This window comes from Lactuca serriola, chromosome 8, assembly GCF_051521515.1.
Source record: "Lactuca serriola cultivar US96UC23 chromosome 8, Lser_US96UC23_V15, whole genome shotgun sequence".
In the NCBI taxonomy this organism is placed as follows: Eukaryota; Viridiplantae; Streptophyta; class Magnoliopsida; order Asterales; family Asteraceae; genus Lactuca; species Lactuca serriola.
The window spans coordinates 26,612,839-26,757,017 of record NC_136415.1 but is presented as its reverse complement, the minus strand read 5'-3'; the positions used below and the strand labels follow the sequence as shown (position 1 = coordinate 26,757,017).

The window sequence follows — 144,179 nt, the reverse complement described above, 5'->3', positions numbered from 1 at the left end:
CGTGTCGCGATGAGTCGTCTGAAGCAGCTTAGTCACCCGGTGACTCCTCGCATCCGAAGACGCCTGTCGAGTCCGAACCGAGCCACCTGGAGCCCTCGCATGCGATCCGCGTGCCTTCGCCCCCTGCTGCCACCTACCCTCGCTGACTCATCCCTTCTCGGCCGAACCCTCGCATCTTCTCCCTATAAATACAAGGCTTGCGAGCCTTGCCGAGGAATTTTAGAAAATTGCCATTTTTGGCCCCTTTTTCCATATTTTGACTATTTTGACATCCCCCGAAGCCCCGGTGTCAATTTTAACACCCGAAACACGCCCCAAAGTGCCGTGAAGCCCGAAAAAAATTTATCTTTTCGGTTTTGAAGCTCTACCTTTTTAGAGTCCGGTTTTTAGCTAATTCTCCCGGTTTTCAACAAATAAAGCCATATTTGGAGCCGATATGCTGCTCAAATTACTATTTTAACCCCCGATTATTTTAAGGTGAGTTTAATATATAGGAACTATTGTATGTTATGTGCTATACGTGCTACGTGCTTTTCAGTGTTATTATTCCAGGTTACTTTCCCTGGTTATTTTTATTTGCTATTTTTAATAGCAAAGAAATACCTTTGACCATGTGATCAGTGAAAGGACTTAGATTCACGTTGGTACTGGTATGTAGCCTCTGGCCATGTAGAACATGTCTCCGTAAGAGAATGAATTCTATAATATGGTATTGGCAGAAGGTTAGACAGGGATTTAAGCCTGAAATCTACCAAAATGTTAATCCGAAGTTGTATATCTTCTGTGTCGTTTGGGCCAAAGCTTTATGTGATGCATATCAAGTATTGAAATCGTTATGTCTCATTGATCGTAAATCTTTGAATCAAATCTTGAGTTGATATTGAAAGCCCGACATATGATACGCATATGCTATTGTTGTTCTTGTCCCCTTTTGCTTCTGTCATATTGGTATATATAAAGCATAAGATTATATTGTATCTATTTATTGAATTCACTAAGCGTTATCGCTTATCCCTCTCAATGTTTAACAAATTTACAGGTGATGAGTATCCAATATAGTTTTATACTGCTGAAAGATTTAGAATAGTTAATATTATTTCTCTGTATTTTAAATGTTCAAGTATGTATATGAATAGTAGATTCCTAGGTAGATATAAAATGTAATAAAACTTAGTCGGTTTGTATCCAATCCTTTGTAATCACTTTATCAATATAAAATATTGTTTTATAAATATGCATGTAGCATGTTTTAAAGGAAGTAACTTAAGAATAATGTTGAAATAGTATGAAAGTTTGGGTCTTTCATAAATACGAAAGTTGGGGTCTTTCATTAGGCTGGCAGATAACAAGTGTCTAGATATCATGGGTGTCAGAGATGTGGTTTTAAGATGAATCTAGGTACGTATTGGACTTTGAAGAATTTCAAGTTCATTCTAGATCTAAAGAGGATGTTGATATCAGTTGGGCAACTTGACAATGAAGGTCGAAGAAAGGAACCTTGAGCATTTCTGCGGGTCAGAAACATGGTACACTATATATGGTGGAGGTTTCTAAAGAGGAAGCAAGCACTGTTGAAGGAGTTGGAACATCCATATTATGCCACAAAATATTTGTTCATATGAGTGAGGAGAGAATGGAGAAGCCTGTATCTAGTGGGAGGATGCCAGATTCGAAGAATATGACAGATGCTTCTAAGCCATGTTCTATTGATAGACAGAAGAAAGTTAGTTTTGCGAAGATAGGAAATCCATCTTTAGTTTCGGAAGTCAATTTTAGTTCATTCTGATGTTTATAGTCCAACTTCAGATTCTTCAGTGGGAGGATCCCAGAATCATGCAAAACCTATATGTGGTCAAAGTATAGGCAGATCTTCAAGAAGTAGTGGGAGCTCCGATAAACTTGGAAATAATGACCTTGTTCCACCTATGCATGTTGTTGTTGTTGTTGTGCCAAGATGGTGATGTTACTCAAACCTAGAAGTTATTGCACCATACTTGATGCCAGTTGTGCCATCCTTGCACATGTTGCGCCATCATGGTGCAAGATGGGCTATTTTTGGTTCTTTGATGAACCATGGTATCCCTGATGAGCCACGTATCATATGAAGTCCTCTATGATGCTCAGAAGTTGGTATTGCTCAAGATATATACCATATTGTGCTACCATGATGGATTTTGGGCCATTAGTGTTCATGATACGCCACATGTGCATCATGATGCTCCACTATGGTTATGGTGGTCCATCATGTGTGTTGCTGATGCTCATGGGTTGTATGACATGGAAGAATGTTTCAGAAGATGTTGCATGGCGGAATATGATTGGCTGTCACCATTCATTGGCCTATAGGCCAATAGGCTTGGACCATTAGGGTTTTAGGTATGATCCCTCAAGTAAAAATAAACTCATATCTCCATCATTATGAGTGTGCAAAAATTTCAAGAAAGTAACCATTGTGAGGTTACCAGCACTATGTTGGAGTAGTTAGTAAGCAAGAGAGATTCTTTTGTTTTGATAGCTCAAGTGTGGTGTAACCTTTGTGTGATTGTAATTGTTCTTGGAAGTTAATAAAATCCTCTCTCTCGTTCGCCCGTGAATCTAGGTCACCGAACCACGTTAAATATTGTGTTCACTTGATTTACATTTTCAGATGTTTTATTTCAGCAAGTTCGCCGAAGTTTGTTTTGATATCTGTCTAAAGTTCTTAACTTGTTTTGTTTCAGCAACAATAAATCCTTGATATAAACATACCTAAGTAATGTTGATACTCTATTAATCCATCAGATAATGGAACTACCATGTATTGTCTCCGAGAATATGTGAATTTATCTTAACATTGACCAGAAAGTTCATCAAAATCTTATTCTATTTTGGTACGTGATGATGAGGAAGTTTAAAGTTATATATATATATATATATATATATATATATATATATATATATATATATATATATATATATATATATATATATATATATATATATATATGATGAGGTTCAATAGGGAACCATAATTAACCCAAGGAACCAATCTTTTTTTCAACTTTTAGAACTTATTTTTTATAAAAAAAACTAAAAATACAGAAATTCATAACTTTTTATCCTTTTTCCAATGATATAAAATTCGAATTTTTTATTATTTTTTTTACGTCAAATTCACAATGTGAATCGAAAATTCACACGGTGAATCCGAAAAATATTTTTCACATTCACAATGTTAATATATATATATATATATATATATATATATATATATATATATATATATATATATATATATATATATATATATATAGCATGCAATCCGGAAAGGACACAACTCAAGCATCAGAGAGAGGAGATGAATAGAGATTCTTGCTTGTAATTTTACATCTGCATGCAGCAGTTTTACCATGTGTTCCTCTAGATATGGAACATAAGATTACAATTTGGAAAGGACAAAACTGAAGCTTCAAAGAAATGAGATGAATAGAGCTGAATATAAGATGCACTTTCAAATCTACCATAGACACAAGCTTTCTATCTAGCATGCAATAGTGTTATTGTGTATTCCTCTAGAGTTGAAACAGAGTCGACTTGACGGTGACTTTCTTCCGTGAAGAAAGCTGGTTGCTTAGGTTGAGGTAATGCACCCTCGCTAATCAGCATCAAAACCACAGACAACATAGTTGGCCTATCTTCTGCATGATGTTGCACGCACAATAATCCAATATGTATTGATCGTAGTACTTCAGAGATGACGCAGGAGTTGCGCAAAGACGTATTCAGTAGTTGAATGGACTTGTTTTCTTTATAGAGCCTCCATGCCTAAATGAAACCAAACATCAAATAAATATGCTAATGCTGATCTTAAAGAAAACAGTAGTGGTTGTCCCTTTGAGTCTACTTACATGTCCAAGAAGGTTGTCACTATGAGCCTCATGAGAGAACTCTATTCTTTTTTCCACTCACTATCTCCAGCACAATTACACCAAAGCTAAATACATCCGACTTTATAGAGAAACATCCATGTACCGCATACTCAGGAGAAATATAACCACTACAACCAAGTTCAATTAATAAACATAGATTAGTAGGATTTCGTGTTTATTTTATTTTATTATTATTATTTTTAATTTTGCCATGTCTTGAGAAAGAAATGTGAGCATTAATATAGTCTATGTTTTGTAGAATCTTACTATGTTCCAACAACCTTCTTTGTCTTAGCCATGTCATCCTGTCCTACAAATTTCCGAGCAAGGCCAAAGTCTGATATTTTTGGGTTCATTTCACTGTCCAGCAAGATATTACCTGCCTTGAGATCTCTGTGGATGATTTGAAGGCGGGAATCTTGATGTAGATAAAGAATACCTCGAGCTATACCATGGATAATGTGAAAGCGCTGAGGCCAGTCAAGCATTGAACCTCTGGCTTCATCTGCGAAATATGAACTACTTAATAAGTCTGAATGTTGCTACAACATGTGTGAAAGTAAGGCAATAGAGGGAGTCAAACCAAACAGAAATGAGTCCAAGCTTTTGTTTTCCATGTATTCATAAACTAGAATCCTTTCATTTCCATGAATGCAGTATCCAAGAAGCTTCACAAGATTCCGATGTTGAAGTTTGGCAATACAAATGACTTCATTTTGGAACTCATCAAGTCCTTGTTGGGATGTTTCTGAGAGACGCTTTACAGCGATTACTTTCCCATATTCCAACATACCCTAAAAAATAAATATTGGAACCTACGATTGTAATATTCCTTTTGATGATACTGTCAAGTATCACATTTTAATTAAAACAGCAGTAATTACCTTGTAAACTGGACCAAAACCACCTTCTCCAATCTTATTATCAATTTTAAAGTTATCAGTAGCCTTAGCTATTTGATACATGCTAAGAAAAAGGTACCTCATCAAGGTTTTCTATCTGAACACTGGATTGATCCTTAACAAGGGTATGTGGCCTGCTTCCTACAAAAGGTTCATTTTCATTTTCTCCTAATTACATGGATATGCCAAATAATATATTCTTGGAAACTTGTAATTTGTAATGGTAATTGTTAATGTATCATTTATGGAAGCATAAAAAATGTCTTTTCTCCGTGTTACCTCGTCCTTTTTTGTGAGGCGTTTTCATTTTCTTTCTACAGGCATATGCTACTGCAGACAGAAGCAATGCAGCTGAAGAAACTGACAGCATCACCGTAAGTACTTCCTTCTTTTTCTTGAAGCTGGATCCGCCTTTTTCTAATAAATGTAATAGTTATTAATGTTACAATACAAAACCATGCAAATAAATCCAAACCTGCTGGTTATGCACATTACATCATCATATGTATGTCTAATAAGTTTTATGAAATTGTATAATGTAATCGCTTTAATTGTGTTACCTAGTCATTGCGCCTTTGAACTCCATGCTAACGTGGTGGGAGGTCAAATCTCTCGGCCAACCATGTCACCCCACAATTCAACAGGCTCAAGACTTTTCACTTATATATATATATATATATATATATATATATATATATATATATATATATATATATATATATATATATATATATATATATATATATATATATATACCTGCTAACTCAGAGCTTGCCAGTCGTATGTATAGTTCCTGCTGATCTTCATACTCAGTAATATCCATGAGGTCATCAAACCATAGCAAACACCCACTTCCCCCGTTTCTGATATCTACATTTGCGTAAGCTGTACAAGAGCAATTCCTTCTGCATACCATCTCACATTCACCAAGAGACATGGTCACGTTGTACCATGAGCGCCGTGTGTCTGGAAATTTCACACCTGAAATTTTATGGAAGACATCTCGAGTCCCACAATTCAAAGGCTTTCTGCGTTGACACCCTAACGACCAATCTCCTCCATTCCAATCTTCTGACACTCGTGGTTCAAAACCTTCCATACAACTACAAGGGGGAAGTTCGATGCTGCAGATTCCATAAGGACCACAACGTCCATAATAACTACAGCTATCAACTACTATATTTCCATACATGACCCATTCTTGTGTTCTCTCGATCCAATTCAACTGCCGTGGGTTGCCATCGTTCATCATAACCCTCCTCAGAATAACTGAACTCTTTAGTTTAACTCCATAATATATTTCCTTATCGTTAACTGTAAACTCTGCATATAAAATTGGATTCGTGTTTTCCAATGCAAACCCGCGAAACCCAACACCATTCCATGGTCCAAGCCTGGCATGTCTAACTAGACCTTTTACCACAAATATTTGTGGATATCCATTTGTGTCTAACCAGAGTGTATACTCTCCTACAGAAGGATCATCTGGGCTCTTCCAAGATATCAAGTATCTCTCTCTTCCTGTTATCAAATCCTTCCCAAATTTCATTCCTGGTAGGAATGTGTCACCAGGGTAGTCAAAACTTTGCCAGATGGGATTTTCTTTGTTGCTACTTTCATCCCACACCACAAGATTTCCAGTGTCCAGAAGCTGTGCCACTGGATTAACAGATAATATTGTAGAATTTGATGACCAAATCACTGATCTATTACCGATACTAATACCACTGTGAATCAGCAGGATTCCATCTGTAGTGACTTCAAACACCCCAGATGCATCGGTGATTGGTGTGTGCCTGTTAGCAACCCAGACAACTGTACAAGGTGATATCTTCTTGTACCATATCCCCAAATATCGATTCTTTGACTTTCCGGGGCTAAAAAACCCCAGTTCATACGTCTCGCCATATGAAACAATTGTGTTTCCATCTTTGATTGGTTGATTTGCAGATACACTGTCTACCGCATTAGAACATGACACGAAAAACAATATGGTACAGGATAGCAACACAAAGATGAGATAGACAACCATTGATATATTCTTGAAAATGGTATCGATATATTCTTGAAAATGGTGGGCGGTGGAAGGATTGGATTAAGATTGTAGAAACAATTTCAGAATATATCCCCTTTGAGAACTTTTGGCAGAACAGAGTGCTTTCCAACCAATAAAAAAATGAGAGTTATATCTGTGTTTAACATTGAACAACTGTATTGTGATGAACTTTTTTCTAACTCGAAAGACTTCAACTTCATAAATAAATAAATAAAACTAGAAAGACTTTTAATAGCACCACATAAGTTTTAATTTTTCTTTTTAAAACTTATAATGAGAAATTCTAATGACGTGAAACCTTCAATTTTGAGAACTGGACTTTAAGACGTTTAATTTCATACGACATAACTTTTAATAGCACCACATAAGCTTGAATTTTTCATTTTAAAACATACATAAGTTATAATGAGAAATTCTAATGACATGAAACCTTCACTTTTGAAAACCGGACTTTAAGACGTTTTCATAGGAAATACACTCAGATCGACCTCCGTTGACCATTTCATGTTCTTATTTAACGTATCGTGTACGAGGTTATTCTTGTAGTTTTGATATGTTGTCCAAAACCTCTTCTGGATGATGCGAAGCATAAAGAAAATACATGGTTAATTTCATAGGTCATACATTGAGATTGACCTCCGTTTACCACTTCAAGTTCTTATTTAACATATTTCATAGGTCATACATTGAGATTGACCTCCATTTACCACTTCAAGTTCTTATTTAACATATTGTGTACGAGGTTATTCTTGAATCTTTGATATATTCTCCAAAACCTCTTTTGGATGATGTGAAACATAAAGAGAAAAGTCAGAAAACAGGGTTAATTTCATAGGATTGACCTCCGTTTACCACTTCAAGTTCTTATTTAATCGTATCGTGTACGAAGTTATTCTTGTATCTTTAATATGTTATCCAAAAACCACTTTTGGAAGATGGGAAGCATAAAGGAAAAATAGGGGCAAAAAATAAGAGAATATTAAAAGGACAACAACTTTTGATCGGCCACTCACAACATGTTCGTGATTTTGTATCATCAATGTGTATTTAAATGTAATGGATTGAGTTGTTAACCTAAATCAATCTTCATGAATATTAAACAAGTGAGGAAGGTGTGGAGTGCACACTTGTTTAAGTTCATTCAAGATTTAAAGTAGACTGTCATTTAGGGGTGAAACCCCTAAACGAACAGCGGTCTGGGACAGCGCCCCTGGGAGCAGGGTCAAAGGGGCGACAGTCCTTGGCGGGGTCCAAGGGGCAAATTTTTTATATGAGTTATGTTGTTATATAAAAAATGCAAAAATGCATTAGAAATCTGAATTCTTGTAAATGAACCTGATTTTTTACTTCATTTTGACCCTTATTAATAATACGATCTTAGTGATAGTTTATGACTATTATAAACTGTCTTTTGACAGTTTAAGTAGTTTTTTGTAACAAATCAGGTCACTTCAAGAAAGATTTACGTTTTCGTAAAGTGAACAAGGATGGCGATGGACCAAGTGAATCCAAGGATCCAGAAAAGCAACAATGTCAAATTTTTGTTTTCATGCAGAATTCTAAATATATTTAGAATTATATTTATGTGATTTCTGAAGCATTTTATGTACAGGATGATAATGTTGCATGGTGGGTTGATTCGGGAGCAACAAGTCATGTTTGCAAATATCTATATTGGTTCAAGGACTTTCAACCAATTGAAGATGGATCTGTTGTGAAGATGAGAAATGTTGCAACTGAACCAATCAAGGGACTAGAATCTGTTTTACTTACCTTTACTTTTGGGAAATGTTTGTGTTTGAACAATGTTTTATATGTTCGAGGGATTCATAAGAATCTTGTGTATGAAATTGTATAAAATAATTGTGGTTACAAACAAGTATTAGAAAGTGACAAGTATATCTTGTCAATACGTGGTTCTTTTATGGGATTTGGATATGTATGTAATGGAATGATTAGGCTTAATATTAATTATCCTTCTATTGATAATTATGTTTGCATGGTTTCTAATAGTACTAGCAATAATTTTAATAAAATATGAATTATGGCATGCTATACTAGGACACATTCATTACAAGATATTAAAAGGCATGTTTAAAATGAGTTTAATTCCTTCTTTTGATATGCAAAATAATGAAAAATCTAAAACATGCATGCTAACTAAAATCACTGGACAACCTTTCAAAGATGTTGTTAGGGAAAGCAAGGTGTTGGATCTTATACATAGTGACTTATGTGATTTCCATGCAACACCTTCCCTTGGAAACAAAAAGGATGTTGTTACATTTATTGATGATGCATCTAGATATTGTTATGTCTATTTGCTACATTATAAGGATGAAGAACTTGATAAATTTAAAATTTATAAACAACAAGTTGAGCTTCATAAAAATTAATTAATAAAATTCTTGCGTAGTGATAGAGGTTTGTGCTTCATTTCTATTGCAACTCATTTATATCGTTTATTTAGTTATCATTAATTAACATGTCTATATTTCATTGTCTATATTTCCCTGTCTTTCTTTATGAATTATCTATAGTCAAGAAGCTGATGTTTATGTTTACGACTCATCATTTGAATTTTTCGGAAAAACAGTTTCACAAAAATAGGGATTGTTTTGAATTGACATAATATACACACTTCAATGTATTGCAACTAATTTATATCGTTTATTTAGCTATCATTAATTAACATGTCTATATTTCCCTGTCTTTCTTTATGAATTATCTATATTCAAAAAACTGATGTTTTTCTGACTCATCATTTTAATTTGTCGGAAAAAACAGTTTTACAAAATTTGGGATTGTTTTGAATTGACAGAATATATACGCTTTAATGTTTTGAACACAATTATCTACACTAATATTCTTACTAAAATGTTCATATTTTCATACAGTTCTTATGTAACGAATATTCATCTGTTATATTTTTTTCATAAATTATTCATTTAAAAAAACTTTTCATAAGTACGATGCTTAAATTGTGACATCCCAAAATCTCGGCCAGAAAAGACCGATTTTCATTTATGCTTTTAAATAATTTCAGAGTAAATCCTTTTGATTTGAAAGAGTTGCGGAATTTGTTCCCAAAAACAAAACATGATAAAACAATGTTTACCAAAGCATTTCATAAAAGAAATGTATTTTCATTATATAATCAAAACTCGGGGTGTCATGTTCCGATACAGACCAATAAGCATAAACGATAACATTACAAGTCATTCAACATATATATATACATATACAGACTTGTAAACAAAACAACTTGATGGCTCATCCATCTCATGCCCTTGCGCCACTTCCTGTAATACAAATAAAACTGAGTGGGTCAGGCTTGGGAGCCTGGTGAGCATATAGGGTTTTCAACCCATAATAAATAATTATATTTAATTTCCACCAACCAACAATAACCCAATTACCCATTCCCGTTATTCTCACTTTATGTCCCTAAAACAACTAACATAAGGGACCTAGTCTAAGAATATTTCATCGGGGCGACAACACATGCTTCGGGGGTTCCTCAGCAATATAAGTCAAATAAGGCAACCATGAGGGGGATGGAGTACAGCGAATGAACACCCGAGTTCATTAACACCTACAGGTGGCGAACCTGCTAATGTTCCACAAGACTATCTAGAAAAGTCCGTGGTCGTCATCTAAACTCCGCTAGATGACTAAATCAAACAACAACGAGGTCTCTCATCTGTTTATTACACACCAACTATCTACCCATGTTCTACCCAACATATTAGTAGATAAAATATACATTTTTATACATAGTTTAAAAACCTGTATAACATGCTTTAATCAATACATATTCCACATAACAGATGAGGCACACACACACATAACACGTATTTCATAGAGAAATAATCAGATCTATAAGATAGAAGAAAGTGAATACACATTCACACATATAAACAACAATATACTTAATACACTCAAACCATACTTGTATTATTATCGTGTTTATGAAAGGTAGTATACACTCACTTGATCAGAAGATGATCGGACAGCACTACGGCTTACAGATGTAGTAATCCTCAGCAGATCTGGAAGATCTTCACAAAAATCGAACTTCTCGCGGGCAGAGCTTTGGCTCGGGAATCGCACTTCTCGGGATCTCGGGAGCGCGAAACTTCCTTCTTAACTTGGATATGAGATCCGGGGTGTCGGGATGGCTTCGGGGGTTTACACGCAGAGCTTCGGCACAAAATGGAGGAGAAATGAGCAAATAAGCCCGGAACCCTCGCATCCTATTTATAGGAGGCTGGAGCCTCGGAGTACGCGGGGCGTACTGGTCCGAAATCGTCATTGCGTTCGTCATCCGAAGAACTCGAGTGCGAAGGTCGTCATGCTTCGCTGTACGCGGGGCGTACAGCAGTACGCTGGGCGTACTTCGGATATTCCCGGTGACTCCCCCTTCGGATAATACCAGGTTTTATAATTAAATTTAAATACAAATTATTTAATAAACTTTGTAAATTCATATCTTCTTCATACGAACTCCGTTTTCGACGTTCTTTATATCCACGCGAAGGTGAGACTACGCTCTACAACTTTCGTTTAGACTCCGTCGGCTAATTTTAACTTTATTTTTATTATTTATTTTTAATAGGTTGGGACAGAAAACTTCGTTATAAATTCATAACTTCTTCGTTTGACGTCGGTTCTCGCCTAACTTTTCATCGCTTCGATACCAACAACGAGATCTTCGATTCTCGTTTAGATCGATTCAACTAAAAACCGCTTGATCTCAAATCGTGTATTTCGGGCTGCATACCGCTAAGTCGAAACTTCAGAAAATCATAACTTCCTCATACGAAGTCAGATTTGGGCGTTCTTTATATATTCGGAAACCTCGTTTCAACTACTACAACATTAACCAAAGATATCAAGTTTATTTTACACTAAAATTTTGACGCTTATTTTTATTCTTAATTAATCAAACCACATAATTAAGCAATTAAGCACAAAACACATAATACTCAAATAATACGATCTTATTATTTCAAAACGGGTTACCAAGGTTAACCTAGACTATTACAATGCTAAAAATGGCATGCCCGGAAACACAGGCGTTACAATTCTCTCCACCTTAGAATGATTCCGTCCCCAGAATCACACATCAACAAACAAATGCGGATAGCGACTCAACATGTCACTCTCCGTCTCCCAGGTGAGATTCGGCCCATTCGTGTGTTTCCATCGGACAAGCACTAACCCAACCATTTTGCATCGCAACTTCTTAGTCTTTCGGTCAACAATTGCCTCTGGTTCTTCAATCAACCTTTTGTTCTCATCAATTCTCAATTCATAAATTGGAATTATGTCGGGAACTTCTCCCGTGAACTTCCTCAAATAACACACATGAAAAGTGTTGTGAATTCCATTCAGTTCTTCTGGTAGTTCGAGCTTGTAAGCTTGGTTCCCAATTCTCTAAAGAACTTTAAATGGTCCAATAAACCTTGGACTCAACTTTCCCCTTTTACCAAATCTTATAAGTCCCTTCCACGGCGAGACTTTAAGCAAAACCGAATCTCCAACTTTGAAGGTCATTGGCCTTCGCTTCTTGTCAGCATAGCTCTTTTGACAATCTTGAGCTGCTAACATTCTTTCTCTAATTATTTTCAACTTTTCAGCGGTTTGATGGACCATCTCGGGACCCATAAACTGCTTTTCTCCAGCCTCAAGCCAACAAGACGGCGTACGACACTTCTGTCCGTACAAAGCTTGATAAGGTGCCATCTTTATGCTCGAGTGGAAACTATTATTGTAGGAAAATTCTACCAAAGTTAAATGTTCATCCCAGTTACCTAGGAATTCTAGGGTACATGCTCTCAGCATATCTTCAAGTGTTTGTATCGTTCTTTCACTCTGACCATCAGTCTGCGGATGGTAAGCTGTACTTAAACATAACGTGGTACCCATTTCCTCTTGTAGACTTTTCCAAAACCTTGAGGTGAAACGGATATCACGATCTGATACAATCGTTAACGGAACACCGTGAAGCCTCACAATCTCCTTCACGTAAGAATTTGCAAACTTCTCCATAGACCATTTCTCCTTGGTTGCTATGAAATGCGCACTCTTAGTGAATCGATCAACGACCAACCAAATCATGTCGTGACCATTCTTTGTTCTGGGCAGTTTAGTGACAAAATCCATAGCAATGTCTTCCCACTTACCCATAGGCACAGACAATGGTTCTAAACTCCCATATGGTTTCTGATGCCGTGTCTTGACTCTCGCACAAGTCACACACTCGGCCACATATTTTGCAACATCAAGCTTCATCGTCGGCCACCAGTAGTAGGGTTTCAGGTCCCTATACATTTTAGTACTACCGGGATGAATCGAGTACATGGTCTTGTGAGCTTCTTCCATCAGAAGATCTCTGATTCCTCCTGTCTTAGGTATCCAAATCCGATCTTGGAACACCTTCAGTCCATGACTGTTTACACCGAACACCAACGTTTTGCCCAAACGTTCCTCCTTTCGGTCATTCTTTTCAGAAGCTTCGCTTTGAGCCTTCTTTATACTTTCCAAAATAGTCGAGACAACTTCGATTGTCAACGCTCTTGGCCTTTTCCTTTCAAGATTGACTTTCCGACTGAGAGCATCAGCAACAACATTAGCTTTACCGGGATGGTAAAGTATCTCACAGTCGTAGTCCTTGAGTAATTCTAGCCAGCGTCGTTGCCTCATATTCAATTCCTTCTGATTAAAGAGATATTGTAGACTCTTACGATCAGTAAAAAGTTTGCACTTCGTTCCATAGAGGTAATGCCTCCATATTTTCAGAGCGAAAACTACCGCTGCCAACTCCAAATCATGAGTCGGGTAATTCTTTTCATGCTCCTTCAGCTGTCGAGACGCATATGCTATCACCTTTTCTCTTTGGGTTAAAACACAACCCAATCCAACCCCAGACGCATCGCTATAAACAGTGAAGTCTTCAACTCCATCGGGTAAAGAAAGTATCGGTGCCTCGCATAGCTTCTTCTTTAGCTTCTCGAATGCTTCTTTATGCTTATCACTCCAAGCATAAGTAGCTCCTTTGTGGGTCAAAGCTGTTAATGGAGTAGCGATCGAAGAAAAACCTTGGATAAACCTTCGGTAATATCCGGATAATCCCAAAAAGCATCGAATCTCCGTGGGACTTTTTGGTTGTTCCCACTTCATCACAGCTTTGATCTTTGCTGGATCAACCATTATCCCTTCTTGGTTGACCACGTGACCCAAGAATTGGACTTCACGAATCCAAAAATCACACTTAGAGAATTTTGCATACACCTTCTCCTTCTTCAAGACTTCTAACACTTCTCGCAAGTGTCTGCCATGATCCTCTTGTCTTTTCGAGTAAATCAGAATGTCATCTATGAACACTATCACAGATTTATCAAGGAACGGATTACAAACCCTATTCATCAAATCCATGAACGCTGGTGGAGCATTGGTTAGTCCAAACGACATAACCAAGAACTCGTAGTGTCCATATCTAGTTCTGAATGCAGTCTTCTCGATATCTTGCTCTCTTACTTTTAGCTGATGATATCCTGAACTTAGATCGATCTTCGAGAAATAGCTCGAACCTTGCAATTGATCAAATAGGTCATCAATCCTCGGCAACGGATATCTATTCTTTATTGTTGCCTTGTTCAGCTCTCTGTAATCAATGCACATTCTCATACTTCCATCTTTCTTCTTCACAAATAGCATCAGAGCTCCCCAGGGCGATGAACTAGGTCTAATGAAACCTTTGTCCAATAACTCCTGAAGTTGCATCATCAGCTCCTTCATCTCCGTCGGTGCTAATCGATAAGGTGCTTTTGCTATTGGCGTGGTTCCTGGTAACAAGTCTATTCTGAACTCCACTTGTCTATCAGGTGGTAATCCAGGAAGATCTTTGGGAAATACTTCCGGATAATCACACACCACTGGAGTACTCTGCATCACCTTCTTTTCCTTCTTAGCATCAATCACGAATGCTAAATATGATGTACATCCCTTGGTCAAACACTTTCTGGATTTCATTAGGGAAATGATTCCAGAATTCACTCGCCGTTTGTCCCCGTACACCATAAATGAATCTTTCCCAGGCGGGTTTACTTTAACTATCTTCTTCTTGCATAAAATTTCGGCATCATTGGCGCTAAGCCAATCCATTCCCAACACGATGTCGAAACCATTAAGTTCGATGGGCAATAATTCCTCGTGAAACTTATTCCCATTAAGGTCGATTAAGATGTCTTTCATACGATGGCTAACAGGTACAAACTTGCCACTAGCTACTTCGACTAATAAAGCATTATCTAGTCTATCAACAGGCAAAGCTAGTTTTCTACCAAACTCATGCGAAATAAAGGAGTAGTTGGCTCCAGAATCAAACAAAATTTGAGCAGGTAATTCGTTTACGAGAAAGGTACCTGAAGCGACATCAGCTTCATCTTTCGCAGCCTCAAGTGTCATCTGGAAGGCTCTCGCCTTCGGCTTTGGTGGAATGTTGAGCTTTGCTGCCTCCTTCTTCTTCGGACAATCTTTCAAAATATGCCCCTCTTCATTACAACCAAAACACATCCTTTTGTTGTTCGGACACTCATTGGCAAAATGCCCAATTTTTTCGCACTTGTAGCAGGTTACATCCTCGCTACATTTCCCAAAGTGCTTTTTCTTACACTTATCACACCACTTCGCTTCGCCTCCTTTTCCTCCAAACTTTTTCGAATCAGATTTCGAAAATTTGCCTTTCTTACCGGAACCAGATGTTCCCTTAAACCTTCTCTTCTCACCAACCTCAACCTTGTCGGTGGTTCTCCCCTTAATCATGTTCTCAACAGACTTGGCAGCCCAGATAGCTGCCGCTAGAGTATGTGCCTGACGTACTGGCACCTCGTACTCCCATGGGAGTCCCTTCGCATACCGGTCCACCTTTGTCAACTCGTCTGGGACGATACGCAAGGCAAACTCCATATTATCGGTGAAGTTATTGGTGTATTCATCAACTGACATGCTGCCTTTCGTCAATGTCAGAAACTTGTTCTCTAGTTCCAACAGATTTTGAGCCGAGCAGAACTTGTGCTTGAACTGCACCAAGAATTCTGCCCATGTCAATTGCAATGGCTCATTAGGGCTTAAAGTCTTCCCTAGAGTGTTCCACCAACGAACGGCTCCACCTCGGAATTGTCGCACTGCATAGATAGTCTGCAACTTGCCTCTGCAGCCACAAGTCATGAAGGCTAACTCCATTTCGGAGATCCAATCCATAACTCCAATCGGATCCTCCTTTCCATTGAAGGTCGATGGTTTGCAAGTTAGAAAGTCCTTGTACTTGCATCCCATTCCATCATTCCTTCCATCATGGTTGTTTTGCCTAACTATCGGTGGGTTGGCTTGACCAACAGACCCACTGAAGTTTCCATCTTCCGAGTGCCCTTCATTTAATTGAGGCTCCTCCACACGAATTGACAGTTCTTCACGATTCTGTTGAAGCAACCATCTAGTTTCATCCATTTGACGATCCAACATTGTTTGAATCATCATTTGCACACCAGCCATGGTTATTGGCTCAGGTGTTGCTGCTACGACAGGTATTTGCTCAATCACTGGTGGTTGATTCCTGTTTTCATCAGCATTTCCAACTCCACTTCTTGTTCTCACCATTTTTGATCTACACACCGAATAAGGTGAAATTAGATCCTCAATCACGATAGATATTCAAATCATCATTATCACTCCGAAACGTTTACATGCTAGTTCTAATATCGTAGACGTACGCTTAGAATCCTACACACATAAGGTTTCTAGATCCGGTCGGCAACAGACCATAGATCCGAACGTAAAATATCATATATGGCAAACATATAACATTTAGCACATAAAAGAATTTTAGGCAATTTTCCTAAAATAAACTAGTGCTCGTGTCTAAAATATCACAGACACACATCTCAAAACTTTACTTAGCATTCTAAGTTTAAGTCTAGAAATCCTACAAATTCCTAGTTCGCTTAAACTAATGCTCCGATACCAACTGTGACATCCCCAAAATCTCGGCCAGAAAATACCGATTTTCATTTATGCTTTTAAATAATTTCAGAGTAAATCCTTTTGATTTGAAAGAGTTGCGGAATTTGTTCCCAAAAACAAAACATGATAAAACAATGTTTACCAAAGCATTTCATAAAAGAAATGTATTTTCATTATATAATCAAAACTCGGGGTGTCATGTTCCGATACAGACCAATAAGCATAAACGATAACATTACAAGTCATTCAACATATATATACATATACAGACTTGTAAACAAAACAACTTGATGGCTCATCCATCTCATGCCCTTGCGCCACTTCCTGTAATATAAATAAAACTGAGTGGGTCAGGCTTGGGAGCCTGGTGAGCATATAGGGTTTTCAACCCACAATAAATAATTATATTTAATTTCCACCAACCAACAATAACCCAATTACCCATTCCCGTTGTTCTCACTTTATGTCCCTAAAACAACTAACATAAGGGACCTAGTCTAAGAATATTTCATCGGGGCGACAACACATGCTTCGGGGGTTCCTCAGCAATATAAGTCAAATAAGGCAACCATGAGGGGGATGGAGTACAGCGAATGAACACCCGAGTTCATTAACACCTACAGGTGGCGAACCTGCTAATATTCCACAAGACTATCTAGAAAAGTCCGTGGTCGTCATCTAAACTCCGCTAGATGACTAAATCAAACAACAACGAGGCCTCTCATCTGTTTATTACACACCAACTATCTACCCATGTTCTACCCAACATATTAGTAGATAAAATATACATTTTTATACATAGTTTAAAAACCTGTATAGCATGCTTTAATCAATACATATTTCCACATAACAGATGAGGCACACACACACATAACACGTATTTCATAGAGAAATAATCAGATCTATAAGATAGAAGAAAGTGAATACACATTCACACATATAAACAACAATATACTTAATACACTCAAACCATACTTGTATTATTATCGTGTTTATGAAAGGTAGTATACACTCACTTGATCAGAAGATGATCGGACAGCACTACGGCTTACAGAAGTAGTAATCCTCAGCAGATCTGGAAGATCTTCACAAAAATCGAACTTCTCGCGGGCAGAGCTTCGGCTCGGGAATCGCACTTCTCGGGATCTCGGGAGCGCGAAACTTCCTTCTTAACTTGGATATGAGATCCGGGGTGTCGGGATGGCTTCGGGGGTTTACACGCAGAGCTTCGGCACAAAATGGAGGAGAAATGAGCAAATAAGCCCGGAACCCTCGCATCCTATTTATAGGAGGCTGGAGCCTCGGAGTACGCGGGGTGTACTGGTCCGAAATCGTCATTGCGTTCGTCATCCGAAGAACTCGAGTGTGAAGGTCGTCATGTTTCGCTGTACGCGGGGCGTACAGCAGTACGCTGGGCGTACTTCGGATATGCCCGGTGACTCCCCCTTCGGATAATACCGGGTTTTATAATTAAATTTAAATACAAATTATTTAATAAACTTTGTAAATTCATATCTTCTTCATACAAACTCCGTTTTCAACGTTCTTTATATCCACGCGAAGGTGAGACTACGCTCTACAATTCGTTTAGACTCCGTCAGCTAATTTTAACTTTATTTTTATTATTTATTTTTAATAGGTCGGGACAGAAAACTTCGTTATAAATTCATAACTTCTTCGTTTGACGTCCGTTCTCGCCTAACTTTTCATCGCTTCGATACCAACAACGAGATCTTCGATTCTCGTTTAGATCGATTCAACTAAAAACCGCTTGATCTCAAATCGAGTATTTCGGGCTGCATACCGCTAAGTCGAAACTTCAGAAAATCATAACTTCCTCATACGAAGTCAGATTTGGGCGTTCTTTATATATTCAGAAACCTCGTTTCAACTACTACAACATTAACCAAAGATATCATGTTTATTTTACACTTAAATTTTGACGCTTATTTTTATTCTTAATTAATCAAACCACATAATTAAGCAATTAAGCACAAAACACATAATACTCAAATAATACGATCTTATTATTTCAAAATGGGTTACAAATGTTAACCTAGACTATTACAATGCTAAAAATGACATGCCCGGAAACACAGGCGTTACATAAATATTCATCTGTTTTTTATTCTGTTTTACTTAAATTCTCATATTTTGGTACAGTTTTTATGTTTTGATACAGTTTTTATATTTTTCTTCAATTTTACCATTTTGACATTTTTCGAATATAATGTGTTTATTGATTGATCTTTGCTATATATTCATCTTTATGTCTTTGAAAAAGTGTACATATATACTATTAAGGATAATTTCACTAATACTCTCTTGTAGTTACCAATTATTTGGCATCAAACTTATAGAATGGATTCTGATATTTGCAGGGATATGTCTACAACAAATATCACTTTCATAGCTGACTTGGATGTAACAAGGGATGATTTGAGTATCAAGGTTTGTGGCGTAAACCATTGGAAGCAGATGTCTTTCTACAACAAGAATGAAATATGGTCCATTGAATTAATCTTGGTCAATGAACAGGTATATATATATATATATATATATATATCTTTATGTATATGCTAAATATAAATATTTATGTTAATTTAATGTTTAATGCTTATAATATATTGTGTTTTTTAGGGGAGCAAAATACAAGCATCTATCCCTGAAAAATTCCTCTATCGATTAAAAATGTTTTAAAAGATGGGATGTCATATTACATCACATCTCCAAAATTAATGCTAGCAAGATAGAAGCTTTATACCTTTAGATGCTAGCAAAATTGACGAAGACTCTGGATCTAGGAGCTCCACTCCAACCAATGCTTGAACACCAAGCTCCTTCTTCTTCAAAGTGTACAAAAGCACCAAAAGTTAACCACCAAAGCTCAAGAACATTCAAGAAGAAGCTAGGGTTTCGAAATGGGACTCAAAAGGAGCTATGTAGGTTGGTAATGAAGAAACCTTGGGCATATGGTTGCTTAAATATGGCGCAACCCCTAAAAATTAGGGTTTGTACCTTAACCACGTATGTCCTATGTACTAGATGTACACCTAGTGTACGTGCTTCCTTTTTAAATTTTCATAAATGCCCCTTGGGACCAATTTGCAAACTATTTTTAAACCGCGGGTCAAAATGGAAAAGTACCTTGGATCGGTTGTTACAATTCTCCCCCACTTGAATTAGACTTCTTCCTTGAAGTCCACTGTCTCAAATAACTCTAGGTAATGCTCCCACATCTCATCATCAGGCTCCTACGTCAACTCTGAACCCTTTCGGTGCTGCTGTGACATCCTCTTATTTTCAGAACCAATTAAAACTTTTCTTTATGTTTTAAAAAGCATATATTATACAAAATATCATTTTGATTACAAATGTTTGTTTCCAAAATGTTAAAACCCTAAGGATGTCATAATCAATACATATACATACGTTACAACATAAAGACCTGATGGCCCTGAATACTTTTGAAGGCTATATCTTAATCGTTCAACATCCTAACGAAGTTCCATTGGCTTAAGTCTTGATACCTGTGATGCATATGAACATAGTGGGTTAGGTTGGGGAAACCTAGTGAGATACATAGGGATTTCAATCCCATGATATTGAGATGACAATATTCAATAATTATCGGACCTGTAAACCTACCGTTACTATAAAATAACCATTCCTACATATTCATTCCTACTGATCCTCATAGATCCTATACTATCCATTTCTATCGATCCTCACAGATACTATATGTAACATCCCATAATTTAAGACTAAAAATTTCAGTTTTGAAATTAATAAAACTATTATCCAAGACAAAATCATCAAAACCATAGTGAATCAAAGTGTATCAATAACATCCATATATATCAGAGTAATATAAAATGTAGAGCAATGTGTTTTGTGCACTACAATCATCACGAGCTCTTCCGCTTCGAACTAGAAGAACCTGAAACATAAACTGAATACCGTAAGCACAACGCTTAGAGAGTTCCCCAAAATACCACATACTATACAAACATACTGCCAAACATATATGGGTTCTGTCCTACCCATTCGATCTATTTCAACTGTATACTACCAACCATATATGGGTGTTTGCCTACCCCTTCAATCTATTTCAACCAGATAGTATCAAGCATATCTGGGAGCTTGCAATCCTCTTCGGTCTATTTCAACCGAATACTGGGTCTATTTCCCCCATACTACTAATACATAATATCCTAACAGGAATCACAAAGTCATCAAGCAAATACAGGCATAACTGACAATTATCACAAAGACAATCATCACACTACATCATGAACTAGTGGGCTGGCATTGGTGCCTTCGACCTACAGATATAGTGAAGGAAAACTCACCTCAAGTCTCTGAATCTCTCAAATAAAATCTTGGTCTGCTGATCCCGAAAATCCCTGTGTGCTAGCACCATCAAATAAAATCCAATTAATAATTGGATCTCGACCCATAATCAAGAATCTAAATTACTTGCCTAAGGACAAGGGTAAAAGGCCATTGTACCCTTGTATTACTTGGTCAAAAACCAAGGCCCAACCCATTTTCTCAAAAAGCCTAATTCCTAAATGGCATCCCAAGCCCAATATGGACCAACTTTCAAATTGGGCCCAAAACCAATCATGAATCTAATTCCAAGAAAGCCCACAATCAATCCATGGCCCAAAGTCAGAAGTCCAATGGCCCAACAAGGCCCAAACCAAAAAAGGCCCAAAATAGACATACTGGGGAGTACGCCCTGCGTACTCCAAACGTACACCCCGCGTACCAACTACCAAAGCACGATGTATAAATCTTCAATGCATGAAACTCGCATTACTCTAAGCGTACCCTCCTACGTATGCCCAACATACTCATCAGAGGTTCAAAAGTGCATAATAAGCTCTTAGTGGTTAAGGAAAAAGCATCCAATAGCTTATCTTAACCCTAAATGATGTCTTAAACCATAAATTCAAAACCTTTAAGCCTTTGCTTGGCTAAAGAGGGATAAATCTCCAAAATCCTTACTTTCACAACACTCAAAACCACTTAATTGTTGCATGGTTTTAAAGAAACGATCAAGCAAACATTTTTATGACTCATAACACTCCAAGACCTCAAAAAGAATAGCTAATATGCTCTTGAGTACCCAATATTCACAAAAATCCAAACTTTAGGACAAAAAGCTTATGAAACTATGCCATAACAAGATCTAAGAATAGAGTAATCAAGTGTGAAGCTTTATACCTCCAGAAGGTAGATCAATATCACAAAGCCTGGATCCACAAGCTTCAAGCAATCCTACACTTCTCCAAGAAGCTCCTTCTTATTCATTGAGCACCATATTGAATGAAATCACGCCAAAAGGTCAAGAACCACACCTATGGAAGCTAGGGTTTTGTTTCTAGGGTTTAAAGGATGGAGGCTAAAGATAAGAGGGTCTGTGTTGAGTTAAGGAGCTTAAATATGGTCCAAGACCCTAAATTAGGGTTTGGGTCTAACTGGAGTATGCTATGTGTACTCCTAGTCAGCCCAGCGTACTCCACGAGGCATCCGCGACTTCCTTCCCTAGTACGCCCAGTGTACTAGGCTTACCCCTTAAACCTCCAACTTCCTAAGGCCATAACTTCTTCATTCTAGGTCCAATTTTGATGATCCTTATATCCACGGAATGGTAACGGGAAGCTCTATCCTTCTATCAACTCATCCTTTCCTTCAAACTTTCCGAACTAAAATCCAAATTTATAAAAGGTTCCAACTGCCCGTTTACGATTATACCCTTGGGATCCAAATCACAAACCGAACTCCCAGATCATCTAAATTACATTACCCATACCCCAATGGGTATAGATCTCTCTTTCCTAAAGGCCCTAAGGCTTATGATAACCGATCCTCAGCCACAACCCCAAATTAGGAAGGCTTCGGAATAGGGTGTCACAACTCTCCTCCACTTAAATTAGATTTCGTCCTCGAAATCACTCCTTACCACCCACTTGGAAACCACACGCTCCGGCCAACACCTCCTAACCAAGAACAAACACCGATCCTTTAATTGTCGAACCAATACATTACTGCTATAAATCGAAAACCCCATAACTTGCCTGACCTCGGCACAGGTAGAACAAATCTAAAACACAATCACGAGGGCCTTTTTCTGCCATCAGAACTAAAACACGTCCTTCTTTATCCTTAACCATCTAACTGATACCTTTGGTCGACATATTCCTAACCATAACTTGATGATGAAAATGACGATTCCTAATGTGAGTCTCATAAATATAACCACCGCAAAGAAGCATGTACAACACCAGCATATTCCACAACTTCCTAGCTATAAGACCAAACTTGTGAGAACCACATATATGAGGATGATCAGAACTATAAACACTAAATTAACTCTATCAATATGCTTCCTGAGATCGGGAAACCCATCCAATCTAGACTTTAGAACCCAAATTCTAGGAATGATATACATCCATTTGATGAACCCCCCCTGTCCTTGACTAAGAACACCACCAAACACGTGGAATGAAGTACTCAAAACACATCGATCGTAGGCACATTTGATTTCGGAAATTGCTTTGGTTTAAAAATCGTGCCATATAAAGTAGGAATAAAAACAGAAGAAGATACTTTCCGAGGAGAGTCGGTTTTTTTAGATGAAGTCTCAACGGTAAGATTTTGACACCATTAACAAATATATTACGAATGTCCGAGCTAACAGAAATAGGTGGTCTTTTAAGAATCTTAACATGCATGAAAGTATTGTGATTTCTAGTAGTTGGACGGACTATCTGAGGCATTTTCTTCTTGCATTTCTCAAGGAACCTAAAGCATTGCCTAGATCTAGTTTCTTTTTAAGAGCTTTCCTAGCTTCGGTCTTTGGATGAATAATATCTTTCTTGTTCAACCAAAGTTTCTTTTGAGAGTGAGATGATAACTTGGAAGTTTGTCCAACCGATGGATTGTTAAAACAAGGTGTAATTAGCACTAGAGTCGATTTTGAAACCACATTACAGTTGGAGACACATGAATCATACGAAGTGTCGTTGTCACTATCAAGAGACGCCGAAAAGGAGTTGAATTGGTCCGACCCATGTCCGTTAGTCTCAGGAATGATTTCCTCGATAACACAATTGTTCGGAGGACCGGAGTTCTGAACACAAACTCCAGTACTGCCTGTGTTCTGTAATGTTTCCGAAGACTGATTCAATTCCAGGGATATCAGAGGTGGAAATTGCGTGGAATAGTTTGGCTCAACCTCATCATCATCAGCTCCCGAACTAGAGGACTAGTAAACTTCATCACACTCAATTAACTTTCTAGCCATAAGACACAAGTTTCCTATAGATTTTCCTTCACCTTTATCACCAAAATTACCAATCCCTATTAATGTTCCTTGAAACCATGGTGACAAAAGCCTTTTCATTTTCAGCAAGTTCTTGTGCTCGAAGAGCATAGTAAGCAGAGTCTTTCACATTTGGTTTTTGAGGAACTTCAGCCAAACGGTCCTTAGCATAGTGGTTTATGAGACCACATTTGTGATATATAATCTAAGGTTTCACTAAGTTCGGAACTTCCTGAGATTCCGATGAGTGATTTTGAATGTTAGGTCGATATGTAGGTGGATTTTCAGTGGGTTTAGGTTAAATTTGAGGATTGATTTGGTGAAGAGCTTGAAAAATTTTTTAATAAGGTTTTTGATTGGGATTCCAAGGACATCTGTATTTCACAGACAAAAGTGCAAACTTTTGCTGGAAACGAAGTTCGGAATCAGCAGATTCTGGATCAAGGTTTTCTTCAAACTGGTAGTTCAGAACTGGAGAGGCTGGTGCAACAGGTGGTGTAGGTTGAATAGGTGAAATAGGTGGGATGACTCCAAAAGGATCTGAAACAGAAGGGTTCAGAATCAGTGGATTGACCGAGCTGACTAAAGCGAGAGGACCTCCTGAAAGTTCTCTCAACGTTTGAGCAACGTTGGAATCATGACCTTGGAGTTCGTCAAACAACTGACAGATCTTCAGTTTTTTCAGAGATCCATTACTTTGAAGACAAGAATTAACATTTCCCTATCATTTTCCAAGGTTGTTAATGAACTTGAGATTGTACTCGGGTGGAGTTCGGACTAATCTATGTGTTGCCACGTTGTTCACCACGATCTTATACCGATTTGATGTAGAGGATACAGATTCATTAAGAGTTGTAGTGAAGGTGTTGAAGTTGTTTACAACGGATTTCAAACGCTTATCCTTCATGTTCTCTAATCCTTCAAACAAATTTTGTAGTGTATCCCAAATATCCTTAGTAGATTTTTCACAACTTAATGTGCTCAAAGATAGATGCAGGTACACCAAAAACCATTTCAGAGAAGACGATTTGATCTGCATGAAGCTTCTCAATGTCATTTGCAGTCAGTGGTGTTGCTCGTGTATCTTCTTGACCCATGAGAGTTAAAACAATATCTCTAACCACATTTCTTACTGGAACATGAGGACCTTCTTTTACTGACCTCCATATTTCTTCACCTTTTTCTATACAAAGTGAAAAATCTCTCCATTCTAACTTTTCAGTGATCATACTCTTCAACAACTAGCAATGGGGCATGCATTGGGCAACTATAGCACCTGGTTCCTGGTATGTATTCTTGGTTATTAAATCTCCTTATATTGCATGATTAACCTTGGACTCGGCGAGTTGAAGGACTAACTCGCCGAGTAGAAGCGGGACTAGACACGAAATCTACTCGGTCTACTCGGCGAGTAGACCCTGTCTGGACTTAAACCCTAACCCGGGTGTTTGCACCCTATTTAAACGATCTAACCCAGCCTCCATTTCCCCTAGCACTCCCAGAGATCTATAGAACGAAACCCTAGCCCCCTTTGTGTCCTTGTGGGTGATTTTTAGCATTTTGAAGGTGGTTTGGAGCTTGGGAGAAGAAGGAGAAGGTTGAAGAGTGCAAGAAGGGAAGAAGATCCGGAATCTACTCTGTGAAGGGCTTCTATTCAGGTAGAAAAGTTCCTACCTTGATCTTTAGTTCATTGAGTCCCCTTTTTGTCCCTAAAAAGAGGTTTTAAGACCTAAGAACCTAAATCTCTATGTGTCTATGGTTAATGTTCTGCAAGGACTTCGGATTTGGACCTTTTGGACATCCTAGTAGCATAAAGTCTCTGTGGTTGAGGTGATTGAGGTCCCCATTCAGTATAGGACCTCTTAAAGAGCTTGGAATTGCATGTTTGAGCTCATAGGGCCATGCATGCATGTAAAGTTTGCAACTTTACGTGGTAAATGAGCCCTAGGACCTTGGATCTGTGGTTTTGAAGTGTTGCATGTCCCAGATCTGGCCTACTCAGGAAATGGGTCGAAGGACTCGGTGAGTCCCAAAGTAGAACTCGGCGAGTTCTATGAAGATGGTCGTCGACTCAGCGAGTTGGCTGAACAACTCGGCGAGTCCTATGAAGATTGCCAGGAGCTCGCCGAGTAGTTCTTCAAACTCGACGAGTCATATGAACATCCACAGAACACGAGGGGTTTAAGCATCGAAGGCTCAACCCTTCGTATCTGTGCGCGGAATTAACTATGTAACGTAGTCCTGAAACCCCAAACCCTCGTATGGGGTGTTCTGGTGTGGATTGAAAGCGAGTAGGGGATCTGCTCGAGGAACTCGGCGAGTTGGGACTCGAGTCGGCCCCATAGTCCCAGGTAGCGAGTCAAGGGTGACTCGGTGAGTGGGGAGAGGGACCTGGTGAGTGGGACCGGAACAGTGAGGGATGGACTCGGCGAGTTACTCGCGGACTCGGTGAGTCCAGTCAACTGGAAGTTGACTTTGACCTGGACTTGACTTGGTAAGGGGTAAAAAGGGTCATTTTACCCTAAGAACATCTAGCGGTGTTTGACTGATCCTTTTGTGGGAATTATAGCCGAGGGACGTCCGGAGCAGCAGCAACAGCAGTAGACAGTCAATTCCCACACAGACCAGCAGCCTTTTCGAGGTGAGTTGCCTCCCAGTAGCGGTGGGTCTACGGTCACAATGTCGGCCCACTAGTAGGAGTTGTATGTAGATGTTTGTCTCTGTGATATTCATCTAGGGGTTACTACTACCTGTGCTATGTTTATGTGCTAATATGATATGATGTTATGTGTTAGTAGTGGTAGGGGAGATAGTCCCCAAGATATCCGGTCGATAGGGCCGAAGGGGTAGTTATACCCAATCATGCTAGCTGGATGCTGATATTGTGATATGTGCTATGTGGTAGTAGTAGAGGGGGAGAGATAGTCTCCAGTATCCAGTCTAGAGGACCAAAGGGGAGGCCAGCACCCAGATATGCTAGGCAGTATCCGGTCGAGAGGACCGAAGGGGAGGCCAGCACCCAGATATGCTTGGCAATACCCGGTCGAGAGGACCGAAGGGGTAGGTCAGGCACCCAGATATGCCTGAAAATATATGTGTGTTATGTGATTATTGTGGTATGTGGTACGGTGGGGGAACTCACTAAGCTTTGTGCTTACGTTTTTCAGTTGTTGTTTCAGGTACCTCTTTAGCCAAGGGGAAGGAACCGACACGGTAGCAGCATGTCACACACACTCTTGTTTCCGCAGTTATTAGCTTATTCTGGGATTGACACTCTGACATTTTGGTTGTGATAAGTTATTAACAAACTTAATGATCGATTAGATCTTCTTAACAGGTAATGCGATGGATGCAAAAGCAGTAAATAACACAAGTATGGATCAATATGTGTCAAATGATTAGATCAAACAATCCTCAGCAGAGCTCGACTAAGAACTTCCGTTGTAGAGGATTTTAGGGTTACAAGAACGATAATAATAAACTTGCTGAATAATCACTTTCTGATCGTTCTATTCTATCGTCATTCTTCTAGGATGCATGCAAGCTCCTATATATACTAAACCCTACTAAACTCACGGATGGACAGGCCCATACCGGAGATACAAAATGGGCTAGCTAATGAGCCCAATAGAAGCAATACTTAACACAAAACACGACCCAACAATCTCCCCCTTTGCGTCAAATTGGAGCGAGACTACTTCTTCTTCTTGCTTGGGCCAGCAGCGGGAGCCTTCTTTACGGTATCAAACAGACGTGTGATAAGAGCAAGGATAGTCTGTGTAAACCGAATGTACCATTGAATCATATCATCAAAGTACTTGATATCATCCATTGTGTTCTGCTTGCATCTGTGGATGATCCCCAAAACGTGCTCCAAACAGGCAGTGGTGTATAGATGTTTGTCAGCCAAGGCGAAAAGACATTTCTGTCCTTCGTTCCTGGTAAACATGACCGAATTCCTCCTCGAGTCAATCTTCCCCATATGCATTTGGTTGAGATCACTGGCAGAGCCAACAAGAGATATTGTAGGTTTCTTCTTAAATACACTCGCAATCTCCTGATCCATCAATGCAACTTCCATGATGTAGCACACGAGCATCTTCTTGAAATGGTCGATGATCGGATCGTATTCAGCTTCGTTGGTGAGGAGGATGTTGTGCAAGATAATCCAATCATGAGGATTAAGGTTGGGAAGATCTGCAAGGGAAATAGCATGTTCTGTTTTGGCAGATCCCCGAAGTACCTTGAACCGAACGTTGATGAAGTTACCTTCACTGTACGGCTTCAAGACCCGAACGTTGACAATTTTCTGAGCGCTCCAAGTCTGATATTGGGGTTGAGTAGCCTTCAGATAGAAATTGATTAAGTCTCGATCAACCTGTGGATGAGGATGAGGGAACTCTGGAACGTTGGAAAAGGCATGAAAGATAAAAGCCTTTCGTGTCAGTGGCATGTCGAACTGTGAGTCGACAGTGTTAGACCGAAGAGAGATCACAGGTTCCAGCCATAAGATACTCGGTGTGTCGATGGCTTCTTTAATCATCCTCTCAAGAGTCCAGGAAGGAAACAGAGATTTCCTGCTCTCAAGAAGGTCGTGGGTTTCCTTCTGTTTACGTTCGGCTTCTTCAGCCTCTCTTGCCACACGAGCACTGATGTCAGCCTCATTGTGTCGACTTTTACGCTTCAACAAGTCGACGATTGTCTCATTATCTTCTTCTTCTTCCTCCTCAGCAATCTTTTTGCCTTTGTCTTTCACACCGGAACCAGAGGCTTGGCCTATTGGAGGAGGTTCGGTAGTATGAGTTGTTGTGGAAGTAGGAGGTGGTTGAGACATTGTTTCCTTCTCTCCCCCTTGTTTCGGAATGGACACGAAATCAAGGAGCCCTTCGATATTACTGAGTAGGGCGAGGGCGGGAGCGAGCTTCTCTCAAGGTCACGCCTCACAGTGTAGTTAAGAATTGGATCATGTGCTTCTAGGATGTTGGAGATGGCAGAGTGGACATCCGAAACACACGATTTGATGACCTCCCTTTCAAAACGAAGAGATTTAATCTCCTGTTGAGAGTTGGAGAGTTCAATGCTCTTGACCTTCAGAGCGGTAGTCTTCCTGGCTAGAACATCCATGAGAGTGTTCTCGACAGCCAAATCTTCTTGAAGCTTGGAGAGACGTTCTTCGATGGTTGTTCGGAAAGCTGAGTTGTCGTCAGAAATTGTTTGACGAAGAGAAGTGAAGGACTTCAACTCAGTTGCGACTGATGTTGCCAGCTGGTGGACAATAGGTTCCAGCGTAGTCTTGGCGGCGTTGGCACTCTCCTGTAAAGGCTTCAACAGGGAAGAGGCATCAGTAAATAGTTTATCGACTTTTTCGGTCGCAGCCTGACAGGATTTGGTAGAGGCATCTATGGCGGTGGTTGCAGAAGCAAGGGAAGCTTCTTGAGCTTTGGAAAAAGCATCAACAATTTTCTGAACTGCAGCTTCAGATAGGGATGACTGAGAAGTGGAAGAGGAGGCGATGAGCAAGTCAATTTTGTCATGGAGCTCCTGGAGATGCCTTTTAGTGATAGGAGCGTCGTCATCGTCATCGCTTTGTACTTGAAACGGGCTATAGTAGACCGAGTCAAAAGTCATATTCTCCCCGCCAAGGAGTGGTTCTTCTGCTTCTGATGCGTGACCAGGAGAAGATGGTGGTGGTGAAGCTGGTGGTTTGGTAGTATGGGTAGGTTCGGGTTGTGTTGTTTGTTCGGGTGTAGGCGTGGGTTCGGTTTCTGGAGTGGTTTCGAGTGCTGGGGTGGATTTAGGTGCGTCAGTATGAACCCCCGTATCAGATACGTTGGTTCTAACATCTGCAGTGGTTGTGGTGGTTGCGTCGGTGAATATTGGTGGAGGTATTGGGATGGAAGTGGGTGGTATTTGAGTAGTGGAAGTTATGGGGGGAATAGAAATAGGAATGTTTTTAGGTGGAGAGGAAATTAGAGAAGTAGAGACATGAACTTCAGGGGTCGGAGATCTGGGTGGAGTGTTGCCACGTGGAGAGTCATCAGAATCAGAACTCTCACCCTCATATTCGCTTGAGGAGGAAGCGATAACCAGCTTTCGCCTCGGCTGAGTTTTTCTCCTCTTCTACTGGGGAGACTGAGCAGCCCTGATGGGTTTCCTCTTCTTTGGAGATGAGCCTTTTGCCCCCTTGACCACCTGTTTTCCCTTATCAGCCTTCTTGCCTCTTGGAGCAGGCTTGTCGGCGTCATGAATTGATTTCAGCATCTCTGGAGTAAGATCCCTTAGACCAAAACGCTTGAACTCCTTGTACGTTCTGATAATCCGGCTATCAGCGGGAACATCCCCATACATGGTTTCCGGAATAGACCCGTTGAACGGAAACTTTGAAGCGTCCGACACAATGATCTTCGCGGTATGAAAGGTACCAATCGAAGACATTGGAGCACCAGCGACAATGGGGACGTGGTACTTGTCCATCACCCATTTCGTGATAATGGTCCAGAACCGAGCATACGAAATCTCTGAATGTCTGGAAGTGGAGGAGAGACTCTGAATGAGTTGTTGCCACAGAACGGACCCGTAGTCCATGTTGATGCCATTGTAGATACCATACATTATGGAGAGAAATAAACGGCTGGCTCCATCAGACCCGACACTTCGTTCAGATAAACCCTTGAACAAAACAGTGAACATCCCATTCCACTGTGGAGGTAGGCATGACTTCTTGAATTTCGTCACCGTAGTAAGCACCTCCGTGTATCCCATGTTGTAGAACATGTTGAACAAATGACCCATGGGGATGGATTCCGGATTGACCCTGGAAGAATCCACGTCAAACCCTAACAATGAGCAGAACCGCTGCTTTGAAATCGACGCCTTGTGCTCATAGACATCAAAGAAGATTATGTCGACGACCTTGTCGTAGTGAGCGGTGGCAAAGATCTGTGACAAGAATTCCATCGGAACAGTTTCAGCCCTGGTAAGTGCAGGAGCGATTGGAGAAAACTTCAGGCATTCGATGATGGGGACCATGAATGCATCATACGATTGACGAGTTAAATCGATGATCAAGCTTTGTTATGGGCGAATGGGCAAGATGTGGGATGTTGCGTGGACTGAAGAAGAATTTGCCATTGTTTTGAAGAAAGTGGAAGAGATGATGAACAGTGAAGTTTGAAGGATTTCTGGCTCTCTGGAAATATAGGCACGGTAAAGAGGTAAATGGTGGGTTACACTGCCTTTTATAGTGAGGGTAAAGGAGAGAGAAATATCTTCCCAAATCTTCAACTGAAAAACGAAGGGTTTTTCGGAAGTGACTGATTCGTGATAGTTGGCGTGCCGATGATCACGCATGAGAGAGAATGTCAGGCCCTAATAACACGCCTTCCCATCAGGCGCCGTTTGGATATGAAACGGTTCCTATGCGCACGCGTTTCCCTGTTGCGCCGTTTGAAATCAAATCGATTGGACTCCCGCCTGAGTCATTATGTCGTCATCTTATCCCTTTAAATTGTAACGGCATCTTTAAAATAAAATTGCCACGTGGATCAATATTAACCACAACTTTTGATAACAGCCAACCCAATTAAAATTCCTTAGAATTAATGAAACCAGAATTTTGGAAAATCAAAAATATTTTCGTGCTGAGTGTGTAAAAGAAAAAGAAATAAAGCAACACTTTTGAGGGATGATGTGATGTCAATAAAGACACGAAGCAGGGGATCCCGGGCACAAATCTCTTCCTTCAAAATCAAGAGAGACTTTAAAGTGTTTGTGTGGTTTCCCGTTGAATAACGATCAGACACTTATTAAGAAGTGTTGAAAGGCTTCTTTTAATTAGGCTTATGAGGGTGGCTTTCGCTTCGATTCAGAATTCCTAATCTTGATATAAGATAGAAATCGAACGAAGTACTTGTGAGACCAATGTAGTCTGTTGAACAAGTAGGTTGAAGATAATTTAATTTGGCTAGGAAATATATAAAATCTCAACAAAAATTAAAACTGGATCCCAAGGGAAGAAATGTTATGGGTGTTAACAATTTCATAGGAATCACTCAAAAGAAAAATAGAGATTTCATGTGGTACATTCGTCAATTCATTAGTAAAAGCTTGAGCAAATTAATTGTTCACCGTCAATGCATAATGGGTATTGAATTTTGGGTTTCACTTAGCACGTAGTGACACGAAGCTAAGATCATGAACACAGAAATTGTGCAACCATAAACCTCAGTGGTAATGTCTGAGAGTCTCAAGGGTTAGGTTTGTGAAACGAGGGAGATGGAGAACAATGATGTAGATGGTATAAAGAAACCAAAGTACCTCTGCTATAAAAATAGGACCAAGCAGAAAACTCTTATCTTATGGGAGAAGAGAGTTAGGTAGCTCATGATTAGAATAAATATGATAGCCTAATTGGGAAGACAAGGCTTGTTTATACCAGGTCAGTAAGGCTATTATTCAGAATCAGGTGAGGCTTTGGACGCATACAGCAGCATGCTTCTAGGGACACTTAGCTAGTGAAATAATTTACCCAAAACGAGACATAAAAAAAATAAGAGCCAATAAAAAAAATTGTTTTGGAGTTTTTGAATTTATATAAAAAAAATTGAATTAAAAGAAAATTGGTTTTTGGAATTTTTGATAAAATAAAATAAAAATAGGACATAAAAAAACTATACAAAAAAAAATTGTTGGAACCGACCCCGAGCGTTCGGTCTAATTCGGTTGAGAAAAACTTTGGAACCGAATCCGAGCGTTCGGTCTATTTCGGGTGAGAAAAATTTTGGAACCGAACCCGAACGTTCGGTTGATTTTGGTCGCCAAAGAAAATAGATTTGAAAAAGAGAATAACTTTGACAATAAGAGAAATGAATTTGGAAAATTTATACATAAGATCTACAACCAAGGAAACTACCTTTGAGTGATGAGCAAAAAGCAGATAATGCAACCGAACCCGAGCATTCGGTTCATTTCGGTACATTAGCACAAGACCCGAACCCGAACGTTCGGTCTATTTCGCTTCTTGCTTTTGAGCTTGAGAGATAATTTTTGGTACTGACTCTGATTCCATCATACCTAGCCCTTGTAGTATTTTGTTAAAAGATGCTTCAGGAAGAGCTTTGGTGAAGATGTCAGCCAGTTGATCAGTGGTTCGAACAAAGTGTATTTCGACGTTCCCATCTTCCACATGATCCTTAATGAAGTGATACCTCAGTGCGATGTGCTTAGTCTTGGAGTGTTGTACTGGGTTATGACAGATCCTAATTGCACTTTCAGAGTCGCAATATAGTGGGATCTTTTTCATATTGAGTCCATAGTCCCTGAGTTGGCTTTGGATCCAAATCACTTGAGAAGTATAGGAGGCAGATGCGATGTATTCTGCCTCAGCGGTAGACAGGGATACACAGGTTTGTTTCTTTGATTGCCAACTAACCAACTTCCCGTCAAGGAATTGGCAGCCTCCAGTGGTGCTTTTCCTGTCTAGTCCACAACCTCCAAGGTCTGCATTTGAGTAGGCTTGAACGAAAAAGCCTGAGTTGGATGGATACCATAGGCCTAAAGAGGTAGTTCGCTTGAGATACCGGAGTATGTTCTTCACTGCAAGCATGTGAGGTTCACGAGGATTTGCCTGGAATCTAGCACAGTAACAAATAGAAAACATTATATCAGGCCTGCTAGCAGTAAGGTACATTAAAGAACCGATCATTTGACGATATAGCGTAATATCGACTGCTGGTTTATCCAAGGATGTAGTGAGCTTGGTGTCGAACACCATTGGAACTTTAACCTTTGAGTCTCCCATCATGCCAAATTTAGCAAGGAGAGTCTTCGTGTAAGCTTCCTGGTTAATAAAGATGCCTTCGGGTCCCTGTCTAATATTTAAACCAAGGAAAAAGTTAATTGGACCCATTGAGCTCATTTCAAATTTAGTCTCCATCAGCTTTCTGAATTCAGCCGTTAAGCTAGGATTCGTTGAGCCAAAGATGATATCATCGACATAGATTTGAACAATCATAAGGTGGTTACCTTCCTTCTTACGAACGAAGGTTGGGTCAACCGAACCTTGTTTGAATTTGGACATCTTTAAAAACTTGGTTAGCGTTTCATACCAGGCCCTCGGTGCTTGTTTCAGTCCATATACCGCTTTGTCCATAATATAACAATGATTGGGGTATTTTTCATTGACAAATCCAGGTGGTTGCTCTACGTACACCATTTCTTCGAGTTCTCTATTTAGAAATGCGCACTTTACGTCCATTTGGAAGACCTCAAAGTTCTTGTGTGCAACATAGGCAAGAAATATTCGAACAGATTCCAGCCTAGCCACTGGAGCAAAAGTTTCCTCATAATCGATTCCTTCCTCCTGGCAGTATCCTTTCACCACTAGACGAGCTTTGTTTCTTATCACATTGCCTTCCTTATCCATCTTATTTCTAAAGACCCATTTGAGACCAACAAACGAGGCATCTGGAGGAGTTGGAATGAGGCGCCAAACTTTATTTCTTTCGAATTCATTAAGTTCATCTTGCATAGCTTGAACCCAATCGGAGTGATCAAGAGCAGTGTTAACTGTCTTTGGTTCAACTTTTGAGACGAAGGAGTTAAACATATAGAACTCTACTTTTGAAAATAAGGAAGTTTGCTTAGCCTTTAGTTGAGATCGGGTCAGGACCTTTTCAGAGACATTACCGATAACCTGTGAAACAGGATGATCTCTGGTCCATTTGACAAGAGGAGGGTAATTTGGATCATAGGATGGATCTAATTCAGCATTTACCAGCTCGTCTAGTTCAGATTGACTATCATAGTCATAGGACATATCTGAATTCTTCCCCTCGACAGATAAGCTTTCAGGTGTATCTTGACTTTCCGGAGCTACAGGAGTTTCGGGTGGTGTTGAGCTTTCGGGTACCACAGGACTTTCGGGTACAGATTGGCTTTCAGGTATAGCTGGGCGTTCGAGAGCAGCTGGAGAACAGTTCTCCCCCTCAACATGTGAGCCCGGTTGTGAAGAAGAAGGTGGATCCTCCCCCTCAACTGAAGCATCGTGATGTGGAGGGTCGTTGGAACTTGATCCTCCTTCATTCATTTGTTTGGCAGCATTTTCGATGAGTTGCTTCAGATGATCTACTTTGTTGTCTGCTGCACTAGCTTCCGAGAGAGTGGCCTTCTCTGGTTCATCGAATAACTCAACAAACTTCTCAAATAGGTTTGCAATCGAGGCTGTGACTTGGCATGTTTGAGAAAAAATTCTCCAACTGTGTCTCCACTGGCCTTCAGCTTTTTGACATAGCTGTCATCGAAAGTCACATAATAAGTTTCTTCAATCTTCCTCGAACGTTTGTTCAAAACCCTGTATGCTTTCGAAGTGAGAGAGATCGGCTTTCACGTCAAACTTGTTATGATGTTCTTTAGAATTGAAGATGAAACATCGTGAGCCGAATACGTGGAAGAATTTGACATTTGGCTTCCTGTTGTTGATGATCTCATAAGGAGTGAGATTAAAGCGTTTATTGAGATAGGACCTGTTCTGCGTAAAACATGTTGCAGCAATAGCATCAGCCCAAAAATATAAAGGTAAAGAGGCAAAACTTAGCATGGTTCGGGCCGCCTCACACAAAGATCGGTTTCGTCTTTCGACAATTCCGTTTTGTTGAGGGGTGTAGGGAGCTGAGAAGTTGTGAGTGGTTCCTTTTTCTGCCAAGAAGTCTTCGAATTCTTTATTTTTGAACTCCAACCCATTGTCGCTCCTGATGTTGCGAACGACTTTCCTTAGCTGCACTTCAACCTGCTTGATAAACATCTTTAGCTTGAGAGTTGCTTCAGAAAGAACACCGATGTAAAACGTGAAAAGTCATCAACAATGACAAGAATATACTTGCTACCGCCGATGCTTTCGATAGATGATGGACCACACAAGTCAATGTGAATTAACTCTAATGGTTCAACACCTTTAGTGTTTACAATCGATGGGTGACTTTGACGACTCTGCTTCCCCATTTCACACACAGCACATAAATGTTCTCGATCGAATTTGAGCAATGGAAGACCTCGAACATGACCACCTGTGACAAGTTTGTTGATATCCTTGAAGTTGAGATGAGAGAGCCTTCGGTGCCACAGCCAGCTTTCGTCAGATTGTGCTTTGGATAACAGGCAGATAGCTGGATTTCCTTTCATGGGTTTGAGATTCAAGGGAAACATTTCGCCTTTGCGCTCCGATTTGAGAATTACTCTTTTTGTTTTCTTTTCAATTTTCTCTGAACCCTCATCGTCGAAAGAGACCTTGAGACCGGTACCTCCAACAAGCTGAGATACACTAATGAGGTTGTGCTGCAGTCCTTCAACATATGCAACCTTTCTGATTGTGAAATTTCCATTTGTTATCATTCCATAGCCTTTTATCGTGCCGAATGAGTTGTTCCCTAACTTGACATTTCCACCGTTTGAAAGAGACCGAAATTCCCTCAGCTCTTCCTTCCTTCCTTTCATGTGATGTGAGCAGCCACTGTCAATATACCATTCTTCGTCAAACTGCTCGTCACTGATAACCTGCAAAAATTAAGCAGATTTAGGAACCCAAAGTTTCTTGGGTCCACGTGAGCCTTTCACAGGAACAGGAATAGTAAAGGAGATGTCAACAAGATATGTTCTTTTTATTAAAGTTGTTTCATCTTTCTTTTTAATGGTGAAAACCTTAATTTTATTGGGATTTGTTACTGTCGGTTTGGATTCAGGTTTAGGCATTTGGACATTGGGATGATTTTGATTTGTTTTGACTGAGGAAACCTTCGATTTTCCTTTTCAAATCTGCTGAAGATTTTGGTTTTTGAGTATGAATAGAATTGGATTTAGAATGAGGTTGAGAAGAATTAGAAGAATTAGAATGAGAGAAGTTAGATTGGGAAGTTTCGCATTCTTGAGGTCCTGAGTGACCCTTTTGTTTTTGGTCATTTGTGGGACCGAATCTTGAACTTTGGTCGCTTTTGCTCTCGGAACCGAACCTATGCTTTCGGTAGCTGGTGTTCTCTGAACCGAACCTATGCCTTCGGTTGTCATATTTTTCATAACCGAACTTGTCCTTTCGGTTGTTATTATTTTCTTGCGGTCTAACAGCACTTTCCTCTGACTTCGAATTTCTGTCATGATAAGAGAAATGGGCGTTTTGAGATTGCCAAAACTGTTTTCGTTCGTGGAGATTCTTCTTGTATCTCCGATTCCTTTGTTGTTTTTGATTCTTCACTTGCTTTGGCTGTCGATGGATATTGGCTTTTTGCTTTTGCTTCTTGTCATTCGGTGCACTTTGTACTGATGATGTTTCGCTTGAAGGAGTGACATCTTTTGCAGGAACTCCTTTTTCTTCAGGAACATCTTTTGTACCACTAGTACTTGGTATGTCGAAGTTATCAGGCTTGTTCAAAGGCTCTGGCACATATCTGCCTTTGGATTTCCAGGACGTCCGTTCTGACAGACCAACGGTTTCATCAGCATTGTCGATGGGGGCGGACCAGAAGAACTCATCACAACCATCAGCATTATCTTCATTTACAATGGCCGTGAGTTCGGCTGTCTGATGTTCGGTTACTCCTGTGACCTTATACACCTGATTTGGAGTCGTCCTTACCTTTTGGTATACAACAGCCTTTTCTTCAAGGATCGGGGACTTTTTTTGGGACAGACGAGCAAACTCCACAGAATTTTATGAAATAAGATTTTTGTGGTTTTCGGGTTCGCTTTTGACAAACTCAGAACAATCCACTTCATCCTCTACAGAAATTTCACTCGTATCATCATCCTCATTAAGCTCAGATGCATTTTCAACATTAATTTTAGTTTCTGAACTCAAGTTGGCATTCAATGAGTCAAACTTTTGTATGGTTTCGGTCCTTAGTTTCAATTTATCATTTTCATCCAAAAGGTTTTTCAGCATGTCCTTATGATCCTTGGACTTTATGAAAGATTCGATTTTGTCTAGTCCATACATATAAGTCGGATTTACATCCTCAGACAAGACTACACTTTCGCAATTATATGCTTCAGCGTCGATTTCATCTTCCTTAAACTCAAGGAAGGGCAAAATCATGCGATGAATTTTCTGTCCTATTTCACAGTTAAGATGAAGTTGAGTGATGTTAGAATAAAGACGTTTAGCAATCAAACAAAAGACATTTCTTTGTTTCAAAAGTTTTAAATTGTCTCTTTGTAAATAAATGTTTTCGTCTTTGGATTTGATCAACTCCGACTCCTTCAGCTCTATCCACATCCTCCGTTCCTCACTCTTTGAAGACACCCTGCTTATTTAGTCAGTTAGGTTAGAATTGGTGACCCGTGTTTGAGTTAAACTGCTGTCTAGATATGAGATTCTTGAATTTACATTTTTTAATTTTTTTCATATGAATTTTGTGGGACTTTGAATGAAACAAAAATGGATTGTACCTTCTTGATTAATTCATCAAGCTCATTAAACTGCATGCTGAGAGGTTTTGCTGTGAAACACAAGTCCTCTCGCTCCTTCTTGTCTTCATTCCCACCGTCTGTGTTGTATCCCCTTATTTGAGATACATCTGACACCATCAGACACTTTCCACCGCTTCCTTCACCTTTCGCAACATAAGCCTTTCCATGAGATGGCTTTCTAACTTCATCATCCTCAGAATCGGTTGACCAGACTTCCACGCCACCGAACTCATCATCCGCTACCGAACCCTGCACAATTAAAGCATTCATAGAAGGGTTAGCAGTAGTTTTCTTTCTCTTGATCTCTTCTATCCTTTTCATCAACACAGCTTCTTCATCTTTTTCTTCATCCTTTTCTGTCATTTTCTTTAGGACACAGTCTTTGGCATAGTGGTTCTTTCCTCCACAGTAGTAGCAGTTCACACCTGAATCTCCTTCAGCTTTCGGCTCTTTCTTTGGTTCTTCTGCCTTCGGTTCCTCCCTCACTTTTTCAGAACTATAGCTTCCCTGCCAATTTCTGTTCTTATTGGTAGGAAACCTTTTCTTGATAAACCTCTTTGGATTTGACACCATCATTGCATAATCTTCAGAGGTAAGGTCATAGTCTTCTAAGTTAAGATCTTCATCTTCTACCACACTTTTGCTTTTAGATAGAAGGGCCAAGGAACCCAAGCTTGAAACCACATTTTTCTCCTGCAAGACAATCTTTTCTTGGGATTTCAAAATTCCTACCAGTTTAGCCAATGAATATGATTTGAATTGCTTATGAGCTTTAACAGTGGACACAACTGCTCTCCACTCAGATCTAAGACCATTCAAAAATGTAACTTTTTGTTCAATCAACTTCCTTTCAATATCGTGTTTAATCATCTTACTGAGAAGATGATTGAAGCGATTGAATGTCTGAGTAACAGTTTCCTCGGGATTCTGCTTAAATTCGCCAAACTCAGATAAGAGTAAGGTCTAAATGGAATGCTCCAGATCTTCGTCTGTGGAATATAACTCTCGCAGCCTATCCCATATTTCTTTGGCAGTGCTGCATGAACTTACTAGCCTGAAAGTATCCGATTGAAGAGTGAATCTGATTAGTCTCAATGCTTTAATATTGCACTGAAACTTATCCTTTTCGTCTTGAGCAATATCTTTTACGTCCTTCAACAGAACATTATACTCTTTCTGAGTTTTAATGATTTTAGACGTTGCTGAATGAGCGAATGGTCCAGACATGATTGCTTCCCAAATAAGATATCCATTGTGTTCAGATCCAATGACCTAATCTTCAAAGTGATGTTCCCAGACTTCGTAATCCTGGGTGTAAAGGATGGGAATCTTCGTCGTTGATCCAATGCTATTTAAGATGTTTATGGGATTTGATTGTGACTCGTCCATGCTTGATTGTATAACCTGTTTAAAAGATCAGACTTGTAATACATATATATATATATATATATATATATATATATATATATATATATATATATATATATATATATAAGATTAGGGCAAAACAAATAAATGTTGAGTTACGTCAATTATGGGATGACGGCTCAATAAATATTAGTTAATGCAGAATAACCCTAATCGCAACCTTTTTCACAGAAAAGATGTGTATGAATTACAAAGCCTCCTGCTCTGATACCAATTGATAACTTATTAACAAACTTAATGATCGATTAGATCTTCTTAACAGGTAATGCGATGGATGCAAAAGCAGTAAATAACACAAGTATGGATCAATATGTGTCGAATGATTAGATCAAACAATCCTCAGCAGAGCTCGACTAAGAACTTCCGCTGTAGAGGATTTTAGGGTTACAAGAACGATAATAATAAACTTGTTGAATAATCACTTTCTGATCGTTCTATTCTATCGTCGTTCTTTTAGGATGCATGCAAGCTCCTATATATACTAAACCCTACTAAACTCACGGATGGACAGGCCAATACCGGAGATACAAAATGGACTAGCTAACGAGCCCAATAGACGCAATACTTAACACAAAACACGACCCAACAGGTTGTTTGGTTTTCAATTTGATTTTCGATGTGAAATGCTTTAATCAAACAATGTTTTAACTATTAATGCTTTTTATGTAATGTGTTATAACGAAATTTTTGGACGTGAAATTTGGGTCGTTACAAGTTGGTATCAGAGCCCTGGTTTGAGGGATTCGGACACACCTTCGGGGGTGTCTGAACTCAAATCGAGGGATTAAAGGATTTTCTAAAAGAAAATGTTTTCTAAAAATTGAGAAAAGAGTTTCGAGAAAGAACGAAGTGTGTGATGTGCGCGACCGGCCGAGCTCAAGTAAGTATTCCCCAAAGTACCCATACAAGCTTATGTTATGTTTATCAGCTTTTGTAGAACAGCATGCTAGAATAGGACTAAGGATCTAGGAGTGATGCCTTATGTGCCTGCTTTATGTGTTTCAGTTGTATGAGAATTGCATGCTAGTATCGAGTAGACAGCAGTAGGGTAGCCTGTTTAGGTTATGCCTAATAGTATGAGTTTAGCACTGTGTGCTAGTTCAGTTTCTCTCTATGAGAGCGGAGTTGCTTGAGGTTGTTTCCCTCGTCTGAATGCTGCTTGCTTCGTGCTATGTGGGATTCTGAATAATGGGAATTAGCCATTAGGTGAATACATCACGTCACAGGTGATCAGGGTTGAATAATCTTAGAGTACCGGATTTGATCCTACTGCGCAGCTCTTGTTTGAGTCCAACCGTTGTAGGGACAAGTCGAGTACTCGAAGGATTATCTGAGCCTCATCATGTGTGATGGTACTCGGGTAGTGGCTAATTAGCATTACAAGGAGGTCTGCAGCAGCTGAGGACTGGATCGAGTAGAGTCGGAGATTTCCCTAGGGCAAGCCTAGGATGAGTATAGTAGTGATCAGCCATAGTGAAAGGGATCTGGTGGAGTTGAGGCAGTCCTTGAAGAAGGTACGGATATATGTGGAAGGTAGTATGGGCCCGTACTACTGAAAGCAGAGGATCCGTACCCGAACCAAGGAAGGCCAAGATAAGATCAGGAAACTTGTAAGTAGTTGTGATCCCTCAGGAAGTATCAGTATCACTAATGATTGTTGTGATGTATTGCAGAATGGTGGTACTTCGATCGAGGCCGGTAGATGGCGGTTCAGGAGAGGGGTTAGGTTCGGGATCAGGTTCCGAGCAGGTAGATGAGGGACTACGTGAGTTCATCGCGTCAGAGATCACCAGGGGTATCCTTGAGTCGAATCCCATTATCTTCGGGTCAATCAAGGAGGGGATCATCGAGTTGATGGAGGATCGCCTCAGGGCGTTCAGGAGCGACATGGCATCTGGCCAGTCGGGTCCTCGCACACTGTCCTTTAACGACTTCAGGGGCAGTGGCGCGCTAGATTTCCATAGGGTGAAAGACCCCATTGGTGCCAGGCGATGGATTGCAGACATCGAGTCTGCACAGTTGACTAGCTTCTGCCCCGAGGGGTCGAATGTGAGGTATGCAGTAGGGTGCTTGCGAGACCGAGCTCGTGATTGGTGGGAGTCAGTGGGTGACTCGTTGGGAGCCTCAGCTATCAAGGCTATGACCTGGTCGGACTTTGTGACCAGGTTCAGGGCAAAGTTTGCGCCGACTGTCGAGCTTCAACAGCTGGCCAAGGAGTTTCTAGACATGAGACAGACGACGGAGACTATGGCGGAGATCACCGCTAAGTTCCGAGAGGGGGCTTTGTTGGTGCCCCAGTATGCTGGTGACGAGGATATGAGGAGGACCCGTTATCATGATATGCTACGAGCTGACATCCGGGAGCATGTTAGCTTTTCAGCTTGCCCTACCCTGGACTCCATGATTGCCAGGGCGAGGGAGAGGGAGATAGATTTGGAACACATCCGAAAACGGAAGGCAGAAGAGGGTTAGTCAGGAGGGGCTTCGGGGAAGAAGCCCAAGGGATCAGATGCGGGGCCGAAAAGCCAACAGGGATGGGGACGCTGCAGGAAATGCGGCAAGACGCACGAGGGGGCGTGCAGGTTGGGATCATCAGGCTGCTACAAGTGCGGCAAGTCTGGGCACTTTAGCAGGGATTGCACTGCTCCGGCAGCAGTTATTCAGACGTCTGAGTTGCTGTGTTTCCACTGCAACCAGAGGGGCCACAAGAAGGTCAATTGCCCCCAGTTGACAGTTTCAGCGCCGGTGAAGGCGCCAGCTTCAGCGACCCTGCGGATCACGGATGGCCGGTAGGGCAAGGCAGAGGCTCCAGTGGTGAGGAGTCGAGCGTTTCAGCTGACTACTGAGGAGGCACGCGCCGCACCCGATGTGGTGACGGGTATGATTCTTTCCCTCTCTTTTATTTTTATAATGTTATGATATTGATATGTGCTCCGTATGTATATGTATGCATTAGGATCGTTCCATGTGAACGGCATCCCAGTTCAGGTGTTGTTCGACTCGGGTGCGTCCCGATCATTTGTTTCCCTTGCGCTTAGCAAGAAGTTTCAGGAGTCTTCGAGCGAGTTAGATTGCCCTTTAGAGGTAGAGATTACTGATGATCGATCGGTGCGGGCATCGATGGTATTTCGAGATTGCGTACTATGTTTGTTTGAGGAGCGTTACTTGGTAGACTTGGTTCCCATTCCGCTGCGTGGGAACAAGGTAATTATAGGCATGGATTGGTTGAGCCCTAATGGGGCAGTGATAGATTACGCGCAGCAGCTAGTGCGAGTCAGGACCCCAGGTGGGGGAGAGTTAGTGATTCATAGCGAGAGGCCACATGGCGGACCCACTGTATGTTCAGCAGTGAGGGCTAGGCGCTATCTTCAGCAGGGATGCGTAGGATATGTCGCGTATGTGATGGATACCCGGGAGGCGGGTAAGACGACAGTGAGCGAGGTTCCGGTGGTTCGAGATTTTGCAGATGTTTTCCCGGAGGAGCTTCCTGGGATACCTCCGGAACGACAGGTGGAGTTCAGGATTGACCTTGTTCCTGGTGCGGCTCCGATAGCCAAGGCGCCGTATCGGTTGGCTCTGCCCGAGATGCAGGAGTTGTCTACGCAGCTGCAGGAGCTGCTAGACAAAGGATTTATTCGTCCGAGCAATTCACCCTGGGGGGGGGGGCTGATTCTGTTTGTGAAAAAGAAGGACGGGTCGCATTGGATGTGTATAGATTACCGGGAGCTGAACAAGGTAACGGTGAAGAACCGTTACCCACTCCCGAGGATTGATGACCTCTTTGACCAGCTTCAGGGAGCATCTTGGTTCTCCAAGATTGATTTGTGTTCGGGTTATCATCAGATGAGGGTCAGGGAGGAGGATACGCAGAAGACCGCGTTTCGGACGCGCTATGGCCATTATGAGTTCGTGGTGATGCCGTTTGGGCTCACCAATGCTCCTGCCGCGTTCATGGACCTCATGAACCGCGTAGGTAGACCGATGCTGGATCGGTCTGTGATAGTCTTTATCGATGACATCTTGGTTTATTCCAAGACCCAGGAGGAGCATGAGGAGCATCTGAGAGAGGTGTTGGAGACCCTGAGGAGGGAGAGCTTGTATGCCAAGTTCTCCAAGTGTGAGTTTTAGTTGCGCGAGGTGCAATTTCTCGGACACCTCGTCAACCAGAACGGGATTCTGGTCGATCCGGCCAAGGTCGAGGCCGTAATGAGATGGGAGGTTCCGAAGTCTTCATCTGAGATTCGGAGTTTCCTGGGATTAGCAGGCTACTATCGGAGGTTTATTCAGGATTTCTCCAAGATAATCGTACCCCTGACGTGGCTGACGAAGAAAGCCGTGGTCTTTCGGTGGGGACCCTAGCAGCAGGCTGCATTTGAGACACTGAGACGGAGACTGTGCGAGGCGCCGATCTTAGCCCTGCCAGAGGGCGTAGAGGATTTTGTGGTATACTGCGACGCATCCATTTCAGGGTTGGGCGCGGTACTGATGCAGAGGGGGCATGTCATTGCCTACGCTTCGAGGCAGTTCAAGCCTCACGAGGCGAACTACCCAACGCATGATTTGGAGTTAGGGGCGGTGGTTTTTGCCCTCAAGATTTGGAGGCATTACCTCTACGGGGTTCGATGTACCATCTACACGGACCACAAGAGTTTGAGGTACCTCATGGATCAGCCGAATCTGAACATGAGGCAACGTCGGTTGTTGGATGTGGTGAAGGATTATGATTGCGAGATCCTTTACCACCCAGGGAAGGCCAACGTGGTGTCCGATGCACTTAGCCGCAAGGCAGCACCGATCAGGGATATTTGTATGAGGATGACAGTAGTGACTCCCCTATTGGAGCAGATTCGGGAGGCCCAATAGGAGGCTATCAATGAGGAACATCGGAAGAGCGAGCGTGTGGTGGGACAGGTTTCCTCCTTCGATTATGATAACCGAGGACTATTGACACTACACCGTAGGGTGTGGGTACCGTATCATGGAGGCGTGCGCCAGATCTTGATGGAGGAGGCGCACAAGTCCCGGTTCTCTATTCATCCCGGGGCGACGAAGATGTATAGGGATCTTCGTCCAGATTATTGGTGGCCCTGCATGAAGCGGGATGTGGCATGGTACGTCGAGCGGTGCTTGACCTGCAGGAAGGTCAAGGCCGAACATCAGAGACCGCATGGCAAGATGCAGCCGTTGGACATCCCGTTGTGGAAATGGGAAGATATCACGATGGATTTTATCACGAAGCTTCCCAGGACCGCGCGTGGAGTGGATTCGATTTGGGTCATCGTGGATCGATTGACCAAGAGTGCTCACTTTATCCCGATTCAGGAGAGCATATCGGCCGAGAAATTGACCGACATCTATATCAGGGAGATCGTGGCGCATCATGGGGTGCTAGTGTCGGTTATCTCGGACAGGGATGTGTGTTTTACTTCCAGGTTTTGGAAGAGATTCCATGACGAGTTGGGCACTCGTTTGCATTTTAGTACCGCTTTTCACCGGCAGATGGATGGTCAGAGCGAGCGGACCATCCAGACTTTGGAGGATATGTTGCAGGCATGCGTGTTGGATTTTGGTGGTAGCTGGGATACCTACCTTCCCTTGGCCGAGTTTTCATACAACAACAACTACCACGCGAGTATTGACCGTCCCCCATTTGAGATGTTGTACGGTCGGAGGTGCAGGACCCCGATATGCTGGGGTGAGATAGGCCAGAGAGTCATGGGGAGCACCGAAGTGGTGCTCAAGACGACCGAGGGGATCCAGCAGATTCGGAGCAGGCTTCAGACTGCTTAGAGTCGACAGAAAAGTTATGCCAACAAGCGTCGATCCGACTTGGAATTTCAAGTCAGGGATATGGTTCTCCTGAAGGTGTCGCCTTGGAAGGGCATCATTCGATTCAGGAAGTGAGGCAAGTTAGGCCCGAGATTCATCGGACCGTTCCGAGTTGTGGCCCGGGTGGGCAAGGTGGCGTATAGACTGGATCTGCCAGTCGAGCTCAGCCAGATCCACAGCACTTTCCATGTTTCTTAGCTGCGGAAGTGCCTAGTGGACGATTCAACAGTAGTGCCTTTAGAGGATATTTAGGTTGATGACAGCCTGAACTACATTGAGCGCCCAGTCGCAATCCTCGACAGGAAGTCAAAGGATTTGAGGAACAAGAGGGTGGAGCTAGTGAAGGTGCAATGACAGCACCGCAAGGGTTCGGAATGGACATGGGAGCCGGTGGACGAGATGATGGAGCATTATCTCGAGCTGTTTCAGGATCGAGCAGCAGACTTCGAGGACGAAGTCTAAAATAAGTGGGGGAGATTTGTAGCACCTGGTTCCTGGTATGTATTCTTGGTTATTAAATCTCCTTATATTGCAAGATTAACCTTGGACTCGGCGAGTTGAAGGACTAACTCGCCGAGTAGAAGCGGGACTAGACGCGGGATCTACTCGGTCTACTCGGCGAGTAGGTCCGAGGGACTCAGCGAGTAGACCCTGTCTGTACTTAAACCCTAACCCGGGTGTTTGCACCCTATTTAAACGATCTAACCCAGCCTCCATTTCCCCTAGCACTCCAAGATATCTGTAGAACGAAACCGTAGCCCCCTTTGTGTCCTTGTGGGTGATTTTTAGCATTTTGAAGGTGGTTTGGAGGTTGGGAGAAGAAGGAGAAGGTTGAAGAGTGCAAGAAGGGAAGAAGATCCGGAATCTACTATGTGAAGGGCTTCTATTCAGGTAGAAAAGTTCCTACCTTGATCTTTAGTTCATTGAGTCCCCTTTTTGTCCCTAAAAAGAGGTTTTAAGCCCTAAGAACCTAAATCTCTATGTGTCTAAGGTTAATGTTCTGCAAGGACTTCGGATTTGGACATCCTAGTAGCATAAAGTCTCTGTGGTTGAGGTGATTAAGGTCCCCATTGAGTATAGGACCTCTTAAAGAGCTTGGAATTGCATGTTTGAGCTCATAGGACCATGCATGCACGTAAAGTTTGCAACTTTACGTGGTAAATGAGCCCTAGGACCTTGGATCTGTGGTTTTGAAGTGTTGCATGTCCCAAATCTGGCCTACTCAGGAAATGGGTCGAAGGACTCGGCGAGTCCCAAAGTAGAACTCGGCGAGTTCTATGAAGATGGCCGTCGACTCGGCGAGTTGGATGAACAACTCGGCGAGTCCTATGAAGATTGCCAGGAGCTCGCCGAGTAGTTCTTCAAACTCGGCGAGTCATATGAACATCCACATAACACGAGGGGTTTAAGCATCGAAGGCTCAACCCTTCGTACATGTACGCGGAATTAACTGTGTAACATAGTCCCGAAATCCCAAACCCTCGTATGGGGTGTTCTGGTGTGGATTAAAAGCGAGCAGGGGATCTGCTCGAGGAACTCGGCGAGTTGGGACTCGAGTCGGCCCCATAGTCCCGGGTAGCGAGTCAAGGGTGACTCAGTGAGTGGGCAGAGGGACCTGGTGAGTGGGACCGGATCAGTGAGGGATGGACTCGGCGAGTTGCTCGCGGACTCGGCGAGTCCAGTCAACTGGAAGTTGACTTTGACCTGGACTTGACTTGGTAAGGGGTAAAAAGGGTCATTTAACCCTAAGAACATCTAGCGGTGTTTGACTGATCGTTTTGTGGGAATTATAGCCGGGGGACGTCCGAAGCAGCAGTAGACAGTCAATTCCCACACAGACCAGCAGCCTTTTCGAGGTGAGTTGCCTCCCAGTAGCGGTGGGTCTACGGTCACAATGTCGGCCCACCAGTAGGAGTTGTATGTAGATGTTTGTCTCTGTGATATTCATCTAGGGGTTACTACTACATGTGCTATGTTTATGTGCTAATATGATATGATGTTATGTGTTAGTAGTGGTAGGGGAGATAGTCCCCGAGATATCCGGTCGATAGGGCCGAAGGGATAGTTTACCCAGTCATGCTAGCTGGATGCTGATATTGTGATATGTGCTATGTGGTAGTAGTAGAGGGGGTGAGATAGTCTCCAGTATCCGGTCGAGAGGACCGAAGGGGAGGCCAGCACCCAGATATGCTAGGCAGTATCCGGTCGAGAGGACCGAAGGGGAGGCCAGCACCCAGATATGCTTGGCAATACCCAATCGAGAGGACCGAAGGGGTAGGTCAGGCACCCAGATATGCCTGACAATATATGTGTGTTATGTGATTATTGTTGTATGTGGTACGGTGGGGGAACTCACTAAGCTTTGTGCTTACGTTTTTCAGTTGTTGTTTCAGGTACCTCTTTAGCTAAGGGGAAGGAGCCGACACGGTAGCAGCATGTCACACACACTCTTGTTTCCGCAGTTATTAGCTTATTCTGGGATTGACACTCTGACATTTTGGTTGTTTGGTTTTCAATTTGATTTTCGATGTGAAATGGTTTAATCAAACAATGTTTTAACTATTAATGTTTTTTATGTAATGTGTTATAACGAAATTTTTGGACGTGAAATTTGGGTCGTTACAGCAACCCATGCTATTTTTTATTTGCATTGAATAATTTGTTGATATTAATTAGAAGTAGCCATTGAAGTTAAGATATTAGAGCTGAAGTGGTATATAGAAGAACCTTTATCCTGAACACAGAAACAATTAGATACCAGAGTGATCTATAACCAACTATAATATGTTCTTATGGATTCAAAGGACAACCACTTAGGCTCTAATACCAATTGTGAATGCAAAGAAGGTGCACGGACAAGGTTTGAAAACTTAAATCTTGAATTAACTTAAGATCAATGTTTGCTAATAATACGAATCCAGTTAAATCTGGTGACCTATTCTTGTCTCGGAATTGAGATAATCAACAAATTGCTCAAAAGTATAAATGATTAATAAGTATGAACATTGTCAAGTGATTCAAGAACAAGAAGAATGTAAGAGATAATGATTAGCTGAATAATTCTTGATAGATGTGAAAAAAGGTGCATGTTCCACACATTTTACAAAAGGTGACTACTCCTTAAATAGTCAAGGAGTAACTACAAGACAAATAAGATAAAGTAAGCTTGGACTGCTAGACTTCTGAAGATCAACAAGCTGACACAGCTGCTGTTGTTGATCTTGTCTCATGTACTATACTATAAGACAATAGGAACAGAACAAAATAGTACTTGTAACAATAAATTCATATTACAGACTCAAAAACACTTTAACACTAAGATGCATCTCGAATTGATCTTTGACTTCAGAATTGTTCTTACTTCGGTTTTTGGTGATTGATTTGGAGATATGTGGTGAACAAAACTATTGCTCTTAAAAATAAAAAATTTACCTCTGTTTTTGGGTTGTTACACACGGGGTTGAGGGTCAGCACCTCCTGCGGGGTTTGGGGCAACACCCCAAAAGGTCTTTGAAAATTTGAGTTAGTCTCGTTATGGAAAAACTGAGATCTAGTGGATGATTATGGTAAGATTGACTAATCTTGTTAGTTTTGGAAATCATTAATTAAGCCATTAAATCCGAGATTCTCCTAACTAATTTAAAAAATAAAAAATTCTAATATGTCATGTATATATACAGCTACTCTTTTGAGCCGTATAGAACGCTTCTCAACTCTTCTTCTTCTAAAGCAAATATTCAGTGATTTGGCTTGTGTTTCTGTGCCTAAATATACAAGTGTCATTTTGGATTATCCTAGATTGGATTTCCTATGACCTAGACATAAGGTGGAAATATCAGTTCGGAAAGTGAACTTACACGATACATTAGGAATCCAGTTTTCCACCATCACCCTAATATTCCCCCAACATCTTTCGATCTTCTTGCGTCTTGGTACCTTCTTTCTTTCTATCTTGTTCTTGCTTCTTTCATTTTGTTTCTTGTTTGCTACTTGCTATAAACCCGAAACTTTCTACTTGTTATGATTGTCTTGCATGCTACTTGCTACACACTATGCGACAACCTTCTTGCTTGTTGCTTGCTATGAATGAATTTCTTGCATGCTATTTCTTGCACAAACTCACAGCCCCTTCAACCGAGCCTTGTGTTATGATACCAATTGTTGGTAATCAGCCCTTCCTTTAAACTCACTTGCAAACCCGCAACTATCGATTCTCATCTATTGCTCAACGTGATTTGGTTTTCTCTACGTTTATATATATTTGCAAATGGAAACGGATTACATCTATTAAAGAAAACATCCTACACTATTTATAGACTAAATAATTAAGCTGCTACACCACTACCACTATACCACCTACAGTGAACAAAAGAGAGAAAATAAACATGCAACTATTTCATCCTTATTCTCCACTCCATGACTATTGACCCGTGGCTTACACGTTGACCCGCAACTCATCTGTGACCCATAACCCATCAAGATTACCCAAAGAACAATGGCATGACTATTGTACTGTACAACCAATTATTTGTTTTTCTTTTTCAAACAGAGAATAGTGTATAACCAATTTTATATTTTATATGAGCCACGATGGATGAACAATAATGGGAACAATCTAAGCAAAGTTTATTGAAGAGGTAGTTCAAAATTGGCTAGCGGATTATCGTTTAGAATATTTCTTTTTTCAATACGTTGACCAATAAGTCTTTCACTTCAATTGATCAAATATCTACCGTCTTCAACTTTCACCCAACGTCTAATCATCAATGAAGGATCATTCCATACTTATACTTTTTGCCTTTGCCTCATTCTTTCTGCTTCCAGAATCTTTAGCAGTAGACAAAATACACGCAAACCAACCTATAAAAGATGGTAACACAATCGTTTCAGATGGCGAGATGTTCCAACTCGGCTTTTTTAGCCCCAGAAACTCAAAGAATCGGTACCTGGGAATATGGTACAAGAAGATTTCAACAGGTACCGTTGTATGGGTAGCCTACAGGGAAACGCCAATTACAGATGACTCCGGTGAATTCAAACTCAGAAGCTCCGGAGGTCCGGTGATTCACAGTGGCGGCACCACCGTGATCTGGTCATCCAATTACACGGTATCTATAACACATCTTGATCCAGTGGCACAGCTTCTGGATACCGGAAACCTTGTTGTCTGGGATAAAAACCGAAATATGATTTGGCAAAGTTTTGATTATCCTGGTGACACATTGCTGCCCGGGATGAAATTCTGGAAGGACTTGCTGACCGGAATGGACAGGTATCTGACATCATGGAAAACTCTCCATGACCCTTTTCCAGGTTCGTATGTATACTCTATTTTCACAAATGGATATCCGCAAATATTTGAAAGGAAAGGTTCAGAATTACACTTCAGGATTGGACCATGGAATGGTGTGAAGTTCCGTGGTTTGCCTATGGACGAACCAAATCCACTTTACTCAGCTGAGTTTGTTGTTAACAAGAAAGAAATATATTATAAATACGAACTTAAAACTTCAGTTGCTCAGAGCATACTTTTGATGTCCGATGGAAATATAGTGCAGTTGCACTGGATTGAGCGAATGCACGACCGGATTCAATATGGAAATGCGAAAATAGATAACTGTGGTGTTTATGGGCTTTGTGGGCCTTATGGAAGTTGTATCATCAATAAATATCCACCTTGTAGGTGTATGGATGGGTTTGAGCCGACACTCCAAGAAGAATGGAATGCAGCTGATTGGTCGAGTGGGTGTAAGCTTAAAAAACCTTTGAGTTGTGGGAATGGCGATGGGTTTAAGAGACTTGCGGGATTGAAATTTCCCGACACACAACGTTCATGGTATAACGAAAGCATGACACTTGGAGAATGTGAGATAGCTTGTAAAATGAATTGTAATTGTACAGCTTATGCAAATTTAGACATCAGAAATGGTGGAAGTGGTTGTTTGTTGTGGTTTGGTGATCTGATTGATATCAGAGAGTATGATGAAGATCAAAATCTTTATGTAAGAATGGCTGCCTCTGAGATAAAAGATCGGGACTCGAACTTGAGAAGAACAAAAGTAGTCACCATTGTTCTGATAGTCTCAGCAGCAGCATTGCTTCTGTCTGTAGTAGCTTTTGTGTATAGAAACAGAAAGAAAAGGATACACATGAAAGGTTGAGTAACACAATCATCTTTTTTTTTTTTATAAACCAAACGATTTCAACTTTCAATTACCTTGAGAACTTTTCATGTACTATAAATGTAGAGTCTTTTAAGTCCCCGCAATGTTTCTCTAGCTTTAGGGACATCTGGATTTGCCTCTCCATGTTGGCTGTTGATGAGGTGTCAAGCGTGAAGTTTTCCCTTTTTTTGAGTTTTTGAAAATCATGTAATCAAGAACAATTCAACTTATCATTTTGTAGGAAACAGGGTACATGCACTTGATAAAAGACATAGTAGTGTAGGGATGGAAGATCTTGATGAGGTACCCACTTGATAAAAGACATAGTAGTGTAGGGATGGAAGATCTTGATGAGGTACCCTTTTTTAGTCTGAATGAAATAACCAAGGCAACTAATAATTTCAGCATTGATAATAAGATTGGAGAAGGTGGATTCGGTCCAGTTTATAAGGTAACTTCTTGATGCTTCTGGAATAGAATGTGATGTGTTTCAGAATCGTAAACTTTAATCTTAATGTTTTAGGGTGTGTTACAAGATGGACAAGAAGTAGCTGTGAAGCGTCTCTCAGACACATCAGAACAAGGGCTTGAAGAGTTCGAGAATGAAGTGATTTGTATTGCAAAACTTCAACATCGGAATCTTGTGAAGCTTCTTGGATATTGCATTCATGGAAATGAAATGATTTTGATTTATGAATACATGGTTAACAAAAGTTTGGACTCATTTATATATGGTCCGACTCTCTACAGTTTAACTAAATATGATGCTTTTGAATTGCTTTTCAAATCAAAGGATGAATTACTTAAGTGAATATCTTTTTGGCAGATAATACGCAAGGTTCTATGCTTAATTGGCCTCAACGGTTTGGCATTATCCATGGAATGGCCCGAGTCATTCTTTATCTACATCAAGATTCCCGCCTTCAAATCATTCATAGAGATCTAAAAGCAGCTAATATTTTGTTGGATAGTGACATGAATCCAAAAATATCCGACTTTGGCCTTGCTAGAAAGTTTGTAGGATTTGATAATGCCACCAAGACAAAGAAAGTGGTTGGGACATAGTAAGAATCTAAAACCATTGTTTATTAAGAAAAAGATAGAGTCAAGTAGAATTTACTTAATTTAACTTTGCTGCAGTGGTTACATTTCTCCAGAGTATGCATTACGGCGACGGTTCTCTGTAAAGTCAGATGTATTTAGCTTTGGTGTTCTAGTGTTGGAGATAGTCAGTGGCAAAAGAAACAGGGAATTTTCTTATGGAGACCATAGAGACAACCTTCTTGGACATGTAAGTTAGATCTTTAGACCTGAAACTAGTGATTTCCTTAATGTAAAATGTCAAGCCCAAAGTTACAAAATAGCCCAATAACCTCCATATCAACTTAAAACCATGGTAAAAGTAAATGGTAACATATAACTTACCGATTATTAGAGGCTCGCAATGCTCACTTTTTATCCATTTGATCTAGGCATGGAGATTGTTCAAAGAAGATAAGTCGATTGAAGTGATGAGTGCATCTTTACATGAGACATGTGTAATATCTAGGTAGAACGTGTGATACATGTTGGATTATTGTGTGTGCAACATCATGTAGAAGATAGGCCAACTATGTTATCAGTGGTTTTGATGTTGGTTGGTGAGGGTGCATTACCTCAACCCAAACAGCCTGGCTATTTCTCTCAAGATAGTCATGAATCTAAGTCTATTTCATCACTCGGTGATGATGAATACATGATAACACTATTGTATGCTCGTTAGCAACCACATCTTTACACAGTGTTGTAAAAATCCCAACTAGGTTCCGATTAGTCTCTAAGCGCTACCTGACCGACTAGAATGCATCTAGCGATTGATCATTGCCTACACAATAGAAGTGGCAAACGATGAAATTTTAATAATTTGAAGAAGTTGTATCTCAATAGAAATTGTGGGAAGATTAATTTTGTATTAATCATATTAACCTACTTTGTTATTATCTTAGTGGTTTTTACGAACTTTGTTATGATATTAGTCAAATTTCATTTTTTTTATATTCAATGAATTAACAATTTAGGGTCCCCGATTAATCTCTGCCTAGCCGATTAATCTTTTAACCCCGATCCACAGACTAGGTAACATCGAGCATTTATTACAACATTGTCTTTACCTCACGGGATAAAAACTTTGTTAGAGCTTATGTCATTTGGCTTAGATTATTACTCTTTATTTATATTATATTCTCTATTCTTTTCTTTCTTAATCTCCTATTAACTCTGAACTCTAGATGACATAAATGTCACATTAACTATGCATTAGATTTTTTTAAGTCAAGATTAAGTTAAGGGTAAACTTGTTCAATCGTGTTGACCGATGAAAATAATGAATATTGAGGAAATGATTTCCTTGATTCAAAATGATAAAGTTACAAACTATAAATACAATACAAAAAGGCCATGGGTTGTACACCAGGCTATACATATGGGATATAACATAACAAATACACACTAACCTTCCTCCAAAGTTTGATGATAAGAAGGCTGGAGGACGTTAAAATTGGCATTGAAGTCGTGAAAAAGGTGACGTAAAGAGTCCCTTCTTGAAAATGTCAACATGTTATGAGCATGAAGAGACAAAGAGAACACAAACAAAGCCTATAGGAACTTTGTCATGAACAAAGTGGATATCAATCTTTATGTATTTGGTATGCTGATGTTGAACTAGGTTTGTAGACATATAAACAACAATGGCATTATCACAATATACAAAAGTGGTCTTGTTCGTCGGGCATTGAAGAAGCTTTTTGCGTCTTTGTTATCAGGAATGAGGGTCTCGAGATTGTTCCAAACTTGAAAAGTGGTGGAGTCCTTCATTAGTACCATTCGGAAAAGAGAATCTGAGAAGGATCTATATATCCACAATTTCACAATAAAGTCCACTTTCTTCCGTTCAACATCTTTTGGTTTTAGGGTAGAATCGTCTTTATGCTTCGATCACATCGAACCCAATAAAATGGGTGGAGAAAAGTTCTCTCTAAATATCATGTAACATCCATAAAATTTTGAAAATTTTAAACATTTTACATAAATCCAAAAACCATCATTTATTACATATTGTTTTCAAAATAGGTTTTTGCATCAGAGTTTTTCCCAGAAATCATAAAATGAAATACGAGGAGGTGCATGATCAAGCCTTCTCCTTTCCGCGATCATCTGAAGTACCTGAAACACAACAAAAAACTGTAAGCCCAGAGCTTAGTGAGTCTTCCCCAAAATACCACCACATAAACATAACCAACAACAACATGCACATATGAGCCTTCAGTCTGACCGGACCGCCTTGCGGGCCTTCAGCCTATCTGGACTGCTCCTGAGCCTTCGGCATGACTAAGCCGCCTCGTAGGGCCTACAGCCTATATGGACCGCTCACCGGGCATTCGGCCTGACTGGACTGTCTCGCAGGCATGCAGTCTATCCGGGCCGCCCTAGGTCTGTTGGCCTTCAACACAAAGCAGGACCGCCTCAATCCAACCACATACACACATGTCGACATATACATAACTCATAAACTCATAATCAATCAACAGGCAAGCACAGATCATACAAATCAATAAGCATAACATCATCCTATTTACCAGGATACCAATCTAACAAATCGTAACAGCATAACAGGATCCTAAGATAACTAGGATAACAATCCAAAAGGGTCGGCATTGGTGCCTTCGACCCGTAAGTACAGTGAGGAACTCACCTCACAAGCAGTATTGCCTGATAAGATCCAACTTTCAAATCTCAGCTCTTGACTAGAATGCCTACAACCAACATGTGACCATCGTATCAAACACCCCGAAATACCCAAAATGCCCTCAAAACCAAACTTGGTCAACCATGGTCAAATTCAAAGTCAATGGTCAAGGTCAACAGTCCATGTTGACCCAACTCGTCGAGTGCATCTAGCCACTTGTCGAGTTCCTTCAATACTCGGAAAGTCGGGAAAACCCTAGCCAACTCGTCGAGGTGGCTGGACAACTCGACGAGTTTTCCCCATGTTTAACACATTCAGATGATTCTTCGATTCCAGGGACGCTAAGGCTTAGATCTGAACTCCAAATGTGTCTTAAAGGATAAATTTTCCAACTTTATCCTTTGGGACTACCCCAAATGCTCAAAATCTCTTATCCAAGGCTTAAAAACTCAAAGGCTTAACCATTAAGCCCAAAACCCTAGAGATCTAGAACCCATCCTTTTCCAGAAGAGTTTCTAACCTCAAAAACGTCCCAAAGATTGATGTTTTATAGACATGCATGTCCAATGCATGTCTTGAAGCCAAAATGGGCCAAAAGGGGGGAAAATATGCCCTAAAATCCATGCATGGCATCAAAGCTTGACAAAAAGCCAGATCTAACCCACTATAAGGCCATCTTTCCCTGGAGATTCATAAAGTTTCAAACTTTATGAAGTCCATGCATGCAACAAACAAGAATAAGGAGGGAAAAGGGCAAATAATCAAGATCTAGCTACATATATAGATAAAAATCGGATCTTGAATACTCACAACAGTCCCCCCGAGTGCCAAGTTGGAGGCTAAATGCTTTGCTTGCTAGATCCTTGCTTCCTTCACACAATCTTCTCCTTCTTTGCTCCAAAAATGCCACACTAACTCATAATATGAGAGGAATTGAAGATTAGGACTCACAAGGTCGATATTAAGGTTTGGAGGCTGATAAGAGATCGGCCTCAAAGACTTAAGGAGGTTATATAGGGTGCAAACCATAAAATTTAGGGTTTCTCATTCAGCCGCCAACTCATCGAGTTCTTCCTTACCAACTCATCGAGTTGGTCCAAAAAGGTATGCGGCCTAAAAGCTTTCAACACGTCGAGTTGAGGCCATCAACTCGACGAGTTCCAAGGAGATTTTGCCTTTCAAGAAATAAATCATATACCCGGAAGTCGGGATGTTACATATCATAATTGAGTCAATCAAGGTCAACACCAAGAGGTATTTATGTTTTTATGTTCATGATGTCAGAAGCTTTGTGGGTACGGCAATAAACGAAATGAATGTTAATGAATTGTTCGTGAACCGTTTGGCTGGAAGTTCATTTATGTTCGTTTATTTAATAAACAAAGGAACATGAACACAAATTCTCACTCGTTTAATTAAACGAATGAACATGAAAAATGGTCTCGTTCATTCAATTATGTTCTTGAATGTTCGTTTATGTTGTTCCTTCATATAAGTTCATTTTATGTTGTATATGCTCAATTATGTTTGATTACAATATTACTATATTATATGTTCATTTATGTTCATATATGTTCAGTTATGTTTGTTTATCTTTGTTTGTTTATGTTCATTTTTGATGTTTATTTAGCATGGTCACGAACATAAACAAACATGAACAATGTAATTTGTTAAATGAACAACATAAACAAGAAAACCCATTTGTTTATCTGTTCGTGTTCGTTCGCTTGTTCGGATAACTTAAATGAACGAACATGAACAAGCCCTCATTCGGTTAATTTACAACCCTATTTTGTGGGGAGTGGGAGCATTGGCTGCAATGGATGAGGCTTGCAAGAACAAGATTGGAGGCTAACAATGAGGTTGAGGGCTCAACCGTCGAGAAGGGAGGAGCCGGTGGAGAAAGATATAAGAGATAAATGGAAGGAGAGAAATTTTAGGTGGATTTTATGGCATGCTCTAATACCATATTGAGTAATTGATTTCTTTGATTCAAAATGATAAAGGTACAAAGTATACATACAATGCAAAATGTCAGGGGTTGTATAATAGGCTATACACGATCGACAATATAACACAGACCTATACACATAACAAATACATACTAACATTGAAAACCCCTTAAGGGTTTGTGGTGTATTGAACTAGTATAAATAAGTCATAAATATATGCAATGACCCCTAAGCTCTCTCTCTCTCTCTCTCTCTCTCTCTTGTTGGTGATTTGTTTCACTGATATTATTTAAGTGTAATGGGATTGATCTGTTGGCCAAAAGCAATCTTGATAAACATTAAACAAGTAAGGGGTAGTGTAGAGTGCCCACTTGTTTAAGTTTTTTCAAAATTTAAAGTACACTGTCATTTATGGACGAAACCCGTAAACAAACAGGGATCTTGAGGCAGGGCCCTGGTAGCGAGGTCCAAGGATTGGCAGCCCCTGGCTGGGGACTAGCTTAAATTTTTTATTTGGGTTCTGTTGCTTTATTAAAAATGCATCAAAAATCAAGATTTTATAAAATTGATTTGTATTTTACTTTTGTCTTGACCCTTATTTAAAACCAATTTTTGTGTCATTTTCCAAACTGTCTTGTAACAGTTTGGGCAGTTCTAACATCTCTCTCTCTCTCTCTCTCTCTCTCTCTCTCTTGTTGGTGATTTGTTTCACTGATATTATTTAAGTGTAATGTGATTGATTTGGTAGCCAAAAGCAATCTTAATAAACATTAAACAAGTAAGGGGTAGTGTAGAGTGCACACTTGTTTGAGTTTTTTCAAGATTTAAAGTACACTGTCATTTATGGGCGAAACCCCTAAACAAACAGGGGTCTTGAGGCTGGGCCCTGGTAGCGAGGTCCAAGGATTGGCAGCCCCTAGCTGGGGGCGAGCTGAAATTTTTTATTTGGGTTACGTTGCTTTATTAAAAATGCATCAAAAATCATGATTTTATAAAATTAACCCGTTTTTTACTTTTGTCTTGACCCTTATTTCAAACCAATTTTTGGTCATATTTTTAGTATATTCTCAAGAACATATCTTCACATACTTTCTGTTCTGAAATCTCTAACTTTTATCTAATTGAATGTTCGATCTGTATCATCAAAATACTTCAATTCGATAGTGTTTTCACGACTTTTAGATAATCTTAGCAATCATTTTACCCCCAATTTCTAACATCAAGACTTTTAGAGAATTCTCTCTCTCTCTCTCTCTCTCTCTCTCTCTCTCTCTCTCTCTCTCTCTCTCTCTCTCTCTCTCTCTCTCTCTCTCTCATTAATGTAATGTATGAAAATTGGCTAAACTATATATTACTTAAACACTCACCCCCTCCCCACATCCAAGCTATATTATCATATATGCTCAAATTAAACCAAAAGCAACACACACCTTTACAAAATGTGTATCTATTTCAACATGTCTAGTGTGTTTGTGTTAACATTATCACAAAAGACAACAATAGCATCCTAAATAATATTCTTAGTTTCCAAATTTAGCGAAATTAGCCCTTCAACATTTAAATTTCGAATTAACTCCAATATGACATTCGAAATATGTTTTTTAGTTTCTCATATTCTAATGCAACCTTAAATTATTGAATTTTTACTGATCTCTAAATTCATATTAAATGAATTTATCCAAATATCATTCCTTAATTTTCAAAATCAAAGATTTTTACCCAATCTATCATCTAACTAATTAATTATTTTTTTATTTAATTACTTTTAAGTGATAACTTTGAAATTTTAAATCCACCAGATTTATTTTATTCAATTATTTTAATTTATGTTATATAAAAATGCACTTAAGAATTTTAACTTCTACCCACAAATATATGTGTACCATACGCGAACACATTGTATTGTATTGCTTCTTATCTTTTCCTTTCCTTTCCTGTTGAGCACCAAGAAGTCAAGAACCCACCACAAATCATATGTTGACTTCCCTTTCACTAGCCTTTTAGAAATTATGCCCAAAATTTCCTTTTCATTTTTGTACTTCTTAAAGTATTAAGTTTTCCCGATGTTTTTCCTTAACTATTTAAATACAAAATTAATAACAAAAATACAAAAAAAATGGATTTATTTTAATTTATATTTTTTTATAAAATTTTCTATTTGTAGTTTTGTACTAAACCCAATTAAATATATGGGCTATCATGTTTTCCAAGCCCAAATACTTTTTCTCTTTGATATAAACTAATTACACACAATCAGTGTTGTAGAACTTTTTCATCTACAAATTCACAATTTAATTTTTTAGATTTTAAAAATTCAGATGGTGCCCTAAGCTACTAATTAAATGAACTTGTTTATCCTTATTTTAGGATGCTACAACTTGTGATTGTCGAAATTTCAAGGGTCACAATAGCAATGGTTGTCGAAATTACAGGAATAGCACAACCTACTAATCATAGTACCTCAAACATAGTATAGACCATTTGTTTTTCTCAAGTCAACCTTTTTACAACAAGATAGCCTTTTGTTAGCACAACTTGTGATTGTAGTACCTCGAACATAGTATAGACCATTTTCTTTTCTCATGTCCGCCTTTATCACAACAAGAGAGTCTTTTGTTATTTTCAGGACTCCGTCTCCACTTGAAAATTTGTATCCCTTGTCATCAAAGACACTTAAAGATATAACGTTTCTCTTCATCTTTGGAATGTAACGAACATCACTTAAGCTTCTTATTATGCCATCAAACATCTTGATCCGTATGGTGCCAATACCACCAATCTTGCATGGTGAGTTATCAAATCAAGAACAGAACCAGCATTATGAAGTGGTTTGAAGGTAGTAAACCATTCTTTATGTGGGCATATATGGTATGTACAAACGAAATCAATAACCCACTCATGATTAATGTTGGGACACCTAACAAAATCTACATTAACAACTTCTTTTGAGTGTGGTCGATTGCTTTTTTCAAGAACAATATCTCTACCATCTTTTTTCTGTAAAAAGAACACAACAAAGGCCGAGTTTAAAAGAGGAGAGATTTAAAATACAAATACTAGATATAGAACTAATAGTAAAATAGTTGTAAAGGTAAAGAAAGTAACATTACCTTTGTCGTCCGGACTTGAGCTTTCATGAAATCAGAAAAAGCATGCATTAACAAGTCTTCCTCAGCCTACAAAAAAGATTAAAATAATTAATTAATCAAGCAAAGTGTTGGATATTATACGTAACAATACATGCAAAGAAAAAAAAAATCACACCTTAAGTTTTTGCCATTCATGTGACAATGATCGACTAGCATTCATGAGGAGTTCATCATGTTTCTCCAAGTGTCAACATTTAGAACAAGAACATTATGTGCTACTAATCATGTAACAAAAATAATTATTTCAGCAAAACTTACTTCAAAATCTCTTCATATTTAAGGTCCATTAGATTATGCGAGCTTTATTGATACCCTGAAATCCTAGCCTCCAATCTTTACTTAAACATCAACAACAATTAGGGATAATCTTCAAGCATTGTTGATTAAATAAGTACTCTAACGAGCATAACAGAGATAGTAATGTAAATATTGTTTGGAAAGAGAAGAGTGTCTTCACAATTTAAGGACACACAAGAGGCACGACTTTTTGGAACATTGTACTTATCTTTCTGTTGGAAAACATACGAATCTTGTGAAAACAGAGAAAGGACATTGCACTCGATGCATATCTTAAAATAACTTATTCATGCAAATTGAAGCCATGGTTTCCACATCCAAAACTATTTAACCGAAGATTGGTATATTTACTCTTTAATTTTTGACAAATAATTAACTGTGAAGCTATTTTTTTTTAAAATAAAGCGATTTGAATGAATACTAAAAAGAAATTAAATTGATATTAGCCTTATTTTAAAGGTTCAAGATATATGGTTATATACATTAGCATTAAAAAAAATACTTTTTATATTGAACATTAATCTTCCACATGAATTAACCCAAAATGTGATAAAAGTGGGGAAAAAAGTTCATTGATCAAGATGATTAATAAATGAAACCCTTCGAATTTTGGTATAAAAAGCAATGCATCAACATTCAACAAATTTAGTGTAATTTGACAACATACATATTAATTATACTAAATTTAGTGTAAGAACATGATTATAATTTTTTAAATTCCATTTACTGTGTGTTGGTGTACTAATAGTCTAATAGTAGGCTCGCATCCCATAGACAACAACCTCATTATATTATATATAAACTAATTTAGAAGTACCGCATGAACAGTTCTTCTATGTGATTGGACCAACAAAATGTATCTATTTTTTTCTTTTCTTTTTGGTTTTTGTGGCTTTCCTTTGGTTTCTTCTACCCTTTTCCGTCAGTGGTTTACACGTGTTATAGACTCAGAGAACCCACCGCCCACCGCCTCTTCTTACCCACTCTAGATGCTTCCCAAATCCCGACGCCTCCTCCTCTAAGTCCAATAGCTTACCGTCAGGTTTTTATCACCGCCTCGATTTTTTTTGTCTACTTCGTTACGATGGTCGGTTTTGTTATTCACCATAGACGATGACGATGCAGCCAAGGGAACAACCACCTGTGGTCACCGCCGATAATCACTGTATGCTTACCCTCTCAATCCACAAAACTTTCAGGTCGCCAATCCAGTTTCTTCCTTTAATCCCTCCTCTAAACTTTCTCCTCTTTTTCTTTTGAAAGAAATCGATTAGGGCTTTTTAAGAGGAACCATGGTAAGCACAAACTTCAACATCGTTTTCCCCTGGTGTTGATATAGGGATATGCTTCTCTTATAGCGAGAAAGAAAAGAGGGTCACAACGCTCCACCCTGAAATCGATGAACTCCTCTACTGTGCAGTCGAAAAAGAAGAACACTTGTACGTATTTCATTACATATTATACATTCTCCATTTTTCTTATTTCAATATTTGAATTGACCATGAGCATCATTCATTACAGATGTATCTTCAAAGACAAGAACAAGCCGATTTTGTTCACAATGGCTCGACTGGAAGATCGATTTAATCGAGGAGTACAAGTTAAAAGGTCAGTTTAGATGGATTTCTTCCCAGGTGAACCAGGTTCGAAACAGAGAGAAACGACGAGTTGTATCGTCTGATTGTTGGTATGAGAGTCGCTTTTATTCGGCCACTAAGATTTCCATAATATCTTTATTTTTAAACTTTGGTAAATTTCCAAAACAGAATAATAGATGGTATGCGTTGATTTGATGATTAGATGCTTTTATCTTACTTTCATCATCAGTTGCTTTCCATTTTTGTCTTCTTCGATCAAAGTGTCTTTAGTTACTACTAAGAAAAGTATAACTTAGGTGCCGTTATATATCAAAATTACACATAAATAGCTTTCCTTTACACTTTTTCTTTAATTTCTTTTTTATTGTGCAATTCAAGTTGTAACCCTAACGTGAGGTTCTATCTTTAGGAGAGTCTACAAACCTTGGTGTTCTTTTCACATGTTTCATGTTAATTTCTAAAGGATTTTATTGTCGTTTCAGACCAGATGTATCAAATTGGAAAAAGTGACAACTATTGTGAACTTTACGAAACAAAACTGCTTCTTCAAGGTGTTTGATGTTATATACCTGAATGAGATAATTGTGATCAACATGTGTGATGGACGTATGAGGCCGAAGAAATTATAGTGGTTTATTGTGGAGCCCCTATTAATCAATAGGAAAGTAGAAGTTGGTGTTATTATAGTTATATTTTTTTTGTACATAAATTTAATTGCTTTCTACATATGGATTTGCAATGATACTGTGACATTGAATCATATTTACATTTTATAAGAGTCGAGACTTTATTGAGTATTACCTATCACTCTAATTTTTTTTATATGGTTTACTTTGATGCAGCTTGTGGAGAAATTTGGAATTCATCGATGATTTTCACGAAATGACCATTCCTTAATTGAAGACTATTATACCTTCAAGTGCCTCTTCTCAGGTTCTATTTATTTGTTCTCTGTTCCTATGATTCTTCCATGGTGCTATTTACCTAGCAGCAAATGACACAGGTTGGGTACCCAAGAGCTTAGAAAAACAAGTATTTATGTCAATATACTCAGGAATTGTTTAATTCAGGTTTGTGATTCTTACCTTTCTACTATCTTGCAGAATTATAAAGCCCTTTTTCGATATTAAAAAGCTGAGAATCAAAATACATATGGAACAAGAATTGGAGAGCAGGAGCAGTTTGTAGAGGTACTCTACTTTTTCGATTTAGATCAAAAACTTAGGGTCTTTTTAGGTAAGACATTTTATTTGTTATTTGTCACTCTAAACAGGATAGAAAATAATGTGAAGAATTGGTTCTCCATCTTATCTAAGAAGAAAGCAAAATATGACTCATCAAGTAAAGAGAACAACAGACATGAATACCAATAAAAAAAGAAGCAGAGGAAATACCAATAAAGTTTCAGAAACATCAGTACGACATATGAATAAAAGGTATGTTGCATATATATAGTTTTTGATTTTGATTGCATGTAAATGAAAACAAGATTTTGATCATGTGTAAATGAGAAGATTATAACACAAAAAGAATTGATTTATATGCTGGACGAATATGCCCCTTGCCAAATTCACTTTACAACACTTGAGATAAAATGATAAATAATTAAATATCATTTAATTTTATACAACTTTTTTTTTATATAAAACTGGATCCCAAATCAAACGCCTCACTTTTATTCCTTTGGTATGCTGAACTTGAACTTGAACTTTCAAACAACAATACTTCTAGAAGCTCAGAGTCATTATCATGCACATTACACATTCTTTGTTGCTTGGGATGTCGGGTAAAATTTAGTCAATTCAAAATTCAAACATCAAGTTTACAACTGTTAAGGGCACGTCAGGGATTTAAAGAACAAATAAGGGTAATTCAGGGAATTTGGATTCATGGGAGTATTGATGAAAATTCTATTGCTTCTATTTGTTGTGCTTCTTTATTTGAAGAGTTGACTTCTGGATGGGAATCTGGAACTGAAATTTTGAATCAAGCTCTTTCCATGGTGCTTCCAGGTGATTTAAATTTAATCAACTTTTTTATATTTAATTTTGTTAGATAGTAGAATCTGTTTAGTTATTGTGTATAACATAATCTTTATAAATGCAGAAAGGAGAAGCCAAAGTCATCAACTTGAATTAGTATTCAACTTTTATATACAAAAGCTGGTAAATGAAGTAAACAACAATGTACTTTGCTTTTACACATTTTTTTCCTGTTTTTTTAAATTTCCTTTAATTTTTTTTCCAAAAACCTATCCGTTGGCCCATATATTATAGGGGTATAATGTGTATAGTCAAATGTGTCGTGGTGTGTTTTGATTTTGGGAAAATATTTTATTCTTGCCATATAGAAATTGGAAAGTAGTGTGCCATCTTTTGGTAAAATCGGTTGTAATTCATTTTAATTGGTTATAATGCCTTTTAGATTTCGAAATCAAAAATTTAACAGGTAAATCAAAGTAAAAACTTGTGTAGATGTCATGATTTTAAGGTTTTTTTCCATATTTTGTGTGATTTATTTGTGTTTTGATTTATTTGTTGCTTTTACACATTTACAAAGCACACAACCTGTTTCTTTTACCCATTTTTTGGGTGTTTTTGTTTCTTTTTCCAGTATGATTCTCAATTGGTAGATATTATGCAAGTAGAAATTAGGCTAATGTAATGTGACTCAATAAAATTTTTGTGTTTCGTTCATTTCTTTTGGTGTATCCAACCCCGCAAAGCGGGGATTCTTCCCTAGTTTGTAACAAAACTCGTTACACACATGCTAATCAAACACAAATATTTACCCAAAATTTAAACCTCAAACAATGTTTGACTTATTTAGTGTTTTTCGTTACTATCCACATTGACCAATGCATTTGACTGTGGTGGCTCAATATCCTCCAAAACACAAGTACCATCTTGTCTCTGCAAAATTCGAATGAAGAAAAATATTAACTTTGACCATAAACGTTGACTAATAAGTAATTTCAAGAATGATTCATATATCTAATAAAATTAACTGTTTTTAATTACAAAATTAATATCACCTTTGTAGCCAGACCTTTAGACGCCATGAGATCATAAAATGCACGCATTAACATTTCTTCCTCAACCTACAAAAAGACTAAATAATTAATATTCCTATGATATTTTGCTTGTTTCTTTTCTTTAAAATGCCAATTTAACCCTTTAGTTGCGTGTTATACAAAATGGAATGGAAGTCAATTATAAAAACAAAAGAATACTTTAACTATATATATATATATATATATATATATATATATATATATATATATATATATATATATATATATATAATATTATTAAAAGATGAATTACCTGAAGTTTATGTAATTCATGTGACATTGATCTATAAACATCCATGAGGAGTTCATCCTGTTTCTCCAAGTGTCTACATATTAAAGAACAATATTATGTACTCTTAGTCATATTAGCGTTAAAAACATTTCAAGAAAACTTACTTTAACATCTCTCCAGTGTATTTAGGATCCATCAAGTGCAGATTCTGAAAAAAAAAAGTTCTCAAAATTAGGGATGACCTTCAAGCATTGTTGATCAAATTAACATAAATTAACATGTGTTACATCAGAAATCATATCAGAACAAGATAGTAATGTGAATAATATGTGGAAAGACAAATTTTTATGCATAAAATCTTTGATCTTGTTCTTGATCATGCTTCAGTTTAGATCCAATTCACTGATGGGTTAGTAACACAATCATAGCTCCAAACACGAATGCAATTTCCTCTGTTTTCAAAACAATGTCTGACTTAAAATAAAATTCTTCTTAACGATTGAAGTTCAATTTTCAACCAACCGAACTTAAACTAGCAAACCCTAACAATTAAATAACTACTCGTAAAAAATCAGCCATGGAAACAGAAATTATAAGTCATTATAAACAAGAAAGTAAACTGTAAAGAGATATGTTATGTCAAGAAACAATCGGAAGGAAAATATTGGGGACAGGGTAAGGGATATCTGAAACTGCGATTTCTTACGTATTACCAATTTTGACCAAACAACTAACGAATCAGATCTAAACACACATGAAATCAATCTGTAATCCGACAAGCATACAATAACGAAGATTGCTATAATACGTACCTTACCAGTAAGAGAGGCGACGATCTTCAGAACCCAATCAAACCACTGCGCAGAAGTTGGTGGTGTCGGTTGCTTCGGGTATGAAGGAGGTCAGCGCCGGTGGCTGCAGGGAAGGATGATGGTGAAGATGGAGGCTGCTGTGGCGTGGTGTTTAGGAGGCGGTGAGAAGCAAATAAGAAGAAAAGATAAAACGATGTAGGGAATGAGGGCTAAAAGTGTATACACAATGAATCCTTCAGAGCCCTTTGTGAATCAATCAAGATGAATTGAAATTGAAATTGAACAAAGATGTGAATCAATCAAAGAAAGAGGTGACGACAAACCAGATTGGTCGCTAGTTGAAGTTGTCGCTGTGACCTTGTTGTTCGCTCGCTGCTGCAATCGACCGTGATGGTCGCAAAATCGGAGGACGCCGGATCGGAGAGGGGGGTTGCGACGGTGCTGGTCGCTGCAAGATGGAGTCGATCGATCGAGGGTTTTTTCTGGGAGGTTGGGAGGTTGGACGACGACTGGAGGCGAAAAAAAAAAAAAAAAAACGCGTTTTCTTTTTTTTTTTTTTTTTTTTAGGGTCAAAGGCTTGCAGACTTTAGAAGAGGCTATTCCATATCGGTGTGTGGTGAAGACCTCGCGCAACGTTTTCATGTCTCGCACTTTAGAAAAACAAACAGACTGCAAACAATTATGTTTGCGCGTGGTCTCGCAGACATAAGAGGTTACGCAGACCTGCAGAGAAAAAACAAACATCCTCTTAATTTATTTATATATATATTTAATCATTTATGTTCTTTTTTATATAGTTATTTATGTTTTTATTTGTACAAACATGACCATCAAACCTAATGGTTATATGTGTACAAAATAAAAAATATAAACAATTAGATATGTATAAAAAAAACATAAATAACTAAATATATACAAAAATAAACATCAGCGATTAAATGTATACACAATCTAATCAACATTGTGCGTCATCCTAAAAAAACATGTTTCAAAACCATGTTTCCCAGTTATAATGGTTTATAGGGCTAAAAAACAAAAAAACTATTGTCATCGATCATTAAAATATTTCTTTTAATAATTATTAAACTTACAAGTTATCTTAATATTAAGCCCTTTTTGTTAATGATTAATTTATATTTTCAGTTAACCAATTATTATAAATTACACGAATGATCTTTATGGTTTCAATTTTCTTTTATGATTGGTCCCTCACAAACACCGTTTACCTCCAAACAAATTTGAAAATCTCCCCCATCTTTGAAAACTAATATCATTTCGTTTCACCTTAAAATCCTTTTCGAAACATCAATGAAACGGAAAGTCCATGCTTGCAATCTTTAATCGAAAACCAATTCCAGCATTTAAAATCGAAAATCCAGATCCTACACTATCTTTAAGGAGAAGCAGTGTAATCATCCATCGAAAAACCGAAAATCAATTCACGTGCTTCGAAAATCAATGCATCCAAATAATCATTCACCCTTCTTCAAACCTTTGTGAAATAAACCATAATCAAACTCAAAAACAAAAAGCCATGCCCCATTTTCGATCCATCCTTCCTTCGATGAATCAACAACCTTTAGAAATATTACATCAAACAACTTTTTCAAATCCAAAATAATAACCATTGATAACTAAATCGATACATTGTTATTGTTGTGTCATCAATCAAAGAAAAATAAAAGGAAACAAGCTTAGTTTGTTTGGGACGATTGCACGACTAGAGGAGAGGGGGTCATTAACAATTTTTTGTATGCTTCATGTTCGTTTCTTTTCCTTCATGTGTCCTGATCCTCCCAATTCTTATGTGTCATTCGTTGCTCATCAGGAAGAATAAAACTGTCACACCCCTGGCCGGCGGCAGAAACGTCAAGGTGTGCGACATCATCATGGATCACACTAATTTACTTACATAGAATAGTATAACAACATAACATAACGTATAAACTTATATTTGTTGGGTTTTATTTCAAAATTAGTTTCATAAACTAGAAAATATGGCAAAAGGAAGACTTGATTTTCTAAAATAACATAAACAATTTATACCCACCAAAGATCATCTTGCAAGTTATTGAAAGATTGACCATAACAGAGGCAACGACTGGAAACCTTCTAATATCCTACTGATTGGTTATCTGTTGAGTCAAAAATATGGTTTACTTTACTTTTCTGGGCAATTATATTTTTGTGTAATAGTTTACGAATTTATGGTCTAGTTTACGGCTGAGTTTACGGCCGTAAACACCTTACGGCCGTAAACTCATTTACGGCCCATATGTTTCCGGCCCATATCCAACATGTATAAATAGAGGTGTTAGGGTGAGGAGTAAAGATTGATGATTGTTGAACAGAAGTAGTTTACGGCCAGAGAGACAGGAGCTTTTATTTGTGTGTGAATCTTGTGTAAGGAATTTCATTCATATAATTAATACAATCAAGATTCATCATATTTTTCTTCTTCTTCTCTTCTATTTTTATCTAACATCATCCGTTTGATTGAGATTCCGCACCATCAAACGGATCTGACTGATACACGGGCATTTTAGGGACTTTACAATTGGTATCAGAGCCAAGTTGTATCAGTCAAAAGGTTTTACAATTCGTTTGGAATCTGAATATTCTGTGTTTACGGTCCAAGCTTACGGCCGTAAACACCAAGTTCTTGGGCCGTAAACTCTGTTTGGGGCATTATTTGATCTTATTTTCGAAATATTTTTGCGTTTTTGGATAGATCTCGCAAAAATAAGGGGGGTTTGTTCTTTGTGTTTTTCATAAAAATGGGTTTTTGATCGAGTTTTGGAGCTTCAAAGTCGAATTTTCACGTAACCGGAAACTGTTTACGGCCAGTTTACGGCCGGAAACTATTTACGGCCGGCGGCGCATTCCCGTTTGCGGCTAGGGTTTCCGGAGATCTCGGCTCGGAAGCGGCTTGCGACTCGGACGTGGCGGCTCGGCTCGGACCTCGGCTCGGATCACGACTGGGCTCGGTTTGCGGCTTGGAGATCGGCTCGGCTAGGCAGTGAACTACAGCAGCTTCATAAAAATAGAAACAGCTTCGCGTCTTGCAAGGTTCGAACACGGGTCTACTGGGAGGAGAACACGCGCCTTTCCAACTCGACCAAAAGGCTTTTTGTTTCTTAGCTTCGGAATTTAATTAATAATGCGTCTTTTTCGCATTCAAGTTTTGCAATTTTGACACTTTTAACCCCAAAACTCAATTCCTTTTTATTTTAAATTCCTTTTTCATCCAAAATAATAAAAATTAATTAATTAATTAATTAAAATTAATAGTAATAATAATAATAATATAAAAAAAAAGAAAAAAAAATTTAAAAAAAAAAAAAAACTTTTTATTTTTATATTTTATTTAAAATTTTGATTTTGACTTTCAAGTTTGACTTTTGATTTTAAATCTTGACTTTTTCATTTAACCTTTAAAATTTCAAATTTAACCTTTCGGTTTGACTTTTCAAGTTTAATTTTTAAAATTTGACTTTTAAGGTTAATTTTTTTTAAAAATAAAAAAAAAAAAGCCTTTTTAAATTTGACTTTTAAGTTTTATTTTAGCTTCTAGTTGTATTTTTTAATTAATTGATTTTAAAGTCTACAAGGGGTTTAAAAACATGAAAGAGAGTTGTCAGGATATGTTAAGACAAAATTTCAACCTTTTCGATTTTATCCCTGGAGAAACCTTGGAAGCTCAGTTGCAGCGATTTACTACACTCACTACTGAGATGAATATAGCCGGGATCTTTTCGATCAAATATGAGATAAATAATAGGCTATTGAATTCACTTCCAAAATCATGGGATATGAACGTGGCCATCATCAAGAAGACAAAAGATCTCAATCGTCTTAGTATTGCTGAAGTAATTGAAGAGCTTGACGCTTTAAAGAGTTCTTTAAACCTTCCGGTCAATGAAGTGTCGTGTTCTCATGCATGTGAGGTTTTATGTTCTCAATCATGTGAAGATACGATTAAATTTCTTCGAGAACAAATTGATTTATTAAAAGGGGAAGTTGAGGACCTGAGATATAAAGGATATCAACTCAGGAAAGGACAGAAACCCCTGAAGGCTGAGTTAGAAGCAAAAACCAAGGACTTTAGGAAACTTCAGGAAGACTACAGTAACAAGTGTGAAAACTATGATTATGTAGTCAAACAAAATGCTGAGCTAGTGGCTGAAGTTGAATCTTTGAAAGGAAAGTTTGAAACTGCCAAACTTGATGTTAGAAAATATGATTTCTCAAGTGAGGTAGTTGCAAATATGATAGACCAAAGCATGCAGTTTAAAAGGAATCAACACAAGGGTCTAGGGTATGATAGTGTACCTCCTCCTTACAATCATAACCACACATCCATCCCTATGACAAAGAACGAAATTGACAGGGAGGCACATCTTCAATATGGAAAACGAGCTGGATTTGTGTCAGGAGGAGTTATTAATGTTGAAAATACTGATGCTTCTGTTACATGTGCAGGTAAAGTAGCAGAGGATGAGAACAAGGGGAGTTCTTCTGAACAAACAAACGACCCCTTGAACTCTAAATCTGTTGCTTCTAATCAACCTGTCGTTGGTAAATACAGGCCACCAATTCCAGCGCAACAAAGTGCCTGTTGTAAGTGTGCATATGGGAACAACAAGAGACAAGGCAAGGATACGCCACCAGGGGCAGGAAGAAACAACTTCACAGTGAAGAAAAATACATGTTTTCACTGTGGAACACCTGGTCACATTGCCCGAAATTGTCCAAATCGCGCGTATGTTCCCTACTACGCACAAGGCTGGCAGAACACGTCAAGAGGGAGACACTCCAAAAGATACCCCTCGAGATCACGATCAGACATTGACGACTGGAATGCCAAGAAGGCCAAGAATTCAACTCCCAAGGCCAAGCATCCAGCCCACAAGGCAAAGAATTTGAATCCCAAGGGCAAGAAGGGAATGCCGGCCAAGAAGCCTAGTTCAAGAGATGCTCCTGTGAAGCCAAGACCGGTTAGGTCAAAGTCATCTAGGCAGACGGCTTCAAGTTTCAAATCAAGTGCTGAGCCACCCATCGGATCGAAAAAGAAATGGGTTAAACCCAACTACAAATGGATTCCGAAGGCTCACTCTCCCAAAATTCCTAATGCTTCTAACGTTTCTACATCTTCTGTTTGTGATAAACAGGATATGTCATGGGAGAGAGTACCGTGCAAGGATGACAAAGGTCGACCCGGTTTCAAAATGGACTGGGTTCCAAAGATCAACTAATCCCGCACTGTGTCGGAGCAGCTATGGAGGCATATCCTCAGACTTCGGTTTGTTGGTAGTGGCTGCTCCTGGCATATGATTGGGGACATCTCTCAATTGTACAACACTTAGAATATTGTTTGAGAGCATGTGTCCATTGCGGGAAAGGAAAGAAGGAAGGAAAGAAGGGATCACACGGGGTTAATTCTTAAAGATATGAAGAATTTTCGGATCTGTTCTGAGATTATGCTTGCTGTTCTCAGACCTTCTGGATGCAGATTCAATCGGTGACTTACGGTTTGCGTTTTCTTCTCTATACTCCTAAGTTTTTTCTTAACCTGATTCACTTTAAAGACTAATTTTTGTTTTAGGTTAGTTTAAATTTGCGCATTATTTTCGTTTCTCTCCTATGCACAAATTTAGGGGGAGAAATAAAAACAAAACAAAAATTAGAAAATTTTAATTTAAAAAAAATAATATAAAATAAATCAAAAAAAAATTAGAAAATAAAAAAATCAAAAAATATGTTGGTTATGAAATGTGCTTGAGGGAGATGTTCTGGGAAGTGATATTATCAAGTGATAACAGGCAACCTGAGTCTGCGTAACGTACCCGAAGTTGAAGGGTCTATGCTCTGACTTGATGCGTCGGTAGGCACGAAAATTTTTAAATGGACTTGACTAGGGAGATTTGAACTTAGGAAATTTATAGACTTGACAAATCTTGACCTAGTTAGATACGTTCAGCCTGACAATACGACGCTCGGATAGGTTGAGCAGGGAGATATATATAGGAATCTACTCGTCACATTAAATGAACCCGTACTTGGAACCGTGGCTTAACTTTTCCTCGATGTGCGGATTCTGTCCTTAATTCCGGTTGGATGGGGCGACTGGTAAATTTCGATAAATTAGGTCTGTAGAAAATCGTTTTCTTTCTTTCTGTCTGTTAGTCATATGTTGTCTCCTTTGCGTGACTTATAATCCGACCTGGTACACAACATATGCAACTCCATTTCTCTGTAGGAAATATATATGCGCTTGAAATATATGTGTGAAATGTATATGTGAAAAACTTCTCATCTGTTAGCCACATGCTGTCTCCTTTGCGCGACTTCTAATCCGACCTGGTATACAGCATATGCAACCTTCTTCTTCTCAACCCCTCTGAAGTAGGTAGAAATAGAATTCTGTATCCCTTCTCTCTCTGAATGATTGTCTGCTCACCCTGTGTAAGGAGTACTCTGGAAGTTCTTGATGGCTGGGGCATACCAGGAAGCGGGAAACACGTTCCAGTACACTTAAAAATTGAACACATACAGATTGTCTATAGATCTCGCTGCTCAATTTAGGTGGACAACAATATCCCTGGTCGTCGTCAGATGAATGGTCCTTAAGATATAGTATCTAAGGAATTAGGATCAGATATAATTTTTAGGAACTTAAGTTCACTTTGTCTTGTAACAAGTAGTATGTCCTAAATAAGTCACAAATTTTTCGTGTTTAAGTGGAGAACAATACCGACGATCGACCAGACAAAGATGTGAATATGGAAGGTACCGACAAGTGGATAAGAATGTCTAAAAACTTTGATCCCAAATCTCTCTTAAAGTTAGATATCATTTTATTTTTGTTAAATTTGCCATAGTTTCTTCTAATTTAAATATTAGAGGAGAATTAAAAATTAAAAAAAATTAAATTAAATAAAATAAAAAAAAAATCAAAAATTAAAAATCCAAAAATAGTGTTATTTCTGTTTTGTTTCTTGTTCAGAAAAATAAAAAAAATCCAAAAATATTTTTGTTTCTATTTTAATTTGTGTGCTAATTTTTCTTTTAGTTTTGTTTTTGTCTTGAATAGTGATTTCAGGTATAGATAAGACTCATGGAGTTTGTGCTGAAGATTTCTGAGCCAAAGCCTCGTCCGTGAGCATCGAAGAATTCACATTCGAAGGAGCAAGAAATGAAGATCATTCTTTCAACATTCAATCTTTCAACCCCAGAAGCAAGATGAAGCTGAAATTAAAGATTATGTGACGGATTGCATTGAAGCCTCATCAATCAGTCTGCTGCTATCTTTGTACCTGCTGAAGTGATCCAGAAGATTTGTTCTCTCTGATGTTCTCTCTGAAGATTCTCAAGCTGAAAGCGCCATCTTTCAAGAATCAGTACAAGAAGCCTCCTCACCCAACGTGCGTTCAATGCTAAATTCTGAAGAAAACCTCAAGTGCTCAAGATGAAGTCATTCATTGAAGATTCATATGTTCATCCTGATGCTGTGAAGAAATCGAAGGTTAAAGCTAAAGCCAAGCTCTCATTGAAGATTATGAAGAAAGTCAGCTATTTTTTAGGGGGAGCTTGTTGGGTCATTAAGAAAAGAAAGCTATAAACCAAGGGGGAGATTGTTGAGTCAAAAATATGGTTTATACTTTACTTTTCTGGGCAATTATATTTTTGTGTAATAGTTTACGAATTTATGGCCTAGTTTACGGCCGTAAACACCTTACGGCCGTAAACTCATTTACGGCCCATATGTTTCCGGCCCATATCCAACATGTATAAATAGAGGTGTTAGGGTGAGGAGTAAAGATTGATGATTGTTGAACAGAAGTAGTTTACGGCCAGAGAGACAGGAGCTTTTATTTGTGTGTGAATCTTGTGTAAGGAATTTCATTCATATAATTAATACAATCAAGATTCATCATATTTTTCTTCTTCTTCTCTTCTATTTTTATCTAACATCATCCGTTTGATTGGGATTCCGCACCATCAAACGGATCTGACTGATACACGGGCATTTTAGGGACTTTACATTATCCCGCTGATTGCATAACCATCGCAACCAGCGCCACATTCACATCCATCACAGGTAAAACAAGACTACTTAAGTTTGAAGTCTCATATAATGATCAATAAATGCATGTTGTTTTGGTAATATTGGTTTGTGGTGAGTTTTTGCTAAAAGATTTGGTAACTGGTTTTTTGTTCTGCGTGCAAGAAATAACAATGTACTTTGATTTTTTTGCCCCAAGTGCAAGAAATAGTAATGTACTTTGGTATCAATAAATGTGTATTGATTTGGTAATTGTGTTTGTAATTGCATTGTTGTCCCAAGTGCAAGAAATAATAATGTACTTTGGTATTTCTTGTATTTAAGGTTCTTTCGCACAAAATAAGTAGAAAATAAGCTACCATTTCTTATAAAATAATACTATTTAATTTCAAAGTCTCATATATCTATATAATGATCAATAAATGCATGTTTATTTGGTAAGTGTGTTTACGTCCCAAGTACATGAAATATCAATGTATTTTTTGTATTTCTTGTATTTAAGTGCAATAAATATCAATGTATTTTGGTCATTTTTGTTTATGTTTGATAGTTTAACTTATAAGTTTACATATGTTGTTTTTTATATGGTTGGAACTTTATGCGTTTTTTCAATTGGGGAAACTACAAAGTGATGACCAAGGAGGAAACGAGGAGAGTGGAGATGATGGTTCGTTGAATAATTAGTTGTGTTTTGTATGTTAGACTTGTTGTGACATAAATTTATAACACTTTTGTTGTTTATTTTGATATTTGTATGAAATTATAACACTTGGATACCTAATTGGATGTCGTTATGTAATTTTTTTATGCGTTTAATGTCGTTACCTATTGGTTTTTTGCATCCGAAAAATGTTGATTTTTAAAAATATAAAAAATGAAAAATAATATTATCAGCGACATTATTACGTGCGATAGACAATTATCGGCAACAAGGTTATTAGCAGTGACAAATATCTTTAGCGGCGACATTTTAAATCATAATGACAAGGTAGTACGGATGACTTTTTAGCGGCGATGTGTCGTCACTATTACTTTTACCGGCGACAAATCCAAACTTTAGCGACCAATTTTTTCGTGTTAACGTCTCTTTTTCTTGTAGTGTGTACTACTGCAAAACTAATGTCAACTAATTTAACCATGTTAAATTCATCATAGACCAAATAAACCCACCGAATATTTATCCCAAACATAACCAAACAAAACTAAATTGTTAATCATAATTCATAAACACGAATTCCATAGCATCGATGTAGCAACGCTTTTAGCAAATAAATAATTCGAGTGAACTAAACAGAAAAATAAATTGAAATATATATATATATATATATATATATATATATATATATATATATATATATATATATATATATATATATATATATATATATATACTAGCCGTTTACCCGCGCTAAGCGCCGCGCGGCAAATAATTTCTTTCGGAATATAGTAATGTGATGATTAGTTTTTTTAAACACACATTTTAATAAATAAGAACAATAAAGAGTTTGTTTGCTCTTGCATCTCTCCAAATGAAATCCACACGAATAGGTGTCAAAAATACCACAAATGAAAGTTTAATAGCAATGAAAATGCATCAACGTAAATGTGACCGTTCATGATTCTAAAAAAATCTTTGAATTAGTATAGAAAAATTTTATGTACGAAAATATACTCGCCACTATCGATGATCAATAAGAATATATATATATATATATATATATATATATATATATATATATATATATATATATATATATATATATATATATTTAAGGTTTTGTGTAGATAGTACTTTAGGTCATGATTCACAAGTATCTAATTATGAGATCTCATTAAGTGTTTTATTTATGTTTTATTTATGTTTAGCTATACATGATTTTTGGTTTATGAAAATTATGTTATATTTATATTCATTTATTACGAGTGGAAGGTAATAAATTTATCACCTATAAATATAATATCTATTTGATAATTTAGAAAGTGTTTTGTGTGAATTCATAAGTTAACATAGAAACCTTTTTGTGCTTCCACATAAAATGAGTGTAACGTTTACATATTTCAAAACAAATTGATAAGAAAAGTATTAGCAAAAAGCGTGATTAAATATTTCAAAACAAATTGACAGGAAGTAAAGCATGCAACTACCCAAATATAGCAAGTTGACAAACTTCCCTTTCAAGCCCTTCACAAAGCCAATTGATGTGTGTAAACTCAACTAGTTTTAAACCTACTTTTAATTATAAAATGAACACACAAAGGCAGTGGACCTATCAATTGTGGTAAAGCTAAATAAGTAGGGTATCGAACACAGGGAACGGTAAATTAAAACTAAAGACTAATTTTATCTAAATTAAATAATAATAAGGGGTTTTCTCTAGTTTTACAAGACGAGAAACTTACTAACTATCACTTAAACTAAAAACTAGAAAAGAAAAGATTCAACTAAATTCAATGACGAAAGGAACTTCTGTTTAGTTCAACTCAATTGATCATATGGTTGATATTATGGTACTCGTGCAATGGATTAATTCTTCTATTGGCTACCGATTAAAGTGATTAGCTTTACATTCGCTGCACTAATCCTTAGAGAACAAACTAACTCAAACAGTGATCAGTTGTCTAATTTAATTTAATTCACTAGATTATTTATTCGGGTTAACTTAGACTTGTAATAGCTAACTAATTTGGTCCTTTAGTTAACCTCTTGTTGATGGTCATCACACAAGCTCACACATGAATTTACCTAATTTTCTATTAATTCTAGTTTCACATTCGTTAATCCTAGACATATGATAAAGTGGTCACATAAACATATGAGGTTGACAATTAAAAGATGTTCATACTATTTAATTATCTTCCTATCAACAGAAAAATAGTTATCATTCACACACAAGGTTCTTTAACAAGCTAAAATCAACAAAATCACCAATATTGAATTAATCCTACCATAAATCAAACCATAGTTTCAATATTGTATCCCCAAACAGAAGTTTAAGAGTTTTAGCTCATGATTGAGGTAATTAACAACAATAAAACGAATTCTAATTGTCTAACCATGATTGAAAACAATAGATTAAGTAGAATGATGAGAATTTGCCTCAAATCTCCTTCGAAATTGAATTATAGGTTGTATCTTCGATCTCTAGGGTTCTTCTGACTCTCTAATCGCAGTTCTTTTCTCCAAAAAGGTTCCAGAATACCTTCTGTCGATCTAGACAGTCCTTTTTATAGATTCGAACCAACTCGCCGAGTCCATGACCGACTTGCCGAGTCCATCCCTTAATTCCTGTACACGGTAAGTCACGGAGTCTTTATCCTCTCGAATCTTCGATGCTACTCGCCGAGTCCCTTGTATGTTTAGCCTTTTTCTTCTTTGTTCAACTCTCGAGCTCCCAACCGCTTCTCCTACTTCCGAGCTTCGCTTTTGGATTGAAAACATAATTCAAACACTTTGAAGTATCTTTTGTCCATGATATACAATAAATTAGCTAATAAATGATAAAAACATATACTTATTATAAGGCTAAATATGCAGATATCAAAATATCCCACACTTGACTTTTGCTTGCCCTCAAGCAAAACTAAATTTTAGCACATTAGAATCACATAGGACAACATCAATCCAACCCAGCCATTATGCCAAGACCACAATGCATGCATTTGTGTCTAAAAATTTTCCTAATAACCCCCATACTCCAAATACTCACAATCCTCATAAACATTCGCCCACTTATCCCGAACAATGCTCATTTTATGCATCCCTCCGAATCCATCTGCAGAAAACCTCCTATCCTCAAGGTATTTTTGGTTGAGCAACCCAAGCATACATAATCTAGAATTACAATTTATGATACCATTATGGAGCTCTTTTGAATTCTTCACTTCCTTGATAATTTGATCTTTGATTTCTTTGAATTCACCACCTTGTTTGATTTGATTTTTGGTATCTTCAATTTTTGAACTCTTGGAATTTTGATCATTTAATCTTCACTTTAGTTGCTCCAAAATTCTTCAAAATTTTCTTGCAATTCTCTCTTTTTTTTACATGTACCTCACTTTTTTTCACTCAAAACCCTACATGTTTAAGCAGAGGCGCTCAACTTCAACCTTTATTGGTTAATGATAATAATTTTCCTGGATACATTTTTGGTACACGATGCTAAACATATTGCATCCTTCAGGCTAAGCAAGGTCATGTTTTTGTCCCATGATTTCACTGGAATAAGGAAGCCACAAATGCACTAGAACGTATATAGGCTCAACTAAACATTTGAGTCTTCATGCAATCATCAACATAACTCTAACATGGAATCCTAATTACTTTTTACCAAAATTTTCTAAATTAAATCCTAAGTAACATTTTTGGTATGCAAAAATTTAAAAATTAACCTAAATTAGGACATTAGGATTCTGTATTTACTAAGATGACATCAACCCCCTACCCCACACTTATTTTATGCAATGTCCTCATTGCATGTTATGCATGAAAAATAAAAACATGAAATGTAAAGGGAATTGGAACAAACTCCCCTGGGGTAGCAGTCGCTAGGCTGATCATCTTCTATTAAGCTCTTACTTCAATCGACTTTAGACATGTGAACAAGTTATCCATGTCTTGGGCATCAAATCGTATGTGAGCAGCTCCAAATGTGCAGGAAAAATACTGTAAAATCTTCAGGAATTGATTGCAAAGAATAAGTGGTCAAGTGGTATGTCCAACAGCATCGAATCAGCAGTCTTCACGGTGTAAAAATAAGTGACTCGTCGAGTCATATAAACGACTCATTGAGTATAGTTGCGGAAAGTCTCGAAAGTGTGAACATATATATTATGACTCGTCGAGTTTGCTTAGTGCACTCGGTGAGTCTGTGTTGGGTGGAAAAATAAACGTTATGCACTTGTTCTAGCTTGTGATAAATCTCAAAAACTTCCCATAACTTCTAGAATTATTCACTCATGTCCCTTAGGACCGGACTCGACACCTTAACTCTAAACTTCGCCCTTTCTTGACTCTTTTCCACTTTTTTTCTTCCTCTCAAACTCTAAACCCTTTATGCAAGCATTCCTAATCCAAAATCTAAAAGTCACCAAGGCAAATAAAACATCAAACACATGAATTTAAGTCCTAATTAACAATTCAAAACACACTAAACAAAATAAAAAAAACAAATAAAAATTGTTCCATAAGACATAAAAAAAACTAATCATCATCCTCTTCCTCATCATTGCCATGTGCAACTCTACTCCCATCAGCTCCACTCCGCCTTGCATTAATGATCTCGTCCCAAGAAGGAATGTAGGGAAAGTTACCCCCATCAATGTGTGGAATATGGAAATGGTCAAAAAGCCGCACGTGGGATTCATTGCTGAAATTTATACCCCTTGCCATTTGATCTTGGAGCCTCCTCATCTTGACATTATACCAATCCATTGGCACTTCATCATTGTCCACCGGAATCACCGGCGGTTTCCCCTCCACTTCTCGCTCACATCTCGATCTAACCCTCCTTCCCGGTGCCTCGGGCACGACCACCGGATCGTCACGCGGGATAGCATAATGACCATCGCCATAATCTTCAATAATTCTTTCCCTACGAAAAAGAATAGGATTAAAGGGAGGGACAGGAATCATTGTCATCAAGTTCCATGCACCGTGGGTCATCAACCCATAGGAGTTGGCTAACCGGGTCACGAACATTCCACCGTTAATCTTCGAAGTTTTACGATCCTTGACCGCTCCCTCCGCCAAGTAAGAGGCCAAACACCATGGAATGTTGCAGAAGGTTTCGGGCGTGATGATACTCCAAAGATAAAATACGTCAAGGTTGGAAACCTTGTCGTCGTCCTTTCTTTGATTGATTGTAGTGGAGATAAGGCGGTGGATGAGGCGGTGTGTGGGTGACCTAATGCTCCCTTCTTGAGCCGATTTCGGAATATATAATTTGTTGGCGATTGTGTTCCACCAACCAATACTTGTAACACTGTCGGGGAACACCTTATGATATTGTTCCAAGAAGGCGCAGAAGACAGCAGTAGCGACCAATGGTTGGTCATAAATCCCCAATCGGTATGCAAGTTCAATGACAGAACATTGATGGAATTCGCCCCCAAGACAAAAACTAAAGCTCTCGGGGTGGCAGCAATCATCTCCTCCTCGGAAAGATACCGTGGAGAAAAATTCCCAGCAGAGTTCATGAAACACAGGCTCTTGAATTCTGAAAAATCGGCTCCATCCATCACATATAATTGACACCCCATCGTAAGTGAATTACTTAAAAAGGTAAGGCGCCAACTCTTCCTCATATAAGAAACTCTTTAACCAATCCCAGTCAATCCTATTAGGTACATAAACCTCCTTCTTCCTGATCTCAACCAACCTCTTCCCCCATTTTGTCGTCGTGGAAGCAGATTCAATCTGAGGGAAATTCAACCAAGGAAAATCTCCTTGGTTTCCACAAGAGCTTTGTCCTCTTGAAAACATTGTTCCTGCAAAACAAAGAACAAACAACCCAGAAGATACAGAAAAACATCAAAACAGATTCCATCTGGGTCCCAGACTAGACTCGTCGAGTCCATGAACGACTCGGCGAGTCGGATGAACTGCGCGAGTCAGTCGACGGGTCGAGCGAAATTCGACCATAAAAACTCAAAATTTCCTACTGGGGTTTGTCTCGGGATGTTCATACAGTATACTAGTGCAAGAAATTTCATGTAAAACATCCTAATTGAGTGAAAATCAAAACCCTAAAAAATCCTAGATTTTCAAAATTAACACTTTAAAACACTAAAAATTGAAACTTTAACAGTAAAATAGAAGAGATTACATACCTTGATTACTAGATTTCAAAACTTGGAAGACAATGGAAGAAAATGGGGAGAAAGAAAAAATTTGAGAGAGAGATGCACCCGTTGAGTGTGTCGGTTGTGTGTGTTTGAAATTAGGGTTAAACCCCTATTTACCTAATGTAAAATATTTATTATCCTCTTTTTTTAGTAAATAATGTCGACTCATCGAGTCGGGGTTCGACTCGCCAAGTCGTGTCGTGATTTTAGATCTCTGAGTTTTGAATGGACTCGTCGAGTAAGTCACCCCACTCGCCGAGTCACTGATTTTTCTTTTTCAAAAACTAATAATAAGTTTTATAAAACTCTATTTCCTCTTAAAAATTAACTTCAACCCACCCCACACTCAAACCATGCAGGCCCTCAATCATTCATTTTGAAGAAGATGAAGATTTAAAAATCCTAAAAATGAAAAAGTAAAAATAAAAGAAATCAAACTCTAATGACGGGTTGCCTCCCGCTAAGCTCTTCTTTTTAAGGAGTCGTTAGCTGGACTCCTTCCCGCTCTATGTTTCTTTGTTGTGCTACATCGGGAACTCACGCTTTATCTTTTGCGGTTTATACTTCGTCTTGTAAACGTGTATCTTCTTCTTGTATGCACGTCTCAATTCTTCTCTCTTTTTCCGTGTGGCATCTTCTTTAATTGAATGTTTGATCTGTTTTCCAGCCTTCTTTTTCTTCTCCCCACTCTTCGGACCCATCCTTTGAACTTCCTTTTCTTCAAACTTAATGACTTCATATGTAGAAAACACTCGGGCTCAAGGTTTGATTAACTTGATCACTCTATTTGTGGATGAGTTATTAGTATTACCATTCCACGCCTTAGCATTCTCCTTTTCTCCCAAGCTTGCCTCCTCGTCAAGTTAAGTTCCCTCATCTTCTTGTATAATTGAATTAAGGTAAGCTATTTGAACATTTTGGAAGTCATAATGTTTTTCAAAAACTCCGCCATCTGCTGCTGGACCTTCCAAAGTATTAGGACAGATCTTCATGTCAAGAACATGCAAGGAGCTGGTAACAAGCAAGTCAAGGTTGTCTTCTTTTCTGCACTTTTCGACGGGACTCATCGAGTCTGTTAAAGCGACTCAGCGAGTCGGAGCGTATTCCATAAAATCCTTTGTTTCTTCTGGATCAGCTCCCCCAAGCAACCTCTTCATCTCTTCTAAGTCCTTATCAGCATCAAAGTTTCCTTCAGACGATAGCAAAAGCTTACTTGGATCTTCTTCTTGCAAGAGTACAAGTTCTTTTTGTAGTATTTCATCATCCAAATCAATGAAGGAAACGTTTTCTTTTCTTGCTTTTTTTTGCTTAATCTCTGGTAGAGCTTTAAACACTGCTGACTCATCTCCTACCCTCAATGTTAGTGTGGACTCGCATACATCTATCAATGCGCATGCGGTATTTAAAAATGGTCTCCCCAAAATAATTGGAATTTTGGGGTCTTCTTCCATATCAAGCACTACAAAGTCCATGGGGAATATAAATTTATCCACCTTAATGAGGAGATCTTCACAAACACCTCTTGGACGAATAATCGTCTTATCCGCTAAATGGATCTTCATATTCACAGGCCTTGGCTCCGGTAAATTTAGCTTCTTGAAGAAAGAAAAAGGCATTAAGTTAATGCTTGCACCCGAATCAGTCAATGCTTGAGTGGAAAGTATATTTCCAAATTGGCAAGGAATCGAGATGCTTCCCGAATCGCCCTTCTTTCCTGGTAGTTCATTCAATACTTACTCCGCCATTTCCGCCATATCTTTCCTAGCAGCAAAAAGTCCCTTAAGCAAGTTCAAATATTTGGGTGTTTGAAGCATTGTTTCAACAAATGGAATGTTGACTTGAAGGGATTTAACATGTTCCATGAAAGCTCTGTATGCTTTAACCTTTTCATCATGTATGGCTCTGATTGGGAATGGCAAAGGAGGGTTGTAAGGCTTTAAGGAAACAACGGATTTGTGATCAGGGCACGGACTCGTCGAGTCTATTAGAGGGACTTGGCGAGTCTGGTCGGGTTTAGCTGAACTCGAATCTTCTGTCTTTTCTGCATGCACCTTAGTTGAGACAATTTGTGCAGGGGTCATAGGAGTGAAAATTTTTCCATAGCTGGAGGTTATAGCATTCACATTCTCCATTCTCAGATTATTCTCGGTTTTACTTGGAAGTTCACCCGGTCTTCTCTCGTTTACTTGATGTGCAAGTTGTCCTAGCTGTTTCTCAATGTTGAGAATATATGCTTGCTGATTCCTAAGTATAGTTCTGGTCTCTTGTATTGCAGCATCATGATCATTGTGTCTTTTCTCGGACGCGGCTATAAATCTTGTGAACACTTCTTCTAAGTCAGCTCTCTTTTCCACCACCGGTTCTTCCTTTTGATAGTAACCCCTCTCTTTTTGCTTATATTTCTCTTCCTTTGCCTTTTTATATTCTTCATATGGGAGCCATTCCTTCTTGGGTTTCCGCCAATTCTCGTCGTATCTGTCGCCGCTTGAGTAGAACACTTGCGCCTTCTTGTTTCCATTTTCATCCAAGTCACAATCCTTCGTGAGATGAGGTCCTCTACAGTTCTCGTATCCAACTCGAACAACATGGATTGTTTGATCCATTTTTGTTATCCTTCTATCTAAACTATCGAGCTTAGCCATCATCGCTGCCATGCCATCATTGACCAAGTTCACTACCCCCAACTTACTTCATTTCTTGGGTTGTGGTATTCTCTAGAATGTTTAGAGAATTCTTCAATTAATTCCTTGATTACCGGGGGTGCCTTCTTTGTGAGCGGGCCTTGCGAGTCGAGCAATTGCCTTGTGGTAACATTGACTCCATCATAGAAGATGGAGACTTCTTGTTGGCTATTAAGGTCATGGTGTGGGCAATTTTTGAGAAGACCTTTGTACCTCTCCCATGCCTCATAAAGGGACTCTCCGGGTTGTTGCTCGAAGTTGGCAATAGATTTCTTCAACTTGGCTATTTTAGAAGATGGGCAAAAATGGTCTATGAATTCCTCTTTCATCTTAGCCCATGTGGTGACCGACCCGAGGGGAAGTGACTTGAGCCAATCCCTTGCAACACCCTTGAACGTGACTGGAAGCATATGAAGTAGCTGGGTCTCGCGTGGCACATTTGGAACATTGAAGTAATCAACTACATCATTGACTTCATCATGGTGCTTGTAGGCATCTTCGTGGTCTTTTCCATAAAAGGGAATCTCCTTGAGTTGAGCGAGAATATGGCCCTTTAGCTCGAAAGTAGCAGTAGCGGGAATTGCGAGTTGCACAAGTCCCGGGCCGGTATCGTCACGCATCCTCTTCTTCCATTCCCCCATGGGGACTTCATCGATATTAGCCATAGTAATAGCTAAATCGTCCTCAAAATCGGATTCTTGCTCGTATTTAGGTTCTTCTTCTTCCTTGGTCTCGTACTTGGTGTCTTCTTTAACCGGGTCTTCGATTGCTACAGAGGCGCTGGATGCTCCTGATTTACTGCTCTTCTTCTTGCTGAAAACGGACTTAAGGTTCTTTAGTGGCGAATTCTTTGAAGAAACGGATTCTCCAACGGATTTTCCTTTGTTCCTCCTTAGTGCGAATTTCGGGTCTTCGAGAGGAGGGACCAGAGGTGTATCAGATCCTCGGGTCATGAAACAACTCCAAATAAAACAAGAAAAACGCGTAAAAAGAACAAAAATAAAATAAAAACTGAAACTGTGAATCAGCGATGGACTCGCCGAGTTGCTTCGAGTGCACTCGGTGAGTTCAAGGTAACAACAGAAAAAAATTTCTAATTACTTATTAAAACGAATATTTATTAAAACTTATAATAACTACTAAATTTCCTAATAATTTGCTTTGTTTAATAGAAATCCCACACAAAGGATCGATAAAAATAGAAATTAATGCTAATTTAGAACTGTTCCCCGGCAACGGCGCCAAAAACTTGATGTGTGTAAACTCAACTAGTTTTAAACCTACTTTTAATTATAAAATGAACACACAAAGGCAGTAGACCTATCAATTGTGGTAAAACTAAATAAGTAGGGTATCGAACACAGGGAACGGTAAATTAAAACTAAAGACTAATTTTATCTAAATTAAATAATAATAAGGGGTTTTCTCTAGTTTTACAAGACTAGAAACTTACTAACTATCACTTAAACTAAAAACTAGAAAAGCAAAGATTCAACTAAATTCAATGACGAAAGGAACTTCTGTTTAGTTCAACTCAATTGATCATATGGTTGATATTATGGTACTCGTGCAATGGATTAATTCTTCTATTGGCTACCGATTAAAGTGATTAGCTTTACATTCGCTGCACTAATCCTTAGAGAACAAACTAACTCAAACAGTGATCAGTTGTCTAATTTAATTTAATTCACTAGATTATTTATTCGGGTTAACTTAGACTTGTAATAGCTAACTAATTTGGTCCTTTAGTTAACCTCTTGTTGATGGTCATCACACAAGCTCACACATGAATTTACCTAATTTTCTATTAATTCTAGTTTCACATTCGTTAATCCTAGACATATGATAAAGTGGTCACATAAACATATGAGGTTGACAATTAAAAGATGTTCATACTATTTAATTATCTTCCTATCAACAGAAAAATAGTTATCATTCACACACAAGGTTCTTTAACAAGCTAAAATCAACAAAATCACCAATATTGAATTAATCCTACCATAAATCAAACCATAGTTTCAATATTGTATCCCCAAACAGAAGTTTAAGAGTTTTAGCTCATGATTGAGGTAATTAACAACAATAAAACGAATTCTAATTGTCTAACCATGATTGAAAACAATAGATTAAGTAGAATGATGAGAATTTGCCTCAAATCTCCTTCGAAATTGAATTATAGGTTGTATCTTCGATCTCTAGGGTTCTTCTGACTCTCTAATCGCAGTTCTTTTCTCCAAAAAGGTTCCAGAATACCTTCTGTCGATCTAGACAGTCGTTTTTATAGATTCGAACCAACTCGCCGAGTCCATGACCCACTTGCCGAGTCCATCCCTTAATTCCTGTACACGGTAAGTCACGGAGTCTTTATCCTCTCGAATCTTCGATGCTACTCGCCGAGTCCCTTGTATGTTTAGCCTTTTTCTTCTTTGTTCAACTCTCGAGCTCCCAACCGCTTCTCCTACTTCCGAGCTTCGCTTTTGGATTGAAAACATAATTCAAACACTTTGAAGTATCTTTTGTCCATGATATACAATAAATTAGCTAATAAATGATAAAAACATATACTTATTATAAGGCTAAATATGCAGATATCAAAATATCCCACACTTGACTTTTGCTTGCCCTCAAGCAAAACTAAATTTTAGCACATTAGAATCACATAGGACAACATCAATCCAACCCAGCCATTATGCCAAGACCACAATGCATGCATTTGTGTCTAAAAATTTTCCTAATAACCCCCCATACTCCAAATACTCACAATCCTCATAAACATTCGCCCACTTATCCCGAACAATGCTCATTTTATGCATCCCTCCGAATCCATCTGCAGAAAACCTCCTATCCTCAAGGTATTTTTGGTTGAGCAACCCAAGCATACATAATCTAGAATTACAATTTATGATACCATTATGGAGCTCTTTTGAATTCTTCACTTCCTTGATAATTTGATTTTTGATTTCTTTGAATTCACCACCTTGTTTGATTTGATTTTTGGTATCTTCAATTTTTGAACTCTTGGAATTTTGATCATTTAATCTTCACTTTAGTTGCTCCAAAATTCTTCAAAATTTTCTTGCAATTCTCTCTTTTTTTTACATGTACCTCACTTTTTTTCACTCAAAACCCTACATGTTTAAGCAGAGGCGCTCAACTTCAACCTTTATTGGTTAATGATAATAATTTTCCTGGATACATTTTTGGTACACGATGCTAAACATATTGCATCCTTCAGGCTAAGCAAGGTCATGTTTTTGTCCCATGATTTCACTGGAATAAGGAAGCCACAAATGCACTAGAACGTATATAGGCTCAACTAAACATTTGAGTCTTCATGCAATCATCAACATAACTCTAACATGGAATCCTAATTACTTTTTACCAAAATTTTCTAAATTAAATCCTAAGTAACATTTTTGGTATGCAAAAATTTAAAAATTAACCTAAATTAGGACATTAGGATTCTGTATTTACTAAGATGACATCAACCCCCTACCCCACACTTATTTTATGCAATGTCCTCATTGCATGTTATGCATGAAAAATAAAAACATGAAATGTAAAGGGAATTGGAACAAACTCCCCTGGGGTAGCAGTCGCTAGGCTGATCATCTTCTATTAAGCTCTTACTTCAATCGAATTTAGACATGTGAACAAGTTATCCATGTCTTGGGCATCAAATCGTATGTGAGCAGCTCCAAATGTGCAGGAAAAATACTGTAAAATCTTCAGGAATTGATTGCAAAGAATAAGTGGTCAAGTGGTATGTCCAACAGCATCGAATCAGCAGTCTTCACGGTGTAAAAATAAGTGACTCGTCGAGTCATATAAACGACTCATTGAGTATAGTTGCGGAAAGTCTCGAAAGTGTGAACATATATATTATGACTCGTCGAGTTTGCTTAGTGCACTCGGTGAGTCTGTGTTGGGTGGAAAAATAAACGTTATGCACTTGTTCTAGCTTGTGATAAATCTCAAAAACTTCCCATAACTTCTAGAATTATTCACTCATGTCCCTTAGGACCGGACTCGACACCTTAACTCTAAACTTCGCCCTTTCTTGACTCTTTTCCACTTTTTTTCTTCCTCTCAAACTCTAAACCCTTTATGCAAGCATTCCTAATCCAAAATCTAAAAGTCACCAAGGCAAATAAAACATCAAACACATGAATTTAAGTCCTAATTAACAATTCAAAACACACTAAACAAAATAAAAAAAACAAATAAAAATTGTTCCATAAGACATAAAAAAAACTAATCATCATCCTCTTCCTCATCATTGCCATGTGCAACTCTACTCCCATCAGCTCCACTCCGCCTTGCATTAATGATCTCGTCCCAAGAAGGAATGTAGGGAAAGTTACCCCCATCAATGTGTGGAATATGGAAATGGTCAAAAAGCCGCACGTGGGATTCATTGCTGAAATTTATACCCCTTGCCATTTGATCTTGGAGCCTCCTCATCTTGACATTATACCAATCCATTGGCACTTCATCATTGTCCACCGGAATCACCGGCGGTTTCCCCTCCACTTCTCGCTCACATCTCGATCTAACCCTCCTTCCCGGTGCCTCGGGCACGACCACCGGATCGTCACGCGGGATAGCATAATGACCATCGCCATAATCTTCAATAATTCTTTCCCTACGAAAAAGAATAGGATTAAAGGGAGGGACAGGAATCATTGTCATCAAGTTCCATGCACCGTGGGTCATCAACCCATAGGAGTTGGCTAACCGGGTCACGAACATTCCACCGTTAATCTTCGAAGTTTTACGATCCTTGACCGCTCCCTCCGCCAAGTAAGAGGCCAAACACCATGGAATGTTGCAGAAGGTTTCGGGCGTGATGATACTCCAAAGATAAAATACGTCAAGGTTGGAAACCTTGTCGTCGTCCTTTCTTTGATTGATTGTAGTGGAGATAAGGCGGTGGATGAGGCGGTGTGTGGGTGACCTAATGCTCCCTTCTTGAGCCGATTTCGGAATATATAATTTGTTGGCGATTGTGTTCCACCAACCAATACTTGTAACACTGTCGGGGAACACCTTATGATATTGTTCCAAGAAGGCGCAGAAGACAGCAGTAGCGACCAATGGTTGGTCATAAATCCCCAATCGGTATGCAAGTTCAATGACAGAACATTGATGGAATTCGCCCCCAAGACAAAAACTAAAGCTCTCGGGGTGGCAGCAATCATCTCCTCCTCGGAAAGATACCGTGGAGAAAAATTCCCAGCAGAGTTCATGAAACACAGGCTCTTGAATTCTGAAAAATCGGCTCCATCCATCACATATAATTGACACCCCATCGTAAGTGAATTACTTAAAAAGGTAAGGCGCCAACTCTTCCTCATATAAGAAACTCTTTAACCAATCCCAGTCAATCCTATTAGGTACATAAACCTCCTTCTTCCTGATCTCAACCAACCTCTTCCCCCATTTTGTCGTCGTGGAAGCAGATTCAATCTGAGGGAAATTCAACCAAGGAAAATCTCCTTGGTTTCCACAAGAGCTTTGTCCTCTTGAAAACATTGTTCCTGCAAAACAAAGAACAAACAACCCAGAAGATACAGAAAAACATCAAAACAGATTCCATCTGGGTCCCAGACTAGACTCGTCGAGTCCATGAACGACTCGGCGAGTCGGATGAACTGCGCGAGTCAGTCGACGGGTCGAGCGAAATTCGACCATAAAAACTCAAAATTTCCTACTGGGGTTTGTCTCGGGATGTTCATACAGTATACTAGTGCAAGAAATTTCATGTAAAACATCCTAATTGAGTGAAAATCAAAACCCTAAAAAATCCTAGATTTTCAAAATTAACACTTTAAAACACTAAAAATTGAAACTTTAACAGTAAAATAGAAGAGATTACATACCTTGATTACTAGATTTCAAAACTTGGAAGACAATGGAAGAAAATGGGGAGAAAGAAAAAATTTGAGAGAGAGATGCACCCGTTGAGTGTGTCGGTTGTGTGTGTTTGAAATTAGGGTTAAACCCCTATTTACCTAATGTAAAATATTTATTATCCTCTTTTTTTAGTAAATAATGTCGACTCATCGAGTCGGGGTTCGACTCGCCAAGTCGTGTCGTGATTTTAGATCTCTGAGTTTTGAATGGACTCGTCGAGTAAGTCACCCCACTCGCCGAGTCACTGATTTTTCTTTTTCAAAAACTAATAATAAGTTTTATAAAACTCTATTTCCTCTTAAAAATTAACTTCAACCCACCCCACACTCAAACCATGCAGGCCCTCAATCATTCATTTTGAAGAAGATGAAGATTTAAAAATCCTAAAAATGAAAAAGTAAAAATAAAAGAAATCAAACTCTAATGACGGGTTGCCTCCCGCTAAGCTCTTCTTTTTAAGGAGTCGTTAGCTGGACTCCTTCCCGCTCTATGTTTCTTTGTTGTGCTACATCGGGAACTCACGCTTTATCTTTTGCGGTTTATACTTCGTCTTGTAAACGTGTATCTTCTTCTTGTATGCACGTCTCAATTCTTCTCTCTTTTTCCGTGTGGCATCTTCTTTAATTGAATGTTTGATCTGTTTTCCAGCCTTCTTTTTCTTCTCCCCACTCTTCGGACCCATCCTTTGAACTTCCTTTTCTTCAAACTTAATGACTTCATATGTAGAAAACACTCGGGCTCAAGGTTTGATTAACTTGATCACTCTATTTGTGGATGAGTTATTAGTATTACCATTCCACGCCTTAGCATTCTCCTTTTCTCCCAAGCTTGCCTCCTCGTCAAGTTAAGTTCCCTCATCTTCTTGTATAATTGAATTAAGGTAAGCTATTTGAACATTTTGGAAGTCATAATGTTTTTCAAAAACTCCGCCATCTGCTGCTGGACCTTCCAAAGTATTAGGACAGATCTTCATGTCAAGAACATGCAAGGAGCTGGTAACAAGCAAGTCAAGGTTGTCTTCTTTTCTGCACTTTTCGACGGGACTCATCGAGTCTGTTAAAGCGACTCAGCGAGTCGGAGCGTATTCCATAAAATCCTTTGTTTCTTCTGGATCAGCTCCCCCAAGCAACCTCTTCATCTCTTCTAAGTCCTTATCAGCATCAAAGTTTCCTTCAGACGATAGCAAAAGCTTACTTGGATCTTCTTCTTGCAAGAGTACAAGTTCTTTTTGTAGTATTTCATCATCCAAATCAATGAAGGAAACGTTTTCTTTTCTTGCTTTTTTTTGCTTAATCTCTGGTAGAGCTTTAAACACTGCTGACTCATCTCCTACCCTCAATGTTAGTGTGGACTCGCATACATCTATCAATGCGCATGCGGTATTTAAAAATGGTCTCCCCAAAATAATTGGAATTTTGGGGTCTTCTTCCATATCAAGCACTACAAAGTCCATGGGGAATATAAATTTATCCACCTTAATGAGGAGATCTTCACAAACACCTCTTGGACGAATAATCGTCTTATCCGCTAAATGGATCTTCATATTCACAGGCCTTGGCTCCGGTAAATTTAGCTTCTTGAAGAAAGAAAAAGGCATTAAGTTAATGCTTGCACCCGAATCAGTCAATGCTTGAGTGGAAAGTATATTTCCAAATTGGCAAGGAATCGAGATGCTTCCCGAATCGCCCTTCTTTCCTGGTAGTTCATTCAATACTTACTCCGCCATTTCCGCCATATCTTTCCTAGCAGCAAAAAGTCCCTTAAGCAAGTTCAAATATTTGGGTGTTTGAAGCATTGTTTCAACAAATGGAATGTTGACTTGAAGGGATTTAACATGTTCCATGAAAGCTCTGTATGCTTTAACCTTTTCATCATGTATGGCTCTGATTGGGAATGGCAAAGGAGGGTTGTAAGGCTTTAAGGAAACAACGGATTTGTGATCAGGGCACGGACTCGTCGAGTCTATTAGAGGGACTTGGCGAGTCTGGTCGGGTTTAGCTGAACTCGAATCTTCTGTCTTTTCTGCATGCACCTTAGTTGAGACAATTTGTGCAGGGGTCATAGGAGTGAAAATTTTTCCATAGCTGGAGGTTATAGCATTCACATTCTCCATTCTCAGATTATTCTCGGTTTTACTTGGAAGTTCACCCGGTCTTCTCTCGTTTACTTGATGTGCAAGTTGTCCTAGCTGTTTCTCAATGTTGAGAATATATGCTTGCTGATTCCTAAGTATAGTTCTGGTCTCTTGTATTGCAGCATCATGATCATTGTGTCTTTTCTCGGACGCGGCTATAAATCTTGTGAACACTTCTTCTAAGTCAGCTCTCTTTTCCACCACCGGTTCTTCCTTTTGATAGTAACCCCTCTCTTTTTGCTTATATTTCTCTTCCTTTGCCTTTTTATATTCTTCATATGGGAGCCATTCCTTCTTGGGTTTCCGCCAATTCTCGTCGTATCTGTCGCCGCTTGAGTAGAACACTTGCGCCTTCTTGTTTCCATTTTCATCCAAGTCACAATCCTTCGTGAGATGAGGTCCTCTACAGTTCTCGTATCCAACTCGAACAACATGGATTGTTTGATCCATTTTTGTCATCCTTCTATCTAAACTATCGAGCTTAGCCATCATCGCTGCCATGCCATCATTGACCGAGTTCACTACCCCCAACTTACTTCATTTCTTGGGTTGTGGTATTCTCTAGAATGTTTAGAGAATTCTTCAATTAATTCCTTGATTACCGGGGGTGCCTTCTTTGTGAGCGGGCCTTGCGAGTCGAGCAATTGCCTTGTGGTAACATTGACTCCATCATAGAAGATGGAGACTTCTTGTTGGCTATTAAGGTCATGGTGTGGGCAATTTTTGAGAAGACCTTTGTACCTCTCCCATGCCTCATAAAGGGACTCTCCGGGTTGTTGCTCGAAGTTGGCAATAGATTTCTTCAACTTGGCTATTTTAGAAGATGGGCAAAAATGGTCTATGAATTCCTCTTTCATCTTAGCCCATGTGGTGACCGACCCGAGGGGAAGTGACTTGAGCCAATCCCTTGCAACACCCTTGAACGTGACTGGAAGCATATGAAGTAGCTGGGTCTCGCGTGGCACATTTGGAACATTGAAGTAATCAACTACATCATTGACTTCATCATGGTGCTTGTAGGCATCTTCGTGGTCTTTTCCATAAAAGGGAATCTCCTTGAGTTGAGCGAGAATATGGCCCTTTAGCTCGAAAGTAGCAGTAGCGGGAATTGCGAGTTGCACAAGTCCCGGGCCGGTATCGTCACGCATCCTCTTCTTCCATTCCCCCATGGGGACTTCATCGATATTAGCCATAGTAATAGCTAAATCGTCCTCAAAATCGGATTCTTGCTCGTATTTAGGTTCTTCTTCTTCCTTGGTCTCGTACTTGGTGTCTTCTTTAACCGGGTCTTCGATTGCTACAGAGGCGCTGGATGCTCCTGATTTACTGCTCTTCTTCTTGCTGAAAACGGACTTAAGGTTCTTTAGTGGCGAATTCTTTGAAGAAACGGATTTTCCTTTGTTCCTCCTTAGTGCGAATTTCGGGTCTTCGAGAGGAGGGACCAGAGGTGTATCAGATCCTCGGGTCATGAAACAACTCCAAATAAAACAAGAAAAACGCGTAAAAAGAACAAAAATAAAATAAAAACTGAAACTGTGAATCAGCGATGGACTCGCCGAGTTGCTTCGAGTGCACTCGGTGAGTTCAAGGTAACAACAGAAAAAAAATTCTAATTACTTATTAAAACGAATATTTATTAAAACTTATAATAACTACTAAATTTCCTAATAATTTGCTTTGTTTAATAGAAATCCCACACAAAGGATCGATAAAAATAGAAATTAATGCTAATTTAGAACTGTTCCCCGGCAACGGCGCCAAAAACTTGATGTGTGTAAACTCAACTAGTTTTAAACCTACTTTTAATTATAAAATGAACACACAAAGGCAGTAGACCTATCAATTGTGGTAAAACTAAATAAGTAGGGTATCGAACACAGGGAACGGTAAATTAAAACTAAAGACTAATTTTATCTAAATTAAATAATAATAAGGGGTTTTCTCTAGTTTTACAAGACTAGAAACTTACTAACTATCACTTAAACTAAAAACTAGAAAAGCAAAGATTCAACTAAATTCAATGACGAAAGGAACTTCTGTTTAGTTCAACTCAATTGATCATATGGTTGATATTATGGTACTCGTGCAATGGATTAATTCTTCTATTGGCTACCGATTAAAGTGATTAGCTTTACATTCGCTACACTAATCCTTAGAGAACAAACTAACTCAAACAGTGATCAGTTGTCTAATTTAATTTAATTCACTAGATTATTTATTCGGGTTAACTTAGACTTGTAATAGCTAACTAATTTGGTCCTTTAGTTAACCTCTTGTTGATGGTCATCACACAAGCTCACACATGAATTTACCTAATTTTCTATTAATTCTAGTTTCACATTCGTTAATCCTAGACATATGATAAAGTGGTCACATAAACATATGAGGTTGACAATTAAAAGATGTTCATACTATTTAATTATCTTCCTATCAACAGAAAAATAGTTATCATTCACACACAAGGTTCTTTAACAAGCTAAAATCAACAAAATCACCAATATTGAATTAATCCTACCATAAATCAAACCATAGTTTCAATATTGTATCCCCAAACAGAAGTTTAAGAGTTTTAGCTCATGATTGAGGTAATTAACAACAATAAAACGAATTCTAATTGTCTAACCATGATTGAAAACAATAGATTAAGTAGAATGATGAGAATTTGCCTCAAATCTCCTTCGAAATTGAATTATAGGTTGTATCTTCGATCTCTAGGGTTCTTCTGACTCTCTAATCGCAGTTCTTTTCTCCAAAAAGGTTCCAGAATACCTTCTGTCGATCTAGACAGTCGTTTTTATAGATTCGAACCAACTCGCCGAGTCCATGACCAACTTGCCGAGTCCATCCCTTAATTCCTGTACACGGTAAGTCACGGAGTCTTTATCCTCTCGAATCTTCGATGCTACTCGCAGATTCCCTTGTATGTTTAGCCTTTTTCTTCTTTGTTCAACTCTCGAGCTCCCAACCGCTTCTCCTACTTCCGAGCTTCGCTTTTGGATTGAAAACATAATTCAAACACTTTGAAGTATCTTTTGTCCATGATATACAATAAATTAGCTAATAAATGATAAAAACATATACTTATTATAAGGCTAAATATGCAGATATCAAAATATCCCACACTTGACTTTTGCTTGCCCTCAAGCAAAACTAAATTTTAGCACATTAGAATCACATAGGACAACATCAATCCAACCCAGCCATTATGCCAAGACCACAATGCATGCATTTGTGTCTAAAAATTTTCCTAATAACCCCCCATACTCCAAATACTCACAATCCTCATAAACATTCGCCCACTTATCCCGAACAATGCTCATTTTATGCATCCCTCCGAATCCATCTGCAGAAAACCTCCTATCCTCAAGGTATTTTTGGTTGAGCAACCCAAGCATACATAATCTAGAATTACAATTTATGATACCATTATGGAGCTCTTTTGAATTCTTCACTTCCTTGATAATTTGATCTTTGATTTCTTTGAATTCACCACCTTGTTTGATTTGATTTTTGGTATCTTCAATTTTTGAACTCTTGGAATTTTGATCATTTAATCTTCACTTTAGTTGCTCCAAAATTCTTCAAAATTTTCTTGCAATTCTCTCTTTTTTTTACATGTACCTCACTTTTTTTCACTCAAAACCCTACATGTTTAAGCAGAGGCGCTCAACTTCAACCTTTATTGGTTAATGATAATAATTTTCCTGGATACATTTTTGGTACACGATGCTAAACATATTGCATCCTTCAGGCTAAGCAAGGTCATGTTTTTGTCCCATGATTTCACTGGAATAAGGAAGCCACAAATGCACTAGAACGTATATAGGCTCAACTAAACATTTGAGTCTTCATGCAATCATCAACATAACTCTAACATGGAATCCTAATTACTTTTTACCAAAATTTTCTAAATTAAATCCTAAGTAACATTTTTGGTATGCAAAAATTTAAAAATTAACCTAAATTAGGACATTAGGATTCTGTATTTACTAAGATGACATCAACCCCCTACCCCACACTTATTTTATGCAATGTCCTCATTGCATGTTATGCATGAAAAATAAAAACATGAAATGTAAAGGGAATTGGAACAAACTCCCCTGGGGTAGCAGTCGCTAGGCTGATCATCTTCTATTAAGCTCTTACTTCAATCGACTTTAGACATGTGAACAAGTTATCCATGTCTTGGGCATCAAATCGTATGTGAGCAGCTCCAAATGTGCAGGAAAAATACTGTAAAATCTTCAGGAATTGATTGCAAAGAATAAGTGGTCAAGTGGTATGTCCAACAGCATCGAATCAGCAGTCTTCACGGTGTAAAAATAAGTGACTCGTCGAGTCATATAAACGACTCATTGAGTATAGTTGCGGAAAGTCTCGAAAGTGTGAACATATATATTATGACTCGTCGAGTTTGCTTAGTGCACTCGGTGAGTCTGTGTTGGGTGGAAAAATAAACGTTATGCACTTGTTCTAGCTTGTGATAAATCTCAAAAACTTCCCATAACTTCTAGAATTATTCACTCATGTCCCTTAGGACCGGACTCGACACCTTAACTCTAAACTTCGCCCTTTCTTGACTCTTTTCCACTTTTTTTCTTCCTCTCAAACTCTAAACCCTTTATGCAAGCATTCCTAATCCAAAATCTAAAAGTCACCAAGGCAAATAAAACATCAAACACATGAATTTAAGTCCTAATTAACAATTCAAAACACACTAAACAAAATAAAAAAAACAAATAAAAATTGTTCCATAAGACATAAAAAAAACTAATCATCATCCTCTTCCTCATCATTGCCATGTGCAACTCTACTCCCATCAGCTCCACTCCGCCTTGCATTAATGATCTCGTCCCAAGAAGGAATGTAGGGAAAGTTACCCCCATCAATGTGTGGAATATGGAAATGGTCAAAAAGCCGCACGTGGGATTCATTGCTGAAATTTATACCCCTTGCCATTTGATCTTGGAGCCTCCTCATCTTGACATTATACCAATCCATTGGCACTTCATCATTGTCCACCGGAATCACCGGCGGTTTCCCCTCCACTTCTCGCTCACATCTCGATCTAACCCTCCTTCCCGGTGCCTCGGGCACGACCACCGGATTGTCACGCGGGATAGCATAATGACCATCGCCATAATCTTCAATAATTCTTTCCCTACGAAAAAGAATAGGATTAAAGGGAGGGACAGGAATCATTGTCATCAAGTTCCATGCACCGTGGGTCATCAACCCATAGGAGTTGGCTAACCGGGTCACGAACATTCCACCGTTAATCTTCGAAGTTTTGCGATCCTTGACCGCTCCCTCCGCCAAGTAAGAGGCCAAACACCATGGAATGTTGCAGAAGGTTTCGGGCGTGATGATACTCCAAAGATAAAATACGTCAAGGTTGGAAACCTTGTCGTCGTCCTTTCTTTGATTGATTGTAGTGGAGATAAGGCGGTGGATGAGGCGGTGTGTGGGTGACCTAATGCTCCCTTCTTGAGCCGATTTCGGAATATATAATTTGTTGGCGATTGTGTTCCACCAACCAATACTTGTAACACTGTCGGGGAACACCTTATGATATTGTTCCAAGAAGGCGCAGAAGACAGCAGTAGCGACCAATGGTTGGTCATAAATCCCCAATCGGTATGCAAGTTCAATGACAGAACATTGATGGAATTCGCCCCCAAGACAAAAACTAAAGCTCTCGGGGTGGCAGCAATCATCTCCTCCTCGGAAAGATACCGTGGAGAAAAATTCCCAGCAGAGTTCATGAAACACAGGCTCTTGAATTCTGAAAAATCGGCTCCATCCATCACATATAATTGACACCCCATCGTAAGTGAATTACTTAAAAAGGTAAGGCGCCAACTCTTCCTCATATAAGAAACTCTTTAACCAATCCCAGTCAATCCTATTAGGTACATAAACCTCCTTCTTCCTGATCTCAACCAACCTCTTCCCCCATTTTGTCGTCGTGGAAGCAGATTCAATCTGAGGGAAATTCAACCAAGGAAAATCTCCTTGGTTTCCACAAGAGCTTTGTCCTCTTGAAAACATTGTTCCTGCAAAACAAAGAACAAACAACCCAGAAGATACAGAAAAACATCAAAACAGATTCCATCTGGGTCCCAGACTAGACTCGTCGAGTCCATGAACGACTCGGCGAGTCGGATGAACTGCGCGAGTCAGTCGACGGGTCGAGCGAAATTCGACCATAAAAACTCAAAATTTCCTACTGGGGTTTGTCTCGGGATGTTCATACAGTATACTAGTGCAAGAAATTTCATGTAAAACATCCTAATTGAGTGAAAATCAAAACCCTAAAAAATCCTAGATTTTCAAAATTAACACTTTAAAACACTAAAAATTGAAACTTTAACAGTAAAATAGAAGAGATTACATACCTTGATTACTAGATTTCAAAACTTGGAAGACAATGGAAGAAAATGGGGAGAAAGAAAAAATTTGAGAGAGAGATGCACCCGTTGAGTGTGTCGGTTGTGTGTGTTTGAAATTAGGGTTAAACCCCTATTTACCTAATGTAAAATATTTATTATCCTCTTTTTTTAGTAAATAACGTCGACTCATCGAGTCGGGGTTCGACTCGCCAAGTCGTGTCGTGATTTTAGATCTCTGAGTTTTGAATGGACTCGTCGAGTAAGTCACCCCACTCGCCGAGTCACTGATTTTTCTTTTTCAAAAACTAATAATAAGTTTTATAAAACTCTATTTCCTCTTAAAAATTAACTTCAACCCACCCCACACTCAAACCATGCAGGCCCTCAATCATTCATTTTGAAGAAGATGAAGATTTAAAAATCCTAAAAATGAAAAAGTAAAAATAAAAGAAATCAAACTCTAATGACGGGTTGCCTCCCGCTAAGCTCTTCTTTTTAAGGAGTCGTTAGCTGGACTCCTTCCCGCTCTATGTTTCTTTGTTGTGCTACATCGGGAACTCACGCTTTATCTTTTGCGGTTTATACTTCGTCTTGTAAACGTGTATCTTCTTCTTGTATGCACGTCTCAATTCTTCTCTCTTTTTCCGTGTGGCATCTTCTTTAATTGAATGTTTGATCTGTTTTCCAGCCTTCTTTTTCTTCTCCCCACTCTTCGGACCCATCCTTTGAACTTCCTTTTCTTCAAACTTAATGACTTCATATGTAGAAAACACTCGGGCTCAAGGTTTGATTAACTTGATCACTCTATTTGTGGATGAGTTATTAGTATTACCATTCCACGCCTTAGCATTCTCCTTTTCTCCCAAGCTTGCCTCCTCGTCAAGTTAAGTTCCCTCATCTTCTTGTATAATTGAATTAAGGTAAGCTATTTGAACATTTTGGAAGTCATAATGTTTTTCAAAAACTCCGCCATCTGCTGCTGGACCTTCCAAAGTATTAGGACAGATCTTCATGTCAAGAACATGCAAGGAGCTGGTAACAAGCAAGTCAAGGTTGTCTTCTTTTCTGCACTTTTCGACGGGACTCATCGAGTCTGTTAAAGCGACTCAGCGAGTCGGAGCGTATTCCATAAAATCCTTTGTTTCTTCTGGATCAGCTCCCCCAAGCAACCTCTTCATCTCTTCTAAGTCCTTATCAGCATCAAAGTTTCCTTCAGACGATAGCAAAAGCTTACTTGGATCTTCTTCTTGCAAGAGTACAAGTTCTTTTTGTAGTATTTCATCATCCAAATCAATGAAGGAAACGTTTTCTTTTCTTGCTTTTTTTTGCTTAATCTCTGGTAGAGCTTTAAACACTGCTGACTCATCTCCTACCCTCAATGTTAGTGTGGACTCGCATACATCTATCAATGCGCATGCGGTATTTAAAAATGGTCTCCCCAAAATAATTGGAATTTTGGGGTCTTCTTCCATATCAAGCACTACAAAGTCCATGGGGAATATAAATTTATCCACCTTAATGAGGAGATCTTCACAAACACCTCATGGACGAATAATCGTCTTATCCGCTAAATGGATCTTCATATTCACAGGCCTTGGCTCCGGTAAATTTAGCTTCTTGAAGAAAGAAAAAGGCATTAAGTTAATGCTTGCACCCGAATCAGTCAATGCTTGAGTGGAAAGTATATTTCCAAATTGGCAAGGAATCGAGATGCTTCCCGAATCGCCCTTCTTTCCTGGTAGTTCATTCAATACTTACTCCGCCATTTCCGCCATATCTTTCCTAGCAGCAAAAAGTCCCTTAAGCAAGTTCAAATATTTGGGTGTTTGAAGCATTGTTTCAACAAATGGAATGTTGACTTGAAGGGATTTAACATGTTCCATGAAAGCTCTGTATGCTTTAACCTTTTCATCATGTATGGCTCTGATTGGGAATGGCAAAGGAGGGTTGTAAGGCTTTAAGGAAACAACGGATTTGTGATCAGGGCACGGACTCGTCGAGTCTATTAGAGGGACTTGGCGAGTCTGGTCGGGTTTAGCTGAACTCGAATCTTCTGTCTTTTCTGCATGCACCTTAGTTGAGACAATTTGTGCAGGGGTCATAGGAGTGAAAATTTTTCCATAGCTGGAGGTTATAGCATTCACATTCTCCATTCTCAGATTATTCTCGGTTTTACTTGGAAGTTCACCCGGTCTTCTCTCGTTTACTTGATGTGCAAGTTGTCCTAGCTGTTTCTCAATGTTCCTGCAAAACAAAGAACAAACAACCCAGAAGATACAGAAAAACATCAAAACAGATTCCATCTGGGTCCCAGACTAGACTCGTCGAGTCCATGAACGACTCGGCGAGTCGGATGAACTGCGCGAGTCAGTCGACGGGTCGAGCGAAATTCGACCATAAAAACTCAAAATTTCCTACTGGGGTTTGTCTCGGGATGTTCATACAGTATACTAGTGCAAGAAATTTCATGTAAAACATCCTAATTGAGTGAAAATCAAAACCCTAAAAAATCCTAGATTTTCAAAATTAACACTTTAAAACACTAAAAATTGAAACTTTAACAGTAAAATAGAAGAGATTACATACCTTGATTACTAGATTTCAAAACTTGGAAGACAATGGAAGAAAATGGGGAGAAAGAAAATATTTGAGAGAGAGATGCACCCGTTGAGTGTGTCGGTTGTGTGTGTTTGAAATTAGGGTTAAACCCCTATTTACCTAATGTAAAATATTTATTATCCTCTTTTTTTAGTAAATAATGTCGACTCATCGAGTCGGGGTTCGACTCGCCAAGTCGTGTCGTGATTTTAGATCTCTGAGTTTTGAATGGACTCGTCGAGTAAGTCACCCCACTCGCCGAGTCACTGATTTTTCTTTTTCAAAAACTAATAATAAGTTTTATAAAACTCTATTTCCTCTTAAAAATTAACTTCAACCCACCCCACACTCAAACCATGCAGGCCCTCAATCATTCATTTTGAAGAAGATGAAGATTTAAAAATCCTAAAAATGAAAAAGTAAAAATAAAAGAAATCAAACTCTAATGACGGGTTGCCTCCCGCTAAGCTCTTCTTTTTAAGGAGTCGTTAGCTGGACTCCTTCCCGCTCTATGTTTCTTTGTTGTGCTACATCGGGAACTCACGCTTTATCTTTTGCGGTTTATACTTCGTCTTGTAAACGTGTATCTTCTTCTTGTATGCACGTCTCAATTCTTCTCTCTTTTTCCGTGTGGCATCTTCTTTAATTGAATGTTTGATCTGTTTTCCAGCCTTCTTTTTCTTCTCCCCACTCTTCGGACCCATCCTTTGAACTTCCTTTTCTTCAAACTTAATGACTTCATATGTAGAAAACACTCGGGCTCAAGGTTTGATTAACTTGATCACTCTATTTGTGGATGAGTTATTAGTATTACCATTCCACGCCTTAGCATTCTCCTTTTCTCCCAAGCTTGCCTCCTCGTCAAGTTAAGTTCCCTCATCTTCTTGTATAATTGAATTAAGGTAAGCTATTTGAACATTTTGGAAGTCATAATGTTTTTCAAAAACTCCGCCATCTGCTGCTGGACCTTCCAAAGTATTAGGACAGATCTTCATGTCAAGAACATGCAAGGAGCTGGTAACAAGCAAGTCAAGGTTGTCTTCTTTTCTGCACTTTTCGACGGGACTCATCGAGTCTGTTAAAGCGACTCAGCGAGTCGGAGCGTATTCCATAAAATCCTTTGTTTCTTCTGGATCAGCTCCCCCAAGCAACCTCTTCATCTCTTCTAAGTCCTTATCAGCATCAAAGTTTCCTTCAGACGATAGCAAAAGCTTACTTGGATCTTCTTCTTGCAAGAGTACAAGTTCTTTTTGTAGTATTTCATCATCCAAATCAATGAAGGAAACGTTTTCTTTTCTTGCTTTTTTTTGCTTAATCTCTGGTAGAGCTTTAAACACTGCTGACTCATCTCCTACCCTCAATGTTAGTGTGGACTCGCATACATCTATCAATGCGCATGCGGTATTTAAAAATGGTCTCCCCAAAATAATTGGAATTTTGGGGTCTTCTTCCATATCAAGCACTACAAAGTCCATGGGGAATATAAATTTATCCACCTTAATGAGGAGATCTTCACAAACACCTCTTGGACGAATAATCGTCTTATCCGCTAAATGGATCTTCATATTCACAGGCCTTGGCTCCGGTAAATTTAGCTTCTTGAAGAAAGAAAAAGGCATTAAGTTAATGCTTGCACCCAAATCAGTCAATGCTTGAGTGGAAAGTATATTTCCAAATTGGCAAGGAATCGAGATGCTTCCCGAATCGCCCTTCTTTCCTGGTAGTTCATTCAATACTTACTCCGCCATTTCCGCCATATCTTTCCTAGCAGCAAAAAGTCCCTTAAGCAAGTTCAAATATTTGGGTGTTTGAAGCATTGTTTCAACAAATGGAATGTTGACTTGAAGGGATTTAACATGTTCCATGAAAGCTCTGTATGCTTTAACCTTTTCATCATGTATGGCTCTGATTGGGAATGGCAAAGGAGGGTTGTAAGGCTTTAAGGAAACAACGGATTTGTGATCAGGGCACGGACTCGTCGAGTCTATTAGAGGGACTTGGCGAGTCTGGTCGGGTTTAGCTGAACTCGAATCTTCTGTCTTTTCTGCATGCACCTTAGTTGAGACAATTTGTGCAGGGGTCATAGGAGTGAAAATTTTTCCATAGCTGGAGGTTATAGCATTCACATTCTCCATTCTCAGATTATTCTCGGTTTTACTTGGAAGTTCACCCGGTCTTCTCTCGTTTACTTGATGTGCAAGTTGTCCTAGCTGTTTCTCAATGTTCCTGCAAAACAAAGAACAAACAACCCAGAAGATACAGAAAAACATCAAAACAGATTCCATCTGGGTCCCAGACTAGACTCGTCGAGTCCATGAACGACTCGGCGAGTCGGATGAACTGCGCGAGTCAGTCGACGGGTCGAGCGAAATTCGACCATAAAAACTCAAAATTTCCTACTGGGGTTTGTCTCGGGATGTTCATACAGTATACTAGTGCAAGAAATTTCATGTAAAACATCCTAATTGAGTGAAAATCAAAACCCTAAAAAATCCTAGATTTTCAAAATTAACACTTTAAAACACTAAAAATTGAAACTTTAACAGTAAAATAGAAGAGATTACATACCTTGATTACTAGATTTCAAAACTTGGAAGACAATGGAAGAAAATGGGGAGAAAGAAAAAATTTGAGAGAGAGATGCACCCGTTGAGTGTGTCGGTTGTGTGTGTTTGAAATTAGGGTTAAACCCCTATTTACCTAATGTAAAATATTTATTATCCTCTTTTTTTAGTAAATAATGTCGACTCATCGAGTCGGGGTTCGACTCGCCAAGTCGTGTCGTGATTTTAGATCTCTGAGTTTTGAATGGACTCGTCGAGTAAGTCACCCCACTCGCCGAGTCACTGATTTTTCTTTTTCAAAAACTAATAATAAGTTTTATAAAACTCTATTTCCTCTTAAAAATTAACTTCAACCCACCCCACACTCAAACCATGCAGGCCCTCAATCATTCATTTTGAAGAAGATGAAGATTTAAAAATCCTAAAAATGAAAAAGTAAAAATAAAAGAAATCAAACTCTAATGACGGGTTGCCTCCCGCTAAGCTCTTCTTTTTAAGGAGTCGTTAGCTGGACTCCTTCCCGCTCTATGTTTCTTTTTTGTGCTACATCGGGAACTCACGCTTTATCTTTTGCGGTTTATACTTCGTCTTGTAAACGTGTATCTTCTTCTTGTATGCACGTCTCAATTCTTCTCTCTTTTTCCGTGTGGCATCTTCTTTAATTGAATGTTTGATCTGTTTTCCAGCCTTCTTTTTCTTCTCCCCACTCTTCGGACCCATCCTTTGAACTTCCTTTTCTTCAAACTTAATGACTTCATATGTAGAAAACACTCGGGCTCAAGGTTTGATTAACTTGATCACTCTATTTGTGGATGAGTTATTAGTATTACCATTCCACGCCTTAGCATTCTCCTTTTCTCCCAAGCTTGCCTCCTCGTCAAGTTAAGTTCCCTCATCTTCTTGTATAATTGAATTAAGGTAAGCTATTTGAACATTTTGGAAGTCATAATGTTTTTCAAAAACTCCGCCATCTGCTGCTGGACCTTCCAAAGTATTAGGACAGATCTTCATGTCAAGAACATGCAAGGAGCTGGTAACAAGCAAGTCAAGGTTGTCTTCTTTTCTGCACTTTTCGACGGGACTCATCGAGTCTGTTAAAGCGACTCAGCGAGTCGGAGCGTATTCCATAAAATCCTTTGTTTCTTCTGGATCAGCTCCCCCAAGCAACCTCTTCATCTCTTCTAAGTCCTTATCAGCATCAAAGTTTCCTTCAGACGATAGCAAAAGCTTACTTGGATCTTCTTCTTGCAAGAGTACAAGTTCTTTTTGTAGTATTTCATCATCCAAATCAATGAAGGAAACGTTTTCTTTTCTTGCTTTTTTTTGCTTAATCTCTGGTAGAGCTTTAAACACTGCTGACTCATCTCCTACCCTCAATGTTAGTGTGGACTCGCATACATCTATCAATGCGCATGCGGTATTTAAAAATGGTCTCCCCAAAATAATTGGAATTTTGGGGTCTTCTTCCATATCAAGCACTACAAAGTCCATGGGGAATATAAATTTATCCACCTTAATGAGGAGATCTTCACAAACACCTCTTGGACGAATAATCGTCTTATCCGCTAAATGGATCTTCATATTCACAGGCCTTGGCTCCGGTAAATTTAGCTTCTTGAAGAAAGAAAAAGGCATTAAGTTAATGCTTGCACCCGAATCAGTCAATGCTTGAGTGGAAAGTATATTTCCAAATTGGCAAGGAATCGAGATGCTTCCCGAATCGCCCTTCTTTCCTGGTAGTTCATTCAATACTTACTCCGCCATTTCCGCCATATCTTTCCTAGCAGCAAAAAGTCCCTTAAGCAAGTTCAAATATTTGGGTGTTTGAAGCATTGTTTCAACAAATGGAATGTTGACTTGAAGGGATTTAACATGTTCCATGAAAGCTCTGTATGCTTTAACCTTTTCATCATGTATGGCTCTGATTGGGAATGGCAAAGGAGGGTTGTAAGGCTTTAAGGAAACAACGGATTTGTGATCAGGGCACGGACTCGTCGAGTCTATTAGAGGGACTTGGCGAGTCTGGTCGGGTTTAGCTGAACTCGAATCTTCTGTCTTTTCTGCATGCACCTTAGTTGAGACAATTTGTGCAGGGGTCATAGGAGTGAAAATTTTTCCATAGCTGGAGGTTATAGCATTCACATTCTCCATTCTCAGATTATTCTCGGTTTTACTTGGAAGTTCACCCGGTCTTCTCTCGTTTACTTGATGTGCAAGTTGTCCTAGCTGTTTCTCAATGTTGAGAATATATGCTTGCTGATTCCTAAGTATAGTTCTGGTCTCTTGTATTGCAGCATCATGATCATTGTGTCTTTTCTCGGACGCGGCTATAAATCTTGTGAACACTTCTTCTAAGTCAGCTCTCTTTTCCACCACCGGTTCTTCCTTTTGATAGTAACCCCTCTCTTTTTGCTTATATTTCTCTTCCTTTGCCTTTTTATATTCTTCATATGGGAGCCATTCCTTCTTGGGTTTCCGCCAATTCTCGTCGTATCTGTCGCCGCTTGAGTAGAACACTTGCGCCTTCTTGTTTCCATTTTCATCCAAGTCACAATCCTTCGTGAGATGAGGTCCTCTACAGTTCTCGTATCCAACTCGAACAACATGGATTGTTTGATCCATTTTTGTCATCCTTCTATCTAAACTATCGAGCTTAGCCATCATCGCTGCCATGCCATCATTGACCGAGTTCACTACCCCCAACTTACTTCATTTCTTGGGTTGTGGTATTCTCTAGAATGTTTAGAGAATTCTTCAATTAATTCCTTGATTACCGGGGGTGCCTTCTTTGTGAGCGGGCCTTGCGAGTCGAGCAATTGCCTTGTGGTAACATTGACTCCATCATAGAAGATGGAGACTTCTTGTTGGCTATTAAGGTCATGGTGTGGGCAATTTTTGAGAAGACCTTTGTACCTCTCCCATGCCTCATAAAGGGACTCTCCGGGTTGTTGCTCGAAGTTGGCAATAGATTTCTTCAACTTGGCTATTTTAGAAGATGGGCAAAAATGGTCTATGAATTCCTCTTTCATCTTAGCCCATGTGGTGACCGACCCGAGGGGAAGTGACTTGAGCCAATCCCTTGCAACACCCTTGAACGTGACTGGAAGCATATGAAGTAGCTGGGTCTCGCGTGGCACATTTGGAACATTGAAGTAATCAACTACATCATTGACTTCATCATGGTGCTTGTAGGCATCTTCGTGGTCTTTTCCATAAAAGGGAATCTCCTTGAGTTGAGCGAGAATATGGCCCTTTAGCTCGAAAGTAGCAGTAGCGGGAATTGCGAGTTGCACAAGTCCCGGGCCGGTATCGTCACGCATCCTCTTCTTCCATTCCCCCATGGGGACTTCATCGATATTAGCCATAGTAATAGCTAAATCGTCCTCAAAATCGGATTCTTGCTCGTATTTAGGTTCTTCTTCTTCCTTGGTCTCGTACTTGGTGTCTTCTTTAACCGGGTCTTCGATTGCTACAGAGGCGCTGGATGCTCCTGATTTACTGCTCTTCTTCTTGCTGAAAACGGACTTAAGGTTCTTTAGTGGCGAATTCTTTGAAGAAACGGATTCTCCAACGGATTTTCCTTTGTTCCTCCTTAGTGCGAATTTCGGGTCTTCGAGAGGAGGGACCAGAGGTGTATCAGATCCTCGGGTCATGAAACAACTCCAAATAAAACAAGAAAAACGCGTAAAAAGAACAAAAATAAAATAAAAACTGAAACTGTGAATCAGCGATGGACTCGCCGAGTTGCTTCGAGTGCACTCGGTGAGTTCAAGGTAACAACAGAAAAAAATTTCTAATTACTTATTAAAACGAATATTTATTAAAACTTATAATAACTACTAAATTTCCTAATAATTTGCTTTGTTTAATAGAAATCCCACACAAAGGATCGATAAAAATAGAAATTAATGCTAATTTAGAACTGTTCCCCGGCAACGGCGCCAAAAACTTGATGTGTGTAAACTCAACTAGTTTTAAACCTACTTTTAATTATAAAATGAACACACAAAGGCAGTAGACCTATCAATTGTGGTAAAACTAAATAAGTAGGGTATCGAACACAGGGAACGGTAAATTAAAACTAAAGACTAATTTTATCTAAATTAAATAATAATAAGGGGTTTTCTCTAGTTTTACAAGACTAGAAACTTACTAACTATCACTTAAACTAAAAACTAGAAAAGCAAAGATTCAACTAAATTCAATGACGAAAGGAACTTCTGTTTAGTTCAACTCAATTGATCATATGGTTGATATTATGGTACTCGTGCAATGGATTAATTCTTCTATTGGCTACCGATTAAAGTGATTAGCTTTACATTCGCTGCACTAATCCTTAGAGAACAAACTAACTCAAACAGTGATCAGTTGTCTAATTTAATTTAATTCACTAGATTATTTATTCGGGTTAACTTAGACTTGTAATAGCTAACTAATTTGGTCCTTTAGTTAACCTCTTGTTGATGGTCATCACACAAGCTCACACATGAATTTACCTAATTTTCTATTAATTCTAGTTTCACATTCGTTAATCCTAGACATATGATAAAGTGGTCACATAAACATATGAGGTTGACAATTAAAAGATGTTCATACTATTTAATTATCTTCCTATCAACAGAAAAATAGTTATCATTCACACACAAGGTTCTTTAACAAGCTAAAATCAACAAAATCACCAATATTGAATTAATCCTACCATAAATCAAACCATAGTTTCAATATTGTATCCCCAAACAGAAGTTTAAGAGTTTTAGCTCATGATTGAGGTAATTAACAACAATAAAACGAATTCTAATTGTCTAACCATGATTGAAAACAATAGATTAAGTAGAATGATGAGAATTTGCCTCAAATCTCCTTCGAAATTGAATTATAGGTTGTATCTTCGATCTCTAGGGTTCTTCTGACTCTCTAATCGCAGTTCTTTTCTCCAAAAAGGTTCCAGAATACCTTCTGTCGATCTAGACAGTCGTTTTTATAGATTCGAACCAACTCGCCGAGTCCATGACCAACTTGCCGAGTCCATCCCTTAATTCCTGTACACGGTAAGTCACGGAGTCTTTATCCTCTCGAATCTTCGATGCTACTCGCCGAGTCCCTTGTATGTTTAGCCTTTTTCTTCTTTGTTCAACTCTCGAGCTCCCAACCGCTTCTCCTACTTCCGAGCTTCGCTTTTGGATTGAAAACATAATTCAAACACTTTGAAGTATCTTTTGTCCATGATATACAATAAATTAGCTAATAAATGATAAAAACATATACTTATTATAAGGCTAAATATGCAGATATCAAAATATCCCACACTTGACTTTTGCTTGCCCTCAAGCAAAACTAAATTTTAGCACATTAGAATCACATAGGACAACATCAATCCAACCCAGCCATTATGCCAAGACCACAATGCATGCATTTGTGTCTAAAAATTTTCCTAATAACCCCCCATACTCCAAATACTCACAATCCTCATAAACATTCGCCCACTTATCCCGAACAATGCTCATTTTATGCATCCCTCCGAATCCATCTGCAGAAAACCTCCTATCCTCAAGGTATTTTTGGTTGAGCAACCCAAGCATACATAATCTAGAATTACAATTTATGATACCATTATGGAGCTCTTTTGAATTCTTCACTTCCTTGATAATTTGATCTTTGATTTCTTTGAATTCACCACCTTGTTTGATTTGATTTTTGGTATCTTCAATTTTTGAACTCTTGGAATTTTGATCATTTAATCTTCACTTTAGTTGCTCCAAAATTCTTCAAAATTTTCTTGCAATTCTCTCTTTTTTTTACATGTACCTCACTTTTTTTCACTCAAAACCCTACATGTTTAAGCAGAGGCGCTCAACTTCAACCTTTATTGGTTAATGATAATAATTTTCCTGGATACATTTTTGGTACACGATGCTAAACATATTGCATCCTTCAGGCTAAGCAAGGTCATGTTTTTGTCCCATGATTTCACTGGAATAAGGAAGCCACAAATGCACTAGAACGTATATAGGCTCAACTAAACATTTGAGTCTTCATGCAATCATCAACATAACTCTAACATGGAATCCTAATTACTTTTTACCAAAATTTTCTAAATTAAATCCTAAGTAACATTTTTGGTATGCAAAAATTTAAAAATTAACCTAAATTAGGACATTAGGATTCTGTATTTACTAAGATGACATCAACCCCCTACCCCACACTTATTTTATGCAATGTCCTCATTGCATGTTATGCATGAAAAATAAAAACATGAAATGTAAAGGGAATTGGAACAAACTCCCCTGGGGTAGCAGTCGCTAGGCTGATCATCTTCTATTAAGCTCTTACTTCAATCGACTTTAGACATGTGAACAAGTTATCCATGTCTTGGGCATCAAATCGTATGTGAGCAGCTCCAAATGTGCAGGAAAAATACTGTAAAATCTTCAGGAATTGATTGCAAAGAATAAGTGGTCAAGTGGTATGTCCAACAGCATCGAATCAGCAGTCTTCACGGTGTAAAAATAAGTGACTCGTCGAGTCATATAAACGACTCATTGAGTATAGTTGCGGAAAGTCTCGAAAGTGTGAACATATATATTATGACTCGTCGAGTTTGCTTAGTGCACTCGGTGAGTCTGTGTTGGGTGGAAAAATAAACGTTATGCACTTGTTCTAGCTTGTGATAAATCTCAAAAACTTCCCATAACTTCTAGAATTATTCACTCATGTCCCTTAGGACCGGACTCGACACCTTAACTCTAAACTTCGCCCTTTCTTGACTCTTTTCCACTTTTTTTCTTCCTCTCAAACTCTAAACCCTTTATGCAAGCATTCCTAATCCAAAATCTAAAAGTCACCAAGGCAAATAAAACATCAAACACATGAATTTAAGTCCTAATTAACAATTCAAAACACACTAAACAAAATAAAAAAAACAAATAAAAATTGTTCCATAAGACATAAAAAAAACTAATCATCATCCTCTTCCTCATCATTGCCATGTGCAACTCTACTCCCATCAGCTCCACTCCGCCTTGCATTAATGATCTCGTCCCAAGAAGGAATGTAGGGAAAGTTACCCCCATCAATGTGTGGAATATGGAAATGGTCAAAAAGCCGCACGTGGGATTCATTGCTGAAATTTATACCCCTTGCCATTTGATCTTGGAGCCTCCTCATCTTGACATTATACCAATCCATTGGCACTTCATCATTGTCCACCGGAATCACCGGCGGTTTCCCCTCCACTTCTCGCTCACATCTCGATCTAACCCTCCTTCCCGGTGCCTCGGGCACGACCACCGGATCGTCACGCGGGATAGCATAATGACCATCGCCATAATCTTCAATAATTCTTTCCCTACGAAAAAGAATAGGATTAAAGGGAGGGACAGGAATCATTGTCATCAAGTTCCATGCACCGTGGGTCATCAACCCATAGGAGTTGGCTAACCGGGTCACGAACATTCCACCGTTAATCTTCGAAGTTTTGCGATCCTTGACCGCTCCCTCCGCCAAGTAAGAGGCCAAACACCATGGAATGTTGCAGAAGGTTTCGGGCGTGATGATACTCCAAAGATAAAATACGTCAAGGTTGGAAACCTTGTCGTCGTCCTTTCTTTGATTGATTGTAGTGGAGATAAGGCGGTGGATGAGGCGGTGTGTGGGTGACCTAATGCTCCCTTCTTGAGCCGATTTCGGAATATATAATTTGTTGGCGATTGTGTTCCACCAACCAATACTTGTAACACTGTCGGGGAACACCTTATGATATTGTTCCAAGAAGGCGCAGAAGACAGCAGTAGCGACCAATGGTTGGTCATAAATCCCCAATCGGTATGCAAGTTCAATGACAGAACATTGATGGAATTCGCCCCCAAGACAAAAACTAAAGCTCTCGGGGTGGCAGCAATCATCTCCTCCTCGGAAAGATACCGTGGAGAAAAATTCCCAGCAGAGTTCATGAAACACAGGCTCTTGAATTCTGAAAAATCGGCTCCATCCATCACATATAATTGACACCCCATCGTAAGTGAATTACTTAAAAAGGTAAGGCGCCAACTCTTCCTCATATAAGAAACTCTTTAACCAATCCCAGTCAATCCTATTAGGTACATAAACCTCCTTCTTCCTGATCTCAACCAACCTCTTCCCCCATTTTGTCGTCGTGGAAGCAGATTCAATCTGAGGGAAATTCAACCAAGGAAAATCTCCTTGGTTTCCACAAGAGCTTTGTCCTCTTGAAAACATTGTTCCTGCAAAACAAAGAACAAACAACCCAGAAGATACAGAAAAACATCAAAACAGATTCCATCTGGGTCCCAGACTAGACTCGTCGAGTCCATGAACGACTCGGCGAGTCGGATGAACTGCGCGAGTCAGTCGACGGGTCGAGCGAAATTCGACCATAAAAACTCAAAATTTCCTACTGGGGTTTGTCTCGGGATGTTCATACAGTATACTAGTGCAAGAAATTTCATGTAAAACATCCTAATTGAGTGAAAATCAAAACCCTAAAAAATCCTAGATTTTCAAAATTAACACTTTAAAACACTAAAAATTGAAACTTTAACAGTAAAATAGAAGAGATTACATACCTTGATTACTAGATTTCAAAACTTGGAAGACAATGGAAGAAAATGGGGAGAAAGAAAATATTTGAGAGAGAGATGCACCCGTTGAGTGTGTCGGTTGTGTGTGTTTGAAATTAGGGTTAAACCCCTATTTACCTAATGTAAAATATTTATTATCCTCTTTTTTTAGTAAATAATGTCGACTCATCGAGTCGGGGTTCGACTCGCCAAGTCGTGTCGTGATTTTAGATCTCTGAGTTTTGAATGGACTCGTCGAGTAAGTCACCCCACTCGCCGAGTCACTGATTTTTCTTTTTCAAAAACTAATAATAAGTTTTATAAAACTCTATTTCCTCTTAAAAATTAACTTCAACCCACCCCACACTCAAACCATGCAGGCCCTCAATCATTCATTTTGAAGAAGATGAAGATTTAAAAATCCTAAAAATGAAAAAGTAAAAATAAAAGAAATCAAACTCTAATGACGGGTTGCCTCCCGCTAAGCTCTTCTTTTTAAGGAGTCGTTAGCTGGACTCCTTCCCGCTCTATGTTTCTTTGTTGTGCTACATCGGGAACTCACGCTTTATCTTTTGCGGTTTATACTTCGTCTTGTAAACGTGTATCTTCTTCTTGTATGCACGTCTCAATTCTTCTCTCTTTTTCCGTGTGGCATCTTCTTTAATTGAATGTTTGATCTGTTTTCCAGCCTTCTTTTTCTTCTCCCCACTCTTCGGACCCATCCTTTGAACTTCCTTTTCTTCAAACTTAATGACTTCATATGTAGAAAACACTCGGGCTCAAGGTTTGATTAACTTGATCACTCTATTTGTGGATGAGTTATTAGTATTACCATTCCACGCCTTAGCATTCTCCTTTTCTCCCAAGCTTGCCTCCTCGTCAAGTTAAGTTCCCTCATCTTCTTGTATAATTGAATTAAGGTAAGCTATTTGAACATTTTGGAAGTCATAATGTTTTTCAAAAACTCCGCCATCTGCTGCTGGACCTTCCAAAGTATTAGGACAGATCTTCATGTCAAGAACATGCAAGGAGCTGGTAACAAGCAAGTCAAGGTTGTCTTCTTTTCTGCACTTTTCGACGGGACTCATCGAGTCTGTTAAAGCGACTCAGCGAGTCGGAGCGTATTCCATAAAATCCTTTGTTTCTTCTGGATCAGCTCCCCCAAGCAACCTCTTCATCTCTTCTAAGTCCTTATCAGCATCAAAGTTTCCTTCAGACGATAGCAAAAGCTTACTTGGATCTTCTTCTTGCAAGAGTACAAGTTCTTTTTGTAGTATTTCATCATCCAAATCAATGAAGGAAACGTTTTCTTTTCTTGCTTTTTTTTGCTTAATCTCTGGTAGAGCTTTAAACACTGCTGACTCATCTCCTACCCTCAATGTTAGTGTGGACTCGCATACATCTATCAATGCGCATGCGGTATTTAAAAATGGTCTCCCCAAAATAATTGGAATTTTGGGGTCTTCTTCCATATCAAGCACTACAAAGTCCATGGGGAATATAAATTTATCCACCTTAATGAGGAGATCTTCACAAACACCTCTTGGACGAATAATCGTCTTATCCGCTAAATGGATCTTCATATTCACAGGCCTTGGCTCCGGTAAATTTAGCTTCTTGAAGAAAGAAAAAGGCATTAAGTTAATGCTTGCACCCGAATCAGTCAATGCTTGAGTGGAAAGTATATTTCCAAATTGGCAAGGAATCGAGATGCTTCCCGAATCGCCCTTCTTTCCTGGTAGTTCATTCAATACTTACTCCGCCATTTCCGCCATATCTTTCCTAGCAGCAAAAAGTCCCTTAAGCAAGTTCAAATATTTGGGTGTTTGAAGCATTGTTTCAACAAATGGAATGTTGACTTGAAGGGATTTAACATGTTCCATGAAAGCTCTGTATGCTTTAACCTTTTCATCATGTATGGCTCTGATTGGGAATGGCAAAGGAGGGTTGTAAGGCTTTAAGGAAACAACGGATTTGTGATCAGGGCACGGACTCGTCGAGTCTATTAGAGGGACTTGGCGAGTCTGGTCGGGTTTAGCTGAACTCGAATCTTCTGTCTTTTCTGCATGCACCTTAGTTGAGACAATTTGTGCAGGGGTCATAGGAGTGAAAATTTTTCCATAGCTGGAGGTTATAGCATTCACATTCTCCATTCTCAGATTATTCTCGGTTTTACTTGGAAGTTCACCCGGTCTTCTCTCGTTTACTTGATGTGCAAGTTGTCCTAGCTGTTTCTCAATGTTGAGAATATATGCTTGCTGATTCCTAAGTATAGTTCTGGTCTCTTGTATTGCAGCATCATGATCATTGTGTCTTTTCTCGGACGCGGCTATAAATCTTGTGAACACTTCTTCTAAGTCAGCTCTCTTTTCCACCACCGGTTCTTCCTTTTGATAGTAACCCCTCTCTTTTTGCTTATATTTCTCTTCCTTTGCCTTTTTATATTCTTCATATGGGAGCCATTCCTTCTTGGGTTTCCGCCAATTCTCGTCGTATCTGTCGCCGCTTGAGTAGAACACTTGCGCCTTCTTGTTTCCATTTTCATCCAAGTCACAATCCTTCGTGAGATGAGGTCCTCTACAGTTCTCGTATCCAACTCGAACAACATGGATTGTTTGATCCATTTTTGTCATCCTTCTATCTAAACTATCGAGCTTAGCCATCATCGCTGCCATGCCATCATTGACCGAGTTCACTACCCCCAACTTACTTCATTTCTTGGGTTGTGGTATTCTCTAGAATGTTTAGAGAATTCTTCAATTAATTCCTTGATTACCGGGGGTGCCTTCTTTGTGAGCGGGCCTTGCGAGTCGAGCAATTGCCTTGTGGTAACATTGACTCCATCATAGAAGATGGAGACTTCTTGTTGGCTATTAAGGTCATGGTGTGGGCAATTTTTGAGAAGACCTTTGTACCTCTCCCATGCCTCATAAAGGGACTCTCCGGGTTGTTGCTCGAAGTTGGCAATAGATTTCTTCAACTTGGCTATTTTAGAAGATGGGCAAAAATGGTCTATGAATTCCTCTTTCATCTTAGCCCATGTGGTGACCGACCCGAGGGGAAGTGACTTGAGCCAATCCCTTGCAACACCCTTGAACGTGACTGGAAGCATATGAAGTAGCTGGGTCTCGCGTGGCACATTTGGAACATTGAAGTAATCAACTACATCATTGACTTCATCATGGTGCTTGTAGGCATCTTCGTGGTCTTTTCCATAAAAGGGAATCTCCTTGAGTTGAGCGAGAATATGGCCCTTTAGCTCGAAAGTAGCAGTAGCGGGAATTGCGAGTTGCACAAGTCCCGGGCCGGTATCGTCACGCATCCTCTTCTTCCATTCCCCCATGGGGACTTCATCGATATTAGCCATAGTAATAGCTAAATCGTCCTCAAAATCGGATTCTTGCTCGTATTTAGGTTCTTCTTCTTCCTTGGTCTCGTACTTGGTGTCTTCTTTAACCGGGTCTTCGATTGCTACAGAGGCGCTGGATGCTCCTGATTTACTGCTCTTCTTCTTGCTGAAAACGGACTTAAGGTTCTTTAGTGGCGAATTCTTTGAAGAAACGGATTCTCCAACGGATTTTCCTTTGTTCCTCCTTAGTGCGAATTTCGGGTCTTCGAGAGGAGGGACCAGAGGTGTATCAGATCCTCGGGTCATGAAACAACTCCAAATAAAACAAGAAAAACGCGTAAAAAGAACAAAAATAAAATAAAAACTGAAACTGTGAATCAGCGATGGACTCGCCGAGTTGCTTCGAGTGCACTCGGTGAGTTCAAGGTAACAACAGAAAAAAATTTCTAATTACTTATTAAAACGAATATTTATTAAAACTTATAATAACTACTAAATTTCCTAATAATTTGCTTTGTTTAATAGAAATCCCACACAAAGGATCGATAAAAATAGAAATTAATGCTAATTTAGAACTGTTCCCCGGCAACGGCGCCAAAAACTTGATGTGTGTAAACTCAACTAGTTTTAAACCTACTTTTAATTATAAAATGAACACACAAAGGCAGTAGACCTATCAATTGTGGTAAAACTAAATAAGTAGGGTATCGAACACAGGGAACGGTAAATTAAAACTAAAGACTAATTTTATCTAAATTAAATAATAATAAGGGGTTTTCTCTAGTTTTACAAGACTAGAAACTTACTAACTATCACTTAAACTAAAAACTAGAAAAGCAAAGATTCAACTAAATTCAATGACGAAAGGAACTTCTGTTTAGTTCAACTCAATTGATCATATGGTTGATATTATGGTACTCGTGCAATGGATTAATTCTTCTATTGGCTACCGATTAAAGTGATTAGCTTTACATTCGCTGCACTAATCCTTAGAGAACAAACTAACTCAAACAGTGATCAGTTGTCTAATTTAATTTAATTCACTAGATTATTTATTCGGGTTAATTTAGACTTGTAATAGCTAACTAATTTGGTCCTTTAGTTAACCTCTTGTTGATGGTCATCACACAAGCTCACACATGAATTTACCTAATTTTCTATTAATTCTAGTTTCACAGTCGTTAATCCTAGACATATGATAAAGTGGTCACATAAACATATGAGGTTGACAATTAAAAGATGTTCATACTATTTAATTATCTTCCTATCAATAGAAAAATAGTTATCATTCACACACAAGGTTCTTTAACAAGCTAAAATCAACAAAATCACCAATATTGAATTAATCCTACCATAAATCAAACCATAGTTTCAATATTGTATTGCCAAACAGAAGTTTAAGAGTTTTAACTCATGATTGAGGTAATTAACAGCAATAAAACGAATTCTAATTGTCTAACCATGATTGGAAACAATAGATTAAGTAGAATGATGAGAATTTGCCTCAAATCTCCTTCGGAATTGAATTCTAGGTTGTATTTTCGATCTCTAGGGTTCTTCTGACTCTCCAATCGCAGCTCTTTTCTCCAAAAAGGTTCTAGAATACCTTGTGTCGATCTGGACAACCGTTTTTATAGATTCGAACCGACTCACCGAGTCCATGACCGACTCGCTGAGTCCATCCCTTAATTCCCGTATACGGTAAGTCACAGAGTCTTTATCCTCTCGAATCTTCGATGCTACTCGCCGAGTAGTCGACCCTACTGGCCGATTCCCTTGTATTTTTAGCCTTTTTCTTCTTTGTTCAACTCCCGAGCTCCCAACCACTTCTCCTGCTTCCTTTTGCTTCTAAGCTTCGCTTTTAGACTGAAAACATAATTTAAACACTTTTAAGTGTCTTTTGTCCATGATATGCAATAAATTAGCTAATAAATGATAAAAATCTATACTTATTATGAGGCTAAATATGCAGATATCACCAACCCATTAATCAGAAACAAGAATCCACAAAAGGACATTATTTTAACATAATAAGCTAAATCATGTTCTAAAAGTGATGAAAAAATCTAGATAGTGTATGCACAGTTCATCAGTAGTTTCAGGGATCAACTGTTTCACAGAAGCAATTTGAATTGCTATATATGGTTAATGGCTGGAAAAACAAATATATAGTACACAATGGAACTACATTATCCAGTGAAGAAGCAAATCAACAGGAGAATCTAAAGGGATGATATATAAATATTTTACATTAAAAAAACAAAAAGTATCATCATGATTATTGATTAACAAAAGGCATGATTAATTGCTTCAGATTTCTATCCTTGGCTGGCTAGAAACATAATAAAATATATTTCGTTCTAAAAAAATAATCTTTAAATTTCTATGTGACAACAATCGGTTAATGTAACATCTCGAAATTTAGGTAAAGCTATTTAACCCTTCTTTTTTTTTCAAGTTGTCAAGATTGGTCCCTTGAGTGAGTTCTTATAGAAAATAAGTATGTTGGGCGTACTGGGGAGTACGCTACGCGTACTCATGCGCTTAAATTGGACGTGGAGTCGCCTGGGTACGCTGGGCGTACCCAGGGTTACACGGGCGTAAAGGGTTCAAATGCAAACCCTAAATTTTGGCTTGTGCACTATTTAAAGGATGCCACGGCTCATTTCTCAGCCTCCACATCAGAGAGTGAAACCCTAAGAAAGCCTTCATCGTCCTTAGCTTGAGTGTGTGTGTCTTGGAGCTAAAAGTGCCTTAGTGTGTTAATGAAGAAGAAGGAGAGGAGCTTGTGGAGGCTAGGGCTTGAAGTGCAAGTTTGGATATGAGATCTACAGAGGAAGGAGCTTCATTTAGAGGTATAAAGTTCAAAACTTTCCTCTTTATTTGGTTTGATGTTGCATGGACCATTTCTAGGGTTAAAAGTCCCAAAGGTGGAGACTTTATGAGTGTAATGGACTCCATGGACCTAGATCTGTCCCATTTCAGTGATATTTGTGTTATAGATCCATAAAAATCCCAACTTGGTCGTTGTTGTGGGGTCATGCTTGAGTTAGGAGCTTTCTAGGGTTGGAAATGGAATGTTATGGGTGTTAGTGACTTGTCCAGCCATGCAAAGGCTTAAAGTCACCAACTTTATGGATTAAGAGGCTTAGAAATGGTCAGATCTAGAATTTGGATGTGGGTCTTAACCGTTTAAGACCTCAAGAGCTTAGAGTCTGAAACTGGGTATTACGTTGGGCGTAATCCCAGTACGCACAGCATAAGGGGTCGCATACCCTGTTTTTGTGAGGACGTCGGGTACGCCTAGCGTACATGTTTGGTATGCGCAGCGTAGCCCAGAGAGTTTATTTCTGTCGACTTTTAGGGTTTGGTCAACCTTAGGGTCTTTAAGCCATGGGAGGGGTAAAATGGTCTTTTACCCTTCTGAGAGTACTAAGAGAGAGAATAGTCTATCCTTGAGAGATGTATTGATTAAGAGTGTTTATTTCGTATGATTAGGTAGAGGCTAGACCAGATTATTTACAGAGATCGAGAGTACCGAGTTACTCGAGGTGAGTCTTCTCACTATACTTTACATAGAGTGGTAATTAGAGTTATGTGACAGAGTAATTGTATGTTTTTGCATGATGAGATTATATGTGATTTATGCTATGTATGTTACAGAGTTTACAGAGTTAAGACCGGAAGGTCCACAGAGTTAGGGCCAGAGGGTCCACAGAGTTGTGGGACTGGAGGGTCCCACTGAAACACATTGACCAGAGGGTCAAACAAAGTTATAGCCTCGAGTGGCTGATATATGTTGTATGTGGTATTTTGGGGAACTCACTACGCATTTATGCTTATAGTGTTGTGTTATGTGTTTTAGGTACCAGTGAGGATCGCGGGAAGACGTCAGCTTGATCAGTACACACACGAGGAGTTTTTACATATTATGATCTTGGGATGTCATGTTATGGATTGTTATGTGATACAATGATATTTTTATAACAATTATGAACGAAAGAGTGTTTTGAAAATGTGAAAAATTATTTGAAAATTTTGGGTGTTACAGTTAAGTTTGTTAATTTTATTTTTTCAATTTACATACTTTTTCAATTTATATAATAAAAATAAAAAAAATAAAATAAAAATAATAAATTGAATTTATTTTTAAACGAGTAAATTACTGAAATCATCCCTATGGTTTGATTAAAATTGCACGTTTGGTCCCTAACTTTTATTTTGCACTCAGATCGTCCCTATGGTTTGATTTTGTTGCGTTTTTCGTCCCTATGGTTTGGTCAAAATTGCACATTTGGTCCCTAACTTTATGTATGCAAGAGACGAAAAACGCAACAAAATCAAACCATAGGGATGATCCGAGTGCAAAAGAAAAGTTAGGGACCAAACGTGCAATTTTGACCAAACCATAAGGACGATTTCAGTAATTTACTATTTTTAAACTTATCCGCCTAAATAAACATATACCACTTCATCACAAATTCACATGAGGCTCAAAGTTAAGCTACAAAAAAATATAGAAGCCATAACCAAAAGGAGCAATGTCAGCCAATTTCATAACAAGAAGAAAAACAGTTACTAACATACATATTGATATACTACTATATGACATGTGAATCATTACCATGGTTCCGTTGGATACAGGTCCACCGATTTTACTCTTTCTGATCTTTGAGCAAGCTCCCTCTTCACAAAAAATAAGTACTTATCATTATCGAACAAATGTTTTGCAGTAATATCAACACAAAATTGAAGTAACTAAAAGTACCTTGATATTGAGGCTTATAGGTTGTCGCAGAACGAAAAACAAACACCAACAATTGAAGTTCCAACATTAGTAATTCAAAACCGAATCTACACTGGAAAATAATCATCATATATATATATATATATATATATATATATATATATATATATATATATATATATATATATATATATATATATATATATATATATATATATATATATATATATATATCATATATCATAAATCATATGAGGGGATAAAAATATAATATGATTAGTTGAAGAGATGAAACTAAGTGTGTCATGTATTACCTACAACACCAAAAGTTATGTTCTTACTGGTAGGGACGACTTTCATTTTATAACGCTGCCCAGGAGGAGCATCCAAATCCTCCTCCAACGAAACCCATTTTCCTAATACATAATTACAAATTCATTTAACAACAACTTTTATCAATGAACATGATTGATGATACCATACCAGAAGCTGAGAACTAACTGTCACAGGAAGTGGCTTCAGATCTAGAAGTTCAGTGTATGTCGTATGGCTCTGAATAAAAGAAAAAAAAAATACCAAATTTAACTTTAAAACAAGAATCGACAATCACAAACATTTCTGAATGTTAATTTACTAAAATCACCTTCGGTAGGGCTCGATTCTTAAAAGAGATAGTATAGAAAGCCTTAGAATGCAACCAAGAATCAGAAACAACAGGAATGTAGTATTGAGGAGGATATGGTTCAAATATTGGCACAGTGAAGGAAAGCTTATGTGGTTCACCTTTTGCTGCTCGTTTTGTCAAAGTAAAAAGTTCCGAGTGGTAGATATGATCATTCTCTGAAGCCTGCATGATTTTATTTTTTTCATAAGATATTTCGCACTAATATGGTGGACTTTTTACTACCATTGAATTATAAAATGGCAGATTATAATCAACATAAACATTAAAAAAGAACCTTAACAAGAATCCACCAACATTGTACAACACCATGCCAACGATCTTTCCATACAAAGTCTGGAGTTAAGACTAGATCTACATAAAAAGAATCTCGATATCAATATGATGTATATAAAAACTCCTTATTAATGGTTGTCAAAAGAGTTACCTTTAAAACAATTCTAGTGATCGGACTTATTGTGGCAGACAACAAGCTTGATGGAAAGAATCCTATATAACCACAAATGTTAAATTTCAAAATGGTATCATAATTAATCAAATATAAAGGTAACATATGGGGCCAAATGATCTTGAATCAAAGCTAGAAGCTGAGTTGTCACCTTCTACCCAACAATGTCCTTCCGGAACCTTCACAACACCACTAACATTACTAATAAATCACATGAAAATAATTATTAATTACCCAAAATATCTTGTAACAAATTCTGTACAATGCACTCATTGAATATTGGATTTTAAAGAAAATACCAACAATATCCCATAATCCTAAGTTTACCATATTTCCATCCACATCCACATTAGCTCTGAAATTAACCAAAAGATCAAACCCACAGATTATACTTAGCAAAAACTTAGGTAAAAATGTTGTGGTGACTTGTAATTTGTGAAGTGGAAGTTGTAAAAGAAGGTCTAATTTAGAAGAAGGGGGCTAAATGAACATCTAAAGAATCTGAAATTAGGTTAAGGTTACTCAGAAGAACAAATACAGAAGATAATCCTACAAATAAGAAGGCTAACAGCTAAAGAATTTGAAATAAAGTGGGTTTTTCCAAGAAATTACATGAAAATGTATATGTATGTATATACAGAGAAAGAAAGATTTACAGTGTGGAACTTGCTGCTTGTGTAACAAATGAGCATACAAGTCTTGCTAACAACTCCATCACCAACAGAGACAATTTTATGAACTTTGAAACACTCATTCTCGTGTTCTTAAGCTCCTGCTACTTTTTGCATGTATGATTTTAATGAAAGACAACCCCTAAATAAGTGTGTTTGAGAAGCAAGAGTGATGGAGAAGTTTTAGAGGAGAGAGAGGGGTTCGTGTAGAAGAAGACAATGACGAAATGGGTGCCAAGAGAAAGGGGCACCTTGTTCCACGAATGTACTCCTATGGTTTCAACAAAAAAAAACATTTATTAATTTGATGAGTACAAAAATAACAATGTAACGAATATTTATGCCGGCCCTTCTTGTGGATCTTTAGCCTACAAGGCTATCGGCTTAAGATGTGTAATTAATCTGGTAAATGCAAATGTCTTGCTTTAAAATTGTTAACATCAGTTTCAATTTTACAAAAGATCAACAAGAAATTATGAGAAATGTGATCGATTTTTGCATACCTGAATGGTTCGATTCCGACATATTCACTGCTGAGTTTCAGTCCGGTGGCCCATCCGGCTACTCCGACAACATAGGCGGAAGCTTGGAAGGTGATGTGGATCAGGTATTTGCACAAAGGAGGCAGTGGTGGACGCTCGCCACTATATGCTCGGTCGATTAGGGTTTTTTGATACACACCCAAATCCATACACGAATTCGATCCGGTTTGAGCAATGAAGAACTTGTTGAGGTGATTGAAATGGCTTGAAATGTCTTCTGGTTGATGGATTATAGATGATTATGTCACGTGTGCCATCGATTAAACATACTAATCCATTGCAAGAACCCAGAATCTTGATTGAAGTTATAGGGTCTGTCTCAGGTGGCTTTGATTTGGTGAGTAGTGTTGTGTGTAGGAAGGAGACGGAAAGAATAGGGTTTCGATTTTGTGATGGCGGCTATTGTGTGTAGAGAGAAGATTAGGATACCATTTAATACCTAATACCGTGTATAAGCTATACAATGTGATTATAAGCTTAATATTATTGTACATGATGTAATAAGTATTATGCATCTTAATTTTCAAGAAATGGGCAATATCCTTAATAATATATATATATATATATATATATATATATATATATATATATATATATATATATATAGATATATTGCCCTGATGTTGATGTCGCGTTATGTTTCTGCTTTGATTTTTAACATCTCTCGTTTCTCATATTCAATCAACGCCATGCATGTATGTAGGGGTGTCAATTTATGACACGACACGACAAAAATACACGACACGAAACGAAATATGGACGAAATCAAAATTTAAATCCGTGTTGGTGTCGTTTTCGTGTCAAGTTTAAAAAACACGATTTCGTATCGTGTCGTGTTCGTTTTCATAAATCGACACGAAATTGGCACGATTGAACATGTGTTTGTCGTGTTATATATGATTAAGTATTAAATAAATAAACTAATAGTTATGTAATGTTATCTTTGTCATGTTGTGTCGTGTTGTCGTGTTTTAATTGGTTTGTTTTCGTGTTAGTGAAAAAAAAACACGAAATCGTGTCGTGTCGTGTTCGTGTTACACAAAATCTTGTCGTGTCATGTCGTGTCAAACAAAAACATGACACGACTGCCCGATTTGACAGCCCTACATGTATGGTTTAGACTTTAGACATATGGGTGTGTGGGGCTATGGTGGCTTGGAATATGAATGGTCGGGGGCTTGTGTACAATGTAGAGTTGATCGATATTGGTCAAGAATGGTGGCTGCAATTGTAGGGTTAATATCTTTTGTAGGGTTTCTTTGGTAGGCTCCCTTGATGGGCACATAAAACAACAAATTATTAAAACAACGTAATTACACAATTTCACTCGAATCTTTAGCATGGTACAACTTTAGTCCTCAACATTGCATTGTTTTTAGGATTTTATTTCTTTTAACAAACTGATCCGAACTTCCACGTTGCTTATAAACTAGAAAACGATCGAATTTGCAAAAACTCAACACGAAACTAGTAGATAACTCTGGTTAATTTCAAAAATATCTTGAATCGTCTAAATCGAAGTCCGGAGTAGTTACATATGATGAAAACACCGAGACATATTCAATCTGTAAACATAGCCAGATTTGATGGTCCCAAAACAACTTGATTAATAAGTATATATATAATATAAATACCTTACTATTAAATATATTATACAAAAGTAGAAAAAAATCAATAGATCTTATTGATAAAAAGTAACAACGTCATTTGGATATGAAAGATGCATGCACAAAGAAGCTAATTTGATTTGGAATTCATGCACTTATGAGAACACATAAGAAAATTAATTGCAAAAGGCAAGAAGTTCATGGTCACTTTGAACAACGGCCAAATCTTGCTTTCCCAAACACACAAGTACTTCAATGCCATCCCTGTTTGGCGCATCCATCATAATAAAGCTATTCTTCCTTAGATCTCCGGCCACGGTTGCTTTTATAGGCTTTCCCCACCCAAAATCAATCTCATATGTAGAATACCCACACATGCTTGTAAAGATATACGCACCATCGAATTTTCTTTGTGTTTCTTCTAAAGGAATTCCGAAAAGATAACCAAAAGTGGTATGGATATCTGGTAGGCCATGAAATTTCAGCTTTTGCTTCTTGAACTCACTGATGAATGACTCCGGCTTCATTTCACTTACAATATCAATGGCTAAGTGGAAATTTCCGATGCTCTTTTCAGGCAACTGTTCCATCAGTCTGCCTCTTATGTTTGTTTGATGACTAACACCCATGGGTTTGAAATCAGAGCCTGAATAGTTTTTGGTAGCTGCTGCCACTGCAGACTTATAAAGCAGCCATGTCAAAACTTCAACACGAGTAGGGTTCGTGATGGGTTGTCCAGATTTATCTTCACTCATGGCTTTGACTTTGAGTTTAAAATCGTTTATCTTTGCGTTGGGGAACATGAAACTCTTTGTAACACATTCATCGGATCCAAGAGAAAGCCCATTAAAATTTAGATTCGTGTATTCAAAATGAATAAACTTGGGGTCGTCGTCATTGGGGAGAAGTTCATGCTTCTGGTCTCTGGAACAAAATTGTGTCGTTTTAGCCCAGTCTTTTAGAAAATGAATTAAACTGCTTCCATCCGCTATCTTGTGGGACAACGACATAGCCACTGCTAATCCTCCACATTCAAAATGGTTGACCTGGACAGCCAGCGGGATCACAGTGTTGCTTTGAAGATCATCATCATCTGGACGATTGGATCTTTGATTTACGAGACCATGTGGAAAGAATTGGTCGAGATCTCGATGCTGCGAGTTTTTTAGGAAATCAGAGAGCGAGCTATCAATGGAAGCTTCAAGAAACTCAGCTCCTTGGTCGTTGCAATCTACAAAGGATGGTGCCACCTTAGCTAATCTACCAGCAAAAGGGTAGTACTTGGTTAAAGTTTCAGATAAGGACTTCTTCAAGGGAGTTATTTTGTCATGGGAACTTGGATAAATCCCAGTGTTTGGGTAGAATATAACAAATGGTTGGAACGTGTTGACCAGGGCTTGATCGAGTAAGGAAAGATTGTGAGTTTTGAGGTGTGAAGGGGTCGGGGAAGAGGGTTTGATGATTTCTTTAGAGATGATTGTGTGAAGCTGCCTTCTACCAAATCTTATCAGGTTGCCAATCATAGTCATCTTCACACAAGAGAAAGGGCTTTGATGATCCGAATTTGCATCTTAGTATTCCGGTTTTATATGCCCAAATAATTGGTTTATTTACATCAATAAAATAGGACACCCAACCGCGTACGACAGTCGCTTCCCGGCATCGGGTTTTAGTGATCACATTTATTATACAAACTACTAGACGTCGTCTATTAATTTGACTCTCGTTTTTTTCTATTTATTTAATTATATAATTATTGTTTTCTTATATGTATTTTATTTCTTTTGACTTTTCTTTGTAGAAAAATACATGGGTATTATAATATAATTAAAATATTGATAAATATATATATACATTAAATTACACGAATGGTCCCTATGGTTTAGAGTAATTTGCGCGTTTGATCCCTATTTTATTTTTTTAACTCGGAAGGTCCCTATTGTTTGTTTTCGTTACGCGCTTGGTCTCTGTCTTACCTAATAAGACTATTTCCTTGATTTTTTTTAATTTATTTAAATAAACACACCCCTAACCCCGCTCACTCACCTTACCTTACCTACCCTAAGATGTTTTCCTATTTAAATAATAGCGTTTTTAGCTAAGAGTGGGACCAAACATGTAACAAAAACAAATAGTAAGGACCAAACGCGTAACAAAAACAAACAACAAGGACCTTCCAATTTAAAAAAATAAGTTAGATACCAATCACGCAAATTACCACAAACCATAGGGATCATTCGTGTATTTTACTTTTATATATATATATATATATATATATATATATATATATATATATATATATATATATATATATATATATATATATATATATATATATATTATTAAAAGGAACTATATGTTTAGTATTATTAACTTCGGATTTAAAATTTTAAGCTAATTTGTAAATATGTGATAAAATAGGTATAGAATTAATACATATCCTTATAAATATTAAGTATTATGTCTATATCTTTTTGAAATTTATATATATATATATATATATATATATATATATATATATATATATATATATATATATATATATATATATATATATATCCAATCTTATAGTTTAATGTGATTATAAATCTATTTAATCTTATTACTGTATATTTATTAGTTATTTTTATTTATTTATTATAAATTATCGTGACTAATATTTTAAATTATATTTGAGCTACCAAAAAAAGAAGAGAATTATCTAAAAACATCCAACTCTCAAAGTTGATACGAACGAACAAGGGAAAGCCTGTGCATTTGAATTTCGACACAGAGCTCACATTTTCCCGTATCGTTAAACATGACAATATGTTTACTCATGAGATTGGGAGCTATATGTGGGAGAACATCCCTTTTAGTGTATTTGGTTGAGACAATGCTTCCCGCGCTTTAGGAAATGTCACAGGAAATCTACATTCCTAATCCAAAATTCACATTTTGAGAACTTCGTATAAAGTTTATCTGTTCTCAGAGTTTGTAATATTTGACGAAGATGTTGGCCATGCTCCTCTTCGCTTCTTGAGTAGATAAGGATGTTGTCAATGAATACTATGACAAATTTGTCCAGGTACGGACGACACACTCTGTTCATTAAGTCCATGAACACAGTAGGTGCATTAGTCAATCCGAAAGGCATCACTACAAACTCGTAATGACCATAACGAGTTTTAAATGTTATTTTGGGAACATCCTCCTCCATAATTTGTAATTGGTGATACCCGGATCTTAAGTCTATTTTCGAGAAGTAGCTTGCACCTTGAAGATGGTCGAACAGATCGTCAATACGAGGTAGATGATATCGGTTCTTAATGGTAAGTTTATTCAGCTTGCGATAGTCTATGCACATGCGGAATGATCCATCATTCTTCTTCACGAACAAGATCGGTGCTCCCCATAGTGAGAAGCTTGGCCTTATGAAGCCTTTGCTAAGGAGTTCGTTCAACTGGCTGGACAATTCCTACAATTCTGATGGTGTAAGACGATATGGGGATTTGGCTACAGGGGTAGCCCCAAGGATTAAGTGCATTCTGAATTCGACTTGTCGTTCAGGTGGCACTCCTGGGAGATCATCGGGAATTATGTCAGGAAAGTTGCAAACCTCAAGTATGCTCGCGATGTCTTTCACTTCTTGCTTTTTGTCTACCACGTGAGCTAAGAAAGCACATTACTCCTTGCGAAGATACTTTTGTGCCTTGATACAAGAAATGATCCAAAGGTTCGTTCCGGGTTTGTCACCGTAGATGATAAGAGTTTCGTTATTTGACAAGTTTAGGCAAATGGCTCTTTCATAACATAGTTTGTCGGCATGGTTAGAACACAACCAATCCATACCAATAATGACGTTGAAACTTTTCATAGAGACCGAGATTAGGTCTATTGGGAAAGAAAAGTTATTCAATGTAAGGGTACATCCTATGTATATATCGTTAGTGTATTCGGATTTCCCATTTGCCATTTCTACTGTGAAGGTTTCATTTAGTGGTTGGGAGTTTTGTTTTAGTAGGTGTTCGAAATTATGGATCATGAAGCTCTTCTCAGCACCACTAAAAAAATAGAATGCATGCATAAGTATTGTTGAGAAGAAATGTATCCGTGACCACCGTAGGGTCTGCCACAGCTTCTTCGTGAGCAATTGCCAGTATCTTTCCAACTCCACCTGCATTTCCAGCTTTCGGACAATCTCTTTTGAAATGTCCAACTTCCCCGCATCCATAACATGCTTGACCTACTCTAACGACAGGTACTTGGTTAATCGGTTGGGGTGGTGATTTACAGAATTGGGCAATATGCCCTTTTCTGTTATAGTTATGACATTGCATTTCTCAGAAATTTCCATTGTGGTGGAAATTACACTTGTTGCATTGAGGGAGATTACCAGCATAAGGCTTAGCTTGTGTGGGGTTAGCAGGAACAGCAGCAGGTACAATAGCAACATGGACTGCCACTAACTGTTGCTTTTTCAAGGGTTCCTGAGAAGATTTGCCCTTCCTTTTATTCCAGTTTTTCTTCTTGCTGCTGTTGTTGTTGTTGTTGTTGTTGTTGTTGTTATTATTGTTGTTGTTGTTGTTGTTTCCCTTGGGTTGTTTTGGAGCAGGAACCACGAAGTTTTGACGGGTTCCATGGTTAATAAGTGACTGTGCTAGGTCTTCGGCACTGTCAAAGGTAATAGGCCTGGAAGCAATAACACTTCCCTGAATCTGAGGTGACAACCCCCAGATGTACCTTTCAATCTTTTTGCTCTCTAGAGCAACTATTTCCGAACATAGGATCGCTAAGTCGCGGAACCTATTAGTATAGGTTGTTATGTCTGAACCAACCATAGTAAGATGCCAAAGCTCTTACTCGAGCTTCTGTATTTCACCCCACAGGCAGTACTCCCGCATCAACATTGACTTTAGGTTCTACAACTTATCGAGTTAGCCACTACTAGAGTCAGTGACTTAACATAGCCGTTCCACCATGTTTGGGCTCTATCAGCAAAGGTACATGCAGCGAATTTAACCTTGCTACCTTCCAGGCAGGAGCAGATCTCGAAGACTGCCTCTATTTTCTCAATCCATTATCTTAAAGCCATAACTCCCCTAGTCCCATTAAAGGTCCTAGGTTTGGTGTTTGTAAAGTCATTGCAGGTACACTCCTGATGGTGCCCGTGACTTTCACCCTGATTGGAGGGGTGTGCGCCACTCCTTGATCCACTTACAATAGGGGTGTTTATATGTGACATAGCAGCTGCGACAGCTGCAATGACCGCCACCTGAAACATGGCAGCGTCAAATTGAGGAGCTGGTAGGTGGTGTTCGCGCTTCATTAACATGGACACGCCTTGGGTTTCTCCATGGAAACATCTTTCACTTTAAGAATTAAAAGATGAAGAGACAGTCAGATATTAAATATGAACATGAATTTGATATCTCTGAACTAAAACACTTAGTTCAATATGAATCTTGTAAAGAATTGGCAATAGAAGTCTACTACAAGTACAACTTGCAACAGGATAATATGAATTTGAGTGGTTATTTTTCAAAGAGTATGAAAATGCATGTCGATTGTATTGGCATATTAAGTACATAGATTTTGGAAAATTTGACCTTAAAGCAGGTCTACAATATACCCCAATACTAGGAAAACATCGACATCTAACCGACCTACCGAAAATGAAATTTTCGCAGTCGTACTAAAAAAACATGAAAAATAACACTAGAACATATCCGTAGACTTAGACTATAACCAAAAGAGTAAGTAGTGAATGAGTAGAGTATGATCTACTTCCTACTAGATCCGACCTTGGATTTGGCTAACTAGCATTCTATTTTGTACATACGCCTTTCTTGTGATATTTGTGGTTCTCGCAGTTCTCTAACTTCGGCTTGGAATGTTGTCAGTTCTCTCAGCAAGAAATGAGTATGATCCCTTGTCGCATTATGTCTGTCTTCTAGGTTACGAATGTAAACAGTGTTGATTCCAGTAGCAGCATCAACCTGCATGACTCAGTCGATAGCAGCTCTTCCTTGTTCATTGTTATGCGCCACACGACAAACTAACACCTAGAGGGCTCTATCTGGTGAGCCTCCTGTGTCCAGATTGTAGAAGCTTCAATCTCCTTGGTAAGGATGGTTCTGACCCTGTTCGTTACTCCAATTGTCTAATTTTACCGCTCACAGAGGCGTAGGGCCTTGGAAGTTTTGTCGTGGATTGGGATTCTAGGTAATTGGTGGTGGATTGTAGGCTTCTGATCCTGAATCAACATCTTCAGGAAAATCTTCTTCAAAATCCTCATCTAAGGGAATTTTAGGATTCTCTTCTGGCTCTGCATCGAGCCATCCTACATTTCGCTAATTGGGAAAGTACGGGCTCCTGGTAGATGGAATCCAGCCATTGTTATCTAAGCGAGAATAAGGATATAAGAAATATCTAATATAATGAGTAAAGATAAATTGCAAATACAAGTTTCTACGAGAGAAACTTATAGTTAACGGATATTGAATTCTGTTTGGAATAACTCCTACTGAGTCCTTCTATAAGTACATAGTGTATACTAATTATATACAACTTGGGTAGAATAGGCCTTCAAATAAATGATCCTACTCTAAATCCACATCCAAACATGGAAAAGGAAATAAAGCTTAGACCACTCATTCTGAGTCTATACAACCTTCATCATATATAACCGTGATGCATGCACTTAGTACTTATAGAACTATCAGCAAGAGTCCTTTGTTTTCATGTAGTTTGTTCTTAGTATATAGTGCCTAAAATACTCCTATAGTAGTTTTACTTTATGTTATGTTCTAGAGTTCTTCTGTATATGTATAGTTGGTAAGTTCTAGACTTTCTACAACACTACCTTCACTCCCAAACACATGTTGGTGGTATCTCAAACCAATATAGTTGATCAGGCTATATTGATCCCATATATGATTACATAACTGCCTAGGTTTGACTGTAGTGCCTAACATCCAAATACTTTCGAGTTGTTATGACTGTGATATTGTTCTTGTATGTATGAGTGTTAGTATACTTCTTGTAAAAATACTTAAATTTTAAAAGAATACTTGTAGTCATACCTCTTAGCCCCAATGTATCAATAGTTTGTATATCTTTTATAAATTGATATACTGAGTTCACTATAAACAATACTCTGATACCAATTTGTCACACACCTAAACCAGACAGCGGAAACGCCCAGGGTGGATGACTTCATTTGTAGTATCACAACACATGCATTATAGTAATCAAAGTACAAACAACCATTTCATAAATAAGTATAAGTTTTTACATGTGTTCAATCACTATATATTGACACCAAAATAGTTATAGCAAAAGACAAAAGACTTGACTCAAAACGGCTTCGTCTTCTCAAAAGCTTGGGGAGTACCTCTTTATTGATTCCATGAGAATACAAGTAATTTGAAAAGAGAGTATCAACATAAAGTTGAGTGAGTACATAAGTATTTATGTTTGAAAGTTTGTTTTTTGTTCTTTTAATATGTAAACTGTTCCAGAAAATCCCATATTTTCTGCTGTATATGAAAAGTAGTTTTAATCTCATAAAACCATTCTGTTTGTAAACCGGTGTTCTGTGTTTGTATTCCTTTGTAAAATTTATAAATGTGAGGGAGCCTGGCTCCACCATCTGTTATTGTAAACTGTAAGGTAATACTGTAAATTGTATTTTTGTAAACTAGTACTTTGAAAATGTACTCATGTTTAGTTAATTATACACCAACCGTATTGTTAATATCTTTTTAATGAGTTATTATAACCATACTATGACTAAATGGCCTGAAACAACGCTTTGAAGGCGTCAAAACCGTTGATAACAATTGTCACTCGTAGGCGTGTATACCCAGCTGTAGCTAGCAGTCTGAGTGCGGAGTTGTCAATCCCAATATAGATCTATACACATTTGTTTTGATCCCCGATTGGAGATAGATTCTGGTTATAATATCAGGACTTTAACTATGTTGTTCAAATGAATAAACAACCTGAATCTATTGTCTCATAAAAAGCATAAAGACGTTATGTGTATATTAGTAATGAAAACCCAATCATTCTGAAATAAAGGATTGATAGTATGCTCCTTCTTTAGTATACTTGAAATGTATTTGTAAGTTGTATACCCTTGTTTAGTTTTGAATCAAACCCTTGTTCTTGTAAAATAGTGCAAACCCATGTTCTTGTAAATTGTGTAAACCCTTGTTCTTGTAAAATAGTGTACTCTAGTATACTTAACTCGTGAGTTAGTGTTCTTGAATCATAAATTATACCTATTATAATTTATATGTGCTTTATGTATTGATACTAAGTGTTCATGAATGCAACCCCTTGCTCGACATCTTACAAAGGGTATTGAAACTGAATGAACTAACCTTTATATTTATATACATACACACACACACACACACATATATATATATATATATATATATATATATATATATATATATATATATATATATATATATAACTAAAATTTAAACGACATTCGGACAAATAACCGATACCCTAAGTCCACATCTAAACAAGGAAAAGGAAATAAAGCGAGTTATTAGTCCTAAGCCCTTTAAAACATATATATATATATATATATATATATATATATATATATATATATATATATATATATATATATATATATATATGATTTTTGGGGAAAAATATAAGTTTGTAAAATATTTTAAAGAGTTTAGCATTTTGAAATACTTTTGATGACTTGATGTCATTTTAACACAATTTGAGACCATTTGATTTGAAGACAATTGAAATCCATTTTGCGAGATATTTTGAAACCATTTGTTGGTAACACAAAATCCTTGTGTTACACTTGTATCCCCCCTCCCCCCTAAAAATGCAAAAAAAATATGAAAACACGGGGGTATGAACTCACCTTTTGTGAGTGATACGATTGATGATTTGATATAAGACATTTATTTCCACAAGTGAAATCTCGTAGCACAAACGAGTCTTATTTAGCATATTATGATATAAATATGTATACATTTAGTATTAATAATCATAAAGGTGTATAGGAAACAGCCTATAGTGTAAGAAACACTTACCAAAGAAGTGTTAGAATCGAAAATGGAAGGCTGATATGTATTCACGACCCAAGAAGGAAGGGTTCACGGCCCAAGAAGGGTTCACGACACAAGAAGGGTTCACCGCCCAGTAGGTGTTCAAGACCCGGTGTTCTTGATGAATGAAGAACACCTGAAGATCCTAAGGAAGTTTCTAAGAAGATTCAAAGGTTTCCGGGCAGTTGTTCTCCGTGTGTTCTTCGCGAAAACTATTGAAATGAACGGGTTTCTGTCTAATATAATAAGATTGAAGGATGTTTTTGGAATGATAACAAGATCAAGAAATGATACATCTTAGATCCTATGAAGAACTAGTGATTATCACATGAATATGATGAGAAAGGATGAGTTTAGCATGTTTCTTGAGGAGAGAGGATGTTGTTGGCTGATGATACTTGAGAGAAAAGGGTTGGATTTTCGTTTGAAAGTGTAGAAATGAAATAAAATCTGCTGATATATATATATATATATATATATATATATATATATATATATATATATATATATATATATATATATATATATATATATATATATATATGGAAGGGGTTCATGTTCCGAAGTGGTTCACAGCCGTGAACCTCGTATGCAACCCGAAGCCTGATCATGAACTTGGTTCACAGTCCGAAGGTGGTTCACTGTTCACGGCCCGAAGGCAGCAAACAATTCACGACCATGCGAGGTTTGCGATCATGCGAGCCTTGTTTGCGGTCCGAAGAAAAAGAAAGAAGAAGGGATGCGAAGTTTCTCGGTTTTCAAGTATTTTCTTTCTAATTTTTACCACAAATATTCTAAGGGCTTTAACATGAAAAGGTTATTATTCTAACCTTAATAAAAATCCAAACAATAAAGAGGACTTTAGTTGACCCAAGTTTGACTTTGGTTGCCTAGGGTTGACTTTACAAGTAGAAAATAACCGGATGTTATAGAAGGAAACGAGGGGAGTGATATGGATGACTAGTTACTTTTAGGATTTATGTAATGTTTTGTTTGGGTTAGTATTTTAGACTATTATTTTGGATATTTTACACCACGATTGGATGAGTATTTTTGATGGACGTCACTTGGATGATGATTTTGGATTGGATGTCGTATATATTATAAATCTTAATATTTTGGATTGGTTTAATATTATATCAATTTTTATATTTTTATACAGTTTTTCTAATTTTAATGTTAAATACTAAAAAATGGAAAATACAATAACTGGCAACGCCTTTAGTGGCGACGCTCATGTTTTACTGGTGACAAATCTTTAGCGGCGACACATGACATTAGTGGGGTTAGTGGTGAATTTGGGAGTATTAGCAGCAAAGAATCGGCGACAACCTTTTAGCGGTAACAACCCAGACTTTTAGCAGTGATGCCTATCAGTAACATCCCAAAAATAAGGCTATAAAAATCTTCATTTAGATTAATAAAACTGCAAAACATATCATTTACATAAAACCGAAATTATCAAAATGTAACGATACATCATCAAAAAATCAGAGTAAATCGCAGAATGTGGAAATATGTGGTGTGTGGTCTACAATCATCCCGAGCTCTTCCATTTGAAACTGAAGTACCTGAAACATAAACTGAAAACCGTAAACACAAAGTTTAGTGAATTTCCCACGATACTTATACCATACATAACTAAACACATAACGGCCCCCACCCACTGAGATATGGGTCCCACCCACACTCGACTGAGATCTAGACCCACCTGCACTCAACTGAGATATAGGCTCCGCTCACACTCGACTGAGATACAGACCCACCCACACTCGCACAACGAGCCCCGCCTATTGAAGTACGAGCTCCGCCCACACTCACATAACCATATAAGTATATAAACATTCAACACATGCGAAAATCACAAAGATAATAACATGTTGTACAATCATCGGGCCTGTCCCACATACAAATCATATATGCATAACCTAGTACTAGCATATAGAATAACCATCGGGCCCCACCCAACATACATAGCAATACATACACATGCAAGAGTCACGCAGACAAATAATATCCTAATATAATAAACTATGGGACAACATTGGTTCCTACGACTCGCTAAACACATTGAGGAGATTTACCTAGCACTACTGAAGTCCTGCAGATAAATCTCTGGCTGATGGCTGACAAATCCCCGAACTGTCAACATCATAACAAACCCCCATTAACAATTTGGGTTTTAATGCATAATCATAAATCCACACTTGGGGTAAAAAGACCATTTTACCCCTAACCTAGCTTGGTCCAAGACCAAGGCCCAAGATTACACTTTTAAGGCCCAAAAGTCAAAATAAGCAACTAAGGCATAATTATACCCAATTTTCCAAATTAGTTCCAAACCCCTTTCACGAGCCTTACGCTAAAGCGCATCCAAATATCCTAGTCCACACACTTGTTCCCAAATGACCCATCAAGAACACAACCACCTAACCCCAAAAGAAAAGGCCCAACTCGAAGCCCAAACACAATTAGGGTTTTCACATAAAATGACGATTAGGGTTAAGTAATAACACTTAACCTATTAAGGACTTAATCCATTAAGTCCATCACTCTACTAGTTCAATCATACAATGTAGTCAGGTATAATTCATATCTCCAATCCAACAATCTACAACGTGGGTTCGGACAAGTCCCAAACTAAAGTCTCCAAGATTAGGGTTTTCTAAACCCTAAGTATGGTTTCTAAACCAAACAAATGCCAACTAGGTCTAAGGTTGAGTTTTTATATTAATTTGGGTTTCACTAGGTCGGGCACCACCCACTGCCACCTTGGGTAGTGGTGGTCGATGGCGGTCCACAGCTGTAGCCACCCGCACATGGTGACGGCTCGAGAGATAAGTCCAAAAACACAAACACACACAAGTTGAACATCATTTACACACACATACACACCAAAACGCACACATACAATCACCCCCTCATGGTCGTTGGTGGTGGCAAAAGAAGACAACTTAGCGGCAGCCACCATGGTTGGCTGCCATGGTGGTTCGCCTCACCTCTGGCCAACATAATACCTACACACACTTCACGGGTTCTAGAAGCAACACACACGTATACACGAAACGAGTTTTATCATGAAACACGCACCCATCACAAGCACTATTCATGGCAGGCGACAACTGGAGCATATAAAAAGGCAGTCGCTCAGAGTTACGATTGTGACGAAATGTAGGTTGGCGTAGCAACTGAGGAACGACGAAGAAGAGATGTGACCGGGAGTGAAAAAACGGCAACCATGACATCGGATCTACCCTTCCAATCTCCAATATAACGCGACGTCATCTCGGGGTTCCCGTCGGTCCTCGATATCGCCGACAGCAAAGGCGTTGGTGGATGCTTAGTGGTTCTAGGCGGCAGTCATAGTTGATGGAAGCAGCGGCTGGAGGAGACTCCAAAAATGGTGGCGACTGGAGAATGAAGCTAGGGTTAGGGTTCGATACTAAAGAAAATGAGGGGGAGGGCAGCGAGTTACATTCCATGTTCTCTTTCAATCATATGATCATTTTTCCAAGTTTGCCCTACTCCACAAAATCTTTTTCAACTTAACTCCAATATTTACCCAACATCCCCTGCCTTCTGAGATTTCTTTACAAAACCACCCTATAAAATTATACTTTAACTCCAAAATCCATAATTATGGCATCTAACTCCCAGAACCAACACCCTACTAAATTATTATGGATTTAGGGCTACAATAAAATAATATAAAAACATAATTTGCATCTCGGGGTTTAGGGTTTATTATTTATTTGCTTATTTTATTTAATTTTAAACGGAATGTTACACTATCGCTGCTAATACTCACTATTTTTATAGTGTAACCTCAATTTAACAATGAGGGTAAAACATATATTTACACCTCCTTAGTGAGTTTAGGTCAACATAAAGTTATTCTGTGGGAAAATGAACATCTTGCCATTACAAGATCCATGAAACATCCCAAATATCATGACCAAAAATTTCATTTTCAAATTATTAAATAAACCATAGTACTAATAATCATTTATAAAAACAAGAACCATAATATCTCAAAACATCAAAAAATAGTATATCCATATCAACACATGTCAAATATATCAGAGTAATAATCCCAGGCTAACATCATGGAGTGTGCACTGCAATCATCCCGAGCTCTTCCCCTTTCTACCGAAGTACCAGAAACAAAAACTGAAAATTGTAATCAGACAGTGTATGGCATCCGTCCCTGCCTGGCATCGAGCAAAGCTCGGTATACATGTAGACATATCAACCCTTTCACATAAATAATCATGTAACATAAGCATATAAATATTCCTTGGGCCCCGGCCGACATCGGACCAAAATCCGGAAGCATACAAACATTCCTCGAGCATTGCCCGACATCGGATCGTAATCCGAAAAGATACAAAACAGACACATGCAAGAATCACGAACACATCAAGAATACAAACATTCCTTGGGCACCACCCGACATCGGATCGAAATCCAGAAACATATAAACCTACATCGAGCATTGTCTGGCATCAGACCTTATCCCGGAACATGCTAGCATACATATACGGGCTGACATTGGTGCCTTCGACACATTCATACAAGAGGAAAACTCAGCTCGCTATGCTGAATGTAGAATCGCAGGGTACGGAATCCCTAACAGCTGCTCTGATGACTCCCCGAGCTATCAGTGTAAAAATAACAATTAGTCATAACTCTATAATCCTTCTTAGGGTAAAATGACCATTTTACCCCTGATCTAATTTGGACCATAACCTAGGGTCAAGCCCATAACACCAATGGTTAAATTCTATAAAGTCTTTTGAATCCCACTTATGGCCCGGTTTTCTTAATTGGGCCCAACTCCTCAAATGGGCCTTCCCTCAAGCCCAAACATGATCTAGGCCTAATAACTGAATTTGACTGCACACCAAGGCCCTATAGCAAAGAAGTCCAAAGATGACCCAAACCGATGCCCAATTGATGTGAAGCCCAACATTAGTGAGTACGTGGCATGTCGCTTGGGTTGCTGGATTTCATAACGACTATAGGCTAAAATGATCATGCCCACCGGCTGTCCTGACTGACCGGTGCCTTATCAGCTAGACCTGAAGTAACAAATAATAATTAATAATACCTATGAACAGAACAAACACAGAGATATAGAGTTATGTATGAACTCAATCCCACGATGGGAACACATGTACATAACCCAAAAATATCTAAAACCTAAACCATCGATAATTATACGACACAATGTTATAGGTCAAACTCCTTAGTCAAGTTTTATTATTCATGGGCCGAACCACAACTAAACGTAAACTGATTACCTATGTTTAATTATGGTTAGATCGATGCACAACTAAACATGGATACAGTGGTTGATGGACTAAAACACCTGAAGATTTTAGAAGATTCAATATAGATCTCAGATCAGGATACCATCAGTTCAGAGTACAGGAAGACAATGTTCCAAAACAACATTTAGGACTCAGTATGGTCATTACGAGTTCCTAGTTAAGACTTTGGATTAACCAGTGCTCCAACAATGTTCATGGACCTCATGAATAGTGTTTGCAAACCATACTTGGATAAATTCATGATAGTATCTATCGATGATATATTGATATATTCACGAACCAAGGAAGAACACAGTTAAACACTTGCAAATAATCTTGGAACTACTTAGAAAAGAAAAGTTGTACGCCAAATTCTCTGAATGTGAATTTTGGATTGGAGAAGTACAATTTTTAGGGCATGTGGTTCACAACAAAAGGGATTCATGACGACCCCTCCAAGATTGAAGTAATTAAGAATTTGGAAGCACCAACGATGCCAACAGAAGTGCGTCAATTCTTAGGACTTTTTGGCTATTACCGTAGATTCATAGAGAATTTCTCCAAAATAGCCAAGCCGCGTACACTACTAACCTAGAAGGATATGAAGTTCACTGGGAAGACAAACATGAAGCTTCTTTTCAGAAACTAAAGCAAATGTTGTGTAGTGCACCAATTCTATCCCTTCTAGATGGGACATAAGATTTCGTCGTATACTGCGACACATCAAATCAAGTATTGGGATGTGTGTTGATGCAAAGAGGAAAAGTTATTACCTACGCATCATGACAACTTAAGGTGCATGAGAATAATTAAAATACCCATGATCTTGAATTGGGAGCTGTAGTTTTTGCACTAAAAATATAGAGACATTACTTATACAGTAGTAAGTGTACTATTTTTACCGACCACAAGAGTCTCCAACACATCTTTGATTAAAAAGATCGTAATATGATACAACGAAGATGGGTTGAATTGTTGAATGATTACGAATGTGAAATTCGTTATCATCCTGGAAAGGAAAACGTAGTAGTAGATGCCTTGAGCCGCAAATAATATATTAAACCCCGTCGGGTATGAGCATTAACAATAACTATCCATTCTAACTTTACCGCACAAATTAGAGAATCTCAACTTGAGGCTCTAAAAGAAGAAAACATCAAGAACGAAGCTTTGCGAGGAATAGAAAAGCAATTTATACAAAAAGATGACGGAATACGACACTTTATGAACTGAATTTGGACGCCTAAGTTTGGTGGAGTCAGGGACTTGGTCTTAGAAGAAGCCCACAAGTCTAGATATTCTGTATATCCAGGCTCTGATAAAATGTACTTAGATTTAAAAGTACATTATTGGTGGCCAAATATGAAGGTTGAAATTTCTACTTATGTGAGTAAATGCTTGACTTGTTCTATAGTAAAGGCAGAACATCAAAAGCCTTCAGGTTTACTTCAATAACCAGAAATACCTAAATGGAAATGGGAGCTGATACCAATAGACTTCATTACCAAGTTACCCAAAAATACTAGTGGGTTCGACACTATTTCGGTAATAGTCGATAGATTGACTAAGTCCACCCATTTCTTACCAATTAAGGAGAACAACTGATGGGTTTTATACAAACAATCCTATGTGTGCATGCAACCCTAGAGTTGGATCTATGTTATCAATATTAGTTATACAACATTATGAACATGTGAAGAACCCTAACAAGCTTCTTGGGATTTCAAAATTCACAAAGAAAGATGAAATACATACCTCTTAATGTTATATTGTAATAACAACTTAAATCTTGAATCATCTTGTCTTTGAAAGCAAGCGCCACAAGTGTCGCGCCTCTAATGGCTCACAAACAAACCTAGCAACCAAGGATTAATATGGAGAGAGAAGGGAAGTGGAAAATTCGACTCTAAGCCTCTCTTGGAGTGCCTTTTTCGAAATCCAACCCTATAGGGGTTTATATAGGTGATAAGGAAGGTTTAGGATAAGGCAAGTGTATCTTAGATAACCCTAATCCCTTAACTTCCTCCCTAAGGCTTCCAAGGCACCCTTAGAACCCAAGGAAACTGTAGGACACTCTAGATTTCGTTCCCCCCACCTCTAAGGGAGGTTCTAGAATGCTTCAATGCTCAACTTTTGAACATTGTCACCTTTAGTCCCTGCAGTTTCAATTAATTCCTTTAATCCTAAAATTAATTCCAAATTAATTTCTGATTAAATATTAATTAAACAATATGATTTCTAATCAATATATTATATCCATAATACATTAATAAATCATTTATCTTGATTTCAAATTAATTTATTAACCAAGTAATAAATTAATAAATCATTCTTCTCTCTCCAACAATTATCCTATTCCATTGCCAGGTTTGAAGGCAACCCAAAAGGACCATGCACAACCGGGTCAAGTAATTACCAAATATGGTTACGTGCTTAGACACTAATCCAACAGTCTCCCACTTGGATAAGTCTAGTAACCATAAATGCAAGTACAACCCGATTGGCAATCGTAGCTCTCAAAGACGCTGTCAAACTTTGATCTTATCAGTAACCTGTCCTTTAGATAAGGGATCATATATTCCTCCATTCTAGATATCGTATAGATGTGAAACATGGATTGAAATCATTTTCTCAGTCTATGTGTTGTTTCCCGATTTCCGATTTACGATGACTGACTAATTGAACAAATCAAATTAGCCCTAGCCCGGCCGAGCATTTACGTTTGTCATCACTAAATCATCGAGGGGCCCACAGATATCACTTTTATCCCACTTTGGGTAAAAGGAACGGATAAACTTCGACTAAATGCTTACTTGCACTCACTCGCCAAATCACACACAACAATATGTTTTATAACACCGAGTTACTGGTGCGTTTACATATTATCAATGTGTAACCGATTCGCAAGATACAAATTACACATCTCAGTTTCAAGAATACAAGATATTATCGTCTCACCAATCACTTGTGATAAAATCCATGAAGCGATCCAAGTGAGCGTGGGTTTAATCCAATGCTCAAAATCATAGTCGTAAGCACTCATGAACGTTGCAACAAACCTTTGCTATGTCTAATACACTTTAGACAATCTACAAACCAATTCATGTCAGTCTTCATTCATACCTACTTCCAACATATGAACGACTGTGGACTATTCGAATAATTTGATTATTCTGAAATAATTAATTATTCAGGAAGTCAAAACATGCAAAGTGAAACACAAGAATAATACTAATCCTATATGGTCCCAAACCTTTGAGTATAAATAAAACACCTTTTATTTATCACCATATCGATTACTCATTATTTGTTGTTTCGGTTAATTAACTTATTACTTGAATTATTACTACAATTGTCCCATGCTCTTAGCATGCACACAATGTTTACATATGGTCAATGAACACATTTCCAATGATACTCATTTCACAACTCCTAATCCTTATGACAAGTGTAAGAATATCAAATTCTTGCCACTTATAAAATATATTATATTCTAACGTTTTATGCAACGACCCTTTCATAATGTCACTGCACTAAAGTCACAAAGACTATTGCCAATGAAATTACAAAGTCCTCTATTAGAGATTGTTGCAAGACAATTCCATAGATACGAAGTCTCATATTCAAGGTACATTCCTTTGAATATCCTTCTGCTTAAAAGTTTCTAATCTAGATATATAGATTCTTAACGTCCAACTCCCAATATGGAAACATTTCCAGATTTGCCATATGACAACTCATTATCAAATCTTTTAATAATAATGTCAGTATGGTCCATCCACTACTATACTTCCAACTATTCACAAGCAACCAATCCTTGGCGAATCTTAGATTGTCCTTTGATAGTTGTTTAATAAACTTAGTCATGTCCGGTTCTAGTCCTTTTTCCCTCTTAATGCTCTAGGCATTTGGAAAATTTTAGAAAGGTCAATTATTACAGCATATGCGATCGATCCTATACTCGAAGCGTATGGAACAAGAAGCATAATGTCTTACATAAAGACGTGATACTTTATCAGTCTTTTGCCATAATATTTCTATTTTCCATGTTCTCAAAACTCGAATTAAGAAAAGGGATGTCGTAATCATAATCGAATTTTGAGAATGCAATTCATATATTTGACTAAATTTGATTAAAATTCTCGATCTAAGCTCTTAGATTTCGATACGAAGTATAATATTCTCTCCCTTAATTATAGCAAAACAACTTTTCAACCCTTGCAACTTTCGAAATTAAGACACTTTTTTTTCTATAATTAATATTGCTAACTTGCAACTTACCATAATTATCATTCTCCCACTAACATGATGATTATATTCATACCAACATAACACTTATGCTCCCATTAGCTTTGACATGTATTGAGAAAACAATTGAACTTCTAGAAAACAATGCTTATTGAGTTTCTTAAGTTCATATTTCTATTACTAAGACGCTTCGATAAGACTTTATCTAAGTTTCTCAACCTCATACACCTTTTCTTAGATAACTCATGTGTGTGTCTAAACGATTCTAGAACTTATAGCAATAAGTCTAAAATGTTCAGACCTATTTGCCATTTCCCACAATTCGAACTATGAAGAGGGATGCCGTAATCATAGTTGAATTTGAGAAACCCAAATTACATAATGCTATCTTAAAAATCTCTCTTAGTGAAAGCGTTTCCTCACAATCATTTTCATGAAGGAGAGAAACCTTATGACACTTAGATTTTATTGTGTATGTGCCCTTATCCATGTGAATTTGTTATTACAAGATAATGTTAGTGACAAATCCAAACTCTCCTTTGAAAGGTGAAATTCAATTCGAGAAATGAGGCAAACTAAACCCACTGTATATAGGACCTTTTGAAATTCTAGCAAGAATTGGTTCTGTCGCATACCAACTTAAGTTTCCTTAAGAGCTAAGTAATTTACACGATGTTTTTCACGTATCACATCTCAAAAGATTTCTATTCGATGATACTCTTGTTGTACCTCTCGACGAGATACAAGTCAATACCAAACTCAACTTTGTAGAAGAACCTGTCGAGATCATGGA

The 144,179-nt window shown here is 38.3% G+C and overlaps 1 protein-coding gene, 3 long non-coding RNA genes, 4 other non-coding genes and 2 pseudogenes across 24 annotated transcripts; 6 read left to right on the top strand and 4 right to left on the bottom strand.

Annotated features, from left to right (window-relative positions):
• Nucleotides 1-3,326: 3,326 nt before the first annotated feature.
• LOC145070032 (G-type lectin S-receptor-like serine/threonine-protein kinase At4g27290) lies at nucleotides 3,327-7,010 on the bottom strand (annotated as a pseudogene). Its single transcript, XR_013689796.1, has 7 exons — nucleotides 5,551-7,010; nucleotides 5,090-5,217; nucleotides 4,793-4,951; nucleotides 4,492-4,702; nucleotides 4,176-4,413; nucleotides 3,888-4,036; nucleotides 3,327-3,804 (listed from the first exon to the last, which is right to left on the bottom strand). The product of XR_013689796.1 is annotated as a G-type lectin S-receptor-like serine/threonine-protein kinase At4g27290 (transcript).
• Nucleotides 7,011-50,614: 43,604 nt separating this feature from the next.
• Nucleotides 50,615-54,134, top strand: LOC145069909 (G-type lectin S-receptor-like serine/threonine-protein kinase At4g27290; annotated as a pseudogene). Its single transcript, XR_013689729.1, has 7 exons — nucleotides 50,615-52,092; nucleotides 52,342-52,403; nucleotides 52,456-52,551; nucleotides 52,624-52,834; nucleotides 52,927-53,164; nucleotides 53,241-53,391; nucleotides 53,573-54,134. The product of XR_013689729.1 is annotated as a G-type lectin S-receptor-like serine/threonine-protein kinase At4g27290 (transcript).
• Nucleotides 54,135-62,120: 7,986 nt separating this feature from the next.
• Nucleotides 62,121-65,346, top strand: LOC145066105 (uncharacterized). 9 transcript variants are annotated; one of them, XR_013688643.1, is made up of 6 exons: nucleotides 62,121-62,661; nucleotides 62,744-63,753; nucleotides 63,924-64,010; nucleotides 64,094-64,256; nucleotides 64,767-64,832; nucleotides 64,927-65,346. It is a non-coding gene; the product is annotated as an uncharacterized LOC145066105 (long non-coding RNA). The 9 variants fall into 9 exon arrangements; XR_013688639.1 differs by having other exon boundaries at nucleotides 62,121-62,387; nucleotides 62,486-62,661; nucleotides 62,744-64,010; nucleotides 64,927-65,345; XR_013688642.1 differs by having other exon boundaries at nucleotides 62,121-62,421; nucleotides 62,562-62,661; nucleotides 62,744-64,010; nucleotides 64,927-65,345.
• A 140-nt stretch (nucleotides 65,347-65,486) lies between these two features.
• Nucleotides 65,487-67,488, bottom strand: LOC145066104 (uncharacterized). Of its 6 annotated transcripts, none has more exons than XR_013688633.1 (6): nucleotides 67,261-67,488; nucleotides 66,943-67,071; nucleotides 66,290-66,333; nucleotides 66,147-66,219; nucleotides 65,855-65,920; nucleotides 65,487-65,732 (listed from the first exon to the last, which is right to left on the bottom strand). It is a non-coding gene; the product is annotated as an uncharacterized LOC145066104 (long non-coding RNA). The 6 variants fall into 6 exon arrangements; XR_013688634.1 differs by having other exon boundaries at nucleotides 66,943-67,040; XR_013688629.1 differs by having other exon boundaries at nucleotides 66,938-67,074; nucleotides 67,261-67,487.
• Nucleotides 67,489-84,700: 17,212 nt separating this feature from the next.
• Nucleotides 84,701-84,807, top strand: LOC145071625 (small nucleolar RNA R71). Its single transcript, XR_013690631.1, has one exon. It is a non-coding gene; the product is annotated as a small nucleolar RNA R71 (small nucleolar RNA).
• Nucleotides 84,808-93,278: 8,471 nt separating this feature from the next.
• On the top strand, nucleotides 93,279-93,385 carry LOC145071624 (small nucleolar RNA R71). Its single transcript, XR_013690630.1, has one exon. It is a non-coding gene; the product is annotated as a small nucleolar RNA R71 (small nucleolar RNA).
• A 13,619-nt stretch (nucleotides 93,386-107,004) lies between these two features.
• On the top strand, nucleotides 107,005-107,111 carry LOC145071623 (small nucleolar RNA R71). The gene has a single exon (XR_013690629.1). It is a non-coding gene; the product is annotated as a small nucleolar RNA R71 (small nucleolar RNA).
• Nucleotides 107,112-115,582: 8,471 nt separating this feature from the next.
• Nucleotides 115,583-115,689, top strand: LOC145071622 (small nucleolar RNA R71). Its single transcript, XR_013690628.1, has one exon. It is a non-coding gene; the product is annotated as a small nucleolar RNA R71 (small nucleolar RNA).
• A 4,839-nt stretch (nucleotides 115,690-120,528) lies between these two features.
• On the bottom strand, nucleotides 120,529-123,564 carry LOC145069079 (uncharacterized). Of its 2 annotated transcripts, XR_013689267.1 has the most exons (7): nucleotides 123,107-123,564; nucleotides 121,912-122,874; nucleotides 121,762-121,838; nucleotides 121,446-121,649; nucleotides 121,117-121,354; nucleotides 120,824-120,914; nucleotides 120,529-120,741 (listed from the first exon to the last, which is right to left on the bottom strand). It is a non-coding gene; the product is annotated as an uncharacterized LOC145069079 (long non-coding RNA). The 2 variants fall into 2 exon arrangements; XR_013689266.1 differs by having other exon boundaries at nucleotides 121,762-122,874.
• Nucleotides 123,565-124,806: 1,242 nt separating this feature from the next.
• On the bottom strand, nucleotides 124,807-126,377 carry LOC145068590 (akuammiline synthase 1-like). The gene has a single exon (XM_079015576.1). The coding sequence runs from the start codon at nucleotides 126,279-126,281 to the stop codon at nucleotides 124,929-124,931; it is 1,353 nt and encodes a 450-aa protein (XP_078871702.1). The 5' UTR covers nucleotides 126,282-126,377; the 3' UTR covers nucleotides 124,807-124,928.
• Nucleotides 126,378-144,179: the final 17,802 nt, after the last annotated feature.

Bases quoted from the DNA above. Each gene is read 5' to 3' on its own strand.
- LOC145068590 (XM_079015576.1), bottom strand. From the start codon at position 126,281: ATGACTATGATTGGCAACCTGATAAGATTTGGTAGAAGGCAGCTTCAC.